Source organism: Engystomops pustulosus, chromosome 1, assembly GCF_040894005.1.
Source record: "Engystomops pustulosus chromosome 1, aEngPut4.maternal, whole genome shotgun sequence".
Classification (NCBI taxonomy): Eukaryota; Metazoa; Chordata; class Amphibia; order Anura; family Leptodactylidae; genus Engystomops; species Engystomops pustulosus.
This window is the reverse complement of record NC_092411.1, coordinates 118,281,151-118,395,570: the sequence shown is the minus strand read 5'-3', so window position 1 is coordinate 118,395,570 and position 114,420 is coordinate 118,281,151. Positions and strand designations below refer to the sequence as shown.

Here is a 114,420-nt window from a genome sequence, read left to right as displayed (position 1 = left end):
CGGCCCATATATTTTTTCCCACCCTAGATATGTCATTTAATGTATTTAAAAACTTGCTTGATTTTATTGTTTGTGCATATTAACAGGCAATAAATCGGGTTGCATCCAAGCCGGTGTAGTTATTTGGTAGACACTGGAGTACGGATGCCGGGGTGGGGCCTTTTAACTTCTCTGCTTCCTGTCCCCACAGAGGTCAAGGGGTCATCCTCCAGGTGGGCCGTCATGGTGGACTAAGGAAATGGAATTACCGGTAAGACTAATTCACTTTTTCAATAAAAAATTACTTTATAAATCACTAAAAATGCCCATAAGCCCCAAAACATATAAAGAGACATATAACGCTCAAAAAAGTCTAAATCATAACACAAACCCCACATATATAGTATCACCGCGTCCGTACCAATCCATAGAATAAAACTAAATAACTATTGAACCCATATGATGAACGCCGTAAAAAAAAAAAAAATGTTAAAAACCCGCCAAAAATTATGATTTTTACCTATTATATCCCACTAAAAATGCAATAAAAAGTGATCAACAAAACCTATGTACTCCAGAATGATATTGTTGCAAAGAACAACATGTCCCGCAAAAAACAATCCATCAACCAGCTCTGTAGCCAAAAACGTAACAATGTTATGCCACTTGGAAGACGGCGATGCAAAAATGATAGATTTTTCCCCACATTAGGGTTTTATTTGGCAAATTTAGTAAAACATAAGAAAAAATATTCATGTCTGGTATCCCCGTAATCGTATCGACCCATAGAATAAAGATAACATGATTATTAGTCTATACGGTGAACACGGAAAAAAAAAAAAGTAAAAAATCCAGTACAGAATTGATGATTTTCTACTCATGACCTCAAAAAAATTCCTAAATTTTCAACAATAGGTGATACCAACTTCAAAATGGTAACACTGGAAAAAGCATCTCATCCCGCAAAAAAAATGCCGTCACATGACCCAAATAACGGAAAAGCGAAAATTTTATAAAAGGGGGCAACGAGAAAACTAAAATCCTGGCAGCTGCAGGGTGCTCCTTCCCTTCTGCGCCTCGCTGTGCCCCCATAACACAAGTAATGTCCACATGTGGGGGGTCGCTGCACTCAGGAGAAATTGTAGAACTAATTTTATGGTGAGTTTTCTCTTTTTATCTTTTGGAAATGTGTAAATTTTAGGGCTAAATGAACGTATAACCGACAAAATTTGACCATTCTAAATTTCACCGCCATTTTGATTCAATTACTATGAAGATCTCAAGGGGTTAACAATCTTTGTAAATGCTGTTTCTGATAGTTTGAGGGGGTGCAGATTTGAAAATGGGTTGGTTATATAGGGGGTTTTTGTTGCTAAATATCTAAAATTTGATTTCAAACAGTATTTATCCCCAAAATAGTCAATTCTGAAAATACAGAAAATCGCTATTCGATTTGTAGGCCGCGTGACGTCAAAATAAATAATCCAAACATTTCAAAAATTATGAAAATGTAAAGTAGACAAATGGGAAATGTTATTCTGCAAGTTATTTAGGTGGTAAATCGATCTGCCTGAAAACGCGGTGATTTTGAATTTCGAAAATGGCAAATTTTTCTAAAAATTCATCATTTTTTTTTCTTTTTTTTGTAAATAAACGCAAAACTTATCTGCCAAAATTTACCACTAAAATGAAGTACAACATGGGGGGAAAAAACAATCTCGCTTTGATAAGTAACAGTGTTCAAAAGTTATAACCATATAAAGAGACGCAGGTCAGAATCTAAAAAATGGGACTGAGCCTTAAGCTGTAAAATGGCTGCGTCCTTAAGGGGTTAAACACAAGGGGGGACATTTCCATAAAGTGTTGCCGGCACTTGCTTGGTTATCGACTTCCTCTCGGAAAGGATATTCATATTTAATATTGTGGTGCTGTGCAGATATATTTCTAGCACCGAGACCATTTTCTGTCCTTGGGACGAAAATCTGTCCCAAGCTTCAGAAATGTCTCTAGCGGTTGGAGAACAAGCTGAGCACGCTGCCCTGGAGAGCAGCAATGGGCGGTGCGGCAATGCATCAGAGGCTGACCTCGTCCGACAGCTCGTCCAGTCGGAATTGGATGCCAGAAGGACAGGTAGAAGATATTCTAATGTGAGTGCAACAGCACGGTTTTGTGTCCTTGTTAGACCAAATTTTTGGTCTACTTTCTGCCAGTTTTACAGGGCCCAAAAATGGTTACGACATATATTGTGTCCAGAGTTTCCACTCCGCCAAAGCCATGCCCTTTTTTGGAGCAGACAAAAAAAGCATTTTTTTTCTAGCGCTGCCAGTTAATAGGTCGGGGAGCAGAACATCCAGTGAGAGCGCCACAAAACTGGTAGAAACACCAAGGTGCTTAAAAAAGTAGTTCAAATATATATGAAAAGAAAGGGTTTTTTTTTTTGTGCCCAAATCCTGGTGTTGACAGAAAGGGAACGACGGAACACAATGAACTCTAATCCGGTGGACAATTTAGGGTGGAAGGTAAGAAATTAATCCACTCCTAGAGATAAGATAGAAAACTACCTTCTTAAATAAAAAAAAAGCCTACTCCCCAGCCTAAAAAAGACCTATAAAACTCTGTGCTCACCTCTCCAATGCCCCCCACAGGTCCTGCTCCATCTTCAGCTCCCCACGGGGTCACGTCGCGCACACCATAACGTCAGCCGCTTGCTGACATAGTGTGTGCCAATGGGGGCACACACACTGATGTTGGAAAGTGGCTGACGACATGGTGTGTGTGACGGGACCGTGCAGGGAGCTAAAGACAGAAGAGGACTGGTGGGGGGCATCGCAAAAGTTAGTACAGAGTCGTTTTTTTTTTTTCATTGACTCAAGTATAAGTTGAGCTAGGGTTTTTAAGCACATTTTTGTGCTGAGAAACTCTGCTTATACTTGAGTATATACAGTAGTTCTAGATCCTAGTGTCTTAAAGTTATGGAACGGAGTTTGCAGGAGAAGATTGCCAGACAGGGATACTCTGCCACTGAGCCTGGGCTCCGAACCTTTGGCCAAGGTACGAGCCTTGTCTCAGCGTTCAACACTTCCTATGTCAGGGAGGAGATTAGAGAAGTCAGACATATGCCTTGCTTGTATTGCTTTGCAACTGAATTTCTTCAGTAACTGGACACAGCAGATCAGGACACTGGAGTTATTTCCCATTGGGGTGCACAATACCATCTCTTCTGGAGAGCAGCAACACATGGACCCACCATAGCATTGGGGCCACCCCTTATATGAGCACTGCAAGTTTCAGTGGAAAAAAACGGAAATGTAAAAGGCACTGATGTAAAAAAAATGGCTGTGGGAAGGGGTCCTTGGGGTGGTAGAGGAAAACAATTGGAGGGTATCTTACAAAAGTGAGGGCACAGCACAGTTTTGAAAACCAAAAAAAGGGTCAAATTTCTTCTCCCCATTCACACCTGAAACACTAATGAGAACTGCAAAATTTGGCCATTTTCACTTACGGGTGTACTAGCTTTTCTTGCCTGCAATTTACATATTAATGATGTGTTCAGTTATTTTGAGGGCACATGACATTAACCCAGTTATACAAGCTGTAAACTGACTACTATTGTATCAAAGTTTCCTATTATCAGTGTTTTCCCGGAAAAGATATAGCAAAATGAATGGGTCTACTCGCTTATGTATTTCTACATCTTTGATCTGCACATAAAGGGATAACAGAAGGGGAGCTGATGTCCTAGTTTTCTCCAGACACTGTGGGGAAAAAATAGAAAAAAGGTCAAATAAAAAGTCAAAATAGACTAGTAAAAAAGGAAAAACCTCTAAAAAGTGTGCCATTAATAAATCCCACACATCACCTAAAAGAAGTTGGTGATTGTTCTTCAGAGTTATAGCGATGAGGGCATAGGTCCACTTTACACATCATTGGTATGATAATACATAGTAGAGCATGTGGGTTACATATTTTGACATAAAGGGGTTCTCCAGCCATACTAAATTAATTTAATCAGCGTAAATTAAAAATCTGCGTAAACATGGCAAATTGTAAAATTAAACTAACTTGCAATATTTGGCTATTCTAGAGGTTTAGGTAAGACTCATACTTACCTGCCCTGCTTCCCTCAACAATCTCCTTGCAAACGTCCTCTAGTTCCTCTTTTCTTGTCAGGCATATGCAAGCTTCCTGGCTCACTTGTTCACTTGTATTGCCTGCCCCTAAACAGTCATGAAAATACAAAACAAAAATTTACTTGCCTTGATTCCAAGAACAATCCTCTTCTTCCGCGTCTTTGTGTTTTGCACGCGATGATACACGCTGGAGAAGAGGATCGTTCTTGGAATCTAGGCAAGTAAATGTTTGTTTTGTATTTTCATGACTGTTTAGGGGCAGGCACTGTTGATAGCTATGAAAGGCAAGCACTGTCGCTGATGGCTACTGTCTGACAGGCACTGTCGCCAGGACCAGCTCCAGTTCCAGGTTTCAGTAGGCCCTTTTGCAGTAAACTCACATTAAGTAAGAAGAAACAAACGACAAGGATCTCAGCAGACGGGGGAGGGACAGGGGAAGATGGCAGAAAAATATCCTATGTTATGGTATTGGATCCCCACCTCTATGAGAAAATTGGACACCAGCTCACCTTTCCCTCTGTTGGTAGGCGCTTGTGGTTGGGTCGGCACAGGCCACCTTGCTGCTCAGGTATTTTAATATTCCGATACGAAAAAAGGTCACGGTCCAACTTGACAATCCTTTATTTCAGATTCATCAAAAAAAGTTCCAATGCATAACTAACATCTATGCGTTTCGAGCGGAGACCCCGCTCTTAATCATGACAAACATATACTAACAATCTACCTTGACACATATTTAAAACTCCCTCCCGGTAACATAACCCCACCCTGTCCGTTTACATCACTTCCGGTCAATCCATGAATATGCATGAGGGAAGGAGGCTGTCACGCTTGCCCTGGTAGGTATACAATCTGGTTCACATAAATGTTAATATTTTAAACTTAACTAGTCAATACATAGGATGACTTTGCAACACTATACGCAGAAGCATCGTCCCACGACGGTGTCGCTCACGGGTTGAAGACGGAGATTGCCTCATGTCCCCCTACGGAACGATCACGTCGCAGGACGGCACCACTTCAGGAGATGAACTAAAATCGGAAGACAAGAAAAAATATGTTAGAAATTAAAAACTCACAATACTTTCTGTTATATATAACAGCAGTGTTGATTCAACATATACATGGTGTGTACAGTGTTCAACATATGCAATGATGCATGAATACGGCAGCAAGATTTCCAAAATATACATTTAGCGGATAGACATTATTGAACATTTATTTTCTACAGTAGTGGTACATGATTTCTTTCCACATATTCAGGCCAAAGGGGGAACGTGTATTTAAATTAAAAATCCAAAAGGCTTCTCGATTATATAAAATATCGCTAATGTTACCTCCTCTTGTTGGTTTACGAATTTTTTCAATAACGTACATATTTAAGCTATCGGTGTTACCTCCATGAACATTCACAAAGTGTTTTGATGCTGCCGACAAATTCCGTCCCTCAGGGTGAGAAATATCATACAGATGTTCATAAAATCGGATATTACATTTTCTCGTAGTCTGACCAACATACATAAGGTCACAAGAGGAACATTTAATGATGTATATTACATTCTGTGAGTTGCAGTTAATAAAACCCTTTATTGGAAATTCATGGTCTCCCTCACTATTCGTCTCGAATAACGAGCCCCATTGAAGTCAATGGGAGACTCGAGCATTTTTCAAGGGGACCAAGGATCTGCACAGGGAAGCTTGGCCAAGCACCTGGGAACCTCAGAAAAGGATGGAAACACCACGGAAATGGACAGGAAACAGCAGGGGCAGCATGCATGGATGCCTCTGAGGCTGCTTAATCGCACCATTATGCCAAAACTATGGGCAACAGCATGGCAATGACAGAGTGACCGAATGAGGCTAGATAGCATCTAAAACATCCAATAATTGACCCTGACACTATAGGGGACTATGCAGAGGCAGCAGCGGCAGGCTAGAGAGTGTCTTGGCAACATACCCCAAATGGACTCAGGCTTAAAACCAATGGGTGGCAGAGAGGAACCAAAGGAGGTGAGCAAGAAGCGCTCAAATAATATCGGTAAATGATAAAAGTTTGCTAGTATATTTTGTGGATTACACAGCAGGGTGGCGACAAAGTTAACAAGTTTGATGTGGAAGCCATGAAAACAACCCAAAATTCTGCCTGACACAGCTCGTTTGATAAGGGGACCATGTATGGAGGCAGTGAACTAGTAGTAGATTAAAGGTGCTGCAGTTAAAACTATGTTAGTTGGATCTTGGGATGGAGCTGGCGCTCCGCTGCCAGGCGAGCTTTCGCCAATCCAAGCCCCTGTCTCTAGGCTACTCCCCAAACAGCACTTCTAAGAACCTTTTGTATAAGATCAAGTGTAGTAGCGTTCTTATAAGTTTGGGTTCTGGCGGGTGAGGGGAATGTAAACAGATGCGCAAGAAGCGCTGAAATAATATTGGTAAATGATAAAAGTTTGCCAGTATATTTTGTGGATTACACAGCAGGGTGGCGACAAAGTTAACATGGAAGCCATGAAAACAATCCAAAATTCTGCCTGACACAGCTCGTTTGATAAGGGGACCATGTATGGAGGCAGCTATATGGACTACTTTTGGAGGCAGCTATGGCGATGACGTGTGGAGGTAGCAATGGAGACAACGTGTGAAGGCAGCTAAAAAGACGACGTGTGGAGGCTGCTATGGAGACAATTTAATTTGGATAGTGCCTCTATGTGGCAGTCCAAAAAAGTTTTCAAACCAGAGGAGCAGGTAGCTGGTCCTCCAGAAAAATTACATAGATTGAGTACCTGTATGTGGCAGTCCACAAAAGTGTTCAAACCAGAGGAGCAGGTATCTGGTCCTCCAAAAAGATTAAATAAATTGAGTGCCTGTATGTGGCAGTCCAAAAAAGTTTTCAAACCAGAGGAGCAGGTAGCTGGTCCTCCAGAAAAATTACATAGATTGAGTGCCTGTATGTGGTACTTCCAAAAATTGTTTCAAACAGAGGACAGGGTAGTTGGCCCTCCAGAAAAATAAAATACATAGAGTACTATAGCCAGAGCCAGTTGGCCCTGGCAAAAAAATAGCCAGTTTCCTCTGCTTTAGTGTACAAAGAGGAGGAGAAGGAGAACAATGAGGAGGAGGAGTGCATACATTATTCAGGTTCAGCTTCTTTCACCTGGTGGAGAATGGAAATGCGGAGAAATCCAGGCTTTATTCATCTTGATAAGCGTCAGCCTGTCAGCGCTGTCAGTCGATAGGCGTGTACGCTTATCGGTGATGATGCCACCAGCTGCACTGAAAATCCGCTCGGACAACACGCTAGCGGCAGGGCAGGCAAGAACCTCCAAGGCGTACAGCGCCAGTTCGTGCCACATGTCCAGCTTTGAAACCCAGTAGTTGTAGGGAGCTGTGTGATCATTTTGGACGATGGTATGGTCAGCTACGTACTCCCTCACCATCTTTCTGTAAAGATCAGCCCTACTCTGCCGAGACTGGGGACAGGTGACAGTGTCTTGCTGGGGTGACATAAAACTGGCAAAGGCCTTGTAAAGCGTACCCCTGCCAGTGCTGGACAAGCTGCCTGGTCGCCTACTCTCCCTCGCTACTTGTCCCGCAGAAGTACGCCCTCTGCCGCTAGCGCTGTCAGAAGGGAAATACTGTTTCAGCTTGTGCACCAGGGCCTGCTGGTATTCATGCATTCTCACACTCCTTTCCTCTCCAGGGATGAGAGTGGAAAGATTTTGCTTGTACTGTGGGTCCAGGAGAGTGAATACCCAGTAATCGGTGCTGGAATAAATTCTTTGAACGCGAGCGTCACGGGATAGGCAGCTTAGCATGAAATCTGCCATATGAGTCCCAACGCGCAAGAATTCACTCCCCTCACTGGCCTGACTGTCCATTTCCTCCTCCTCCAACTCCTCTTCTTCTGCCCATACACGCTGAACAGTGAAGGACTGAACAATGGTCCCCTCTTCTGTCTCGCCAACATTCTCCTCCTCTTCCTCCTCATCCTCCTCCACCTCCTCCGATATGCGCTGAGAAACAGACCTAAGGGTGCTTTGGCTATAAACAAGGGAATCTTCTTCCCCCGTCTCTTGTGACGAGCGCAAAGCTTCCGACTTCATGCTGACCAGAGAGTTTTTCAACAGGCCAAGCAGTGAATGGTGAGGCTGATGATGGCGGCATCACCACTGACCATCTGTGTTGACTCCTCAAAGTTACTCAGCACCTGACAGATATCAGACATCCACGTCCACTCCTCATTGTAGACTTGAGGAAGCTGACTGACCTGACTACCAGTTCTGGTGGAAGTTGACATCTGGCAGTCTACAATCGCTCTGTGCTGCTGGTAAACTCTGGATAACATGGTTAGTGTTGAATTCCACCTCGTGGGCACGTCGCACAACAGTCGGTGAGCGGGCATTTGGAAGCGGCGCTGCGCTGCCCTGAGAGTGGCAGCATCTGTGCTGGACTTCCTGAAATGCGCACAGATGCGGCGCACCTTCGTGAGCAAATCAGACAGATTGGGGTATGTCTTGAGGAAACACTGAACTATGAGATTTAACACATGGGCCAGGCATGGCACATGTGTCAGTCTGCCGAGTTGCAGAGCTGCCACCAGGTTACGGTTGTTGTCACACACAACCATGCCTGGCTTCAGGTTCAGCGGTGCCAGACACAGATCAGTCTGCGCCGTGATGCCCTGTAATAACTCTTGGGCGGTGTGCCTTTTATCGCCTAGGCTCAGCAGTTTGAGCACCGCCTGCTGTCGCTTAGCGATGGCACTGCTGCTGTGCCTAGAGCTACCGACTGATGGCGCCATGCCCACGGATGGTAATTCAGAGGAGGAGGTGGAGGAGGGGTGGGAGGAGGCATAGTAGGCCTTTGAGACCTGGACCGAGGTAGGCCCCGCAATCCTCGGCGTCGGCAGTATATGACCAGCCCCAGGGTCAGACTCGGTCCCAGCCTCCACCAAGTTAACCCAATGTGCCATCAGCGATATATAGTGGCCCTGCCCGGCAGCACTCGTCCACGTGTCCGTGGTCAGGTGGACCTTGTCAGAAACGGCGTTGGTCAGGGCACGGAGGATGTTCTCTGACACGTGCTTGTGCAGGGCTGGGATGGCACATCGGGAAAAGTAGTGGCGGCTGGGGACCGAATGCCGAAGGGTGGCCGCCGCCATGAGGTTTCGAAAGGCCTCGGTCTCTACCAGCCTATAGGGCTAAGCAACTTGGAGATGTGGACGTTGAGGGCTTGGGCGTGTGGGTGGGTTGCGCTATACCTCCTTTTGCGCTCCAGCGTCTGGGGTATGGAGAGCTGAACGCTGGTGGATGCTGTGGAGGATCGTGGAGGCGAAGATGGGGTTTTCGCACGGGAGGTGTTTGGGCTGGGGTCCTGGGCAGGGGGCTGACTAGCAGATGACACAGGGGAAGGAGCAGTGGTGTGCCCAGCCGGAGGTGAATGGGCTTGGTGCCATTGAGTGGGGTGTTTAGCATTCAGATGCCTGCGCATACTGGTGGTAGTTAAGCTAGTAGTGGTGGAACCCCTGCTGATCCTGGTTTGGCAAAGGTTGCACACCACAGTCCGTTGGTCATCCGGTGTTTCTTTAAAGAACCTCCAGACTTCTGAAAATCTAGCCCTCGCCACGGGAGCTTGACTACGGGCAACATTTGGCGCTGATGCACCAGCTCTGGCCCTGCCTCTCCGTCTGGCCCCACCACTGCCTCTTCCAACCTGTTCTGCTATAGGACTCCCGTCCGTCTCAGAAGCACTGTGTTCACCCGGCCTATCAACCCAGCTTGGGTCTGTCACCTCATCATCCTCCGATCCCTCAGTCTGCTCCCCCCTCGGACTTCCTGCCCTGACAACAACTTCACCACTGTCTGACAACTGTGTCTCCTCATCGTCCGACACCTCTTTACACACTTCTTCCACTACGTGAATAATGTCATCATCACCCACAGACTGCGACTAGTGGAAAACCTGGGCATCGGAAAATAGCTCAGCAGCAGCAGGGCAAGTGGTTTGTGACTGTGGAAAGGGTCCAGAAAACAGTTCCTCAGAGTATGCCGATTCAAATGCCAAATTTTGGTGGGAGGGGGCAGACTGGGGGGAAGGAGGCTGAGGTGGAGGAGCTGGAGGAGTGCCGATTTCGGTGACATGGGTGGACTGCGTGGAAGACTGACTGGTGGACAAATGGCTAGAAGCATTGTCCGCAATCCACGACATTACCTCTTCGCACTGTTCTGGCCTCAACAGTGCTCTACCACGAGTCCCAGTAACTTGAGACATGATGAACCTAGGGAGTGTACCTCTGCGGCGTTCCCCTGCTCCACCATCAGCAGGTGGTGTCTCACCCCGCCCAGGACCACGGCCTCTGACCCCTGCAGTAGTTGGACGCCCACGTCCCCGCCCTCGTCCTCTACCCCTAGCCCTCAGGTTAAACATTTTCCAAATTAAAGTGTAAACTTGCAAAAAAAAATTTTTTGTGTTTATTTTTTTTAACAAAACGATGCTATCCTATTGCTATGGCTAGTTTCTAACCTACACTGACAGCACACAACTGGATTTTGTGCTTTGCAAGATGAGTTTGAGCTATAAAATGAAATAAAGGTAAAAAAATAAATAAATCAGCAGACTCTGCCTAATTCTACTCAAACCCCTAATAAATTGTCCCACTTCGGTGTTTGAGGTGGATATGCGTGTCACTAAGAGCTAAACACAACGGTCGCAGGTCTCCCAGCTAATTCCTCACAGTATGGTACTAGCTGCACTACTAGTGCCAGCAAGCCCAGCCACAAGCAAATAAAAAAAAGGAAAATATAACGCTATTGTAGGCCTAAGTAAGCCGTTGGGGTTCTCCTATGGCTATTTTGTAGCCTACAATGAGAGCACACTGCTTTGCAAGATGAGTTTGAGCTATAAAATGAAATACAGCTAAAAAAAAAAAAAATCTGCAGACTCTGCCTAATTCTACTCAAACCCCTAATAAATTGTCCCACTTCGGTGTTTGAGGTGGATATGCGTGTCACTAAGAGCTAAACACAACGGTCGCAGGTCTCCCAGCAAATTCCTCACAGTATGGTACTAGCTGCACTACTAGTGCCAGCAAGCCCAGCCACAAGCAAACAAAAAAAAAGGAAAATATAACGCTATTGTAGGCCTAAGTAAGCCGTTGGGGTTCTCCTATGGCTATTTTGTAGCCTACAATGAGAGCACACTGCTTTGCAAGATGAGTTTGAGCTATAAAATGAAATACAGCTAAAAAAAAAAAAAATCAGCAGACTCTGCCTAATTCTACTCAAACCCCTAATAAATTGTCCCACTTCGGTGTTTAAGGTGGATATGCGTGTCACTAAGAGCTAAACACAACGGTCGCAGGTCTCCCAGCAAATTCCTCACAGTATGGTACTAACTGCACTACTAGTGCCAGCAAGCCCAGCCACAAGCAAACAAAAAAAAGGAAAATATAACGCTATTGTAGGCCTAAGTAAGCCGTTGGGGTTCTCCTATGGCTATTTTATAGCCTACAATGAAAGCACACTGCTTTGCAAGATGAGTTTGAGTTTAAAATGAAATAAAGGTAAAAAAAAAAAAATCTGCAGACTCTGCCTAATTCTAATCAAAGCCCTAATAAATTGTCCCACTTTGGTGTTTGAGGTGGATATGTGTGTCACTAAGAGCTAAACACAACGGTAGCAAGTCCCCCTGCAAATTCCTCACAATATGGTACTAGCTGCACTACTAGTGCCAGCAAGCCCAGCCACAAGCAAATTAAAAAAAAAAAAAGTATAACGTTATTGTAGCCCTAAGAAGGGCTGTTGGGTTCTTGTAGAATCACTCCTGCCTAACACTATTCTAATAGAACACCCTAACGCTTTCCCTGACCAGCAGCAGCTCTCTCCCTAGCGGCATCCAGACACAGAATGATCCGAGCAGCGCAGGCAGGGGCTAGTCTATTCCAGGGTCACCTGATCTGGCCAGCCAACCACTGCTATCGACGTGTAAGGGTACCACGTCATGCTGGGTGGAGTGCAGAGTCTCTTGGCTTGTGATTGGCTCTGTTTCTGGCCGCCAAAAAGCAAAACGGCGGGAGATGCCATTTTCTCGAGCGGGCGAAGTATTCGTCCGAGCAACGAGCAGTTTCGAGTACGCTAATGCTCGAACGAGCATCAAGCTCGGACGAGTATGTTCGCTCATCTCTAGTGACAACATATTGCCTAGAGTTTTGCCTTTGCGAGAAAAGATTCTATGCCCCTCTGATAATATCTTTTCCAAAATGGGATCTGTTTTAAGTAGTGAGATGTTGTTTTGAATGATTTCTGAAATTTGTTTGAACTGGGGGCTGTATTGAAATACCGCTGTCGGTAAATTTTTATGTGATCTCCCAGTTTTGACCTCTTTGTGTTTGGTCAGGAGAAGTTTTCTGTCCCTTTTGGCCACTCTACTTTCAGCTCTAGTTAGCGTCTATGTCGGGTATCCTCTCTTTGTAAGTTTATTGCAGATTTTGTGTTTTTCTGTGTTGTATGAGCTTTCCATATTGCAATTTCTTTTGCTTCTAATGAGTTCCCCCACAGGAATTGCTTTTATAGTATGTGGCGGGTGTTGGGATGTTGCATGTAGAATCGTGTTACCCGCAGTGGGTTTTCTGAATGTAGATAAGGATATTTTTACCAGGGATACCCTCCATAGCAAGTTCCAGGAAGGTAATTTTACTTTCATGTGTATGTGATGTGAACCGTAGGTTGAACACATTGTCATTTAGATAATTGATAAACACTGGTATGGCAGGCACATCTCCGGTCCAAATAATGAGGAGATCGTCGATGTACCTGACATACCAGTGCATACTGTTAAGGAATGGGTTGTCATGACTGAAAATTACTTTCTCCTCCCACCAGGCCATGGTGAGGTTAGCCAGCGAAGGGGAAAATTTAGCCCCCATGCTGACTCCTTTTAGTCAGTAAATAAAAACAAACATCCATTATGTATTCCTTAAATTCTCTGGTATAGTTGGTATATTTGTCCAGATGGAACCCTAAGGCGGTAAGGGCAATGTTGTGGGGGATTGAGGGGTACAGGGAGACCACGTCACATGTAAGCCAGTAAAAGTCAGTGGACCAAATAACATCATCTAATGATGACAGCACATCCCGGGAATCCTGAAGATATCCGTTTATATAATGCGTTTTTGGAAGAGCATGCATGATAGGGACAATGGGTTTATCTACTGCCATATGTTCTGCTTGGGTTTTAGTAAAGATTCCCAGACTCACTCCCTCCATTAAAATTTTGTCAAGTTCCTTCTTAAAGCATATTGTGGGATTTTCATTGAGTTTTCTATATGTGTTAGTATTGCTCCGGATAAGTAGAATCTGTTCCTGATACGTATTTTTGTCCATAAAGACAACTGAGCCACCTTTATCCGACATACGAACTAGAGTGTCATCCCATGTTAGTATTTCTTTCAGAGCTTTTCTTAGAGAATTAGGTAAGTTGTGTTGTGATTTAACCACGTGTTGTTGTAACCGTCTAAGATCTGCTTCTACCTTCTCTTGGAATAAATCCATACAATCTGTTCTAGAGATCAAAGGATAAAAATTGGGATTTTTTACCTTAAATGTATTCTTGTCATAGCTTGTGTCAAAAGGAGAATGCTCAGTATCTAAGGACATCAAATCCAATAACGTCATTTGTTCACTAAATATTTTTTGCTTAAAGACATTGGTTACTGTATTGACAGGTAGCTCAGAGTCAAGAGGCATCTCCGAATCACTGAAAAAATGCGAACAAATTTGTTCACATCCCCAACTCTATACCATAATAGCACCCCTCATATATTGTGTGCATCTAGTCTACTACCTCAAAACATTGAATTAAACAAATGGTATCATCCCAAAGAAATTTTTGGGAAGAAGGGAGGAAAGATTAAACTCAAACTCAAAAGTCTTCCCCCTGTATCATTCACATTGATTCAGAGTCCTGGCAAATATCTAATTTGACTATGTTCCCTATATTGTCCTGGGTTGTGACTGCAATCTATCTGTGATTCACCGCATCTGTATTCTGTATATTTAGGGCATCTTACCCCTGGTGCCCTTTGTCTGTACTAGGTGCAATTGTGCACTATCTTTTACCTTGTATCAATAAAGTTAAAATTTTTATTCATTCACCAATGAGTTTAGTCTTTCTTCCCTTCTTCCCAAAAATTTATTTGGGGTGATACCATTTGTTTGAGTAAACTCACATCGCAGCATTAAAAATTCAAAAAATAAAACGCCCCTCTTTACTAAAATATTTAGTTTATCATACCAAACAGCCCCTTCTGGTTCTTTTATATAAAGACCCCTCACCCCCTATGGATTAATTAGATACAGCCCCCCTCACCCCTTGGGATCCTTATGTACAGCCTTATGTGCCCCCCAGAAGCTGTGGGCTCCGGCACTTGCCCGGGCATGCCCAGTGCTGGCACCGGCCCTGACTGTCGCTGATGGCTACTGAGGGACAGGCACTAGGTGCCCAGGTGTCCAAAAGCGTAAACAATACATACAGTAATATGAAAAAGTTTGGGCACCCCTATTAAATTTATCCCTTTAACGCTCAGCGTCCGCTATATATCGGACGCTGAGCGCGGTGACTTAGCGCTTAGCTTCCGATATATCTGACCCTGAGCCGATGCCGGTTCAGCTCAATATATGAGCCGAACTGGCATCGGGAGACATGGGGTGCCGGCTGTAACATATAGCCAGCACCCCAGTGTAACACCCGCGATTGGAGTGAGCTCCGATCGTGGATGCTTAACCCGTTAAATGCCGTGGTCAGCGCGACCGCGCCATCTAACATGCTTCTGGACCTTTCCCCCACGATCGGTGAACACGGAAAAAAAAGGATAAAATCCAGTACAGAATTGATGCTTTTCTACTCCTGCCCTAAAAAAAAAGTTCCTAAATTTTCAACAATAGGGGATACCAACCCCAAAATGGTAACACTGAAAAAATCCCGCCAAAAAATGCCATCACATGGCCCCAATAACGAAAAAGCAAAAATATTATAGCCTACAAAAGGGGCCAATGAGGAAACTAAAATCCTGGCAGGGCGCTCCTTCCCTTCTGCGCCTCGCTGTGCACCCATAAAACAAGTCATAGCCACATGTGGGGGTCTCTGTACTCAGGAGAAATTATAGAACAAATTGTATGGTGGGTTTTCTCTTTTTATCTTTTGGAAATGTGTCAATTTTAGGGCTAAATGAACGTATCCCTGGCCAAGCGGAAAGGCGATATTCAATTTGTAAGCCGCGTGACGTCAAAATAAATCACCCAGACATTTAAAAAATGATGAAAATGTAAAGTAGACATATGGGAAATGTTATTCAGGAACCTTTTTAGGTGGTAAATCTATCTGCCTGAAAACACAGTGATTTTGAATTTCGAAAATGGCAAGTTTTTCAAAAATTTCATAATGTTTCCTTTTTTTTTTGTAAATAGATGCAAATTTATCAGCCAACATTTACCACTAAAATTAAGTACAACATGTGAGGAAAAAACAATCTCAAAATCGATTTGATAAGTAACAGTGTTCAAAAGTTATAACCATATAATGAGACGCAGGTCAGAATCCAAAAAATCAGACTGAGCCTTAAGCTACAAAATGGCTGCGTCCTTAAGGGGTTAATCATTTTTTGTTATCAAAATTTGGGTTTTTGCAACAGCTATTCCAGTTTGATATATCTAAAAAATGATGGACACAGTAATATTTCAGGATTGAAATTAGGTTTATTGTACAGAAAATTTGCTATATGCATTAAAGCAAAATTTGACAGGTGCAAAAGTATGGGCACCTCAACAGAAAAAGTGACATTAATATTTAGTAGATCCTCCTTTTGCAAAAAATAACAGTCTCTAGTTGCTTCCTGTAGCTTTTAACGAGTTCCTGGATCCTAGATGAAGGTATTTTTGACCATTCCTCTTTACAAAACAATTCCAGTTCAGTTAAGTTTGACGGTCGCCGAGCATGGACAGCCCGCTTCAAATCATCCCAGAGATGTTCAATGATATTCAGGTCTGGGGACTGGGATGGCCATTCCAGAACATTGTAATTGTTCCTCTGCATAAATGCCTGAATAGATTGGAGCAGTGTTTTGGATCATTGTCTTGCTGAAATATTCATCCCCGATGTAACTTCAACTTCGTCACTGATTTTTACATTATTCACAAGAATCTACTGAGAGGAATCCATGCGACCCTCAACTTTAACAAGATTCCCGGTGTCAGCATTGGCCACACAGCCCCAAAGCATGATGGAACCTCCACCAGTGGTTAGCAAGCGTTTTTCTTGGAATGCTGTGTTTTTTGGCCGCCAAGCATAACTCCTTTTTGTACGACCAAGCACAATCTTTGTTTCATCAGTCCACAGGACCTTCTTCCAAAATGAAACTGGCTTGTCCAAATGTGCTTTTGCATACCTCAGGAGACTGTTTGTGGCATGCTTGCATCACTTTTGCATCACTTTTTTGCATCACTCTTTCGCATCACTCTCCCATACAGCTTCTCCTTGTGCACAGTGCGCTGTATTGTTGACCGGTTCACAGTGACACCATCTGCAGCAAGATGATGCTGCAGGTCTTTGGAGGTGTCTGTGGATTGTCCTTGACGGTTCTCACCATTCTTCTTCTCTGTGTTTCCGATATTTTTCTTGACCTGACACTTCTGGGCTTAACAAGAACTGTCCCTGTGGTCTTCTCTTTTCTTGCCATGTTCCTCACAGTGGAAACAGGTTAAATCTCTGAGACAACTTTTTGTATCCTTCCCCTGAACAACTATGTAGAACAATCTTTGTTTTCAGATCATTTGAGAGTTGTTTTGAGGAGCCCATGATGCCACTCCTCAGAGGAGATTCAAATAGCAGAACAATAAGTGGCACGTGCAAGTGCCCACCTTAAATACCTTTTCTCATGATTGGATACACATGGCTATGAAGTTCAAAGTTCACTGAGGTTACCAAATCAATTTAGTGCTTCAGTAAGGCCCCTTTCACACTTGCGTTTTTCACGCGCGTTTTCTGCGCGTGCTTTTGACGCGCAGAACTTGCATTGCACTCTGACCCATTGTTACCAATGGGTCTTTTCAGACTTGCATTTTTTTTCACGCACACACACGCGTTTGGCCACACAGCCCCAAAGCATGATGGAACCTCCACCAGTGGTTAGCAAGCGTTTTTCTTGGAATGCTGTGTTTTTTGGCCGCCAAGCATAACTCCTTTTTGTACGACCAAGCACAATCTTTGTTTCATCAGTCCACAGGACCTTCTTCCAAAATGAAACTGGCTTGTCCAAATGTGCTTTTGCATACCTCAGGAGACTGTTTGTGGCATGCTTGCATCACTTTTGCATCACTTTTTTGCATCACTCTTTCGCATCACTCTCCCATACAGCTTCTCCTTGTGCAAAGTGCGCTGTATTGTTGACCGGTTCACAGTGACACCATCTGCAGCAAGATGATGCTGCAGGTCTTTGGAGGTGTCTGTGGATTGTCCTTGATGGTTCTCACCATTCTTCTTCTCTGTCTTTCCGATATTTTTCTTGACCTGACACTTCTGGGCTTAACAAGAACTGTCCCTGTGGTCTTCTCTTTTCTTGCCATGTTCCTCACAGTGGAAACAGGTTAAATCTCTGAGACAACTTTTTGTATCCTTCCCCTGAACAACTATGTAGAACAATCTTTGTTTTCAGATCATTTGAGAGTTGTTTTGAGGAGCCCATGATGCCACTCCTCAGAGGAGATTCAAATAGCAGAACAATAAGTGGCACGTGCAAGTGCCCACCTTAAATACCTTTTCTCATGATTGGATACACATGGCTATGAAGTTCAAAGTTCACTGAGGTTACCAAATCAATTTAGTGCTTCAGTAAGGCCCCTTTCACACTTGCGTTTTTCACGCGCGTTTTCTGCGCGTGCTTTTGACGCGCAGAACTTGCATTGCACTCTGACCCATTGTTACCAATGGGTCTTTTCAGACTTGCATTTTTTTTCACGCACACACGCGCGTTTTTTTTAACGCGCGTTTAAATCTCGACATGCTCTACTTTTGCAAGTCACGCGCGTGAAAAACGCACCATACAAGTCTATGGAGATGCATCAAAAACGCATTGCACTCTGAGACACTTGCAAGTGCAATGCAAGTGCAATGCGTTTTTCACGCATCAATTGCCATAGAAAAGATAGAGCTCAGTCCTGAGTCCATTTCACGCGCGTTTTCTGCGCGTGAAAAACGCATTGAAATTGCATCAAAAACGCGCGTGAAAAACTGAAACTGAGCAATGCAAGTTCTGCGCGTCAAAAGCACGCGCAGAAAACGCGCGTGAAAAACGCAAGTGTGAAAGGGGCCTAAGGATACCCATACTTTTGCACATGTCAAATTTTGTTTTAATGCATATTGCACATTTTCTGTAAGTACAATAAACCTCATTTATATCCTGAAATATTACTGTATCCATCAGTTATTAGAATAGAACTGAAATAGCTGTTGCAAAAACCCAAATTTTGATAACTAAAAATTATTAGGATTAATAGGGGTGCCCAAACTTTTTCATATCATTGTATGCTGGTCTATTTTGGTATCATGTTCAATTAAATTGTAGGATGTAATCAATATTGATGGTTTCAAAGGGGAAAAGCTGTTATTTTTCAAATGTGGGGTTTAACTCTTTGAACCTAAAAGTTCAAATCACCCCCCTTTCCCTAGGACGATTAAAAATAAAAAAAAAACCCATTGACATGTAAGGTATAACTGCATCCCAAAATTCCTGATCTATTAAAATATAAAAAAAACATTATTTCTCGTTACAGAAAGTAGTACCCAAATGTCCAAATTGCCGCCTTTTCAAATTTGGCGACTTGTACAGTCATTGTATAGTAGCAATGAAAAAGTACCATAACCTCAAAATGAGACCACACACATATCTGTATTCTGTAGTATAAAAAAGTAATAAGCGCCAAAAGATAGCAAATTTAAGATTTTTTTTTCATACTAAAGGTTTTAATTTTTAAAATCTATTAAAACATATTAAAACCTATATAGTTTTTTTTATCACCTTGATCGTACCAACCTAAGAAAGAAAAAGTAGGTGTCAATTAAAACAAAAAGTGAAAGGTATAAATACAGAGCCTACATGAAAGCTGCACAAATATGTTTTCGCAAATTTCAGCACATTTGGATTTTATTTCCCACTTCCCAGTACACTGCATGGAATATTAGATACCGTTTCTGGAAAGTACAATTTGTTACACAGAAAAGCCCTCACATCTCTGTACATGGAAAAATAAAGAATTTATGGACTTTTGAAGACGGGGAGCAAAAAATGGAAACACAAAAACAAAAAAGTCATTATGGGGGTTAAAAAAAATTTGCATAGTCACTCCGTTCCAGTCCTCTGCTGCTGCAAATTTTTACTCTTGCGATTATTTTGTGATCATTTAAAAAAAAAAACCTGCAGACACAGAGATTTATTAAGCCTTCTTTTTTAAATTTGCTCTGTGTAACGCTTTAACATATCCAGGGTATTTTGAGATTGTTTTCTCATCACACATTTTACCTCAAAGTAATAGAAAAATTTTGATGACATCTTTGTGTTTAGTTATAAAAAAAATCTGAAATTTGGCAAAAATTTCTAAAAATTAAATTCTGCTTTTCAGGCAGTTAGTCATAGTACCCAAATAACTTCATAACTAACATTTGGTAAATTCACATAGTAGAAAAAGCAAAAAAGCGGCACTCATCGGATTCGTGCAGAAAGATTTATTTGGACACACAGAGTGTAGACGTGGACATTGTGCAGACCGCGGCAAGCGACGGGCCGTTTCGCGCCTGTGTGGCGCTTTCTCAAGCCTACAAAGGCACGTATCTGGGGCTGCCCCTCTTATGGGACGACTTCCGGTAGTGCGCCGGTCATGTGACACATGAGACAGCGCCTCCGGGAGCCGCGGAGAGGTAAACACCCCCAGTGACGCGCTCGTTGTTTTGCTACCTAGCAACAAATGAAACATTAACATAATGCTGATCGGACTGCCAACACAGCATTAAGATCGCCAAAATTATGCTATGTCTATTAGACATGTCGGAAGTATTAATAAACCAATACCGGCATAGTCAATAAGAAAATTGGATAGAATTATGCCTGTATGTTAATATTGTCCTAGCATAATTAAACATTAAAACATAACCACTAATGGTGCAGTGGAAGACAAAGAGAAATTGTGACATGGAAAGTACATAAAATATAATAGAAAAACAGAGGGGCGATCTCAATGAACTGTGGGCAAGTCCGGGGAGACAAAAAATCCAGATGTTAAAAGGCAACGGTATATCTTATACAAAACATCGTGACTACCTGTTATTCTTTTAAGTTACTCAAGTTCAACTGATAAAACAGGCAAATAAAGAGCAAAATACAAAGATAATTAAGAGTACTATATCGTGCTCTTTCCTATTTGGAGTGTGCAACATTTAATTCTATTGTAGTACTCCTATCTTTTATTTTCTATTTCTTTATTATTCTTTTTCTATGGTGATGTACCTAGGGATTCTTTATTTTCTTATGTTAGTCATTTTTAACCATTTTTAACCTGTGCCCAAAAAGACGCTTAGGTCATTTCTGTCATTAAGGCCCAGTCTCCCCATGGCATCGAACCGTATAATATGTTTTGCCTCACGGCGTAACAGTTCTTTTTCTTTGTTGCCTCCCCTCGGATCCTTATCGACCCTCTCAAGGCCGGCAAATTGGAGTACCTCTGGGTTACCTCCGTGTTGTTCCCTTACGTGTTCAATGACTCTAGGGCAGCCATTGCCCGTCTCTATGGATCTGCAATGTTCCCTGAAACGTATAAACAGATTCCGAATAGTCTTCCCTATATAAAAACGTCTGCATGGGCACCAGATAATGTATACCACATGTGTGGTTTTACACGTAATGAACGAATTTACTTTCCAACGGATGCCTCCCAATTCAATACACTTTGCAATACTCTTTCTGCACGATCCGGTGAGTGCCGCTTTTTTGCTTTTTCTACTATGTGATTTTGCCTTCTCAGCTTTTCATTAGCTGAGCACCACCTTAGTGCAGCCTCGATTCCTATTGGAGTAAGGCGAAAAGGGATGAGTGTCCTCAAGGGGTAGTGCAGGGCATCCATCTCATTGTGTATATAACATTTGGTAAATGTCTGCTTTATATCGGCATGGGATTTTATGCATACTCTCACTTTTCTAGGTTGTTAGGAGGTTCGGAATTTTGAATGCAATTTTTCTCATTTTTATGAAAATTGTCAAAAACCTTATTTAGAGGCACTTTCTTCAGCTTAGGTGACTTTGAGAGTCCTAAATATGTGGTGGTAAACAGATGTATGGGCACACGGACGGGCATATAAGGGCCACACTGCCATTCACAGCAGATGTGCATTGTCACATTTTACAGGCTATTAAATTTTTTTTTTTTGTAATTTAGACTTATGGGGGATCTTTTTTTTGCGAATTAGATCCACTTTTCAGGCCCATCATTTACGGAATTGATGGTTCATGTCTCTTAGGCGTGCTTTATATTTCCAAATTAGTCATGTACAGTATTCTGTTAAACTGTGCCCCCTTGTGGTATGAAATTGTACAATTCTTTCATGTTTGAAAAAAGTACAAAACTTGCTTTTCTTACACATAAAATAACAGTAACACTCATTTAGCTCATATCACCAAATCCATTTGCCTATATAAAGAGAGGAACTGTTCTTGCTGCAGCTTCTTTCCCCACAAATGAAAGGCTCAGAGACAGTGCTATGAGGGATTTGGCTGTCTTATTATGACAGGAGACCAATATACTTATCTACATTTATCTACATTTAGCCTGAGGATCCACTGACATCCAGTGATGACATAACAGGATTCCCTGGGTTAAGAAGAATGCATTCCACCTCACGTTTTAAAGTTCATCTCACTATCATTTTAAGGTTAGGCACAGAAGCAGAGAAAATCTCCACCTTTTACAATGCAAAATATCAATCTGCTAAATTTTGCATGCCTAATGAAGACCCAAAGCAGCCCCTGTCATGGAAGAGTTAATAATCCTGTCTAATATGCACACGGAATAAATAATACCTACATTCAGAATCTAGTTGCACTTGTTGCTACATTTTCTGTGAAATTTAGCCATTTTTAGTATTTTGTGTTTTCTGCATTACAGACAGACATTCCTAAGATATAAATAACAAACATTGCAAAATTTATTATTTTAGAGGCCAACTTATTTCTATAGGGTTTATAAAGGTATATTTAGTAGAAAATACCATACATCACTGCATTAAAGAAAAACTGTAACCCTCAAACCTTTCAAAACTGCTCTAGGAAGCTTTGAAACCTTTGTTACCTCCAGTAAAGACAAACAATGTATTTGGAATTTTCTTATTTCGTCAATAATCCGTTAATTAAGTTCTACATTTTACAGATTTAAACAGAATATACAAATATAATGCATCTAATGTATAGTGCAGTTTCCCCTCAGGAAGGAAACACCCCACATGGGGATGTATACTACTGTCTGGGCAAAATGGCCAAAGCACAATAGATGGGAGGATACAGGCAGTCCCTGGGTTACGTACAAGATAGGTTTACATAGGTTTGTTTTATAATTGTAGATTCAGACCAAAAAAAAATTTGCCCTAGTGACAATTGGAGTTTCAAAATTATTTGCTGTAATTAGACCAAGGATCATCAATAAAACTTCATTACAGACACCTTACAGCTGATCATTGCAGGCTAGGACTATAGTAAAGCATCCAGAGAACTTCACCAGAAGTCACAGTTGGCAGAGGGGTCCGTCTTTTTTAACTAGGGGTCGTCTGTAAGTTTGGGTGTTCTTAAGTAGGACCTGATGTATTGAGATTTTCCAGCATAACGATGTCTTAAAACACACAGCCAAATAGCAGAAACTCAATGTTGCCCAGAGACAGCTGAAACATCTGAAGCAAATCTCTATGGTGGCCAAAATCCCTGCTGTAGTGTGTGCAAACTTGGTCAAGAAATACAAGAAACTCATGACCTAGTGGTGTAACTACAGGGATAGCAGCCATAGCAGCTGCTATGGGGCCCGCAGTGTCAGGGGGCCACAGCATCTCACCTGCCACACTAAAGAATGGTGGCGTCGACCATTATATACATATTATGCCGCAAATTGTTCAGCATAATATGTCTATAACAGTGCATATCTTCCACAGTACACAACTGAGCCAGCAGCTCAGCTAAGAAATTTCAGGGGAGGGGCGGAAGGACTAGGTATCTGTCATATTTACTTTCTTTCAACTACTACCCCCATATGGTCAGCAGCTACAGGGCCTGGGATAAGAAGACTGTCTGACGGTGAGTATATGTGTATGTGTGTATATATGCTGTATGTCCAGTGTCGGACTGGGGTTCCTTAGGCCCACCAGAGAAAATCAATTTGGAGGCCCACTCTTCATTATTTACCAGTAAATATACTCTAAAATTGTGGTGTTTTCTGATGGACCTCTGGGGTTCAATATTGTGTTGAGCCTGGGCCCACCGGAGGATCCTCTGGTACTCTGGTGGGCCAGTCCGACACTGTGTATGTCTGTATATAGTTCTGTATGTATATGTAGGTTGTGTGTGTATACGGTGTGTTATTACTGTATACATATGTATACATATGTATATATCTGTATATAATGTATGTGTAATAATATGTGTATATACTATATGTGTGTGCATTCTATGTGTATAAATGTATATATGAGTGCATAAATGTGTGTGAGAATGTATGTGTATGTATTTGTGTAGAGCTATATGTGTATGAGAATTCTGCTGTAGGGCCCAGTCTCTCCTAATTATGTCCCTGGTCTGAGCTTTGTAATTACAAACAAAGATATCTGATCCAAATATTAAGTTCTTTATCAAATACTTATTTCATAAGATATAGTGTAATATGGATTTCTTTTTAGATTCCGTCTCTCACAGTTGAAGTGTACCTATGATAAATATGATAGAGCTTTACATTCTTACTGGAAAACCAGCAACATCAGCAGTGCATCAAATACTTATTTTATCCACTGTTGTTGACTACAGAACCAAAAAATAATACCTCAGAAATAAATGTGCCATTTTCAGACTTGCCACTTACTACAATCTGTGGGGAAAAGGGATGATGTCTCTAAACCTTCTGAATTTGAACATATCTGCAAGACAAGAATACCTCTGGTTTGATCTCTGCTATTTGATCTTTGCTACTCCTTTCCATACCCGACACACAAACCTCCCATTCTTACATGGCTAATTGGAGGTCTATTGTAGGAGCCCCAATTGAGCAACAGAATTGGCAACAGGTTTGGCTTTAAATGACATTTGCAGACATCCACATGTGTAAACTACAGGGTAACCAATACATTTTTTGGTCCTGTCCCATATTCCAATCTTTTTAGTGGGAGGTCCGAGACTTGATCTACTTTGTGTCCTCCTTACAGATTGCTCTGAACCAATTATTTTACCCATTAAATACTTTACCTTTTCCAATAGCAGAAAAACACTCTCTGACTCAGCTTATAAATTCTCAAAGGAGTCAGATGTTTAATGGCAAGTCACAGGAAACAAAAATCTACTACTAGACCTCCTGACCAGGATACAAGAGGCCCGGTTCATGAAATATTTGACAGCTTTACGGAATAAGGCCCCATGCACAGGAACATATATGGCGGCTGTATGAATTGCTGTTAGCACATGGCCACCATAGCATATTGTGCATGGCACGTGTGTCACCATGCCATCACCGAAAAAAAGTTTTAGCATGCTCTTTATTTTTCTAGAAGCTGCACAGCTCTGTATAGAGAGGTTAGAGTTAAGGAGAGCTTTCCCCTCCGCTTCTCCAGCTGGCCATATGTTAGGCCCGGGTCCCGGCCTGGGCATAGCATATGTTCATATACATGGGGCCTAATATGGTTCCTGCCTTAACTAAGTCTGGGAACTATGGGACACCTACTGACTAACAGAAACCAGAATGCCAGACTGAACCACTGTTGGGATTATATCTTTTTCATCCTTCCTTCCCTGCCCCCTTAAACCTTTTTTGTTGTTGTGTTACATTTATTGGACATTAAGTTCATTACTTTTCACCAACATACCTGGAATGCCCACCTAGTCCACCTATAGCGTATATTTAACTTGCTATGTGCTTGTCTTTATTTTATTGTAAAAAATTTTAAAAATCCAAAACAAATACCTGCCAATACCATGATCCCACCATCATTATATGCAATTCTATTCACAACATTACTATACAAGAATGGTGATGGCACTACTTGTTATTCACAGGAAAACAGGGGGTATACTCTGTGGATATTAGGAGTATGAGGGTTCCGTGTATGTGGAGATAGAGAATCTTCAGTGGTGCTCAAATCCTCAAACGAAAGACCAGAAGTCCAATATACTGAAGGTATGAAGATAAGAAGATAAGGATGGCACTCACCAAATCTTAGATGTAATCCAAATTCTTCTTTATTATATCAAGTATACATACTCACAAACATGAATGCAAGGGAGGGGGTGGAGGTTGAATGCCCAATAGAGGGCAACGGCCGTTTCGCGCTTGCCTGCGCTTCTTCCGGCCCAGAATGTGAAGTGTTTAAAAGCCGTGGGTATTTAAATGCTATCCTGCATGGAGGTTCCGCCCTGATGAGGCGTGTCAAGCTGTTCAAACATTTCCCCTCAGGCCAATGGCACCTTAAACTCGAAGAGGCGATCCGCCTAGTAATTACAAAAACAGCTGGGCTTACCTCTCTGTTTTAGGTTGCTACACCTGTCATACAGTGACGTTTTCTCCAAACCCAAAAGGGGTTCCAATGGGCGCTCAGCCTACTCGCACGAGACGGGCTGTAGTCGCGCCCCTTCCGGAATTCCCCACGTGGTATACGTCACCTGACCGGACCGTTCGTCTCCCTCCCCCTTCTTCTCTACCACGATCATGTGACCCGTTTCCTTAGAGACAGGGCACGGCGTCACTACATCGTGGGAGTTCGGGGGTTGTGATGGCGAGGTCCGGGACTTGGTGAGCTCACCATGCAACACATGAAGGTGAAGTATATAGCCCGCACAGTAAGGTGAGTTCAAGTGTGCCATACGCATAGCCTGTAATTCATCCAAAGGCAATCAGGAACATTGCAATACCCAAAATTAGCGGCACATATTAAAAACAAGTAGGTGTGCAACACCTGGTATAATAACATTTCACATATCACACAGTGTAAATCTTTGAATCTCTTAATAATGCACATAAAATTTGCTCCCCAGACTCTTATTATGTGAAATCCTACATCCTCAGAGAGTAATTCTATTGTTTAAGGGTTATAAAAATACCCCCATGTCTATTTTTTCATTCAATCCTATGGGGCCCATAGCGTTAGCCCGTAAGATCCATCTGCTCTCAGCCTGTAGTAATAGTCGTTGTCTGTCCCCTCCTTTTTTGGGGGGGGGAACCACTTCCAATCCTGCAAACCTGATGGAGTTTACATCGCCTCCATGTTCCTCCCTTATATGTTGGATCAGTCGAGGAGCGCCTAGTCCTGATCTAATAGAGCCCATGTGTTCTCTTATTCTCAAATATAAATTTCTTATGGTCTTCCCAATATAGAACCTACGACAACTACAAATCAGGACGTACACTACATAACTCGTTTTACAATTAATAAAACTTCTTACGTGTACCGTCAATCCACCAAAGGAAACTTCTTTACTACCGAGATTGAAGGGGCAACATTTGCAATGGCCGCATTTATAGTTCCCTACAAGGTTATTTTCGAGCCAATTCCTTTTCCTTTTTGTAGAAAAGGCACTATTCACCAATTCAGATCTAATCGATCTGCCTCTCCGAAAGCTAATAAGGGGTCCCCCTTGTGATGTCTCAGCAAGGTCATTGTCATTCTCTATCAGGTGCCAGTTGTCTCTCATGGCTTTTTTAATTGTATCTGCAAGTGGGGAAAAATCAAAAGAGAACGTGAACCTTTCTCTCTGCTTTGTTCTATCTCTGGTCATCAGGAGTTCTTTTCGATCCTTATCCCTCACCCTGTCATATGCTTGATTCAAGGTTTTTTCTGGGTACCCCCTTTTCAACAATCTCTCCTTCAATTCCCTGGCTTGTGATTCGAAACCTTCAGTGGTGTTATTTATACGTTTAAGTCTTAGGAACTGACCATATGGGATGGCGTCTTTTACGTGTCTGGGATGGTAACTCTCGAAATGCAGGAGAGCATTGGTGGCCGTTTTTTTCCTATGGACTGACGTTAGTATCTGGTTATTCTTTATTTCAACTAGTACATCAAGGAACTCAAGTCTCTGCCCACTTATGGCGCATGTGAACGACATGTTCATTTTATTGGTCTGGTTAAAGATTAAAGATTTACACTGTGTGATATGTGAAATGTTATTATACCAGGTGTTGCACACCTACTTGTTTTTAATATGTGCCGCTAATTTTGGGTATTGCAATGTTCCTGATTGCCTTTGGATGAATTACAGGCTATGCGTATGGCACACTTGAACTCACCTTACTGTGCGGGCTATATACTTCACCTTCATGTGTTGCATGGTGAGCTCACCAAGTCCCGGACCTCGCCATCACAACCCCCGAACTCCCACGATGTAGTGACGCCGTGCCCTGTCTCTAAGGAAACGGGTCACATGATCGTGGTAGAGAAGAAGGGGGAGGGAGACGAGCGGTCCGGTCAGGTGACGTATACCACGTGGGGAATTCCGGAAGGGGCGCGACTACAGCCCGTCTCGTGCGAGTAGGCTGAGCGCCCATTGGAACCCCTTTTGGGTTTGGAGAAAACGTCACTGTATGACAGGTGTAGCAACCTAAAACAGAGAGGTAAGCCCAGCTGTTTTTGTAATTACTAGGCGGATCGCCTCTTCGAGTTTAAGGTGCCATTGGCCTGAGGGGAAATGTTTGAACAGCTTGACACGCCTCATCAGGGCGGAACCTCCATGCAGGATAGCATTTAAATACCCACGGCTTTTAAACACTTCACATTCTGGGCCGGAAGAAGCGCAGGCAAGCGCGAAACGGCCGTTGCCCTCTATTGGGCATTCAACCTCCACCCCCTCCCTTGCATTCATGTTTGTGAGTATGTATACTTGATATAATAAAGAAGAATTTGGATTACATCTAAGATTTGGTGAGTGCCATCCTTATCTTCTTATCTTCATCTATTCACAACATTGACATCAGCAAACCGCTCACCCACTCACCCCACAGTAAAGAAAGCACTCCTATGCAAAGTTTGCAGGTTGTTAATCCTTGTTGTTAGGTTCCATAGTTTAACATAAAAACACAAGCGTGCTTGAGAAAGACTTGCTTTAAGTCGAAACAAGCATGGTTAATAAAAGGAACACTATTTTCCACCATCCATGAGGAGTGCTGTGGCCTTTCATATTTTTATGGTATGCAGGCACATGATTTCATACAGTCTGTCATCTGCCTTGTACAGTGAAAACTGGGATGGGTCCAAAATGAACATATAAATAGAGAAATAAAAACTGTCAAAAGTTTTTCAGGTACACACTGGTTTATACAATAAATCTATTAATACCAGCATGAAATATATAGAGAATCCTCTCTTGGAACTTTCCAACATATCAGAAAAAGAGATGTCTGAGATAGTTGGAATTATGGGTTGGAATATTTCCTTACACTCAGAAGACTTCCTGTTCAGTGATGTTATTGAAAAATAATATAATAAGACTTCACCACAGAGAACAATAGTTGACTCACATTTAAAAAAAAAAGAAAAAAAACTTAAAGTTGTTGCCTGAGATTTTTTTTTTTTTGCACCAAACCCGTACAAACCTTGGCTAGAAAACACTAATAGCATAATATATTATAATTCATCACATATTACAAAAATATGACATATTTTTATTAAGTTATTTTCCTGCTTATTCCAGCCACTTACAAAAGAGGGGAAGAAAGCAGAATAGTTATAAACACTTGTGATCACTTTGGAAGAAGTAGGGGGGAACAAGCAGAAGTGTTCAAACAGTGTCAAATCTTGATGGAAGGGGAGTCTCTCTTTAAAGGACTGATAGTAGTACTGCAGTTTGCATATTCCCAGGGTGAACTCAGTGTCTGCACATATTTTGCCATTCTTGAGGGTTTTAAGTCCACCCAAGAGAATGACCTCCTGAAAAATTATCATTAAATTATCGGCACTCAGTTTGAGCAAAAGGAGAGCCATGTCCCAAGGGACCTGAGTAATGCAAATTTTTTTCAGAGCAGAACCTACAGTATTTGAGCGATTCATACTTAGAATGTATATTTTAACCATATCGAGGAATTCTAAAATAAACTATTAAACGCCACCCTATTTGATAGAATAATCTGCCTCACTTGGAACAGCTTTCTCTAAATGTTGTAAGTAAAAAAAAATATCCATTTGTTTTCCCTACCCCAATGTTTGAGTGTCTTACTGGGCATGTATTCAACTGGAATTCTACAGGTGAATTTGTAGCTCTTATAGGCAACCTTACACATAAAAAAAGGACTGGAAACAGTGCCTTAAAGGGGTTGTCCACTTTGAGCAAATATTTGATATGGTTTGTGTTAGGAAAAATTATCCAGTTTTCCACTCTACTTTCTGTATCAATATCTCACAGTTTTCTAGATCTCTGCTTGCTGTCCTGCTATAGAAAGCTTTTTTGTTTACTTCCAGTCAGTGGCGTACCTTGAAGTTGACGGACCCCAGTGAAAAGTCTGTACCAGGCCCCCTAACATAATCTATGGTTTATAATACTAGTCTCCTCATATGGGAAAGTAACATTTTATGGGCCCCCATGCAGGTTACGCCATGCAGGTGCACAAACCGTTATTATCACAGAGTGTAATAGGAGCTGTGTGATAATAACGGTTCGTGCACCTGCATGTCCATCACATTACATGGACAGATTTCTATCCACTGTAAGTTAAAATACAAGCTTTTATAGCAGGACAGCAAGCAGAGCTGTAGAAAACCGTGAGGAATTGATATTTGCTTAAAGTGTACAACCCCTTTAACTAATTAATTAAAAAGCTATTAAAGGTTTGTGTACATCTTTTTCATATCCATTTTATAAAACCACAGATGATAATAATTGACAAATCACAACTTAAATCACTGTATCCATATATCATTCTATATTTACAATGGATGGAAAATACCAGTTTCAAACAGTCCGAAAGTAAAAGAATGACAGAAGGAAAAAATTCTATCCTTGATATCCGACAACTGTGACATCTCTTGACATTTGAGCATTACAGATCATAGAATTTGCTGATTAATGTAACAAAAAAGTCTTCAGCTCCGTAGTGATGAACGGAACAGAACGGCAAATGCACAACCGTCTGCTCCGCTCATCTCAGGGAGCAAGGAGGGGTGCAACCGAGGTACCTCTGATTCCATCGGAGCCCCATTCTAGTGGTCTGTGGGGGTCTCATCACTGAGACCCTCACCAATCAGCAAGCTAGGCCCTATCCTATGGGCCTAATTTTTTTTTTTTCTGGGAAAGGAGGGCTATTGGAGGTATTAATACAAAGTTTTGCAGTGTATTGTAAAAGTCATTAAGCTGCTGCATTTTCACATTATCTTGGGGGACTAAAAGTACAATAACTTTTTTTTTTATAATTTAAGAGTTAAAATTTGTATACACCCTTTTTGCCACTTCACAAAAAACTGGTAAAATGAATCAAGAAAAAAAAATTGTACCAATAAATGTTATTTCTTTCAAAAACCGTTAGTGCAGGTAATGATAGTAAGCAAGAAAATTGTTATATGCTTATATTAAAGGAAAACACCGATTTTCTCTCCTATTCTTAGTTGAAAAAGTTTCTAGTGATTTAATTTGTCACTAGATAAATGCATACTGAATCTGGCGAACTCTACACACTACACAGGCAAACTGCATTTATTGCAGTTTGCACTGTTGTTAGTAAATGCGCCCCAATGGGGCACATGTGCAAATCCCGGAAAAGGTGCAAAGTCTGACTAAATTGCAGCGCACGACCCTTAGTAAATGAGCCCCTGTCACAGCCACGGGTGCCCCTGTGACCCATATCCCGGGTCACAGCCGCACCCATGTGCCTTACTGTGCTCCTGGAGCATGCCTGCCTGTTAACTTACCTCTCCCGGCTCCAGCGGTGGCCTCCTTGCTCCCGTGGTCTGGCCAGGGCGCCTGCCAAGATAAATTTCTGCCCTTTCCTTTGTCCCTTGCCAGATCTTTGTGCTTTCATGCCTAGGAGAAAGTTTTGTTCCATGGCCTTTGTGATTATCCTGATTTCCCGTTGTCACCTTGATTCCGTTCCTGACTCCGATTCCATGCTGCCTGTCCTGACCTACCGCTGCGTTCCCGACACTGATCCTGTGCTGCCTGTCCTGACCTCCTGCCTGTCCCCGAACACGAGTTTGCCTGACGATTCTGTAGTACGCCTTGGCTGCCACTGTGGACAAAGTCGCGCCTGTGGAATGATCTTGTGGAACGACTTTGCGATGGGCTCTGGTGAAAACCGGGTACCACTTAGACTCCGGTCCCAGGTATCAGCTTAGGTCATCGTCCGCGGTGGTCCAGAGGATCCACTACCACTGATCCTGATGGTAAGATCCGGCCAAGGATCCCGCCGAGGTTCCGCTGCCTGTGCTGGCTGATCTTACCACTGTAGTGGCGCAGCAGTCCAGTCAGATTGCTGGGCAAAGTCAGCGACTCGGAAAAGTCGCTGCCATGTTGTGGCAAGTGATGTCGGTGACTATGTGGTTCAGTTCCGTACCCTGGATTCTGAGCTAGCCTGGAACGAAGCCGCCTTAGTCACAACCTTTAAAAAGGGGCTTTCTGGAAAAATTAAAGAGGTACTGTCAGCACTTGACCTTCCGTTTACTCTGAGTGATCTCATCTCTCTGGCCATTCAGATCGACATCCAGTTTACTGAGCGCTTTGAGGAGCAGTGTCTTGAACAAGTGCAATTCAAGATCCGTCGTCTGCCCCGCCTGGCTATCTCCTCTGTCAGTGGACAGGTCCTTAGCGATCCAGTATATTACCCCACCGAGCTTCTGTCTCTGCAAGTTGGGGCTATGCACAAAGAGAGACTGTCGTTTTATGTGCATCCCCGATCTATGTCTGCCATTCTGTTGGGTCCCCGTGGTTACAGCAACACGCACCAGTGCTGATGTCTTCTCAGAAAAGCAAGCAGAGACCCTGAAACCGCACCGCCCCTACGACTGTCCTATAGACCTATTGCCTGGCACATCTCCTCCACGTGGTTGCGAACCAATGTTTTTACCAAACCAGAACCACGGGGGGCATATAACTTCCTCCGTATCCGCGAAGGTGATGAGTGGAAGACCGCCTTCAATACTCGTGATGGCCCCTTTGAGTATCTTTTCATGCTGTTTGGACTCAGCAACGCTCCAGGTGTTTTTCAGGTGTTCATCAATGACATTTCCAGAGACTTGTTACATATTTGTGTCGTGGTCTACCTCAATGATGGTGTTCTCTACGGACCTCGAGTCCCACCAGTCCCACGTACCGCAAGTCCTAAGACATCTAAGAGCCGATCACCTTTACACTAAACTTGAAAAGTGCCAGTTTCATCAAAAGAGTCTCCCTTTCCTCGGGTACATCATCTCTGATAAAGGACTTTTGATGGATCCTGCCAAGTCATCTGCGGTACTTCAGTGGCCTCGCCCCGTAGGACTACATGCCATACAGAGGTTCCTGGGCTTTGCTAACTACTCCCGGCAGTGTATACCGCATTTCTCCTCTCTTGAGATGCAGGCCCAAATGTAATACAAAGTGCATGGGGCTGACTAAAAATTGCATAGTTTTTTCAAACGTGCCATTTTAGTGTAAAACATATTATGCCCAACTCATGCCACTGGAGACAAACACCCCAAAAATCATTATGCGGCTTGTCCCGTGTGCGGCAATACCTCATATGTGGCAGTAATCTAGAGGTTGGGTACACGGCAGGGCTCAGAAGGGAAGAACTGGCATTTGGAGAATAGACATTTTACTTTTGGGGGGGGGGGGGCATCATGAAGCATGCCCTTAGTAGAAACTCCTGAGAACTGACCCTATTTTGTAAAGCATTTTAACCCCATAGGTGGACCCCAAAGATAATGCATAGTAAAAAAAATAATATCCATTATAGCATCCTGTGCTCAGCCCATGCCACTGGAGACATACACCTCAAAAATCATTATGTGGGTTCTCACAGGGAGGTGTGATATATCCGAAAACATTCCTTTATACATAGTCCAAGTTATTGGGGGCAAGTTTCACAATGGTAAATGGTGTCCTCCATTTATAGGTAAACAGGCAAAATATCACATTGTACAGTGAATTCTAGAAAGGGTATTTTGTACACTAGCTGAAGGTTCTGTTAGTTTATTGAGGTAAAATCTGGTGAAAGTTTCCCTTAGCCTTCTCTCCTTAACAGTCTGTCTTGTGCAAACTTCAAAACAGCTTTTAGCAACATTACTCATTGAAGGGAAGAGGGAAGGGAAAAATATGACGAAGGAAAAGTTAACTATTAACTATTCATCAGGTGAATCTTAGCACAAGCGCAAAACACGTTTTTCTACTTATATTTTTTTTTATACAATTATTTTATTAAAAAAATAAAAGAAGTTTTTATTCACTCAATTTCGAGGGAGCCAGCGCCATTTTTTACGTTCTCGACTGGAGAAAAAAGTATCCTTATTGGATACTGAAAGACATACGTTTGAAAACTGCACATCCATCACAGGGGAGAAAGCCGTGGAACGCGGCAGCGGCACTAAGTCTTCATGCACAACTCCACCAGGTGAGGGTATCACTACACCATCATATTATATCATATCAAGGGTATTACACAATAGGAATGCTTTCTGTCTCTCCTTGTCTCCCCACCTTGTTTCTATAACTATTATCACCTGACCTATATGAATAGTTTCAAATGTTTAGTTTAAGCTCCCACACAATGGGGCACATTTACTTACCTGGTCCCTCGGAGTTCCCGAAAGTGCATTGTCCGTCCGGAATGCACTGTGCCGCGATTCACTTAGATCGTGCACCCGATTTCCTGCATCTGTCGTTTCCCCGCTCAAGTTCGCCGGAGTTCACCATCTTCCTCCCAGTGCATGTGCAACACCCTCGCCAATGCAAGGCAGAGCTGTGTTTGCAAATACGTCCCACCATGTAGCTTGCAGCCTGTGTAGGGTCTGATTAGCCGCACAGCATGTCACTACATAACACAGATGAACTCTGCAGTGGTAGATCCTGCCTGGTAAGGCAGGAGTTAATTGCTTTATGTGATGTCATATGTGTCAACCAATCACAGGTGTTATACTTTGTCTCTGTGAGCTGAGCTGTGAGCTGAGATGTAATTGGAGGAGTAGCCACCACCTGACCAGGGGAGTAACAAGATCCCTGGAAACTTCCAGAAGAGGTTAGTTCTCTCTGAGAAGAGAGTGCAGTGTGAGGAGAGAGATCACTCTCTCAGATTTGAGACTCAGAGGAGTCTGTGCAGTCAGCACACCAGACCAAGAGCAGGTGAGCCTAGCCCCTGCCTGAAGAGTGAAGCTAATAGCTAGTTAGTGAGGAAAGGGGTATGATCCTACCTTCAAGGGTGATACCTGAAGCCCTACAGGACCAGCTGAAGCATCCTATTAGGACACAGCTGCCTCCCAGCCTGCCCTCTACATCCAGGCTGGTGAACTATCTCCTGAGGCTCCCTCCAAAAGCATCTCAGCACTCCATCTACCTGTTAAAGGCACGTTGCTGCTGTTCCTGCCGGTTCAAATAAAGAACTGTAAGTTGTTTTTCTTCAACTTCTGTCTCCGTCTGGTCCCTGCTAATACGGCTGCCTTCATCACAGGCACCCTGTCCACTACACAGAGACTCACACTCGGGACATTAAGGGGTTGCCCCAGGGAGATCCGCTATAGCAGCCTCTCCTTCATCATTTCTTGCCAACACCACCCTGCTGGAGACCTGCCCGGCTGTAGGACAGCCCTCGGGTTCCCCCATACCAAGCACCGTGACACTAGCGTGCCTAGGCCGCAACCGCCAGCCACTCAGGTACTGCGGGCCCCGGCTGACTCCAGGCCCCGAGAAAAGGCTAGGCCCCGGTGGGGGATGTTGCAAGTGGCGTCACGAACAGGATTGATACTTCTGTGCCTTATTACGGCATTAAAGACTTTCCTTTATTAAAAAGACTGTGCTGCCTAACCCTGCTGCCATCCGGGTTTAGGCCCAAGTGATTGTGTGTTTCTGGATTGAACTGTGTTAATGCTGCCACGTGCTGTCGAGCACCGCTCCAGCATTCAAGAGGTTAATCCCTGCAAGAACTGTACCAGCTCTGCTACATCCGGCGCTGCCGTGCCTGAAGATTTTTACCTCAGAAACTGTGGCGCAGCAAATAATTCAAGCCCGCCAAAACCTTCACTGGCGGGAAACCCAGACGACACACCAAGCTCCACCCACGCGCGAAGGGCGCGAACCCCGCCTCCTGTGGCGCAGAAAAAATTAGAGCCCGCCACAGCTCTTGGCGGGAAGGACTTGAACTCCTCCCTCTGGCGCAAAGCGGGCTTCCTGCCCCGCCTCAACGAAACGCCAGAACTCGTGCGGATCTTGGACAGTGAGGACAGCATCATGTGGGGTCCTCCGCCATTCCCTCCTGGGGAGCGTCCCGAGTTCTTTGAAGTGTTGGAGACCATGGTGGTGGTCTCTGCGCAGCCGGTCCGGAGGCCCTTTGCTGGGCACCGGCTGCATCGAGGACTGACCCGAGCGTTCGTCACCCGGAGGTATGTCCAGACGGTGACAGAGTATCAAGTACCACCCGGGCGGTTCCTCGTGCCTATCCCGGTTACCATACCGGTACCGCAGGCCCACGTGGAGGCGCCACGTGGGGAGGCCCCGACTCCTGTTGAGCCAGCGTCTGGGCCTACTGCTGCCGTGCCACCTGCTCCGAGGCCTACTGTCCCTGCTGTTCGGCCTGCTAGCCCTGCTGTGACGGTTTCTGATCCTCCGGCTGCTCCCGCTCCTGTTCCGGCACCTGCCCGACCATCACGGAGATCCGAGCCTGCACCGGAGCCACGAGCCCCAGCACCGGTACCTCCGCAGCCTCGAGGCCGAGGTGAGGCCGCCCGCCAGCGACTCCGAGACGCTGTCTCGGAGCAGCGACGCCGCGAGAAGGAGGCCCAACGCTACATGGCCGGCCGGTCTGCAGCTGGAGCATGGGTGGAAAAGAACCGCACCACCGGTATGGTCCGGTTCTTCGACAAACAACGTGGTTATGGCTTCGCCACTCAAGACTACACTGGACGGGAGGTATTTATTCCCCGCCGGTCTGTCAAGAGGCCTGATCTACCAGAGAGCCAGCATAACCTGAAGCCAGGCGAGTGCATTGAGTTCTCCCTGCAGGAGGGGCCCCGAGGACCCTGGGTGGCTGGTGTGATCCGGATCCCGGACTCCGATGAGGACCGCTACCCACCGTATGACGACCTGTATGAGGACGACGAGTGGCCAGAATCCCCGAATACCTCTTCGTCCTCGGCTGCGAGTCCCCGAGCGGTGACCCATGTGAATGCCCCATCCACGGTAATCGTGAGTACGGGTCCCATTGCCATCCATGGACCGGGCATGATCCAGGGCGCCACTTCCACTGTTTCCCCTGCTGGGAGTATTGCCAGGTCCCGCGGCTCTTCTGTGGGAGATGACATCCCGGCTAGTGAACCTTGTCCGGAGGTTCCAACGAGGCCCACTTCTCCGCTTGCCGGTTACCAATGGGGTGATGACCCGGCCCCAGAAGAACCGGAGCTGGAAGGAGCCGCGGCGCTGCCGCAGGTTCCTATTTATGTCTTTCTGGACCCCTCCGTGGTCCCTGGCTCAGTTGAGCCCCCGGCTGGAACAGCCGACACCCCGGGCGACAGCGCTCCTCCCCCTGAAGGTCCGGAGGATGTTGCTGCACCTGCAGTACCCGCTACTGCCACAGGGTGTCCCCAGCCGGCACCTACTCCCGCTGAGGATGCACAGGATTCCCTACGGACTTTGGATCCTGTCCCTGCTGAACCCAGCGAAGGTGCATCTGACTAACCCCTGAAGGGCTGTAGCCCTCTCCAGGTACTATGTCCATTGTACATATTGTATATTTCTGCCCCTATCCCTATAGAGCCAGAAACTGTCCTGAGACTCTCACCCTTATTTATCTCAGTCAAGAGATTATACACTGTCATGTGCTATGATAGCACCCTTCCTCTGCAACAGCAGAAGATTCCTACAAAGGACTCTGTCCCTCTACACAAAGAGGAGACCCTTTGCATCTTTATTGCACTTTTCCCCACATCAAGGGCTGTACCCAGAAGATGGACTTTGTCATTAAAGACCTTCTGTGAGACTTTTGCCAACTCCAAGGAAAAGTTGCCATATAATTTATTATTATTTTGCACTTAATGCCTTCCTTTTAGGTACGGACATTCTGCATGCACTTTTATGCCTTTTCCTTTTCAGGTAAAGAGACATTTTATCCTGCTACCCTGAGTAGCCTACCTATGTAACGTTTGTAACGTTTTAAGATGTGTTCCCATTGGGCTCCTAAGCCAATGTGAATTTACCAAAATGTTTGCACACTGTCAATTTATGCCAGTAGTTTTTACTAACCTTTGATAGGCTTTTCAGGTTGTAGTGTGACTGTGTCGGACCGTCTATATGTAAAACCCTGACCGCTACCTTATCCCTCAAACCGAGGTTTGCACGTGGGGGTAGTCCGTAAACTGCGGGTCCTTAGGGGACCGGGGGTGTTAAAGATATAGCACCTGGATGCCACTCACACAAGGGTAAGAATGTCAGTCGGCAGGTACTTATACATTGTACAATGTTTTATTGTGTCACATATGCCAATGTAATGCATATATACACTATATATTTGTCGCCAGGGAAGAAGTGTTTATATAACAAATATACAGGCCCCGGTGCAAGGAGTGGATTACAGTACATGACACCACACCTTTCCTACTGTACAGTTTGGTTTAATGGCGTCAGCAACCAACTGTCACACATGTCCTTGTCTTAGTCCGACACCAACCCAGGTGCCTGTCTCCAGGACCATGGGCGGTTTGTCCCTTCAGATCATGTAGCCTGCACTTCACAGAAGTGCCCCTATCTACCTCTGCGCCCCAATCAGTCTGTAGTCGAGCCGAGGGCGGCTCTTTCAATTGCCCCGGGGGTATGCAACACCCTCGCCAATGCAAGGCAGAGCTGTGTTTGCAAATACGTCCCACCAAGTAGCTTGCAGCCTGTGTAGGGTCTGATTAGCCGCACAGCATGTCACTACATAACACAGATGAACTCTGCAGTGGTAGATCCTGCCTGGTAAGGCAGGAGTTAATTGCTTTATGTGATGCCATATGTGTCAGCCAATCACAGGTGTTATACTTTGTCTCTGTGAGCTGAGCTGTGAGCTGAGATGTAATTGGAGGAGTAGCCACCACCTGACCAGGGGAGTAACAAGATCCCTGGAAACTTCCAGAAGAGGTTTGTTCTCTCTGAGAAGAGAGTGCAGTGTGAGGAGAGAGTTCACTCTCTCAGATTTGAGACTCAGAGGAGTCTGTGCAGTCAGCACACCAGACCAAGAGCAGGTGAGCCTAGCTCCTGCCTGAAGAGTGAATCTAATAGCTAGTTAGTGAGGAAAGGGGTATGATCCTACCTTCAAGGGTGATACCTGAAGCCCTACAGGACCAGCTGAAGCATCCTATTAGGACACAGCTGCCTCCCAGCCTGCCCTCTACATCCCGGCTTGTGAACTATCTCCTGAGGCTCCCTCCAAAAGCATCTCAGCACTCCATCTACCTGTTAAAGGCACGTTGCTGCGGTTCCTGCCGGTTCAAATAAAGAACTGTAAGTTGTTTTTCTTCAACTTCTGTCTCCGTCTGGTCCCTGCTAATACGGCTGCCTTCATCACAGGCACCCTGTCCACTACACAGAGACTCACACTCGGGACATTAAGGGGTTGCCCCAGGGAGATCCGCTATAGCAGCCTCTCCCTCATCATTTCTTGCCAACACCACCCTGCTGGAGACCTGCCCGGCTGTAGGACAGCCCTCCAGTTCCCCCATACCAAGCACCGTGACACTTGCGTGCCTAGGCCGCAACCGCCAGCCACTCAGGTACTGCGGGCCCCGGCTGACTCCAGGCCCCGAGAAAAGGCTAGGCCCCGGTGGGGGATGTTGCACATGTAAGTGCTTGGCTTGCGACACAATTTTGAAGTTAAATTCCGCGGTTTGTCTGAATTCGTCTGATCGTCGTATTGCGCCAAAATCTGATTGCGTGCGACAAAAACTTTTAAATCCCTGTCCCAGCGGCGCAAAATGGAAAAAGTCGAGATGTCCGACGAAAGTGCGGTCCGCGGGCCCTTAGTAAATTAGCGCCAATTTCTTAAGTAGAAAAATAAAATATATAGAATTTAGGGACTCACCACATTTTTTTAAATGTTTTATTATTTTTAACAAATAGTTAAACATGAGAAAAGTAATTTTTTTCCCAACACATTATATTAAACTGTAACGGGTCACACAGACAACAGAGAGGTACTTGGGAGTATCCGGGCGGAAAGTCTCTATGGGATGAGTGCGGAGGGAGGAGTCTGTGGACCAGTGGACCCTCTGGACCACCGCGGGAGATGGTATGCGGCCCATGGTGGCAGCCAAGGTACAGGAATGTATAGGAAACAGTCCGAGCCTGGGATGACAGCAGGAACACTGGTGATGCTGGCACGGACTGCAGACACCGCTTGACTGGAATTCTGGAGGGCACAGCAGGAAGCGTATGGGAACGCTGGAGACAGGAGACACAGAGGCGCCTGGAAACTCTGGAGGAACACGGAGGCATCTGGAAACACTAGAGGAACACAGAGGCATCTGGAAACGCTGGAGGAACACGGAGGCGTCTGGAAACACTGGGAGACAGGAACGTCTGGGAACACTGGTGGGCAATCAGTTCAACAGGAACTGCCTTGGGAAGCGATGTGTGAAAACCTTGGAAATTCCATTAGAATGCGGAAGATCTGGCCAGGAAGGAAGGGAGGTGCTGGATTATAAAGGGTGAGCCGGATTAGCCAGCGCCAATCAGGAGGACGCTGGCCCTTTAAATCCTGAGAAGCCAGCATGGAAGGAGGCGTGCGGCCTACACACCTGTACCCGGAGCACAGACAGGACTGGCAGACAGCGGAGCACGGGTGTACACGTGATCCGAGACATGGATCGTGGGAGCACCCATGACATACACATTAAACAATGGCATAAAAAAAAATCAGCTGCACTTCTAATTTATGGCTTTTGGAAGATGTGGAGAGCAAAGATAAATTTCAAAATTAAACATTCCTGTGCTATTAAAGGGGTTGTACAAACTTAGGAAGTTATTTTCTATCCGCATGACAGGAAATAGCAAGATGGTGATCAGTGATGGTCCACCCACTGGGACCCAAATGGTTTTGAGAATGGGACCCCCAGTGATCCAGAGAATGGGAATCCTTTCTCACTTATGGGTGCAGTGGGAGGATAAGCATATGTTCTGTTGCTCCATTCCATTGTATGGGATCCAGAGATAGAGTTGTGCTCTGCATTTTTGGATACTCCCATTCAATGGAGCGCTCCACCCCTTAGTGAGAATGTAACCCCCACTCCCCGGATCACAGAGGCGTCTAGTTCTCATGATCGTGGGGATCCAAACAGTCAGACCCTCATCAATCACCTTGTTATTCCCAATCCTGTGCATATGTGATAACCTTTTAAGGTTTTGTTTTTCATCTTACAGTGTTGTATGCTCTTCTATACTAGAGGATTGAGTCTCTAAAGATTATTTTTACTCCACTCCATGCTACTGAGCAATTCACAAGATAAATAAAAACCTTGTTCGGCACTTCTCGACTGCCACACACCAAGTTATCCCCAGAGGGTGGAATCCAACAGATGTTCCATCCAGGCTGGACTGGGTTGCAGCCAACAATCATCATATGATGATGGAAGAATTGAAAGCTGGTGATGATGATCACATACCCTGGCTCTCTTCTACCTGGGCCCCCGTGGGTGGCTTTTTGAGATTCTTTTGCCTTTGTTCATTGGGATAGAGATGGTTCAATCTCTCAAACATATGCTTGAGCTTAAGCTTGAGCTTACCTACTGTATCTCCTATCTTTCCCTTCCCCCTGATTTTCTCTCTAACTTTATGTTTCATCAGTTATGTTTTGTTATTCTCGTTCTTAAGTTATGGTAGTCATCACTTCACCTATGGGGGAGATGTATCAATCTGTCTACGCCAGAAAACTAGAGTAATTTGTGCCTTGCGCCACATTTATTGAAGGTTTTAGACCATTTTTAGGCAGTTTTCTGAAAAATGGGTGTGTTCTCAGTAACTAGAGGCTGTGACTGGACAGAAAATTCTATATTGTGGTGCAGCAACTACACCTACTAATGGGAGGTGCAAAGTACAACTCTTCAGTCTTATACAGCACCAGATTTATCATCGGCCATCAGACACAATGATTAATCTTGCAGAGCAGAGAACTGTGTAGTCGTACTCTGAACTTAGTTGATGCCTACCTAATGTAAGGTTCTGTAAGGTTCTCCTCTTCGGTGTAGATTGGAAAGATTTGTTCTCTTTTCTTCTATTTTGAATGTATAACATTTTTTTGTCTTGTTTTATTATATGATAAAACTTCAAGGAAATATTATTGACCCATAAATAAAATAGTTAACCCATAACAACCTTTGGATGATCATTGTGGGCACCATCAATTTATGTTATTCTTCTTGGTTGAGACACAGCTCATGTTGGCATTGCAGGCAAAAAGCTGCAATTTGTGCCAAATTTAGTAGTGGCATTAAAAGATTACATTGTAAATCAAATAGTTATAAAAAGTAATCCATGTTTACATGTATATAAAGTAAGATTATTTCCAACTAGTCATGTATGCCTTGCCCTGTTGTGGGGCGGGAGTTTGCACAGTTCCTATGACTTACTGTACATAATGCAACACAGCTTCTCTTGTATTCCTATTGCTTCTATTAGACATGACCATTAATGGCTGGACAAAGGCATCATGGGAGACATAACCACAATATTTTCTGATTTCTATAGTCAAAATGATCAACTAAAGTTTATCATTTTCTTCTAAAAGGCAAGGATTGACATGGAGGAAAATAGAATTTGCTACACAGGCGGCCCCCTACTTAAGGACACCCGACTTACAGACAACCCCTAGTTACGCATGGACCTCTTTCTCTGGATGCCTTACTTTAGTCCCAGAGGGCAATGATTAGCTGTGATGTGTATGTAATGAAGTTGTATTGTTGTTGTTCCCATTACAGTAAAAAATTTTTGGGACAAAATAACATTTTTGTATGGAGCTAAAACTACAAAATATACAATTCCGACTTACATACAAGTTCAACTTATAGTACAAACCTAAAGAACCTATCTTGTACGTAACCCACGGACTGCCTATACTATCCATCTATGAAATCCAATTCATGGAATGATGGGAATTATTTAATGTGTCTATAAGGAGTTTTTCTACAAATATAAATTACATTAGTATTTTATCAAATATAGTGTATTTTTCCATCCCAAAGTCATATACAAGATTATAAGATTTCCTAGTTTCTGATAATGATGACCTATCTTAGCTTCATCAGTTGATTCCTGCAGTATCTGGATAAGTCATCAATATAGTTTATCTACGTAAGTGTCAATCACTTTTCATGCAGATCTAAACAATCTTACCATTATCTGGTAATTAATTTTATTTAATTTGATTAATTTAATTTGATCACACATCTACTCTACCTGTATTCTGCTCACCTGAAGAGTTGTTCCTAGGACACTCTGCCTTTTGCTATGAAGTTAACTAATAGCCGAGCATTTGCTTGGCTATGCAGAGCTAAGAGTGATACCTATGACCCATAAACACCTCCCCTTTACACAAGCTATGTGCTCACTCTCATACACTGTTCTGCAAACAGGAAGCTTCCTGGCTCTTATTCTCCACCCTGGCTGCTTCAGGCAGCACACACCCTTTCCAGTCCAACCTTAAATCACAAGGCTCCCTAAGGAAACTTTCCAAAGCAAAGGAAAATTTTGGATATTTCTCAGTATATTCCTTCTACACATCTGTTGGATTGTTTGGTTTCTTAATTTTATGCTTTAGTGTTGACTACAAGCACTTTCAGGAACTGCAAGGTGAGTACACACCTGGCAACATGGCTTCAGGTTACAGCTTCTGCTCTGGACGGGGTCCTTTGTGACCTGTTTATACGACATTATCATTGAACAGGTAAAACATGTTGCCTGCTTTTTATTAAGAACATGTGGAATGACTATAAACTTATGACTGCTATCCTGAAGATTCTGTGAAACATATGAAAACGGTACCATGAATACAATGGACCAAATCACAAAACAAAGAATGACAATGGCTTTTCTGGTACTAATAATTTCAGTTCTATGTTTTGAGATAAGATTTTAGTATAGTATTTATAACATTATTTATCTAGTTTAGTTTATGCTACACACAACTGGTCTAGCTACATAACTGAGCAGGTTCCAGCATGCAGAATGATCACACTACTTGCTTCTCTGACTGATATAGCAACTACTAAGGAATAGTTTATGCTTATTAGACATAGGTTAAGTGTAAATGTATGTTGATAACTAAGCAGAAATACTGCTGCCTTTATGATTACACCTGTGTGCAACGGGTATAGCATTACAAGAATGCTTCAGTGTCTAAGCATTAGATAGTTGCTTCCAGAAAACATTATTAGTCATATCGATGGAATTAAGAAATAGAGAATGAATTACAAAGAAAGTACAAAGAAGACATATTTACAATGTATGATATTTTGTTTATATTAAGATCAAGAAAATAATCAAGACGCCAAAAGTGAGCAATGGGCATTTCCATTTCAAATACATTAATTGGATGGCTTTATAAGAGTAGTACATGCCCTGTCAAGTTTCTGCTCTAGTACCCTTCTAAATATCTATATATTATAAGCTTGGCAGGGTTGTAACTGCCATGATGCAAATTAAGCCTTTCACCTCAGGGTGGCACTGGAGAAAAGTGAAGGGGCAGCAACAGGGTACATTCAACAACTATAAAGCAGGAGCTGTTACCTAAAAAGATCATTGAGCGGAAACATATCCTGTGCTGGGTGGAGAGTGCCTTAGAGGCTGGGCAAATATGTCTTGCTTCGTATGCGCTTCACATAGTACATTTAGTAGTGATGGGACTACTCCTGGGTGCCATCTGCTAAAGTCCCCCTGTTGACGTTTCAAAAAAAGGCACAAAATCTTGCTTTAAGCCTTATGGAAATGTTAACTTTAATGGAACTTTATTATTGCTTCTGAGTCTAACAATCAATTCTCCGATCTGTCCTCAGTAATCTTAACCCCGTAAAGAGAACCTGTCATGCAAATTAACCCACCTAAAATAAAGACTTCGCAAAAAATTATAATTAAAAAGTATTGCCCTTATCCCTAAATAGTTACTTTCCATGGCTGCAATGTTAAAAAATTAGTTTGTAAACTTTTATGCAACTTGCCTGATGTGAGTCCATCACACTAAGTGAGTCCTGCATTGTAAATTTTACTTGCATTGCCCTGCCTCCTTGTTCCTGATTGACAGGCTATGATATTCTGATGTATGGAGAGCTCTGTTACATCATTGGGCATTTAAAGTAATGTGACCAGGATGATATCATATCAGGTCTTTTAGCCTCTTAATATTGGCAAACTGTACACCGTGCATATATCTGATCACATGGAATCACAGCATGCCTGCATGGGGGGATGTAGAATTCCATGGAGGATGGGGAGGAGTAGAAGTCCATGATGTATGCATGAGGTACAGTTTGCTAATGTTAGGAGGCTAAAGGACTCGTTATGATGTCACTCTGGTCACATAACAGGATGAGAAGAGCCATGGAACACGGGGAGGAGTAGATGGGAGGGGCTGGCTGAGCAGAACGAGCCTTCTCTGATGCCAAGGTATATAACATAAAGTTCATTTATGTGGATGTAAGGGAAACAATTTTTAACTAAGAGAAGTGTGTCAGCTAGTTAATAGAGCTCTAGGAACCTGTCATTAGCTGTATGTGAAATTGTGGTGAATTGTGGTCTTTAAGGCACTTGTCACCACATTTTTAACAAAATGTTTATGTGTGGTAAAATGACAAAAAATAGCAATTGATCCTTAATATAACATACTGCATTACTGCTGTATTGTAGTAATGGCACATGGCTGCATATGTATTGGACCCTACCTCTTTGTTCTTATTTGGGTGAATTAAAAAACTTAGTTTATGGGAAACTTGACTCTTGTGCAGTAATACTCATTTCTGCTCCCCTCTGTAGAAAGATAGGGGAAAAAAGCTAGTAAGATAGGTCTGATGGAAGTTTTTTACTATCTAACTCAGTACCCTAAAGAACCCCTATCTAATCTTTCCAGCAGCCAGAAGCAGAGAAAAATCTTATCTTACATTTATGCAAATGATCTGCAAATGCTACTCTACTCCCCAGTAGCCTCTGCCGATCCTGCCTACCAGCGCATCCTAGTTGCCCTCCTTCGATTCATTCCGCTCTCTAGTCCCGGAGTCAGAGATCTGCACCGTCTGATCTAGTGGGACAGTCCTGGTTTTCATCCTCTGTCCCGCTGTCCTACCCAGCAGAAGGTATGTGCCGGGGCATCCTCCAGACGCTGACAGAGCTGATTTCAGTGATAGTGCAGAGAGTCGGCAGCTCCCTGCACCATCACTGTGACTCTGGTTCTGCTGTATGTAGCAAGAATCGGCAGGCGTCTGGTGTTAATGTCATCCATGCCTGCTGGCTTCACTACTACATACAGCAGAAGAAGAGGAAAGAGGAGCTGCTGCGGGGGCAGGAAAAAGGTGAATATCTGTTTTTTTATTTTACTGCGGTGGCACATTATTGGGGGAGCTGCTGCGAGAGGCATTATGAAAGGGGGAAACTGCTGAGAGGAAGGCAATATAAGAGGGGGAACTGCTGGGGGAAGAACTATAATAGGGGAAACTGCTGGGAGGAAGTATAAGATGAGGAACTGCTGGGGGAAGGCACTATAAGAGGGCAAACTGCTGAGGGAAGCAATATAAGAGGGGAACTACTGGGGGAAAAATAAGGGGGAGCTTCTTGGGCTGTACTATAACAGGGGGAGCTACATGGGGCGAGCACAATAAGATGTGGAGCTGCTTGGGGGCACAGTAAGAAGGGGGTGCAATAAGTGGGTGAGCTGCTAGGGGGGTTTTAATACCATATAAGGGGGAGCTTGAGGCACAATATCATATTGACTACAATGTGACAGGGAGCAGAGGAAACACAATGTGAGGAGTAGATGAAGGGAAATTATACTGTGTGGGGGAGGAGTAATGGCAGCAAAAGGCGCAGCTTGGGCCAAATAAATTCTCTTTTGCCTTTTTCTCTCTTAATAAAGTTGGGAAGTATGTTGGGAACTAAGCTTTATAAACTTGCTATCTCTTTGATAATTCAGACCTAAATAACAAAGGGGATGTGTCATTTGGACCAAACAGTGAAAGTTCTTGCTTTTGGGAGGAGTGGAGTATAAAATGTACCGTAAGTGCAAAAATGGAACAGGGATTATTTGGAAAGGGGTTGAGGGCTAGGGCAGATTTCAACCAATTAAAGTACACATTAACAAGTTAGGGATGCAGGACAATATTAATAATAATAATAATAATATGTGTTCTAGAATTTGAGCATATGAAAATGTTAATAATATGCCCTGTACCAAAGGCCAAAGTATGCTGTGTACTTTTGAAGGAAATGTGTCACCGATTTTATGTTATGACTTTTAATATGATTAATTAAAACTAGATAACAGATTGTATCATCGTAGATCTTATCTTCTGTCCATGATTATGAAGGCTACCATGCTCTGTGCATACAGTAGTTGTAAATAAGCTATGAGATCATCTTTTGTCAGTAGTAGAAGCAATGATGCTGTTCTATAGCAGTCTTATCTTCTATTGTAATCCTGTCTGCGATGTAAATGAGAAAACTTCTGCATAGAAACCCCATAGATAATAAGCGTATGCCAATCTATTATTAGTTTTCTGGTCAGAGTGAACATTTCAGCATTTAGTATTTTTATTAATAGATGGAACTATTTTTTTAAAAAAATATCAACATTTCCTAAAAATATGTTTGTGATAAAAAAAAGATAGGTCTTATTTTGGTAACACCTTAAGTAAAGATATTGGATATGTAAATGTTAACTTATTACATTTTTAAAAATAATTAGTTAAGCTCTTCTGAAACAATAAGTTTTTTTATATTTCTGTGTCAAATATGAAGGTAACTGACAGTAGTTGGGTACTGACCTGTTTGAAGTGTTGCTTTCACTACTTCTGAAATTTTTATAAAAATAATTATCATTCTTTTACCAAACACACCCACAAGAAATATTTCAATGTTCAGTTTATAGAGTACAGTAAATCTAACCAAGCCTTCATCATCACCTTTTGCATCAACTCCCAATCAAGTCCCAAGGGGAGAAAATGATTAAATAATGTTATGCAGGGGATAAGCAGGAGTTTCTTAAATGTTTTTCAAAGTTTATTAGGCTGGGTTCACACTGCCTTTTGTTATCCATTGTAAGGAAAGGTTAGTTTAATTCCTGACATGTCCTACAATTGAGGATGAAAATTATCCTACTGCATACACATATAGTTGGATACGTCCTTCTGTTTCTCTCCCTCCCCATTGAAGTAAAAGAGCAGCGAACATCAATGTTTAGGGTATTTCCCCCAGTGATGTCACTGTCCTTATATGGACCTCCCTCCTGGGGAGAGATGCAATACCAATGGACTCTGCACATACGTCATTCAGCATCAGGAAGTAAGATGGAAAGACGCAGGTATACTATGCAGATGGAGACAAAAAGGATGCCTTCGTCTGCCAGTAAGTGTCTATGTACATGCCAAGCATATACGTCGGAAGCTTTCCCAGCTTACACGCTGAGAAATGTGAAGTGAATGTAGCTTAACTCTGTTAGAGTTTTGTGGCTTGCATAAAATTTATATGTGTGTTCCAGGGAAAGAGGTGACATTCTTTAAATAATTTTTCTTTATTTTTACAATCTTATCTTTAACTGTATTACTGTAGGTTTGCTAATATACTGCTTCTGTGATCATTAATTGACACCTTAGGACAGTGATGGCGAACCTTTTAGAGCCTGAGTGCCCAAACTTCAACCACTTATTTATTGCAAAGTGCCAGCACAATTTATTTCTCCTTGTTCTTTGACAACTTTCAATGGTTCAGCCTCCTAAAGACACCAATGCAGTTGAAAGTAGGAGGGCAAATTTGCCTATCATTGTAGGAAGATTGATTTGAGACCTGTCTGGTGAACTTCATGCTGGGGTGATGGCCTGGGTGCCCACAGAGAGGGTTCCAAGTGCCGCCTCTGGCACCAGTGCCATAGGTTCACCACCACTGCCTTAGGAGCTGATAGGCCAATTGCCAATAGGGCATAAGAGTCTTAAATATGACTCTTTAAGACTCTTAAATTGGTTTACAATCCTTGATCCTGGTGGTAGATGTCCTTTAATCAAAATCCTCCTACAAAATCAAACACAGTAAACCAGGAACATTTACTAATAGATCCAGGCACCTTCACTGAGAAAATGTTATTATATTTGTATTTATTTTGTGTCTATATCATGCAATGTCATTCTGACCTTTCAATTATACTTGAAAGGAATCTTTCATTAAGTGACATGCATATCTTGATACAGCTGTACCAGCAATAAGAGGATAGTCAGAGGATACCCGGAAAAAATATTAAGAGAAGCATACCAAAAGGTCGTAAAAAAATCCCAAGAGGAACTGCTGCGATCCAACAATAAAAATAGGACTAACGGAAGGGAGGAGGGGAAGGCTAAGGGGAAAAAATTCACATTTTCTTTCGAATTTAGCCCCTGCGAGAACCTTATTCGTCAAGCAATAAGGAAAAACTGGGGTATCCTTAAACAGGACCCGCAACTAAGGGAGGTAGTTACTGAACGCCCTTGTGTATCCTTTAGACGTTGCCCCACAGTGAGAAAAGGGGGCATCCCCAAAGGTAACTATAAATGTGGAAACTGCAAATTTTGTGCGTACAATAGCCAACTTAAAGTTATTCAGTTTGGGGGTGTTACACAAAAAGTAGACTCTTTTATTTCTTGCAAATCCACCTATATAGTGTATGTAGTGTTTTGTCCCTGTGGGTGCTTCTACATCGGGAAAACTATACGCAGACTTTATGTAAGATTTCGAGAGCACTATAAATCCGTTGGTTCAGGGGAAGGGTGCCCCAGACTCATTGAGCACGTCAGAAACCATCATGGAGGGGACCCTGAAGTCTTAAAATTCGCTGGTATCCAATCGGTTAAAATGGACCCCCTTGGAGGAGACAGAAATCGAGAGCTACTCAGACAAGAAAGTAAATGCATTATTAAATTTAACGCCATGGGTAGACTAGGGATGAATGACAAAAATGATTACAGTGTGTTCCTCTGATTGTCCCTTAGACAGGAAAGTAAATGCATGATAATATTTATGCTATGGGCAGATTAGGGGTATACGATAAAGACGATTTAAGTATGTTCCTCTGACTGCCCCTTCCGCTAAAAGCATAAGCTACTATGTTCTTATTACGGCAGTGATAGACGTCCGAAACACCGCTAGGAGCTATAGAGAAGATAAAAAATAGATAAAAAATAGATATAGGAGTAGGTTTCTGCAGGGTTATGCCTGTTATAGTTGTTTTTAGCTAACATTGATTGTGTTTTTAACGTTTGTCTGTATGCTATGTCTATAACTTTGATCGGCATTTTATGTTTACACTGTTCCCTTGACTACACCCGCCGGCGTCTACGCATATATTGTGCGAGTCGAGGGCGGATGACGTCAACGGTTTGAGAAAGCGCTAGCAAGCGCGAAACGGCCCGTCGCCAGGCCCCGCTACTTCCCTGTACCTCGCACCTACAATAAAGGACTTTTTTTGCACACTACGGTGAGTGCCGCTTTTTCCTCCTTCACTTAGTTTCTATATCATGCAATGTCATTCTGACCTTTCAATTATACTTGAAAGGAATCTTTCATTAAGTGACATGCATATCTTGATACAGCTGTACCAGCAATAAGAGATTCATTACACTCCTGTGATTCTGCCTGTGTAAGGATTGGTGTCTTTAAATTGCTGAGACAATAAGGTTTTTCTGCCAGAAAGTTAAGTAATGCACCTAAGACCTGATCACAAAAATCTGAGCTGTACACTGTTCTGTTAAATAAAACAACGAGCATTTGTTGCACACAGCAAGAAATTGTGATTACTCTGGTGACTATGTCATCTTCACGCCATGTGTCCATGTGAAGTGGCGGTCAATGTTGCAGGTTTTTAAAAAGTGGGTTTTACAGGGCGTTCCTCCATCCGTTGCGCACTTTTTAAAAACCTGTGAACATTCACCACTGAATGTTCTCAGGTTTTTACTAAAAACTATGTCAGGTTGCATCTAGCATAGTTTTATCACCAGCGCAATATAGCTGGCAGATACACGATGAGGTCCAAGCCAGATGATGTATCCACTGTGGTGGCGGTGGAGGGTAAATCTCCCCCGTAGAGCTTATACAGATCACATATATACATTTTACTCATATACACATGTATATACTCACTGTTTTCTTAAAGAGGGGGCACATATTTGACATAAAGAGCACTTGTCACCCTAAAAATCACACTAGGATGTATACTACCCCAGATGTAGCAGTATTAAACTGCTAGCTTTATCGGAACCCTCCAATAAAGCTATCAAACATTGGAGTGCCGTACCCACGGAATGCCGGACCAAGCTCACAGCGGTTCGGCATATTCATAAGGGGACAGTCCGAGGAGACGGTGACTGCCAGGCTTCAAGTGGCCTATGGTGTGGGAGGGGGTCTGGGGAAGCAGCAGTGCCTCAGACCACCTCCTCATGAAGGGTTCCAATAAAGCTAGCAGTTTTACACTGGGGTAGTGCTAGAAGCTGCTTTCTTTAACAAGCAGCTCCTAGAGAGGGTGACAGGTCCTTCTTAATATACCTCGGTAGCTGATGACCACATATGTGGGAAATAGACAACAGGAAGAAGATGTGAGGGATTCCTAGTCCTGTTGTTCTGCTGTTACCCTCTTATCTGGGTTGCTGTCTACTGTGGAAGATGTGCACTGTTATATACATATTGGGGCAGATTTATCAAGCTGTCTGAAAGTCAGAATATTCCTAGTTTCCCATGGCAACCAATCACAGATCCCCTTTAAAATTTTCATTAGCATTGGTAAAATAAAAGCTGAGCTGTGATTGGTTGCCATGGGCAACTAGGAATATTCTGACTTTCAGACAGCTTTATAAATCTGTCCCATTTTGTTGCATAATTTTTATGTATATACAGGCGGTCATCGGGTTACGTACAGGATAGGTTCTGTAGGTTTGTATGTAAGTTGGAACGTATACATTATAATTGTAACCCAGCCAAATTTTTTTGGGTCTCTGTGACAATTAGGTTTTAAAAATGTTGTATTGTCATCAGAACCAGGATGAACAATAAAGCTTAATTGCAGACACCTTTATAGTTGTTATAGCTGTTTATTGTAGCCTGAGGCTAAAGTACAGTAAATTACCAACATCCAGGGGTCCGTTTGTAACTAGGGGTTGTCTGTAAGTCAGGTGTTCTTAAGTAGGGGACCACCTGTATATGAAAAAACTGTATTATTTGCCAAAGACAAATAAAAAAAAAAAATGAGAATATCCCTTTATGCTATTAAAGTGATAAAAAAAGAATATATCTTGAAAAAAAACACAGAAAAACTTTTTAATACTGCCCTTGAACAATGAAAGCCGTGCTGTGAGAGGTAACATATACAGATTTTCTATTTGTCAATTTTCATAATTCTGCAATATTGCATTAGTTTTTTTGCATTACGAGCTACAAAAATTGCAAAGTGACACCCTGCACTTGGTATACTGCTGACCTAAAAGATTTAACTAGGGATTAGTGAATTGGAGTTTTAGTCTGCCTGTAAAGGCTTACAACATGATTGTAACTGCAGAGAATTTTCATTACGGCTTTATTCCAAGATCACTGGAATTATATAAGAGTGACGTTATTGACATCCTACTCAATGGACCGCTGTGATTTCTGCTATGTGTGGAGGGACAGCTTTACACACGGATTTTACTATGGTATATGGTATTGCTATTAAATATCAAGATCAGATAACAGCTGGACGAGGAAAGGTTTGACCACCACTTGATGCAGGGCTGTGGTATCAGAGACAGCATGCGATATAAAAAGTATTTCACCATTCTAGAGGCTGCCATTGGCATCACACCACTGAATAAAAGAGAACTTCTACCAGAGGGAAGACATGCAAACCTGTGGCAGGTTTCAGGGTAAGGTGATTGTTTAAGAACCTCTCCCCTGTGTTTGCGCTTGGTATATTTGACAGTTCATTCTTATTTGTCATATAACTCCCTATGTGTTTTGATATTTGTGAAAATAACAACTTCTGCATACAATGTCTGTAAATATTGGCTAATGCCAGCTGTGAATATTGCTTACGGAATACAAATATAAGTTGTATAAATCTTCAGGCGATTTTATATTTTGATGCAGAGACTGTGGCACAAGATAAATGTACATACCTAGAAGGTTGCATAAAATAATATTACAGTTTATATTTTAAAAACACAATTTGTCAACCCCCTTGTCCATCAACTGTTATGAATAAAGAGGTGGTCTCAGGTGTACCTATTTCTTTCACATTATTTTTAAGTGACAGGTCTTTCTTTGTAGCAGCTTACCGTGCTCCTGATGCTGCCCCCCACTTTCTGGCAGTTGGTGATTTCTGAGGTGAGAGGCTTAACTTGTCTCATGGCAGGTGCAGCCCTCCCCCCATTGTGGAGAGAGCTGCAGGTCATGAGGTAGGATCTCCACCTAAGGCTGGATTCACACGACCGGTGCCCGCCGTACCGTAGCACGGCGGGCACACGGCAGCATGCGGGGAGAGGAGGAGGGGGAGAGCGCTGCTCACCCCCGCTCCTCTCCATAGGGATATATGGCGCACGTCCTATTTTTTCACGGGGTACGGAGCAGTACGGTGCCGCACGTGTGCAGCACCTTACCGCTCCCGTAGGGCGCCGTGTGCCCATTGCCGTCTATGTGGGACGTATATCGGCCGTATATACGTCCCCCTTACAGTAGTGTGAATGCAGCCTAAGAGATATTTATGGTATCCACTGGTTATGCTTAAAGGACGTCTACCACAAGTTTTACTGATGGTAGATGTGTCCTACAAACACGGTATATAGGGTTATAATAAAAGAAGTCCTGTTGTTCTTCAGGAACTTCTTAGTAGGACACATATACCATCAGTAAAACTGATGGAAGATGTTCTTTAAAGGTCTGAGATGGGAATACGTCTAATATTGAACTTCTTTGCGTGATTAAAAAGAGGGAACCAAAAGAAAAACTGAAAGCTTTCATAGCTACAATTGAAAGGTGTAAATTTAAAACTGTGCGTAATTCATGGTATTTCGGATTTTCAAATGTTAAAATAGTTATATTGTTTTATCATGTTGATAACATTTTTGTTGTACAAGTTTTTTAATATATTATATAGATTGAAAGTTCTTGTTTGCAAGACCCTCATTCCCATTCAAAATGTTGACTACTTTATTACATTGTTATTGTCAGAATAGGGGGGCAAGACAACCAGACAGTGAGCCCTAAGGCTGAACCCCCCCCACTGTCCCTACCTACTTGCCTCAAGACAGCTCTAGCAACTGCGGACAACCACGGTGGCGGTCCCTATACTATGTAAGTGACACACGTAACAGGACAAGACAGACAACACAATAAGGGGTAGTCGACAAGCCAGAATCAAAACCAGAAGAATCGCAGTACAAATTCAGTGGGCAAAAAACGGTAGTCAAAAGTCAGGCAGAGAATCGGCAACGATAACAGAAGGTACAAAGAGGTCACAGGGAAATATGGGGAGCTGGGATATCCAGGTAAGAACAAGACAATAGCCAGCACGCAATTGAGCCACTAGCTGCCTTATAAGTAAAGCTGGAGAGACAGACAAGAAGCTGATAGGACTAGTGCTGATTGGAGCTGAAATCACCTGCATCAGTCCAGCAAAGACCAGGTAACTCATTAACTGCTGGACCAAAGTCATCGGGTGTGTCCAGACTCCAAAGGCACAATTCACATTGCACATTACTGTCAGAACTTGCTGCACCACCGCAATCGGGCGTGTCAAAACCCCTGAGACACAATTCACACTGAACGGTTCTGACAGTACCCCCCCTCTTATGAGGGGCCTCAGGACCCTTAATCATTGGACCAGGCTTAGAAGGATTATGTAAATGGTACCGCCGGACCAGACGGGGCGCATGCATGTCCTTAGCAGAGACCCACGTGCGCTCCTCCGGTCCGAAACCCTTCCAGTGGACCAGATACTGTAAGGAGTCCTGTACCCAGCGGGAATTCAAAATTTTCTCCACCTCATACTCCAATTCCCCCTGGACGATGAGTGGAGCCGGAGGAGGTGAAGGCAACACCGGTGGCACATATCTTTTAAGAAGAGACTTATGAAACACAGGATGGATACGAAGAGCATTGGGTAGTTTCAACCTAAAGGTTACCGGATTAATGATTTCCACAATGGTATAAGGTCCAATATATTTGGGTGCCAGTTTCCCTGACTGCACCCTAAGTTTCAGATTTTTAGCTGAAAGCCAGACCTTCTCACCTAGTACATATTGCTGGCCAGATATACGTCTTTTATTAGCATGTCTTTGATAAGACTCTTGGGCTTTTACCAAGTTCTGATGAGCTTGGGCCCAAACTGTGCACAGTTTAGAGAAAATGGCCTCGGCTGAGGGATTAATAGATTCTGCAGAATGAACAGACGAGTACCTGGGGTTAAAACCATAATTACAGAAGAATGGTGACATCTTAATAGCACGTTGTTCATGATTGTTTATAGCAAACTCTGCTAGAGAAATGAAGTCTTTCCACTTATTCTGAGTATCAGCCACAAAACATCTTAGAAATTGCTCTAACGATTGATTGGTCCTCTCTGTCTGTCCATTTGTCTGAGGATGGAATGCAGACGAGAAGGACAGAGAGATACCTAATTTGCCACAGAACTCTCTCCAAAACCTAGCCACAAACTGGACACCCCTGTCGGAAACAACATTCTCAGGCACCCCATGAAGACGTAGAATATGATTAATAAAAAGTGTGGCGAGTGTGCGAGCGTTAGGCAGTTTACGTAGTGGAATGAGATGACACATCTTAGAAAATCTATCCACCACTACCCAAATGACTGTCTTACCCTTAGATAGTGGCAAGTCGGTAATAAAATCCATAGAAAGATGCGTCCAAGGTCTCGTAGGGACCGGTAGAGGATGTAACAGACCCTCGGGTGGCCTACGAGGGACCTTGGACCTAGCACAAACCTCACAAGCTTCGACAAAAGCCTTGACATCTCGAGCCCAAGATGGCCACCAGTAATGGCGTGAGAGCAGATACTTAGTACCTGCCACACCTGGATGACCAGACAAAACAGAACTATGAATCTCTTCAAGAACTCGGAGTCGAAGGTTAGGCGGAACATACAACAAAGAGTCTGGAGTGTTATGAGGTGCTTGACCCTGAGATTCTGCAATCAGGGTCACCAAGTCAGGTTGCAAAATAGACACTACTACCCCGGGTCTTAAAACAGTATCAGATTGAGTTCTGGGGGAACTTTCTAAATCAAAGCTACGAGACAAGGCGTCAGCCTTGATATTACGGGAACCAGGTCGGTAAGTGACTTCAAAATCGAATCTGGTAAAAAACAAAGCCCATCGGGCTTGACGTGGTGAGAGACGTTTAGCATTGTCTAGGTAAACCAGATTCTTATGATCAGTGAGTACCACCACCTTATGTTTGGCACCTTCAAGGAAATGCCTCCATTCATCAAATGCCAACTTGATGGCCAATAGTTCCCTATTACCGATATCATAGTTACATTCAGCTTGAGAGAACTTCTTTGAGAAGAACGCAATAGGTCGCAGGTTAGTGAGAGTGTCCGATCCTTGGGACAACACCGCTCCTACCCCTACCTCTGATGCGTCCACCTCCACAATAAATGGACGTTCAAAATTAGGTTGAGTCAGTACTGGGGCCTCTGAAAAACACTTACGGAGCTTGTCAAATGCTCGGATAGCCTCATGAGACCAGTTGACAAGATCTGCCCCCTTCCTGGTGAGATCAGTAAGTGGTTTGGCTATAACAGAAAACCCCTTAATAAATTTCCTATAATAATTAGCGAACCCCAGAAATCTTTGTAAGGCCTTCAAATTATTGGGACGTTCCCACTTTTCGATGGCCACCACCTTAAGGGGATCCATACGGAAGGAATTAGGGGTGACGTAGTAACCCAAAAAAGAGACCTCCTGGATACCAAACTGACATTTAGACAACTTAGCAAACAGACTGTTTTGTCTAAGCAGTTCCATCACTACCCGAACATGTTTTATGTGTGAAGCCCAGTCGGGAGAAAAAATCAAAATGTCATCTAAGTAGACCACAAGAAAACGACCTAGATGCTGACGAAATATATCATTCACAAAATGTTGAAAGACCGCCGGGGCATTGCATAAACCGAAAGGCATCACTAGATATTCAAAATGACCCTCTGGTGTATTGAAAGCGGTCTTCCATTCATCACCCTCTCTGATTCTAATCAAATTGTAAGCCCCTCGCAAGTCTATCTTGGAAAACCATTTGGCCCCCACAATTTGGTTAAATAAGTCAGGAATCAGGGGTAGAGGGTGTTGATTCTTAACAGTGATTCTGTTAAGTTGTCGATAATCTATACAGGGTCGTAATCCCCCATCCTTCTTTCCCACAAAAAAGAACCCTGCTCCCAATGGGGAGGAAGATGGGCGAATGTGACCCTTCTGGAGACTTTCCTTAATGTACTCCCGCATAGCCTCCCTTTCTGGACAAGACAAGTTAAAAATACGACCTCGAGGAAACTTGGCACCGGGAATTAATTCAATGGTACAGTCGTATGGTCTGTGTGGCGGCAATCCGTCCACAGCTTTTTCATCAAATACATCCGCATAATCGGACAAAAAACTCGGAATACCCTCTTCCATGGAAGAGCACTCAGCAAAAGAAACCACCTCACAATGGGAGTCACATTCAGTACCCCATTTTACCAGTTCCCGGTTTGCCCAATCAAAAACAGGATTGTGCTTCTCCAACCAAGGCAAACCTAAGATCACATCAGACGACAGGTTATGCAGACACAAAAACTTCATACGTTCCACATGAACTGCCCCCACCTTAACCTCAAGGCAGGGAGTGATGTAACGTATATCCCCCTGAGCAAAGGGGGCTGAGTCTGCTCCTGTGACATTAACAGGAGATTGGAGCAGAAGGGGACACACCTCTAGACCGGAAAAGAACATAGGGTTAACAAAATTAGCAGAAGACCCCGAGTCAATCTGAGCATAACCAGAGATGTTTCTCCCTCCCAAAGACAATGAAATAGGCAATAATAACTTATTCTTATTGGTGAAGGTTACCTGTTCGCCTGAGTGACCCCCTCGATAGTCACTCAGGCGTAGAAGTTTTCCGGCGGTGGTCCAGGAAGGGATGGACATTGCCGGACTCGATGTCCTGCTTTCCCACAGTAGAAACATAAGTTGTTCAACACACGATATGCACGTCTGGTCTTGGCATCAGTAGAATCCACTTGCATAGGTTCCTCTGATGGGGGTATAGCAGAAGGGGAAGGACTAGGGTTGGTAACACGAATAGGTGAAGGTCTAAAAGCGTCTGATGTACCTCTCTCCTTTAGCCTGTCTCTCAAGCGTCTGTCAACTCGGATAGCTAATGTCATGCTATCCTCAAGGGAACTAGGAGTGGGATAAGCTACCAACAGATCCTTCAACCGATCATTCAGTCCGACACGAAACTGAAATCGGAGTGCCGAGTCATTCCAAGTGGAGGGACCACTCCACTGCCTAAACTCCGAGCAATATTCCTCCACAGGACGTCTACCCTGCCTCAGACCTGTCAAGTGACGTTCAGCATTAGCTGCACTATCCGGGTCATCATACAGTAGCCCTAGGGCCTGAAAAAACCCATCCACCGTCTGCAACTCAGGAGAACTAGGAGGTAACGAGAAAGCCCATTCCTGTGGTGACCCCTGGAGTAGAGACATAACTATGCCCACCTTCTGGACCTCATCCCCAGAAGAGCAGGGGCGCAATCTAAAAAACAATTTACACCCCTCCCGAAATGCACAGAATCTCTTTCTATCCCCACTGAACTTATCTGGGAGTTGTACAGGTGGCTCAGGTGGTGCTGGGGAAGCCATGGTAAACTGACGTGGGGCCGTCTCCTGCTCATGAAGCCGAACAGCTAGTTCCTGCACCATGGTGTTGATTTGCTGCATCTGTTCCACAATATTTGTCAACGTAGTTCTGCTGTCCATGACAGCGACAGTATATTGGGCTGGCTATTCTGTCAGAATAGGGGGGCAAGACAACCAGACAGTGAGCCCTAAGGCTGAACCCCCCCCACTGTCCCTACCTACTTGCCTCAAGACAGCTCTAGCAACTGCGGACAACCACGGTGGCGGTCCCTATACTATGTAAGTGACACACGTAACAGGACAAGACAGACAACACAATAAGGGGTAGTCGACAAGCCAGAATCAAAACCAGAAGAATCGCAGTACAAATTCAGTGGGCAAAAAACGGTAGTCAAAAGTCAGGCAGAGAATCGGCAACGATAACAGAAGGTACAAAGAGGTCACAGGGAAATATGGGGAGCTGGGATATCCAGGTAAGAACAAGACAATAGCCAGCACGCAATTGAGCCACTAGCTGCCTTATAAGTAAAGCTGGAGAGACAGACAAGAAGCTGATAGGACTAGTGCTGATTGGAGCTGAAATCACCTGCATCAGTCCAGCAAAGACCAGGTAACTCATTAACTGCTGGACCAAAGTCATCGGGTGTGTCCAGACTCCAAAGGCACAATTCACATTGCACATTACTGTCAGAACTTGCTGCACCACCGCAATCGGGCGTGTCAAAACCCCTGAGACACAATTCACACTGAACGGTTCTGACAGTTATGCCTTACTTTGTTTTGTATATAAAATGAATTGTAGAGCATTGCAAAATATTATATTAATCATAATATTAATGACAATATTAATTATAACTATTGACAGTTGACCTTATTGTAGCTGACAGTTACCAGTCAATAAAAGCCCAATGTGCTTTATGGCATAAAGTAAAAAAATATATATAATTTTATAATATACAATGAACTTATGAGACAGTCTATAATACCCCTGACAAGAAAAAATTCACTAATTCCTCTTATAGTATCAATAATTGTTATAAATATTCTTCTTTGCAGGGAAAGGAGCACTGTATTACCTAGTGCATGTCAATGGTACACTAACCCACACTGGAACCCTCCATCAAAGAAGGCCGCTGGGGCAAAGCACAAGATACTACGCAGACGATCACTTCACCAGGTATGCCATTGATAAATTCGGTGAAAGCATGGGATATTCTTATTACATATAGCACATTTTTATATTTGTATAGCCTTTATTCTAAAGTTACCTGGGTGGAACTGCAGAATATTTGAAAAGAATGTTAGCATATAGAAAGTGTCCTCCGGTATACTGTCTAATGACAGTAAGGCACCCTGCACACGAACGTGCTCAGTGAATGGAAACAGACCCATGTGCCAGTCAGATTTCATAAACTGAATGCAGTGCAGTGGACAGGAGTCCATGCACCATAAGTAAATATGTTACGAGGACTCCCTGTCTGCTGACCGAACTGCCACACGTTCACTGCAACAACTTTTACAATGCTAATGCTGCTGTTCATCCGGCAGACAGGGAGTCCTTGAATCATATACCGTATCTCTATAATGTAAGGACTCCGTCCACTGCACTGTGCTCGGTGGGATGTGTAAGGAAAGGAAATATAGGGTTTACTATGATCAAAACCTTGATTATTTGCAAAATGGGTTGAAGATGGAGAAACCAACATTATAGATATAAAACTTTGTCTGAACTATTAATTAAACAAAAACAATGTATTGTAGTTAAGGTATGGAGGGGCATTGGGGTTTGCAAAACTTCTACATATTGATGCTCATTTGTATTGAATCACAGATTCATTTGGACATATGTCTATATATGTAAGTGTTCTAACTTACTTTTCCCATATTTTTGATAAATGCCAAGTGGTGCTAGATTTCTTTTTTCTATAGTGCATGGTGGGTAACATGAAAGTCTATATATTTTTTTTAAAAAACCTGGTCATCTAATGTCGCTTATTTTTGTATTATGAGATTCAGGACACAAATGTATACTCCTTCCACTTAAAATGTTGTGATTTCCTCAATGCCATTTGTTAGTATTTTATACAGTCAAAACTGTATGATGAAGGGACAGCCACTGTCTTTACTTCTCACAGATGTACCTTATATACTCGAGTATAAGCCTAGTTTTTCAGCACAAAATTTGTGCTCAAAAACCCTAACTCGGCTTATACTCGAGTCAACTAAAAAACAAAACTCACCTTTCTGACGTCACCTGTAGGTCTTCTACTGTCTGAGACAGTCTGAGACAGAAGAGGACCTATGGGGGACGTCGGAAGAATGAGTACAGTGTTATTTTTTTTCCTACTACAGGGGTTGGGTAGGCTGTATGCTACAGGGGCTGGCAGACTATATACTGGGAGGCTGTAACCAATGCATTTCCCACCCTCGGCTTATACTCGAGTCAATAGGTTTTCCCAGTTTTTTGTGTTGAAATTAGGGGTCTCAGCTTATACTCGGGTCGGCTTATACTCGAGTATATACGGTATACAGAAATAAAATCTGTGGCATGTTCCTTTGCCTGGCATGTAAAGAGTATATCCTCAACTGTATGCATAGCTTACTGTATAGATGCATCATATGGCTTTGCCAACTGCATGAGGCTTTAATCAGCTATTTTGCCTTTATCACTACAGCACTAAATATGTGACTATAAAATATACTGAAATATTTTAGTGTAAGTTTCTACATAAGAGGTTAAAAAAGAGCAATGTGGCTAAAACCCAAACAGCAAATTCCCTAAATGCAATAGTAATCCTGTCAATGTACTAGAAATAAACGTTAATCCTCTCTGATATTTTTTATTGTAGTTCAATTAACATTATAAAGCCGAGAGTAGTATTAAAAAAAGAGAGTAAAACTAATCCAGTAGTGCTTTATCCACTCTAGAGCATAGCTGTGCATATGGGAAACCACTGGATTTGAAAGGACATCTAAAGCATCATTCAGAGATCTCTGAAGATTAATACTAAACTAGGCCATGTACAGTGTTCCATCTAATCTGTATATTTGCTTGCACTATATGCACTGATTAAATCACTAACCTTTCAAAGATGGCTGTTGACTGTTAGGGTCAAAATAATTAGAAAATGCCTTCCATTTGATCTTTTGGACTGTGGGTGCTTGACCCACTGTCCCACCTCTCAACGACAGAACAGATTAACATTTTTGACTCCTTGCCTTAGAAGCTATAGCTGTATTTTCATTTTAGTGGAGTGATTGATACAAATGTTCGATAAAATATGTATGTGCAAAACATCTGCATGAGGGACCGATGATGAGGGCCACCTTATATTTCTGTGTGACCCCACATTTTGTACATGTATGGAGAACCTGTTTGTAATATAAACAATAGCATTGCTGGCGGGATTAGAGCAGCGGAATAAGCCTAAAGCTGCATGCACACAACCTAATGGGGGACATATGTACGGCCTCAAGCTTTCGGGTGCACATATAGATGGCAATGGCCGCACTGAGTGATACGGTGCCGTATGTAGCGCTCCGTACAGGGAAAAAGATAGGACATCCTATCTTTCTCAATGTTACACCCCGTACGCCATGAATTTCTATGGAGATCAAATACGACAGTAGTTTGAGGAAGTTCCCCAGTGCAGCTACAATCCTTTGATAAAAATTCACCCCTAAAGGTATGACTACACATCTCTCCTGGTCTACTAACTAACACAGTCTGCAGCTTTGATTGGTCAACACTACTAATGTGCTCACTTGATCCATACCAGAGCTTCACTGCAGTTTTTAGAAGAAATACAAAATTGTGTTCTAAAAGTCAACCCATGAGACATGAAATAAATCACCTACTTGGAGCCTCAGAGAGATCCTATTGCATCACCAGGGTGGGCTACCTTTGCTTTTGAGTAGGCAGTTATCTGCCATCTGTTGGTTCCACCATGAGATTTATAGGATCAGCTTAACTTGTGATATCGTAACGCAAGTGGTTAACTATAAAATTCACTGTTGCACCTGCAGCCCATTATCCAGGGGGATCAAAAACCCACTACATATATATAATAAACCAAAATTGCAGCAGCACTCAAATAAGAAAGATAAATATGGCTCAGGTGCACTTCCCAGGACTTAGACCAGAGTCCATCCACATGTAAGTAATAGAAAAATGGCAGCACTCCGAGATTTTGATGTGAAAAAAGTGAACTAGTTTATTCACACATGTGTCCAAACACTACGTTTCGGCTCCTCAGACCTGGAGCCTTCTTGAACATGTGTGAATAAACTAGTTCACTTTTTTCACATCAAAATCTCGGAGTGCTGCCATTTTTCTTTTACATATATATATATATATATATATATATATATATATATATATATACACGGTATATATACACGGTATATATATATATATATATATATATATATATTAGAAGAGATGTATTATTGAAATGCTGTTTCCAAGATATATCGATATTTATTTTGAGGGGGGGGGGAAACATATTTGCTCCTGCACCTGGCTCCTAGAACTGCATCAATGGTTGAGGTGCGTTGATGGATTCTCATGGATGTTTTCTTTCTTAATAAATTACAGAAGATTTTAAGTTTCCTGCCAATGGTCAGAGTACTACCGTCGCTAAAACTTTTTCAAGAATGGGGGAATTTTTTCTTGTTATAGGCAATATACCAGTGACAACTGGATACATCTCATTCATTCATTTAGGATGATGTTACATGGTTGTGTGTGGCTTGGCCTTTCCCAGAATGGTTTGGTTAAACTGAACTTTCTGCATCAAAGTGATGTAAATTGTAGCTGAATTGTTAAAAGCAATTAGTATTCAAGTCATAGCCCTGGCACGTGATGTGTCAGTTTGTTTCAGGCCACAAATAAAACTGAAAAATGGGTTCTAATAACTTCTCGTATCTGTCTATCACGGCATTGATTAGGAATTATCAATACAGGTGGTCCCCTACTTAAGAGCACCCGACTTACAGATGACCCCTAATTGCAAATGGACCTCTGGATGATGGTAATTTACTGTACTTTATGACAACTCAACATTTTTAAAATACAATTGTTACAGAGACCAAACAATATTTGGCTGGGGTTACAATGATATAATATACAGTTCCGATTTACATACAAATTCACTTTAAAAACAAACCTACAGAACTGGGACTGCCTTGTACCATATATATATTTTTTTTTGGGTGAAGCATTTGGTGGATTTTCTTCATCTTATTTTGAGGACTACATAGTGTACTCTATGTGATAAACAATATTGATATATTTTGTTCAGTAATACACTGGATAATATTATCTGTGTGGGTATTAGGTGTTCATGATAAAGACTGATAAGGCTGTGTGAGATCCGGATTGGGCAGTCCTGTGGTGCAGCTGATGGAGAGCCCTGGTCACCCCCTGTCTGGAACCATTCCCTGTCCCCAGGACACTGCAGGGCAAACACTCCCCTCCCTCTTTGTTTGCTGTGAAACTTCTAGCTTGTAGTTGCAGCACTTCGAATGAACCATTACTCCGGACAGGTGATGACGCTTTTTACACGGCTACCATTTTTTCTGTGGTTTGCCTAGGGTACAGATTATCCATACATTCCTTAATTTCTTACGATTAATTTTGTAGTATCGCTGCTTACTGAGCCATAAAGGGCGAGTAGCAGTTTTATCAGTCTGCAATGACGACCCTGCTCCCCCCGTGTGGGTAATGGTAGGAGCCCGCTGGAAGCTTGCCCCAGGGGAGTTTACACTTGGCTGAGTGGAGATCGGTACTAGTCCAGTGCAGTGCGCGGGGACAGGTTCTGGACTGAACACTGCGGCGCTGATCCAGTAGCAAGATGCCTATGAGAGGAGACAGGTTCCTTCACCCCCCGCCACACAGCCACGGCAAGAAGCTGTCAGCATGGCTCGGTGTAAGTATCCACAGCATGGCATGAGGTGGGCAGGTATTAGCCACCCGTCACGGGCAGGATAAACTTTCCTGCAGATAAGCAGTGTAGCTGTATGGAGAGAGTAGTGATAAGGAGTGTAGCGGTATGAAGAGAGTAGTGATGCCGGGATACAGTGCAGCAACGTCCTGCATCATGCCCTTGTCTCCCAGGCGGCCTTACAGGTGCGGGCACCACATCATCATGGGTGGATTGGTACTAAGGACACTTCTACACCTTGTAGTTTATCTTTTCTTCAGGTTTTCGGATTCACTTTTTAAAACCAAATGGATTTTCGAATAGAGAATATTTGTGCTGACTTTTTCTCCTTATAATCCGCTTTGGCTATAAAATTAACCTAAAAAAATAAAGCATGTTTGTATAATAAAGTTGCTGGATTATTAGATATTTTTTTTTTTTTTTATAGGGAACTGCTGAAGATTTCAGGCCATGTTCAACCAGTGTGTTTAGGTTGTGTTTTGAGACGCAGTCCATAGCATTCCCCCTTGATCACATGTAGAGGTAAAATTGCTTTTCCATTGTATGAAAACGCATTGTTGCCTCAGCATGTGGTCACAGTTGAAGCATTTTGATTGTGTCTCAAAACGCACCATGTGAACGCAACCTCATTTTCCTAGTGAATTGTGTTATCTGGTGGTCGTCCAGACTAAGCTATTTATGACGCTACTTCGGTTGTGTATTGTTATTTCACAAGGTCAGATAGGCAGCACCCTGTTTACCCACCAGATTAGGGGTCTGTGGATTTCTATAGGTCTCCAGGCCTATTGAAATACCGATGATGAATCCCCAGGATAGTATCAGCATAATAACAGTGGGGGGTAACATTCTGTAGTTCTAGGCAGCCCTAAATGGAGTCAGAAGCCAAAGGCACCATGTTGGGAGAAGTGGAGCTCATCTTTTATTCAGTTAAATAGAGAAAAACAAAGTACTTGCACTGTCTGGTATAGTAACCACTCCTGGCAAATCGTACAATGTAATAATAATATTAATAATTATTTATTTGTATAGCGCCTACAGTTTACGCAGCCCTATACAGAACTTGCCAAGTCAATCCCTGTTCCCAATGGGGCTCACAATCTAAACAACCTACCAGTATGTTTTGTAGTGTGGGAGGCAACCGGAGTACCTGGCGGAAACTCACGCAAACACGGAGAGAACATACAAACTCTTTGCAGATGTTTGTATTCTTTGGGTTGCTATGTTCTCGAAGATACCACTTTTATAAAGTTGAGATTTTCATCGATATTCTCTTTCTCCCTTTACAACATTTTGTTAAAGGACATCTACCACCAGGATGAAAAGCCGTATGCAAATGAGCTGGAGGTGCTCCAGGCTCCATTAACAGTTGCCAGTTTCTGGTGTAGAAGTGCTGAAATAATTGCAATTTATTGCACATTTCAAGAAATTGTGACTACTTTTGCTGCTATGCCACCTCCACGCCTTGTGGAGGGGAGCGGCCACCGGGGAAGTGGTCCAGCAAGGGACCAGCAAAATTTGAAAATGCCACTTTTCACCATTTTGCAAAATATAAAAAAAAAATCAATGAAAAAAGTGATCAAAAGGCCATACAGTTCTCAAAATGGTATCATTGAAAATGTCATTAAAAGTCACAAAAGCCACACCCAGCGCTGTACACTGAAGTATGAAAAAGTTATTAGTGCCAGAAGGTAGCAAAATAGAGAATTTTTCTTTTTGTACAGGAGGTTTTAATTTTTGTATGAAAACATAAAACCTGTATAAATTTTATATCCCCTTGATCTTACCAACCCAAAAAATAAATCATACATGTTATTTGGGGAGCACAGTGAAAGCTGTAAAATTCAAGCCACAAGAAAATGGCGCAAATGCATTTTTTTCACCAATTTCATTGCATTTGGAATTTTTTTCCCGCTTCCCAGTTCATGGCATGGAATATTATCTACTGTCCCTATGAAGTGCAATTTGTTACACAGAAAACAAAGAAAAAAAAGTTATGGATATTTGAAGGTGGAGAGTGAAAAATGAAAGGGCTGGGTTGTTAAGGGGTTAATAAATGTGGGCCAAGGTGTTAATCACTGTGGGTAAAAAAGGAAAGCAAACTACTACTACTAATGCAGTAGTGCATTTTGCATCTGTGCTAATTTCATCACCTTATAAAATTGAGCAGAAATTTAAACTGCTAAAGCTGCATGATTTTGGCTAAAATTAAATTATGAATTTCTTTTATTTTAAACCTTTTGTGACAGTCATTAATGTCTAAGTTTTGCAGTTCTGTTATACTCTTAATCAAACAATGTCTTTGGAACCGCTCAAAATATATTAACAAAATGTGAAACTTTTTTTTTTGTAGTTTTTAACATTGAAGTTTTTTGTTAATATACAGTAAAATGTCATAAACCTTTACCAAAATATATTATAAATGTGTAAATTCGTCACCCTTTCCCCGTTTCAGAGACAGGTGCAGAGGGTGTATGTACTTATGCAAAATACCTTCACCAGCTTCTTCTGCATTCTGCCTTCAGCTGACTGGGTGGAGGGATAAATGGTTATTTCTCTAAAACTGTGGCGCCTATAAACTTGTCCTATTAAAGAGAATAATACTGTAATAATAATGTCTATTGTTCCATATGGCTGTTTGTAATGTACCATATTTTTCGGACTATAAGGCCCACCATCAATAGATGCCTGCTAAAACGTCTAGGTTCATATATAAGGCGCATCGGATTATAAGGATGAATGACCAGCAGGTTGCAGACATGTGCACAGTTCGAGGCAGCTGTTGTCTGTTAGTACAGTTCATATATAAGGCGCACCTTTGATTTCTGAGAAAATCGAAGGATTTTTGTGCGCTTTATAGTCCGAAAAATTTGAAATTTGAAAATATTTGTTATTTTTGCTTACATCCCCTATGATTTGTAAAGCACTACAGAATTTGATGGTGCTATATAAAGTATTATTGTTAATAATAATATTATCTTTATTTATATGTCCCCATCTCTCTAGCTTTCTCCCTCTTATCTCTATGCCCCCAATTTCTCATATCTTTCATCTTCTTATCCCCTGTATGTCCACAACCCCTTTCTCTCAGTTGAAGCACACTTTTCTTTATGTCTTTCCTTTTCCCCCTAACTTTGTAACTGAAAGTCAGGAGCTGGAGGGATGAATTAATCGCTCAGCCCAATGCTGTACATGCGGTAGAAATATGGAAATATTGGCTACCGCATTAGCAAGCACTCTTTTTGGTTGCATCTTGGCTAATATATTGCACACTGCTTGCAGGCATTTGTTGGCTCTCTACCCTGATAGTAAGCTGTGTTTATGCACAGCTGATGTTTTTAAGCTGTGGTGCAGCTTTGGGCAATATGGTAATGAAGTAACATTCTATACTAAGTGCCCTAATGCTTTGTATATGTCACCTAAAGCGTTTGAAAAGCAGGAACTGCAACTGTTTTTTTCTTACCCCAGATCATTTGTTTTTGGAAAACAATCACACATATTTACATGCGGCCCAAGATGTCAGTGCAGAACCAGTCTGTTGTAACTATATGTTGCAGATCCCATAAAATGCTTCTAGAATCTTATTGAAATACAAACATTATCTTTTGCGTTATACAATCGTTTATGACTTATAAACAAATAACTGCTTGGTGAAGAATGGCCTGGGTAAAGGTACACCAAAATGGGGGAGATTTATCACTGCTTATATGGCAGTTTGCAGGGACTACGCCACCTCCGCACCATTTGGACGTGGAGGGGCGGTTTGGCTGGTGGAGTGGGCAGGCATGTGTAGTTTCCACTCCATTCCTGCATAATTTAGAAAAACCTGCAAATAAATAACGCCTGGTTGGTTTTGAGCCACTATAATATGCAAAACCTTCAGCAAAAAATTTATATTGACCAGGGAGTACTTGCCATATGCTTTAACAGTGCTTTGTACAGCAGTGAAGTTGTTTCCTCATTATTTTTCCACTTTGTTCTTTCAGTCTTCCTCTATTCTCATTTTCCTGCCTCTTTATACTTCTCTCATGAATTTGCTGATCTGTATCATCAGAGGATGGGTCTTCAACTCCTTTGAGAGAAAAGATTACACACTTGACATGTTCAGTCCCTGGAAAAGGAACTCTAGATTAGACCAATCCCCCAGACCGCACAAGACAGAAGTTGTTGCATTATACAGAAATATGATGCAAGGACTCCCTGTCATCCAGTCAAACGCCAGCGCTGGAACTGTAGGAACTGTTACATTACCCATGTACTGAAATGTGGCAGGTAAACTGGCAGTCCCTTCCTCTATATACAGACCTGTTCGTAAAGAGGGTCATTTCTATAGCCAGTGGTTATGAGATACAGAAAGGGGATCAGTACGGCAGTCATTTTATATTTAAAGTGCCGCTATGAAAAAATATTTTTTGAAAACCCATCTGAAACTAAATCTATAACAGGATAATGCTAAGCTGACAAAGAAGCATTTTATGTACTAAAATAAGTTAGATTTTTTTTTTCTTTAATACAATTTTTCCGTTCAATTTAGGAATGTTACATGTAATTGGATGTACATTTTCCTTTATTTTACAAGTGAATTACATTGGATAGTCATGTTTCTGCTTAGATCTCTTCAGTTTATATTTGTAGACTTACAACATGAATTATGTAGCACTGTAGTATCGGGGATCAGACATGACTTGGATTTTGTGACCAGGATTCCTCTATATTATGTTCTCGTGAGCTTTTGGAACTTTCTTGGTTACATGGCTTGCTAACAAGCTAATGTATTAGTGGAGATCTGGGAGCTCGGTTTACACAACAAGGATTAGGTTCCAATGGAAACACACTTTGATTGGCGGGCCGAGTTAAATATTTGACAGCTACTGTGAGCTGTTCTCTGCACTCGGAAGTCTCCTCCTCAAGTTTCTTCTCATGCATCTGGCTCTAGGATAGCTCACTTTCTATAACTCAACATTAAGTGGAATTATATACATAGATAACAGAACATTATATTCCATATTTTTAAATGCTTATACTGACTGTTCCATACCCTGCTCTATAGGTAATGCGGAAATCCATTTACTGTAGATGCTACAGAACCCACCGAAATATTTACAATGGACTTTACAGTTACAATTAACTGTAGCAAAACCTACTTTGGATACATATGGGATCTAAGATGCTGTGTAATTGGTTAAGGACCAGGCCCTTTCCTGTTTTTTCATTAACACTCCCCAACTTTTTTAATTTTACACATAAAGAACTATGTGATGGCTTGTTTTCTGCAAATTGCACTTCATAGTGATGGTGTTGCCATGTACTGGGAAGTGGGAAAAAAAATTCCAAATGCAGTGAAAATGGTGAAAAAACGCATTTGTGCCGTTTGACTATTTTTCAGACTCCCTAGTGTACTTTAACCCTAGGTTGTCTGATCAATCCTATCATATACTACCATACTACAGTATGGCAATATGTGGGGATGCTGGGAGAGGTAGGTGACGTCACGCAAAAGGTGTTAATCCAAGCCTCTTGCATGCCAGATGCCTCCCTCTCCTATCACATCTCGTCCCCACGCATTTGGACGCTTTTTTATAATTCTTCTTTCCAGGTGATCCCGGTGTTTGTCTTCACAAATCTTGACACACTGGGATCACCTGGAAAGAAGATGAAAAGGAGGACAGGTGAGTATATGTAGGTGTTTTTCACTTTTTTGTGAGTGGTAGATTTTCTTTCAGCGGAGGAGATTTATGACAGTGGCTTAACCCAAATACTGTTGTTGAGTAATTTGCGCCACGTTTATTAAGGGTTTCTTAAGGCATTTTGACTTTTGCCCTAAAGCCATATCCCCTTTTACTGTGACCAATGCCCCTTTTCGTACAAGATGGAAGAATTAAGTGTACTGAACTAGGCCAACTAATAGATGGTACAGAGCATGGGCCAACATACTTGAAGTGGTTGTCCGACTATTATAAAAATTTTGCAGATGGGCTACGTGTGAAGTAATAGTATATCACATGTCGGCTACTGCTGTATGGAGAGGGCTCACGGGCTGAGCCCTTTCTCCATACAAGGTGGGTGTTTGCTGCATCGGGTGTTAACTGTATGATTTCCGCTGGCAAAGCTGTAGTACAAAGTTGGCGCATGGGCCGAGATCATTGTTCCCCGTGACGTACTGTAGTATGGCAGTATGTGGTAGCATCAATCAGACAACCTAGGATTAAAGTAACCTAGGGGGTCTGAAAAATCGTAACAAAAAATCTTAAAAAAAAAATTAAGCATTCTAATCGCCCCCCCTTTTCCCTAGAACTGATAAATAAAAATCATGTTGGGTATCGCCACGTCACAAAATGTCTGATCTATCAGAATATAATAACGGTTATTCCCGACGTTTAAACCCCTAATGAAAAATAGTTCCCAAAGCTGAAAATGCCACTTTTTTTCTCCATTTTGTAAAATATAAAAAATGTAATAAAAAAATTATCAAAAGGCCATTCAGTCCTCAAAATGGTAGCATTGAAAACTTCATCTCCTCTCACAAAAAAGGACACCACAGCCAGCTCTGTACACTGAAGTATGAAAAAGTTTTTAGAGCCAGAAGATGGCAAAATGAAGATTTTTTTTTTTCTACAGGAAGTATTAATTTTTGTAAATGTATGAAAACATTAAATTTGCCATCTCTGTGAAATTACCGATGGTGATTTTTGATGGTGGGGAGTGAAGAAAGGGCCTCGGCGGTAAGGGGTTAATAAAATAAACCTCTACTTACCTTGTCTGGCACTCTTGGTGTCTTGCGCCACAGTCCGTCGGAGCCATACACGTGTTTGATACAGCGCTGGAAAATAAAGATGTTTCTGCCAGAAACTGACATACGGGCTTTGATGGACTGTGGTGCGGGACACTAGGAGCGCCAGAGGAAGTGAGTAAAGGTTTATTTATTTTAAAAGCTCCTCCTCAGCCCACCTGCTGAATTTTTCTAATAGTCAGACAACCCCTTTAAACTAAGCACCATAGGGTTGTCTAGTCTTGCACTGCAGTGGTTTAATGGTCTACATGCTGATTAATCTTCTTCAGTATTCCCATAAAGATTTTGCATCAATGTTTGAGTAGAATGGATTTATGCTTTATGTCCCTTTCTGCGTTTTGTTTTCATATATACAGTAGCTGGATCCTACAAACCAACATATTGTTGTGCTGAGATGTTGTGACATTTTAGGTAATAAATATAACTGAATTGAGGATTTTATGCAGTTTTCACCCATGCATGTGTTTTACCACTGTAATGAAGACCATGATAAAAACGCAAGCATCAAACCGCAATGTTTTTGCAAAACCTAAAATCCTAAAAACCTAAGCCTATAATGTCCATTCGAATCATAGAAAAAACCTGGGCATGGTGAGTGTCTTATCTCTCTCCTACCTCCATGTTGTAACCTCTGACATCCCATAACAACAATTGACATAATGGGACTAGACTGATTTGGCAAGATCTGTGCAGTGCTGTGTATTCTGTGTGTGCTATATAAATAAAGAATTATTATTAGTGTTTTATATTGGAGTGATGGACTCATTGATGGGCTTATTGAAGACTGGGGTAAAGGGGAGAAACTAGATGCCTTTATATTGAATGTGCTAGTAACACTTCCCAGATTCTCCCTGCTGTATCTATAGATTTTACATATTTAGATTTTTTTTTTTGCATAAATATTTGTATTTTAAATATACACACGTTGTAAACATCTAGTTTTATGTTTTGCACACAAAATGAATTACTAAAAACAGGAATGAATAACGGATTAGGTTTCCTCAGCCCATTATGAATGTTATTCTTCCTATGTACCTAAAAGTTCATATGTGGAAATGTTAATTTGCCTGTAATAACATTATTTCTGTGTAGTCTTTAGACACAACATACTTTTAGTCAGACTTGCCACATTAATGAGAGAGAAATATGCCAGGAATGAATTGTGTCTTGGTCAAGGGAAGCAGTGTTTGGGTGGTAAGAATGGCTGTATTGTTAGCTGTTACAGTGCAGGGAGGGTAAATGCTGTGTAGATGTCTATTTTGTTTGGCTGTTTTGTTTTCTGTTAACATGCTTGTATGGCAGTTAGAGGGTGGACAGTGCTCTTGTCATTCAGGGTTTCTATTGTGTGTGGTGTTGTTGTTGTTGTGGTTTTTTTTTTTTTATGTATTTGTTATATTGTTTGTGACTGTAGGGTCATATTTTAATTTAGCTGATTGAAGTTTACAGCCATAACCTAATTACTACTTATTAACTAAAGATTGTGTAGGTGCTATGCTAAGTGTTGCATCTCAGCCCTATTCACAGATCTATAGGACTTGCACAAGGTCACTGTCAAATAATTGACAGTGACTGTGTCATTTGCTGTGTCATTGCTGTTCACCAATAAAGTAAATGGCTGGCATTTATCAAGACTTCTGTTTTTCATGCAAATCTTGAAAGCCCCTTGCCCCTATGTAGCATGTTCCTAATATATGAGGTGACCTTGTCATATTTAAGTCAATTATCACAAATTATGTGCAGTCGAACTTGTGCAGTCGGTGACCATTTTGGTGTGGTCGGAGTCGTGAAAAAATGGACATACTCCAAAATTATACTAAATTGGCACAGTTTGATCATTGCAGTGTGTGCTGAATATTTATAAGAAAATGATGAAATGTCTGTTTTATTCCTGATCTAAGGATTTGGGCCAAGGTTGAACAACCTTTTTTAGTCAGCGGGCTGCTTTGTCATTCTTCTTAACTTTAAAGGGCTGCAAGGGTAATCGGCAACCTAAAAGCATCTTTTACGTCACATGTAGCCCATCTGCAAAATTTAAGTATGTTGGCCCATGCTCTGCGCTATCTATTAGTTGTCCTAGTTCAGTACACCAAATTAATTAATTCTTCAATCTTGTACAAAAAGGGGCATTGGTCACAGTAAAAGGGGATATGGCTTTAGGACAAAAAGTCAAAATGCCTTAAGAAAACCCTTAATAAATGTGGCGAATATTACTCAATAACAGAATTTGGGTTAAGCCATCGTCATAAATCTCCTCCGCTCCCGGTGTGCCAAGATTTATGAAGACAAACATCGGGATCCCCTGCAAAGAAGAATTTTAAAAAAGCATCCCAATGCGAGGGGACAAGATGTGATGGGAGAGGCAGGCATCTGGCATGCTAGAGGCTTGAATTAACCTCTTGCATGACAATCCCAGCACGGGAGAGGGCGGTGCGCGAAGCGGGAATAATTAGCAGCATGGAGCACCCTGGGCTGCTTTTTATAAGTCTTTTTATCTAGATGATGAATAAATACTACAGTACAGTACAGAACTAAACATCACTTTAAATTACTAAATTTGACAAATTGTGGGTTTTACCCTATTAGAGCCACTGGGGTGCAGAATTTAGAAGTTTGAGGTTTCTAAGTTCAAGAGGTTGTCTAAGGGAAGGTTTAGTCCGGGGCAAAAAAGACATGCATATTACAGAAGAAGGTACTGTTTGTAGAATTGTGGGTTGAGGGGGGTAAGTGTGGTGGCAGGTTCCCTTTAAAAGTAAATGTTAAGAATGGGCTAAATAGAAAAAAAAAAGTAGTATTTCCACTTGTTTTTGCCTCGCAAAAGTTCTAATCTTCCATTCATTTTTTTTTTCTATAAACCTTCTTTAAAAAAATCAGCCTATTGACCTGTGAAGCAGGGCTCCAGCAGGATCAGATTACTAGGTGAAGTAAAGCGCACAAAAGGCGGGGCTTACAAAGTAATTATTAACATGATATCTTTTGACTTATGAGATGAGGTACTACTTTACAACTGTCCATGACACACCATGCAATGCAGGTAGACAGCAGGCCTGTCCGCAAACTTTCTTCAGTGATCAAGCAAAACGGGGGTCGCAGATACACATGGCCAGGAAAACTTACAGTCAGGTTTCAAGACCAGGTTACTCAGGTAAAGGAAGAGGTGAATGAAACAATGGGTGTATGTGTAACTTTGCTGTTAATAAGAAGCATTGTCTGTTTTTATGACCAAGAGGATTTTACATTGTATGTTAAACGCTGTTATACAGTTACTTCTGTTTCTTGGTTCTCTTTGCCACTGTATTTTGAATGCAAGGACAGACAGATGTAGACTTATTAAAACAAGCTTAAAAACTAAACAATAGAGGGCAAAAGGATTACGGATATGCCATTATATTCACTTCTGCTCTCTGCTTTTATATACATACAATATGCGTTAACCAAGTAAAAATTATTACTGTGTTTACAGTCCCACAAAAAATGTTTATAACCAGAAAGTATTCTTTTCTTTTAAAATCTTTATCTGTTCTATGGAAAATTATTCACAATTTTTGTATATATGAATATACATTGAACAGATGAGGCTTTCATTTGCTGGACAGGAGGTTTGCAGGTTTAGCAGAATATTATTTACTGTGTAGTATTATTAATGATGCGTCATACATTTCATTTGTATTTGTTTTTATAGGGCTGTTGCAGGTATACATTTAATTTGTATGTGTTACAGGTTATTCTTGGACTTACCATCTCTGCATTCTACATTTTATCAATGGAGTCTTGTCAGGGAAAGCAATTTGTACAAGCTCAGAACATAGAATGGATTGTTGTGGTTTCGGAAAATGCTCTTGTGGGGCGTATATTGTAAATGGCTTTTCTTTTTAATATACATGTTAGTTATTACCCTGAAGTTCAAAGAAACCTTCAATTATATATCTGAAACACATCATTGTGAAAGCTTTGCAAGGGCTACTGTTTACTCTACTTAAGTTGTATTTTTTTTGTCGATTTCAGAGTATTACTTTTCAATGTATTGAAGTGGGCCAAGTCAGCAAACTATTATCTATCCATAGAATAATCAAAGTTCTAAAAATATTATCGTTTACCGTTCTCTTTAACTTTAAAGGACCATATACGTTTGGACAGGATGACGGAAATAGTGTGTGATGGAGTTGGGCCTCTTTGTGACATAGGGGCAGTGATGCTCACTGTACACACCACTCTTTCCTTGCTGGCACTGAGCATTGCATTCCAATGTTCTTTACGTTAGACTATTACATTTATTATTACAGTGTATATAACATTGGCATCATAAAATGGGTTATTTTGGAATAATAATAATTGCCTAATAATTTACTTCTGCTTTAATCCAGGCCTCCAGCATGGAAGAACTCATATGGGAGCAATACACTGTGACCTTGCAAAAGGTGAGTACCTAATCGTCACACTCCGCGATTAACACAGTGTTCTTGTACTCATTCTATCTGACCACAAGACCACCAATGACCACCCATGTCTCCTATGGCTCATCCAGTTGGTCATTGTCGAACTACAAATGGCGTGAGTATGTGCTGATGTGAGCAGGGGGACCTTGCATTCCTTGCAGGATTTTAATCCATGATAATATAGTGTGTTCAGTGAACAAGTATAAAAAGGTTTTTTCTCATCTCACCTCCATCCAATGTAATTATGTATAACGTAGTGTGTTACCAATGGTAAACTTTGGGATTGACCAGGTTCTCCTGTGCAGTTCTAGGCTGATTCTTACCTTTTTAAAACTCATCCTTACCTCACAAGGCAAGATCTTCCCAGACGTCAGTCATCTTGTGTTTCTCCCATTTTCTAATGTGTGGCCTTCACACCAAGCTGCTTGTTTGTTGTCCTGTAGCCGATTACAGCCTTGTGTAGGTTTATAATTTTGTTTGTTTATATTACAGGCAGATGAAAATAAACTTTTTTTTTTTCTATTTTGTTTCAGCTTTTAAGCCTAAAAAATATGAACATAAATATAATTTTATTAAGACTCAATCAATTTGAAAGGGTTATTTTTATAGATCTGCAATTTATTAGATTATCTCAAATGCAAAAGGTTAAACATGGTTAAATAATTTTCCCATTTCTAACTTGTCATGTAGTTTGTAACCTTTCTTACTTTTGCATTACCACTAAGCTTCAGTTTTATCTTCCTCAATTGTAGAAGAAAAAATTTAAATCTGGTCATCATTCGGGTTACCTGCACACACAGTGTAATGTTTGTGGGATTAACCCCAGCGCTAATTCCACATCCATTATGCATGCATCAGAAACGAGCCAGAATCGTTCTCCTGTTTAATTATCTTTTTCATTTGAATATATTAAAATAAAGCAAATTTGGCATTTTCCAGGATAGCAAAAAAGGATTTGGCATAGCAGTTTCTGGAGGAAAAGATAATCCACACTTTGAAAATGGGGAACCTTCTATTGTAATTTCTGATGTTCTTCTTGGTGGTCCAGCTGATGGCATCTTACAGTAAGTATTGTATTTTAAAATAGCATTTATAATGGATTTGTCTCAAGAAGCAAAAAAGACCGGTCACCGCCTATCCTGTCTACCTCTACCTGTATGCCAGCCCTATGCCGTATTTGATTCAGATCCCTACTTGAACATATGCAGTGGGTAATACCTCTATTTTAGCAGTGATTGTTTATAGCTTTTCACCAGCACTTTATAGTTCTTAATTAGCACTTTATTGTTAGCACTCAGCACTTTCTTGTGTTTGGTTGAGCTTTGATGGAAGTATTGGCACTTTTTTGATGTATTGTTTACGGCTATCTATTCACTGCCAACATCACTGTGGACTGTGCAGCTTGGGCTTATTGCCACTGAATTCTATATTGGATTATATTACTGTGGATTATATGCAATATTGAGGTAGACATATAGACAGCAACCATTGTCTGGATAGGGGTGTGTTGGTGGTTGACCCATACCAGGGCCACCACCTATGAATTTTCCTGTAAAATATTTTTTAAATGCTTTTAACCTCTTCCCGCTCAGCGTCTGATATATCGGACGCTGAGCTCAGTGACTTAGCGCTCAGCGTCCGATATATCGGACGCTGAGCTGATGCCGATTTGGCTCAAGATCTGAGCCGAACCGGCATCGGGAAAGACGGGGTGCCGGCTGTGACTGATAGCCGGCACCCCAGTGTAACACCCGCGATCGGAGTTGTCTCCGATCGCGGGTGCTTAACTCGTTAAATGCCGCGGTCAGCGCAGACCCCGGCAAGAATTGCCGGTAAGATGGCGTCTGTGACGTCATCTTACTGGCACAGTGCCAGCCTATGCAAGTGTATAGGCTGACACTGATAATACTCTGCAATACATGAGTATTGCAGAATATTATCATGAACAAGCAATCAGAGGATTTCTTGTTCATGTACCATGGTATAAAAGTGAAAAAGTAAAAAAAAAAATGTTATTCAATAAAAAAATAAAGTAATAAATCACTAAAAATGCCCAAAACCCCCAAAACATATAAAGAGACGTATAACTAAAAAAAAAGTCTAAATCATAACACAAACCCCACATATATAGTATCACCGCGTCCGTAACAACCCGTAGAATAAAAGTAAATCATTATTGAACCCCCACGATAAACGCCGTAAAAAAAAAACTGCTATAAACCTTCCAAAAATTATGATTTTTAGCTATTCAATCCCACAAAAAATGCTATAAAATGCGATCAAAAAACCATGTGTACTCCGACATGATACTGGTGCAAAGTACAACATGTCCCGCAAAAAACAAGCCATCAACCAGCTCTGTAGCCAAAAAAGTAACAATGTTATGCCACTTGGAAGACGGCAATACATAAATGATAGATTTTTCCCCACATTAGGGTTTTGTTTGACAAATTTAGTAAAACGTAAGAAAATATATTCAAGTCTGGTATCCCCGTAATCGTATCAACCCATAGAATAAAGATAACATGATTATTAGTCTATACGGTGAACACCAAAAAAAAAAAAGAGTAAAAAATCCAGTACAGAATTGATGCTTTTCTACTCCTGCCCTCAAAAAAAAGTTCCTAAATTTTCAACAATAGGTGATACCAACCCCAAAATGGTAACAATGGAAAAAGCATCTCATCGCGCAAAAAAAATGGCATCACATGGCCCCAATAACGCAAAAGCGAAAATTTTATAGCCTTCAAAAGGGGCCAATGAGGAAACTAAAATCCTGGCAGCTGCAGGGCGCTCCTTCCCTTCTGCGTCTCGCTGTGCGCCCATAAAACAAATAAGGCCACATGTGGGGGGTCTTTGTACTCAGGAGAAATTGCAGAACAAATTGTATGGTGGGTTTTCTCTTTTTATATTTTGGAAATGTGTAAATTTTAGTGCTAAATGAACGTATAAGGGAACAATTTGACCATTCTAAATTTCACCTCCATTTTGATTCAATTACTATGAAGATCTCAAGGGGTTAACAATCTTCGTAAAAGCTGTTTCTGATAGCTTGAGGGGTGCAGATTTGAAAATGGGTTGGTTATATAGGGGTTTTGATGCTAAATATGTAAAATTTCATTCCAAACTGTATTTATCCCCAAAATAGTCAATTCTGAAAATCCGGAAAAGCGCTATTCTTTTTGTAAGCCGCGTGACATCAAAATAAATTATCCAGACATATCAAAAATTATGAAAATGTAAAGTAGACAAATGTGAAATGTTATTCAGCAACTTATTTAGGTGGTAAATCTATCTGTCTGGAAACGCAATGATTTTGAATTTCGAAAATGGCAAATTTTTCAAAAAATTTATCATATTTTCTTTTTTTTTTGTAAATAAACGCAAAACTTATCAGCCAAAATTTACCACTAAAATGAAGTACAACATGTGGGGAAAAAACAATCTCAGAATCGTTTTGATAAGTAACAGTGTTCAAAAGTTATAACCATATAAAGAGACGCAGGTCAGAATCCAAAAAATCGGGCTGAGCCTTAACCTGCAAAATGGCTGCGTCCTTAAGGGGTTAAATGTGTCTTCTTTGTGTCTGTCTTTATATATGAATAAATATTGATTTATGTTGTGAAGATATTTCTTTATATTTATTTTTTGTGCAATTCTTTTTTGCTTCTTGAGACATATCTATGGTGTATTCCACCAGACCTGTCTTTATACGTTGTGGCTGTGCAAACTGCTCCTTCACAATAGTATTTATAATGGATTTGTCAACATTACCCATTGCTACAGATTGACAGAATTCTACATCTGTCTGTGCATTCCGACGTACAGTTACATCTGATGATCGAGTGGGCTCAGAAACTGTAACCAGCTTGATCATTGCAGAAAGTGTTAGTGGCAGACTGTCAGGCTCCTTCAGCTGCAGTCAGTCATTGCCATGATCAAGGCCGTTAAACCATTTAAATGCCACTGTCAATGCAAATTGCAACATTTTAATGGTTACGACTGAAAGTTTGTAATGCTTTGGCACACAGGCAGTTCCTGCCTTAAGATGCTTTCACCTGAACGTATGCCGGCCCGAGCAAAGTATATGTTCAGCTAGAGAGGTGAGCGCTCCTCACTCCTCCCCTCTCCACAGGGAGGCGTGCTGCCAGGCTGTAAATATGGTAAAAGAGCATGCCCTATATTTTTTAAAGCAACGTATGTGCTCACCATACTGTTCCGTGCACAGTGCGCTTCTATGATGGCCATATACGGTTGTGTGAAAGGGGCCTTAAAGGGCACATATACAACCAGTAACGGGTTCCTATAGAGCTCTATAAACTAACTGACACCCTTCTTTTAGCTAAAAATTGTTTTCTAACATCCACATAAATCATAATTTTTATCTTCTACTAGCTGTATATTCCGGCGTTGCCCGGGATAGTAAATAACTGCACTTAGCTATAACAAAATAGAATTGGTTAACAAAAAAATAATATATCTATCTCTCCCTTTCTCTTATTGACTCTCCCTGTCTGTCTCTCACTCAGTCACTCACTCTCCCGGTCATCTGTTTCATACTCAGTGGCTGTCTCTCTGTCAGTCAGTCACTCTCCCTGCCTGTCTCACTCTCCCCACCTTTCTCTCGGTCTCTCTCTACCTCCCACATAAGCTGTTTTCTACTCATTGACTATAGTAACAAATCAGAGCTCATATTAATGACCTGTGGCAAAATAGAAGCTGAGCTGTGATTGGTTGCTTATTGCTACAGCAGGCAATGGCTCCTGTATATGGTGGTTATCATATTACCTTACATATTACTTCACATCTTACCTCATACATTTTGTTTGTGTTAACGCATGCGTTTTGAAATGCATCACAAAAGTTGAGAAGAGAAGATTTGGCTAATTACTTTGCTGTCAACATTGCGTGGCTCATTGCCAGCCTGAGAGAGAGAAGAGTCACAAACACCAGGCATGAGTCACAAAGGCTAATTTGCATATCAGAGAAACATATGAAATTAAGATACAGGCCCCTCTGGCAGCTAATTTTAACCGATATGGGGAGGACTTGTAACCCTTTATCAGCAGGCATTTTTACTCCGGATGGTCAAAATATGGTGACAGGTCCTCTCTAAGGATATCTGACTTACAAGTGACCCCTAGTTACAGATTGACCTTTGAAAATTTACTCTACTTTAGCTCCAGGCAGCTGTAACCATTATGAAAGGTGTCTGCAATTACTGTATATACTCGTGTATAAGCCGAGTTTTTCAGCACAAAAAATGTGCTGAAAAACGTCCCCTCGGCTTATACACGAGTCTATAACAAAAAAAATTACCCACTTAAAAAAAAATAAACTTAAATACTCACCCTCCGATGTCAGCGCGGCTCCCCGATGTCGGCGCGACTTACCGATGTTCCCGATGTCAGCGCGTCCCGTCTTCTTTCTTCTCCGCGGCTCCTCTTCTATCTTCCGGCATGGAGGCAGCCATGGTTTCTTAGTGGCCGCGCATACTATGACGTCAGCAGCAGCCGCGTCATAGTATGCGCCTGCTAGAAGAACACATGGCCGCGTCCATGCCGGAAGAGAGAAGAGGAGCCGCGGAGAAGAAAGAAGACGGGACGCGCTGACATCGGGAACATCGGTAAGTCTCGCCGACATCGGGGAGCCGCGCTGACATCAGAGGGTGAGTATATAAGTTTATTTTTTTAAGGGCCGTGGGGGCAGGCTGGCTGTATACTTCTAGGGGCTGCTGTATACTTCTAGGAGCTGCTGTATACTATTAGGGGGCTTGCTGTATACTATTAGGGGGCTGGCAGGCTGTATACTACTGGGGGCTGGCAGGCTGTATACTACTGGGGGGGGTTTGACCAATGCATTTCCCACCCTCGGCTTATACTCGGGTCAGTAGTTTTTCCCAGTTTTTGGTGGTAAAATTAGGGGTCTCGGCTTATACTCGGTCGGCTTATACTTGAGTATATACGGTAGGTTTTATTGTTAATCCATGTTTCTATGTTCACCCAAAATTTTGAAAATCTATCACATAGACAGAAAAATTTGTCCTCTTACCTGTTCCAACTTGAAAATATTGCGGAATGATGTCCTGTTTGTTTGAAAACTAAAAAGCACCATTACTGCTACAGCCCCCAAAATAAAATGTCACATAATGTATGTGGTGAACACTGTAAAAAAAAAAAATATGCAAAAAACATTTTTAGCATGGCTGTCAAAGAAGCATCTGGGAAAGAACCTGCAGTTGGCAGGCTCTTTTACAGACCAAGAGATTTTACAATATCGCTGTTATTGTATATTTTAATGAAATAGTACGTTGGTATGCGTCAAGGGCTGAATGGAGAAGGATCGCAGGCTGAGTCCTCTACATACAGACTGGGTGTTCGCCCAAGTGGACGAAACACCAAGTTTTTTTAAATTTTGCAACTCATAAAAAATGTAAATTAAAATGAATTTTTTCCCCCTTTTTCCAGGACACGGCATGTAAAATGAAATACTGCCAATAGAAAGTAAAATTTGGTACACAGAAAAGAAGCCATTATAAAGCTCATACACTGAAAAATAAATAGTAGTATGGATTTTTAAAGAAGCGAACTAAAAAATTAAAAAAGGGCATCAGTGGGAAGGGGTTAATAAAGTTTTATTGTTTTGTATTACAGCCTGCAAAGAGGAATTAGGATTACATTAGGAGCCACAATTCAAAGTGCACATTTATCATGTTTTATGGTTTTAAATCTGTTATCCCACATTTTTTTTCTTTTATTTTTTTTCCTGTAAAATGAAAGAATGTAAATGTCAGATATGATCATGTGTTATGTTAATATGCCTTTTACTCTTGGTTTGTAGAGAAAACGATCGAGTGGTCATGGTTAATGGAACACCTATGGATAATGTTCTGCATTCATTTGCAGTGCAACAGTTACGAAAGTGTGGGAAAACTGCTGTGATAGTAAGTTTGCTATTCTTTTACCTTTTTAAATGTTTATTGTGTGAAAAATTGAATTTCAGAATATTTGAATCCGATTCTTTTGATTAACTAAAATGGTTTTTTATCCCCCGTGAAGTAAAATTTGGTAGACTGGGTCTATGAAAAGGAAAGCATTTGCAAAAATGGAGATTTGGTCGCTAAGCCTTCGGTTTGAGGAAACTCATTGGGTCAGATTTATTAAGCTGTCTGAAAGTCAGAATATTTCTAGTTGCCCATGGCAACCAATCACAGCTCCCCTTTCTAATAATTATGAGCACTGGTAAAATCAAAGCTGAGCTGTAATTGGTTGCCATGGGCAACTTGAAATATTCTGACTTTCAGACAGCTTCATAAATCTGCCCCACTTTATTGAATTTGTAGATACTGTTTTTATTGAAGCGGAGTGGAGAGCCCCTTTGGTTGTGCTCTCTAGGGTCGCATTTATCCTTATGTTTACAGTTTTTTATTTAACCCCTTCAGGACCTTTTCAATCTTTACATTTCTGTTTTTCATTTCAATTTTTTTTTTTTTTTCAGTTTTTGAGTTATGTTATGTGTGGTAAAAATAACACATATACTTTAAATATGTAATGAAGGGTACTGGAAATCTGGGACAAAATCCAAACGTGGTGAAATTCATAAATCGAACAGTTGTGTCCATTTTCTAGTGGGCTTTGTTTATGCGGCTTTCTCTGTGTGATCCAAATGACACATACATTTTATTTCATTCTTATTCTTTTTACATGTATTTTCTTTAGAATTTTCATTCTTTTTATTCTCTTTTAATTCTTTATTTTGATGATCTCTTTTGTTTAAATAGGTTGTGAAAAGACCTCGTAAGGTTCAAGTCACAGCATTAAGGCGAACACCATCTCCTGAACCTGACTCTAGGGCATTTGAAATAATTGATGATGATGGACATCTTGATAATAGAAGTGCATATAGCGGTTACAGTGAAAACTGGCAGAGTGGCAATGGTCGGCATAGTAGAGAATCCAGCCCAGATAGGGGCTACAGTAAGGACCAAGAAAGGGGTCGCTCATATGAAAGAGACCCAGGTTATATTCGTGGGAGGAGTAAAGAACGGAATCTAGATGTTGATGATCGAGAATATAGAAGAGAAAGAAGCCGTGGCAGAAGCATTGACCGTGATGCGAGTGAGGAACGGAAATATAGGAGAGATCGAGGAAGGAGTGTGGACAGGGAAGAGTCGTTTGAACGTAGCTACAGTGGAGATTACAGTCCGGATCAAGGCAGTAACCGAAGATCCCAACTTGAATACAAGATTGAAAAGGAAGTGCTTCACCGTAGCCGAGATAGGCTTCAATCCCATAGCCCATCCCCTGAACCATTACGACACTCTGCCCGAAAGGGCCAAGAGAAACCCATAAGTGTACTGCTTTCCAAAAAGAGGCAAAATGAAGGTAGGAATACACTGTAATATAAATGTGAGTGTATTGCAGGTGTATGTAAATGCATGTCTAACCTTTTCTAACAGTCCCCAACTGTGCAGCTTTTACTGTGCGTTAACTGTGCTTCTGAGAGCAGACTTTGCTCTCCTGACTTGATGTGCTGAGGCATCATGTGATTCCTTGCATAGCAAGTATGAAAAGAATGCAGGGGAAATTGAAAAATTAAGATTTAGACATGAATAATATGAGTAATGTTACAAACTTGAATTTATGTTTCATTTATTACAGAGTATGGTTTGCGACTTGGCAGCCAAATTTTTATCAAAGAAATGACAGATACTGGTTTGGCAACGAGAGATGGCAATTTAAACGAAGGAGACATTGTTCTTAAGGTAAATAACTTTTTTTTTTTTTTTTTCTTTTTGCTAAACTTGTATACAAGAGTTGCCTGAATCATATTCCATTATTATGGGGAATGTTATATTTCAGTATGGCCAAGCTTTTTGTTTTGAGACGTGTCATGGGCTGAGCCCTCTCCATTGCTGCAATATGCAAGAAAGAATCTTACCAGCTAAGACTTATCGGTAACACCTGCGATCAGTGTTACCACAGATCGCGGGTGTTAACCCATTGATTGCACAGCTTCAAAAAAATGGCGCCCCCACCTTGGCGTGGATCACCGCTCCCCGTGACGTCATTGGGGGCGATGATTAGTCGCCATGACCGCCTCGGGTCTTCCGAAGGCCGTCTCGTTTTAACCCATTCATTAAAATGTGCGATGCAATGTAATCCTGTGAATTGAGTCAGCCGGTTGTTCCTGAGCCAAGTTGAGTCAGGTTGTAACACCCCCTTCCTCGTCCATCCTCTTGTCGGGGGTTCATTTCCTAATTCACAGGAGCTTCTGACTCATTTTGATATCATCATGCAAAGTAACTCGCTACAGAAAATGAGGTCAGAGCTTCAGTTTGGGGGGTAAGATGTGCTTGACAGGCTCCCTTCAAACATTTTGTTTTTAAAGTATGTAGCAAAAAATATAACCGAATATTTATGTATTTAAAAAAAAAAATTTTTTTTTTAACCAGTCATTAGTATTGGGCTACATTCACAAGTCTGTATATGACGCATGCCTCACAACATAGCATCTGAGATGGGGGGCTATTTCTGCCCAGATTTGCGGTGCGGTCGTTCGACTCCATTCAGAGCCTAGCATAAAATGCGTTGCACAATTTGCGTCTCATTCAACCAAGCGGACAAGTGAATGCAGCCTTAAGTGGATATTCTCATTTCGGCAAATTACTATTATTTTTCTTTATTTATGCAAAATACATACACATACATTTTTCCAATATACTTTCTGTATATACTTTCAATTCATTGTGGTTTTCTAGATCTCTGCTTGCTTTCATTCTATAGAAAGCTTCTATGTTAACTTCCAGTGAACAGAAATGTGACCATGATCATACATGTGGATCGATTGTTAGTATCAGAGTAAGCAGAATTGTGGGTTATAACGAGCCGTGCACTTGTGTGATCATGGTCAGATTTCTGTCCACTGGACGTAAACATAGAAACTTTCTAAAGAATGACAGCAAGCAGAGATCTAGAAAACCGAGAGGAGTTGAAACGGAAAGTAATTTGAAAAATTGTTAACTTTTCATTATACAAACAATAACATTTATTTGCTGAAATGGGGATGGCCCTTTAAGCCTATTGTGCTACCTATGGACAATGCTATGTGGCACAGAAGGAGCTAAACAGATTAGTAGTTTTATTTAAACAGAAAAAAAGAAACAAGCTTGAAGGACATCTACCATCAGTTGTGTGAGGATAGATGTGTCCTAGTAAGAAGTTCCTGAGGAACATCATTCCTCAGGACTTCTTTTATTATAAAAAATGTTATGCAAAATAGCCTCGAGCGCACAGGCTACGTCACCCGAGCGCCTCAGAGAGTCTAGTAATTGAATATAAATACATACATAAAAATACTAGGCTCAATGGATAAAATGTACTGACCCACAGAATAAAACGGTTTTTGCTGGAATGCTGAGGTCAGTAAGTCAGATTCCTGAGGTCAGTAAGTGACTTCATGAAAACCCAGAAGAAATTCGCAGTAGAAAGGCACACAATTTTTCTTACAGAAAATAAAATCTGTTTTGTGTTCATCATATTTGCAAAATCTCATTGCCATGACTGGTACTGTAGTAAGCAGTAAATTTTGTGTAAATGTGTAAATCTGCACATATTACAGTCTGTCTACATTAAACCTAAAGATTGCATGACATTTATACGTTTTTAGCACCCCAAAACGATTACGCCAAAAATATGTCTGAAAGGGTTATATCAAATGATTAAATAAAACCAACAAAATATAACTTAACGTTGTTATTCTTTATACTTGTCACTTCTGTTTGCCACAGATCAATGGCACCGTGACAGAAAACATGTCATTATCTGATGCCCGGAAATTAATTGAGAAGTCACGGGGAAAACTGCAGTTGGTTGTGAAGAGAGATGTCATGCAGACACTCATTAATGTTCCTTCTTTGCATGACAGTGACAGTGATATTGGAGGTGAGTTTACATTTTCCTAGCAGAAAATGGGCTCCATAATCTGTTATGTTTTCCACTGTTTCAATTAAAAAAACGCAACATTAAAAGAAATCGACTGCTAAAATCAAAAAAATCAAGCATGATAAACCTGGGACACCTACTCATAGATGCAGGGACTGTGACTCTGGTAATCCTCATATTTGTCATCTATGGCCTCCTTTCTTCTAATATCAAAATTATGGGGGTTATTAGAACTCTACTGTGCTAATATATCACTATATGACTAATAAAGGATTATCTTATCTTATAGTTTCACAGGTTGTTAGATTGTCTCCCCCTTTTTCCATCAGCATTTCCCCCTTCCTCTGCCTGATGTAATATCACACAGCAGTGCACAGTGGGAGTGAGAAGTACTCCTTGTACTTTGTAACAGCCTGTGAATCTACACCTCAAAGGGACTCTTGTAACAGCCCCAGGAACCCTTCAGACAGATTAGCATAATTTAGAAGGAAGATGGTAGATTTCCTTTTAAAGATGCCTTCAATAATTTTTAAAGAAATTTATCAGAAGAAACTTAAAGGGCATCTCCGAACAGCATGAAGGACTGTATGCAAATGAGCCCGTGGAGCTCCAGGCTACATAGGTGATAATAAAACCTGGGGCCACTCAGGCTCATTAACATAGTCTTTCATCCTGGTGGTAGATGTCCTTTAATTATTTATAAAGGCAAAGCAAAGATGACATTTTCAATTGCTTGACATCCACAATAAGTTTTGGACTAATTTTGATCATTGGTGTCTTTTCATCATGACTCTATGCATCCCATACGAATAAAGAAGTGGCGCACCTGCATGACTGTTGCTCTTATTCTTTGGATCTACTAGTATGCCACTTTTGAGTTTAGGATGTGTTATATGTGCAGTTTAATGATGACTCATGTTTCCCTTCCCATAGAAATGCAGATCAGCAACTCATTGCTTAACTGCTTGTATGATGACCATAACTAAAGGCTAAATGCGATAGTAATGCTAACTTTTTTAAATAAGACCGGAGTAATGCAATAAGCTAATTGTTGGTGGTTATGAGCTATTTACCTCATTTTGACTTTTTATACATAGATATATCTGAAATAGAATCCAACCGATCCAGCTCACCTCAAGATGACAGAAGATTACAACATTCAGACTCTCATTCCTCCAATGAGAAACTGAAAGAAAAGCCAATGTGAGAAATGTATTCATCATTGTATTAATTCACATTTATGTGAATAGATTTTGTTTGTATAACTACCATATTTTTCAGACTATAAGGCACAACTTGCATTAAAACACTCCCAAGATTTAGTCATAAAAAAAGGAAAAATTTGGCCCCACTTAAAAATTCCCTGTTGGTAAAACCATAGCATGTGTGTGCTATGGTTTTACCAACAGGGAATTTTTAATTCTTCCATTCTTCCATTCTTCCCAGCAGCAACTTCTTCTATGACCCCATTCCATGGAAGCATGAATGAGGTTAAGGACCTTGCAGTGATGGCGGATGCATGCAATTGGTCATATGCTCTAGGTCCTGCAGTAATACTTATGTAGGGGCGGCAAGGAGAGTAGTGCTATGTTCTCTTTGGATGAAATGGTCTCTCAGCGCTTCACCAGATCTCTAGGACAGTGGTCAGGAGGCTCTGGAAGAGCTGGATCCACCTGATTTTGGACTGTAAGGCACTTTTTAGCATCTTTTTTTTTTCTTGTTAAAAAATGCACCTTAAAGTCGGAAAAATATGGTATTTTTCATCTTGACCTGATCCTGAAGAGATTGCAATTACTAGTCTTACATATTTTATTGTGCAGGGTCAGTTTAAGGACTTAACCAATACCTATTTTCAGGATAGGTATTTGCTCCTCTTATTTCCTCATATTAATGTTTCTAAAATGCCCACTTGTTTTTTTTCTACTTAAATTTAGCACTAGAGAAGAAGAACCACCCAACAGGCTTGTAAAAATGGGTGCCATGCCAACTCCATTTAAAGTGTTTAATACAGCTGACGCACCCGGTCCAGTTTCTGTAAGCCCGGTCCCTGAGCCTGTTACAGAAAGGGTGTATTTAGAAGACGTTCAAGGTAAGCCTTCATTTAAAGTTTTATTTAATGTACCGAAGTTGCTCATGTATTCAGGAAAGCTACTTGATTTTGCAACATGTTACTTGTTTTCAGTTTTAGGTAGTTTAGATATTGTATTCATTTGAATGGTTTTTTTTTTCTGTTGATCTTCACTGGTCACATTTTAATATTTCATACTTTGTATAGATGAAAAACCTATTGCGATGCCTAAGACTTTTTTGCAACCAAGTACTGAAGATCTAGAGACCTATGGGTAAGTAAAAATATAACATTATATTTAAAATTTTATGATTAAGCATTTTTGTATGTAGCATCAACAGTAGTAGTTTTTTTTATGGTTTAGATTTTTTATTTCTATAGGTTATGTAAGAATAATTGGATATTTACATTTTACTCAACATATTTAATTTAATAAAATTTCTTTGTCACAGACCAAATACAAAAATGATAAATTTTCGAAAGGGTGACAGTGTTGGCATGCGTCTTGCTGGTGGCAATGATGTAGGTATATTTGTGGCTGGTGTGCAGGAAGGCAGTGCGGCTGAGCAGGAAGGTCTTCAAGAGGGTGATCAGTTGCTTAAGGTATGTACACAGTTCTTTGGTGCCAAACTACAGTATAACTATAACCCACTAATCCTCTTAATATATTCTTAGGGGTGAAACTTTAAAAATATGAGTTTGTCTGTCTGTAAGAAGTTAAGTAATTAAACAACATTCATAACACTTTATTTGACGCATTTAGAGTATATGCCAGGAAAGCTCCCAGGATATACATTGAACATATCCATAGTCTATAGTGGCAGATGGAGGAGGCATCCTTCTTTGTGTCCTTCTGCAGTGTATATGTTTTGACATTTTTTACTTGATCTTCCAAACCTGTTAGGTAAACTCACAAGATTTCCGTTGCATTGTTCGTGAAGATGCTGTCCTTTTTTTGTTGGAAATCCCAAAAGGTGAAGAAGTAACCATCTTAATGCAGAGTAAATTTGATGGTAAGTTTTGTAGAAAATAGAATTTTTAAAGCTTGCCTATTCACCTTATAGGTGGATAGTACTAGACAGTGCCTACAATACTGCACATTATAAAATATTAAATTGAATACTGATATAGGTGCAACCCATAATCCTACTACGGTATGCTGATCCAGAACCCCATGAGGATTATGCAAATTAACTTATATCTGGGAAAAAAAATTCCCGATTCCTGTGTGGCAGTCAAAATGAATCCCTATATCAACATCACATCTGAAGAATTTAGTTCCCATAACGGGATCTTTTCATCCAGGCCCTCCTTGTATACAACTTCCTGTGGTAGCAAGTTCCATAGTCTCACTACAGGTGGTCCCCTACTTAAGGACACCCGACTTACAGACAACCCATAGTTACAGACGGACCCCTCTGCCCACTGTGACCTCTGGTGAAGCTCTCTGGATGCTTTAAAATAGTCCCAGACTGCAATAATCAGCTTAAAATTGTCTGCAATGAAGCTTTATTGATAATTCTTGGTCCTATTACAGCAAAAAAATTTGAAACTCCAATTGTCACTGGGGCAAAAAAAAAAAATTGTCGGGAACTACAATGATAAAATATACAGTTTCGACTTACATACAAATTCAACTTAAGAACAAACCTACAGTCCCTATCTTGTATGTAACCTGGGGACTGCCTGTACTTACAATAAAGCGTCCTGCCTGACAATGGGGAAAACTTTCTTATCTAGGCAAAGATAAGGTCCACTTGTAATCATTACAGACCTAGATTTTAAAAGAAAAAATATATATTTTATTAATTACCTTGGTGCCATCCTTTTTACCTTCTCTAGTTTTAAGATTAGTAGATCTGGATGATTAATTGAAATTATTGCAATAATTTTGCCAATTCAGAGCAGCATGATTCTTTTTGTTGATGCCATTTCCTCCATTGTGAAGTTAATGACTGAACAGTGCTGCATTGAGATTGGTGCTCAGAGGTCATCCTTCATCTCCAAAGATATGGGAATACCAATGTCGGCTTTATGTATGGAGCCATCAGGAGAACAGGGGCTGACCTTACATCAAGGAGCTGTGATGTATGGAGAAGGAGGGCATAATAATATGCATAGGGAGAGCAACATAGTTAAATGAGGGATTTAAGTTGGAGGCAAAATGGTAATGTGGACCATAGAGAGAAGTTACAAAATAGAAAATTTTTGAACATAGAAATAACAGGGTTATCATTTGAGATGGAGACACGCATGTGAAAAATCAAGAATTGCCTTTCTTTTAAAAAAAAATCTGTAATTTTAGCCAACATCATCTGGGCCCAATTCTTTGTAAGCAAATGGGTACATATATGTAGTTTTAGGGAGATTTCATGTTCATTTTTCTTTAATCCTTTTACTGGGAAACATTAAAGGGGTATTCTCGTCTGGGCACTCACATTCAGTTTCACTATTCTTCCATATATAAACATTTCTTCAATTGGACGTTATTAAAAAGAATGTTCCTGTGTGAAGATAATTTCTCATAAATGTAGCCATTCTGTCCCTTAGAAACGAGATGGCTTCCTCGGATACGACCACGTCACACTCTGGCAGAGGTGGCCAGACATGCGCTATAGAGTCCTCCCTGACCACCAGGATTCAGCAATCATTACCACAGGATGGCTGTGGGACTTGGAGTTACTCCTGGACATTTCATGTACAAAACCTTTTTGTTTATTTGTGCAATCTCTCAGGCAGAGGTGGCCGCATCCGAGGAAGCCATCTCGTTTCTAAGGGACAAAATGACTACATTTATGAGAAATTATCTTCACACAGGAACATTTTTTTTAATAACATCTAATTGAAGAAATGTTTATATATGGCATAATTATCAAACTGAATGTGAATGCCCAGGTGAGAATACCCCTTTAAGGTTTTTAGCATCATTACTTGTTTATCTGGAATTTCTGTGTTTTACAGTGTATAGAAATATACTTGCTTGTGGTCGTGGAGATTCATTCTTCATAAGAACTCATTTTGAATATGAAAAAGAGAGTCCACAGTTCCTTGGATTCACAAGAGGCGAGATTTTTAGGGTGGTTGACACGCTGTATGATGGAAAATTGGGCAGTTGGCTGTCCGTTAGGATTGCCAATGAGCTGGAAAAAGGCCTTATTCCAAGTAAAAGCAGGTATTTTTTTATTTCATAACTGTACCTGTTTAACTTTTTTCTGCAATGTTCATGGTCACCATATTTTTGATTAGCTATTTAAGGTGGTCTTCAATTAAGTCTTATTCTGCTCATGGGAAATTGTGACTAGTGTATGGTCCCTAATCCAGTACGTGGCTTTTCTTGGCTATGCCTATGCGAAATTGCTAAATCTTTACATCTTATTCAGCTCTTTTGTCAGAAACTGGTTAGCTGCGCCTCTTCTTTCTTCAAGCTGGCGCCAGGTCCGCGATGGCTCTGTGCGCGTGGCCCGGCCACCGCACAACTATAAAGTCAGCCACTGCTGACATCAGAGAGTATGCGCCGGCTGTGCCGCACGCAGCAAGCCGTTGCGGCCTTGGTGCCGGTTTGAAGAAAGAAGAGGCGCTGACCACGGAGCTGCCGCAAACATACCACTGGAATGGTGAGTACTGAGTTTATTTATTTATTTTCTATACCCGAGTATAAGCCGAACGGGGAATTTTCAGCACAAAAATTGCGCTGCAAAATCTTCTTATACTCGGGTATATACGCTAACTTTGGACAGTGGGTGCATAAGTTTAATCGCCACACACCAGTATTAACATCCTAATTCTTTTTATTCAAGAGCACCAGGGATTTAGAACCAATGAACTCTTCACTTTTAGCATATACCTTAACCCCTTTGTGACTAAGGGACGTTGATGCCTCAATGTCCAGGTCAATTTTTGCAGTTCTTTGTTGCGCTTCTTTAAATGACGATATCTTTGGAAATGCTTTACATATCAAAAATATTTTTCTTAGCTTTTTTTTATGACATGTGAGACTTTAACTTTATAAGATAGTTTTATTAATTACATATTTTTGTATATATAAAATCACCCCATGATATCACATATTAAAGGGGAGATTTTACTGTAATATGATACCATAATTATGTTTCTAGTTGCCAGGGTTCAGGAAATATAACAGTTATAAACATCATGACAGTGTCCAAATTTAAACGCCTACATCTCCTGAACCCTGGCACTTAGAAACACAATTTTGCTGTCATATTAACAGGCGCATCCCATTTAATATATCTGGATTGTGTGGATGCTTCACAGATCTAGAGATATCCACTCAAGTTGTAGTAAAAACGTTTGATCTTTATATACAGGCGGTCCCCTACTTAAGGACACCCAAGTTACAGACAACCCATAGTTACAGACGGACCCCTCTGACCTCTGGTGAAGCTTTCTGAATGCTTTACTATAGTCCCAGACTGCAATAATCAGCTGTAAGGCGTCTGTAATGAAGCTTTATTGATAATCCTTGGTCCCATTACAGCAAAAAATATTTAAACTCCAATTGTCTCTGGGGCCAAAATTTTTTTTGTGTGGATCTACAATTACAAAATATACAGTTTCGACTTGCATACAAATTCAACTTAAGAACAAACCTCCGGACCCTATCTTGTACGTAACCCGGGGACTGCCTGTACAGCTTTCTATTTCCAAGAGTTCTAATCATAACTTCACAGTAGATATCTCCTGTTCTGTGAATCATCCATACACAATCCAGATATCATTTTAAAGGGTAGATTCTCCTGTTTAAAATGACACCAGAGTTATGTTTGCAAGGGGTAAGGAGATATAGGTCTTTGAAATGTGCCCGCCTTTAGCTTATCAGCTGAAAGCAGAATGGAGAAAGAGCTACAGGAAAGAATTCGCTTACAGTATGTGGAATTTCAGAAGTAAATTTGTAGCTCAATTAGGGGAAAGGGTGATGGAATGATGCTGTATATATTTAGAACATATATATTTAGAACATATTTTGGGAAAAGTTTATTTAGTTTTACTACCGTATATACTCGAGTATAAGCTGAGTTTTTCAGCACAATTTTTGTGCAGAAAATTCCCCACTCGGCTTATACTCGGGTATATAAAAAAAAATAAACTCAATACTCACGATTCCGACGACCCGGACAGCTCTGCTTCCATCTTCATGTCCGCGGCAGCTCCGTCTGCAGCGCCTCTTCTCCTTCAGGCTGGCGCTAGGACCGCGACGTCTCCGTACGCACGGCCCGGCCAGCACACAACTGTGACGTCTGGCAGGCTGTATACAACGGGGGGCTGGCAGGCTGTATACAACGGGGGGCTGGCAGGCTATATACTGGGGAGGCTGTGACCAATGCATTTCCCACCCTCGGCTTATACTCGAGTCAATCGGTTTTTCCAGTTTTTGTGTTGAAATTAGGGGTCTCGGCTTATACTCGGGTCGGCTTATACACAAGTATATACAGTACTTTAATCTGAAAAAATACAAAATGGCATTTTTTATTTTACATTTATAGTCATTTGTCAGCTAATTTTATAGAGACAAAATGTAATTAATAAAACTATCCTATCAAGTTAAATCTCACATGTCATGAAAAAAAAAGTGAAAATGGTTTTGATATGTTAAGCATTTCCAAAGATATTATCATTTTAAAAAGTGCATAGCACCCAAGAGATTTTTTGTGTAGCTACACTCCAGCACTGCTAAATTTTATATGGGGAATTCCAGCTCGAAACTTAGCTTACAAACTCTGCAAAGGCCTAAAGAACAGGTTGGCGTGGCGCTACCTGACTTCTACTTTTATTACCTAGCAGGTCAGCTGCAATATCTATATCACTGGGTTATGCCGGGTGACTTGCCCAACTCAGAACATCACCTTGGTCACTATTTGGGGTTCACCTCCTCCCAGGTCCATATGTGTTTTGTACATCTTATATGGATTTACATGTAAAACAGTGAAGGCGAGTGATTGGTAAGGAGGACTACTTCAGATGAAATATAGAACGAATGCCTTGACTTTGACTCATGTAAGATACTTGTATCTATCGCAACTGTACTTTTATTATCTTATGTTTCAATAAAACAGTTTAAAAAAAAAAAAAAGTGCATAGCATAACTGCAAAAATTAAACAGTACATTCAGGCATTAATTACCCCCCCAATCATGAAGGGGTTAAATGAGGTGTTAGTGTTTTCACTTGCCGTACGTTATTATTTATTTACGGTCTGAGAGGCCCTTAGCCATACTAATTGGTGATAAAAATTCATGCAATCAATAAAATTTTTGTTTAGCTCCAGCACCAATCTTTTCCAAATATTTTGAGCTTGATGGCTTATATCTGAATAATTATCTTTCTATGTTAAAATATAGCTGTTAATATTTCAGAGCTGATCAGCTGGCCAGTGTGAAGAATGCACAGAGGACAGGGCCAGCTGGGGACCGTGCAGATTTCTGGAAGAACCGTGCCCAGAGAGCTGGGGCAAAAAAGAATGCTAAGAAAGGCCGTGATGATCTGACCTCAATCTCTTGGATTAGCACCAGATTTCCTTCCTATGAAAGGGTTATGCTAAGGGAAGGTAAAGAAATGTTTTCTTTTCCTTTTTAACCTTGGAAATTGTTTTAAAGCACTTTCATTTATTTCATTTGAAATATTAAATGATAGCTTTTAACTTTATTTAGCTTAATTTAAAGGGTTTCTGATGAATCTGGGAAACCTTTTAGGTGGCAGGGATGGAGAGAAAAGAAGTAAAATATTTATGCCTTGCTCTTGTACATTCAACACTAGAAGCTTGAAGTTATGCAAAACTACCCACTTTGGCAAATGATCGTCCTCCAGGGACATTAAAACAACAACGGAAGTGGCCTCCCATGGTCAATGGAAGCAAGGTCCCAATCTCCAAAGGAGCCACTCATTGGCTAAAGTTGGTCTAGCCCAATACATCTGGCCAAAAGCAGTACAGAAAATAATAAAGTTTGTTTGTTTATTATTAATATGAAACAACTCAGTAAGTGCCATTTGAACATCACTTCCTTTATCCAATAGCTGCAACTGAAATGGATTCAACTTCTATGTTCTCCACTTAATAACATGGGCAAATTAAAAGATAATTTAATTCGTTTAGTAGTCCCATAATCTGTGAGGCATGAATTTGTACCCTATTTATAAACCAGAGAATGAAAGACAAACCCCTATGCGAATTTGTGAACTGGAATACCAGGAGTACTGATGGGTCGACGGGCTATGCAACCTCCAGGCATCACACCAGCCTAACTTATCCAACAAGAGAGAACGGAACATTTTTAAATCTCCCACCGCACCAATGGCAACTGAGGGAGACCCCTATATTTGTTACCAAATGCTGTATAACCTCTTTATTAAATGGAGGCAGTATATAAATGGACAAAACACTAATATGAGGATCTTATAAATTGAGCAAGAGAGACATACAAAACAGCCCCATGCATCTTTAAGCAATAATAGTGCTCAAATTGCACTGCGCTATATACCAGGACACCAATTCCCCTGGCATGAGTGAAATATATAGAATGCTACCTATGTGATATTCAGGCCCTCTGTAGCTCATTTATGCTCTCATGAGTTTAGTGCATCTCACCGAGATATCCAATAAGCAGTGTGAAATTGCTCGATATAGGAGAACGCTGTGTACAGTTTGTTGACATCCCCTAAACCCCTTGTATTCCACCCTAGCAGCTGGCTCAATCTCCAGTCCTCATCCCTCCCCATAGCAAAACCCCAAACCCAACGAATATCAGCATATTTAATGATAGTAATAATAATGTTTATATTTTAGCACTTTGCAAATCATAGAGGACACATAGAAATAAAATAATACATTACAAAGTATAAACTGTCATATGGAACAATACGAGTGAGGGCCCTGCCCTTAAAAGCTTAAAGTCCTATGAGGATAAGGGGTGACACAAGATGTATAAGAGCTTGTATAATGGTCTAGCAATTCTTTATAAAGGAACAGAATAAAGTTTTTTAATAAATAAAGATCTTGCTGCTTGAACCAGCCTTCAGCCACCACCTTATATACAAAGTCAAAGGTCACTGGGACTGCAGAGAAGCCAGGAGCTTGGTATGTATCTGTTGTTTGCTTGATAACCGAAGGGAGGAGGACATATGATGGATTAGTAAAGAGTGTTGACATTTCATGCAGCTAGCGAGTGTGATAGGTTTGCCTAAAGAGATCGGTTTTAAGAGCATGTTTTAAATTTTGTCGGATAGCCCGGGTAAGGGCATTCCAGATAATTGCTACAGCTAGGAGAAGTCCTGGAGGTGTGCTTGAAAGGGTCAAATTAAGGTTCAAAATAAACTAAGATCACTGGCGAATCGAAAAGAGTTGGGCAATATAGATTGAGATGAAAGAGGAGAGACTATTATTCCAAACTGTATTCAGAAGGAAATACAGTGCAGTAACAGGCACAGACTGGAGGCATCTGTGTGGCATTTGTTTTGAAAGAATAGACTGTTGAGGAGAGAGTTTAGTGAGTGGGAAGAGCGATTAGTAGGGAGTTGCAGAAGTCTATTCGAGAGTGAATCAGAGCAACAATTGGCCTAATAACAATCTAGATATGTTTGCATGTGGCAAGAGTGTGAAAGTGATTCAATATGCCTTGGGGTTATGGAAATCCCACAGACCGAGATGGAGATGTTGGGGATAGTTCGGTTTGTATATGGTAGAAAGACAAGAGGGTCATTCTTAAAAAGATTACATTTCAAGAAGAGAGAGGACGTGACGTTGGAGACGGCAGAGAGGCAGTTATTGGTGTTTTTAGGTGAGGAATGAAGACTAGCTAAACCACAGATGTGCCACAGGTATGCAGCAGAAATTTCCAAACAATTGAAGTGGTACCAAGACCAATATGAGCAAATAAACCATGAGCCAAAAAAGAAACCCATTCGGAAATCTCCTACTGTGGATGTAACAAAATAAACAGTTTGGCTAGTGCTGACTAATTGGTAAAATCACCAGAGCCATCATGGCAACAGCATCTCAACATCCATTACTGTTCCTCTTTCATGCCCGCAGGACTGTCATAGGCGTTAGAACAAAAACGTTTCCACTTGAAAAAGGGGAATTGCATATACCAGAAACGCGTTGTGGTTCTGTCTGATGCAAAAATAATTTTCAAATAAAGCTATCAATATCTGTTACTGTCAAATTGAATTTCTATGTGGTGTGCACCATACCCCTTCCGTTTACCCACACTCCAGCTGGCCCAACCACCCAGACTCGAGATCTTAGTCATCGGCTACACCCAAAGAAAAGCCTTAAACATGCTTCCACTAGAGTAGTGCCTTCTGCATTATAACTCTTTTAGGTGAGCATATTATAATATTGTAATATTAGCCCACCGTTACTATTTTACCCTGGGAGCGTTTTTTCTCCCAATCTTTGTTCGCTATTTATCTTAACATCCATGATAGGTCTTTCCTGTGCATCCAGTCATTGCACAGCTGTGTCATGAGATTCAAAGAAATTTGTACTGCCCATGTCTGTCTATGCCGATGTGATGGACATGCATGTGCACAAGCCGTTATTATCACCAAGGGTAATAGGAGCTGTGTGTAATAACTGATTGTGCACCTGCCTTTCCATCATATCACATGGACAAATTATATCCCCTTGAAGTAAAGTTAGAAGCTTTCTATAGAAGCAAAGCAAGCAGAGATCTAGAAAACTGTGAGGAATTGAAACAGTAAGTATATTGGAAAATTGTATAACTTTTCCTTACACAAACAATTATCAATTATTTGCTGAAAGTGGAGAACCCCTTTAACTCTAAATTAAGACCTGCCATGACATAAAAATGTTTTGATTACAATTAATCAAATCCATTTTAAACAAATATTTAACCTTTGATTAAGTATGAATTATGCTTTATTATTACTAATGTTGTTTTCTTTTTTTACAGCTGGTTTTAAAAGACCTGTTGTGGTTTTTGGACCAATTGCTGATGTAGCCATGGAGAAACTGGCAACAGATTTGCCAGACTTATTTCAAATAGCTAGTAAGTTATGACTGGTAAACCTTGCATGTGCATATTACCAAACATTAGAAATGTGTTATCATACTCATATTTTATTCCTGCAGAGACGGAACCTAAAGATGCTGGTTCTGAGAAATCTAATGGCATAGTGCGACTAAATACAGTGCGACAAATTATTGAACACGTATGTATTCAAGAGAGACTATAAGTGCATGAAATTATTTCGGTACAGTGGTATGTTATGTATTTAAAGTGTAACTAAGCGGTTGAACCCTTTTTTACTTTAAATTTGCTTTGGTGAATATGGTAGGAGATAATAAACCTTCATGTAATATATTTCATTAATTAAAATGCCTTCTCTGTGTCTTTTTTGTTTTGTGCCCTCTTTCTTCTTTAGGAACGGTGCACCCTGACACTGTAGGCCCCATAGTGGCTGCTATGACTGCTACCCCTGTAGTTATGCCCCTGAGTTAGATCAAGCTACCATGTTTGACATGAACAGCTGAATTTGGTAAAAGAACAGGGAGTTTCCAACACGCTGCTCAATCTGCTACTTCAGTTTGGCCTTTTTTGTATGAATGATCCCACAAACAACCAATTAGCTGCAATGTTGGCAATCTATTGCCAGTTTTCTTAATTAACCATCAAATATAAGTATATGATGAACGTTTGAATGGAGCATTAATTTGAACTAAATTGGTTACAGGACATTTAGTTTTACTGTACCTGTTTAAAATATGTGTTTGCTTTTGTTTAGGATAAACATGCACTCATGGATGTTACTCCTAAGGCAGTGGACTTGCTCAACTACACTCAGTGGTTCCCTATAGTTGTGTTGTTCAATCCAGACAGCAAGCAAGGAGTAAAGACTATGAGACAAAGATTGTGTCCAACATCAAACAAAAGTTCCCGGAAGCTGTATGAACAGGCAAATAAGCTGAAGAAGACTTGTTCTCATCTCATTACTGGTAAGTAAGACGAGGGGAGTACCAATAGAAGGATAATGCAATGTATATGCACTGTAGGTCTCCTTTAAACCACTTTGGTATATATATGTATTGACCAACATCCGTCTCAGAGATGACTGTTTGTCCTGCTTCATCGTACCAGTACAATTGTCTGATCAGCACCAAAGAAGAAAGGGGAAACCTGGAGATTCAACACTATATAACAAAATACTTTTGATAAGTTTTAATAAATATGATTGATTGGTTTCAAGGGCTTAAAGACCTTTCTCAGGTTATATAGAAATATTAGTCATGGTATATCAACACAAAATGGCGGAAAAAAGGGAAAATGAGTAGGGATGAGTGGACACTTTTAAATTAGTTTCCTGCCGAAGCCAGAACAGTAACACTTGCGATCGGTTCGGGCATTTAAATAGATAACACTTGTGATTGGTGCCAGCACTGACCACGGGTGCTAGAGGTGGTGACTAATACCCACTTGTATGTCATCTGTAAAGAACTTTTTAGTACTTTAATCTTTAGAGGTTTGCAACAAAATTACTCCTTACCAACGTGTGACGTAATAGTATGTAACACGTCGGCTGCCGCTAAGATAATGATTCCTGGCTTATTTTTCTGGACGCTGTGGAGCAAGTAGTGCGCCATGCACTTGGTGATCCCTTCTGTCAGCAACAGGGCAGGGGAATAAACTTGCTCTGACTGGTTCCATGTGTTCTGAGGCCAGCAAGCTGGCACATCACTGTGCCAGAATCGGAAGTCCACTTCACAGTGCTTCTTTCAGTGGATGTTCTTTTCTCTCAATGCTGTCTACATTTTAACTATTGTGAGCAAATTATTACACCCCTTAATCTTTCTGTAAATGCATTAATTAAACATTTAAAGGGGTGTTCCCATTTCATCAAATTAATATTATTGTTTGTATTATAAAAAGTTATAATATTTTCCAATATACTTTCAGTATCAATTCCTCACGGTTTTCTAGATCTCTGCTTGCTGTCATTCTATAGAAAGCTCCTATGTTTACTACCAGTAGACAGAAATCTGACCATGGTCACACATGTGTATGGCTTGTTAGCATCACAGAGAGTAATCATAGATGTGGGTAATAACGAGCTGTGCACCTGTGTGACCATGGAAGTTAACATAGGAGCTTTTTATAGAAAGACAGCAAGCAAAGATCTAGAAAACTGTGATACAATTTTCCAAAATACTTTCTGTATCAATATCTAACTTTTTGTAATGCAACCAATAACATTAATTTACTGAAATGGGAACACCCCTTTAATTTAATATTGTATGTAATTGTGTTTTTTATGAAATGCTTTAATTGTAGCAGACTTGTGTACCAAAAATAAAATAAGCTAAAAAGTATATGTCACGGAAAGATATGTAATTCAGCCTACCTTAATCTTTGTCAAAATGTCTGTTTCATGTCATTGTTAAAGATACCCACAGAAGGGGTCTCTTCAGAGGATCAGAACGTTGCCCTATAATTCCAACAACAGATAGTCCTGTGAGCTGTGCCAAAATTCCATTGAAGTCTGTGGAGAACAGGATGAATTTTGGTCCTGCGTCCCAAAGACTGCTATGAGACTTCCAGCAAGGCTTACAGGATGGGCTGGTGCCAGACGTCAGCAACACAAGCTAGCTATTGGGACTTGTGATCTGCTGTTCTGTCAATCGTAATGGGTCCCAGCATTCGGGAATCAATCAGTTTAAATATGTATTTCCTGTCCTGAGCATAGAGCCATCGGTGTCTTTATAAGGGAAATCCCCTTTAAGTAAAGGGATTGTTCTTCATGTTTAAGCTTACCAAACGTTTTAGTTTGATGTACAATATGCAAATTTAAAGTGGACCTATCACCTTTGAAAACTGCACTAGGACTTGCTTACCACTGGGTGTTTATTTCTCACTGGATTATGGCAGACAGCAATAATGTTTTAACAAAAGCAAATGATTGGTTACAAAAGTCACGCATGTTTAAAATGTCATGAATTTAAGAGCTCCTTTCTTATTTAGTAGAGTGATGTTAATTATGAAAAATTTTAACTTTTTTTCTAAATTTGTCTTACTTGCCTTTACTTTGGTTATCCAAACAGCCACTATCAATTTAAATTCTGCAAATGACAGCTGGTATGGAAGCTTGAAGGATGTTATTAGAGACCAACAGACTGAAGCAGTCTGGGTATCCGAAGGAAAGGTATTGTTTTTTTTTCTTTTTATGTCTTTAATCTTATGTAGCAAACTTACTGTTTTACACTATTGTTCATTTATATCCAGTAGTATATAATAGTAGCACAATACATAGAAACTTGAATACTTTATCAAGACTTCAAAGCTTAGAATGGTACAATACAAGGGTAATTCTGTATTGAGTGACTATGCATGGCTCTATGAACTTTGCTGGAAATAATTTTATTTAAATTTGATAAGTGGATTTAGGAGGATTTTCTCTGAGAAAGTTTCAATCGTGTTATGCTTTTATTATAGGTTATTTTTTTAAAGATATAAATTAAAGGACATCTACCACCACATTTAGGGGTAGTAGACTGTCCCCGAACGGATGCTCGCTACCATAAGGGTGATGGGGGACTCCTGCTAGCATGCTCCTGGCAGTCTTCTAATGAAATATCGACTCAGATTTATGCAAATGAGCCTCCTGGCTTTGTCGGAATCGAATTTATTCACGCCCCCTTCTTTTTTCCTCTTCCCATTCAGGCTGGCCACTAGTGCTGTAGACAGCCAGTGATGTCACCTGGCTGTGCAAGGAAGGTAGATACCTGGGCATGCATGAGATTAGCAGATGGTCGGGTGACATCACCAGCTGTCTGCTGTGCTTGCGACCAGCCTACATGAGGGGAAGAAACCAGAAGGGGCATGAATAAACTAGATTCCCACTGAGCCAGGAGGCGATCGGCTAGTTGAGTGGTGAGGGCTTCCGTCTCATTTGCATAAATCTTATAAGTCGATATTTCATTATAGAAGACGGCCCAGAGCATGCCAGCAGGAGTTCCCCATCACCCCTAAGCTAACTAGAATCCATTAGGGGACAGTCTGCGACTACAGTTGTTAGGTAAAGTCATTACACTATATGGAACGGATTGTAATTCTGTTCTGGATTGCATTGTATTTGGCAGGTGTATTGTGCACAGACCAATACATGACACAGAGGGGGTAATCGGAGTGTTGTATATTAGAACAGTGCAGATTTTAACTAGACCACTGTTTTGCTACACCAGATTTATCATTTTATCCAATTCTGGATGATAAATCAGAAACAGCTTAAACGACAACTGCAAAGTACAAAAACTTTTGCCTAACTCTGCACTAAGGTAAAATAAGCAATTCTCCTATGTGTGTATATAATATGTATATACACTCACCGGCCACTTTATTAGGTACACCTGTCCAACTGCTCGTTAACACTTAATTTCTAATCAGCCAATCACATGGCGGCAACTCAGTGCATTTAGGCATGTAGACATGGTCAAGACAATCTCCTGCAGCTCAAACCGAGCATCAGTATGGGGAAGAAAGGGATTTGAGTGCCTTTGAACGTGGCATGGTTGTTGGTGCCAGAAGGACTGGTCTGAGTATTTCAGAAACTGCTGATCTACTGGGATTTTCACTCACAACCATCTCTAGGGTTTACAGAGAATGGTCCGAAAAAGAAAAAACATCCAGTGAGCGGCAGTTCTGTGGGCGGAAATGCCTTGTTGATGCCAGAGGTCAGAGGAGAATGGCAGACTGGTTCGAGCTGATAGAAAGGCAACAGTTACTCAAATCGCCACCCGTTACAACCAAGGTAGGCAGAAGAGCATCTCTGAACCCACAGTATGTCGAACTTTGAGGCAGATGGGCTACAGCAGCAGAAGACCACACCGGGTGCCACTCCTTTCAGCTAAGAACAGGAAACTGAGGCTACAATTTGCACAAGCTCATCGAAATTGGACAGTAGAAGATTGGAAAAACGTTGCCTGGTCTGATGAATCTCGATTTCTGCTGCGACATTCGGATGGTAGGGTCAGAATTTGGCGTCAACAACATGAAAGCAAGGATCCATCCTGCCTGGTATCAACGGTTCAGGCTGGTGGTGGTGGTGTCATGGTGTGGGGAATATTTTCTTGGCACTCTTTGGGCCCCTTGGTACCAATTGAGCATCGTTGCAACGCCACAGCCTACCTGAGTATTGTTGCTGACCATGTCCATCCCTTTATGACCACAATGTGTACCTCATAAAGTGGCCGGTGAGTGTATATTATATTATATATACACTCACCGGCCACTTTATGAGGTACACCATGCTAGTAACGGGTTGGACCCCCTTTTGCCTTCAGAACTGCCTCAATTCTTCGTGGCATAGATTCAACAAGGTGCTGGAAGCATTCCTCAGAGATTTTGGTCCATATTGACATGATGGCATCACACGGTTGCCGCAGATTTGTCGGCTGCACATCCATGATGCGAATCTCCCGTTCCACCACATCCCAAAGATGCTCTATTGGATTGAGATCTGGTGACTGTGGAGGCCATTTGAGTACAGTGAACTCATTGTCATGTTCAAGAAACCAGTGAGATGATTCCAGTTTTATGACATGGCGCATTATCCTGCTGAAAGTAGCCATCAGATGTTACAGGGTACATTGTGGTCATAAAGGGATGGACATGGTCAGCAACAATACTGTGGCGTTGCAACGATGCTCAATTGGTACCAAGGGGCCCAAAGAGTGCTAAGAAAATATTCCCCACACCATGACACCACTACCACCAGCCTGAACCGTTGATACAAGGCAGGATGGATCCATGCTTTCATGCTGTTGACGCCAAATTCTGACCCTACCATCCGAATGTCGCAGCAGAAATCGAGACTCATCAGACTAGGCAACGTTTTTCCAATCTTCTACTGTCCAATTTCGATGAGCTTGTGCAAATTGTAGCCTGTTTCCTGTTCTTAGCTGAAAGGAGTGGCACCCGGTGTGGTCTTCTGCTGCTGTAGCCCATCTGCCTCAAAGTTCGACGTACTGTGCATTCAGAGATGCTCTTCTGCCTACCTTGGTTGTAACGGGTGGCGATTTGAGTCACTGTTGCCTTTTTATCAGCTCGAACCAGTCTGCCCATTCTCCTCTGGCATCAACAAGGCATTTCCGCCCACAGAACTGCCGCTCACTGGTTGTTTTTTCTTTTTCTGACCATTCTCTGTAAACCCTAGAGATGGTTGTGCGTGAAAATCCCAGTAGATCAGCAGTTTCTGAAATACTCAGACCAGCCCTTCTGGCACCAACAACCATGCCACGTTCAAAGGCATTCAAATCACCTTTCTTCCCCATACTGATGCTCGGTTTGAACTGCAGGAGATTGTCTTGACCATGTCTACATGCCTAAATGCACTGAGTTGCCGCCATGTGATTGGCTGATTAGAAATTAAGTGTTAACGAGCAGTTGGACAGGTGTACCTAATAAAGTGGCCGGTGAGTGTATATTGTATAACACACACACACAGTGAAACCTCTCCAAAAATGGACCCCCTCTCTAAAAGACAGTGTTTTTTGTTTTTAATTAAATCCCCTTTTTTGCCATTATACTCTATGGAAGCTGTCCCCTATCTGCAGACTATCCCTTTCCTGTGCAAAGAGGTTGCACTGTGTATATATACTGCGCTGTGTGTGCAGGATCTGATAGCCATTCATTAAAACTGATGGGGAGCCTGACCTCTCTTTGTGTGCATTCAAACTTAAACACACACACATTTTCACTGCATTCAAACTTTTAAACAAACGGTTCTGCTACATACTATTCCTGGTAAGTAATTGGATGACCTGAAGCATGTTTCTGTCACGTGCTTATGACTTCACTCAAGGTCCTAGATTTTTTTTTTTTTAATATGCTGCTGGGACTGATATTCTCCTGCACCCAGCAGGATACTGATCATGAGTGTGCACATCTCCTAGTAACCCCTCCCACAAATCCACCCACCCTTTTTAATTTTGTGGGTGACTCCAAATCGAGACTTTTAATAGTTAATAAATTTGATTTCCATTGATCATTTTTTTTGGTGATTTTGTCAGCACATTGAACTTTGTACTGAACAAAGTATTCAATGAGAATATTTAATTCATTCAGATCTAGAATGTGTTATCTGAGGTATATATATGACACTGATTCTGTGTCCTAGTTGGCTGGGTTTGTTTACTGCCCTTAGCTGATGTCACAACCAGGAAGTCCCACCCACTTCAGGAAAAGCTGAGAGGATTTTACAGATGGCCTCATATCTATCCATCTATATGCCCTATGTCTCAGGTCCGGCGTTCTGAGGCTATGGCGCTGCAGTGTCTGCTAGCTTTATTGGAGGGTTGCAATAAAGCTAGCAGTTTAACACTGCTAAAAATGGGGTAGCGCTAGGAGCTGCATACTTTTTTAGGTTTTTTTTAAGGGTGACAGGTCCTCTTTAAGGTGAAAATGAGCTTGTTCCTTAAGGGGTTAAGGCTTTGGAATCATACTTTGCACTTTAATAAGTCAGTGTAGTTCACAACTTTGGTGTGCGGTCAGGCCCCCTTTTTGTAGGGAATGCCTCCTTTGCCCTGTGTAAGCAAAACTTTGTGCACCTTTTGCAGAAACATGTATAACTGAAATAATTTCTCAAAATCTTTGATGAAACCAATAGGCAGATGGAATTGATGAAGAAGATGATCGAATGTCCTACCTGACCGCAATGGGAGCTGACTACCTGAGTTGTGACAGTAGATTAATAAGTGACTTTGAAGATACAGATGGTGAAGGTGGGGCATACACGGACAATGAGCTGGATGAGATTGTGGATGATCCTGTACCAGTTTCAGCTATCAGCCGATCATCTGAGCCTGTACATCCTGAAGAGGTAGGTATGCTAAGGTGTTTGTATATGTTTAATGGCATAGAATTGACTTGTGAATATTATTATTTCAGTTATATTTTACTACATGTTTTTTTTTGTTTACTTATAATTTGATTACGGTATATCAAAAAGTATATTTATATTAGTCCTCTTACTTGACGAACAACAATTTTCTTTCACTGAATTTAATATTGATGCAGAACCTGTAAAAAAAAAAAAAGACGCATACCACAATATTTAACCTGTAATTTATGGAATTTATGGTGGTCATAGCAAACAAGACGCATAGTCAACTTGCCACTTAATTAGTTAGAATGGGACCCCATTTCTCTTGAACTTGTTGGGTTCTCTTCCTTGATCGGTGGAGGTCCCAGTTGAATACCACCCCTTTAAGCCTTAAGGTTTTTTTAACCTTTTGAGCACGGGGTACTCAGGGTCAGGAATCTTGAAAACTGCTACTACAGGATTCTTTTGGAAAAATTGTTGAAAATTGCCTTGTAAAATCATACAGTATAATCATTTTAGTATAAATAATTTTTCAGCCTATAGTTAAACCAGTGCCTGAACCAAGAAGTAACATGAAAAAAGCTGGAAGTCGTGAAGTCCTACGAGAGCCAAGTCCCCCTCCATTTAAACCAGAACCGCCAAAGGTATTTTTAGTCAATCGTATACTGTTCAGTGGTTATTTACATTATGTACAAAGAACCTTATTATTTTGTTTAGGGCCCTTCAGATCTAAAAGTTATTCCATATTCTCCTGTGAAAAAAGCCCTTAGGCTCACATTGCAGAATACCTGCAGAACTTCTGAGCAGCAAATCCGATAGTGCCTTGTTTCTGATGTTTGTGGAATGGCTACGGGAATACCCCTGAGGTAAATCCCGCAACCACTCTGCAATGTGCGCAGTTACCCTCCACTAGGTAATAGATTTATGAAATCTATGATACAGTGTACGTGCAATGCTGTGATCTGTAGGAATTAAAATGGATGAATAATGATAAATCCTCTTTACAGGCATCTACCATCAGAAATACTGCCGGTAGAGTCCTATAATGTACTTGCTCTTTTCTAAACCGTTTTTATTCCGTCCTGGGACAGGGCGATTTCCCCAATAAATAATATATTCAGGCCCCCATTCTTAACAGCTGCGTCGTCTCTCTTCCTTATCACTCAGACTGGTAAAGTCAGCTAGCAGCCTAAAAATCTTGTAGAGACTTTCCTTGCATGCAGCTGAAGCAAGGTGCACTTGCGTAAGAGATAAGATGTCAGCCAGCTGTGTTAAGAAGAATGGGGTTGTGAATATATTATCAGCCCTGGACCCAGGAGGTGCTCAGGTGATGTAAGCCTAAGCGCTTCCTGCGCATTCGTATATTCTATATAACTTTTTTTAAGTGAAATTGCCTTATCCCAGTATTGAATATAAACTGTATAGGAAATTATGAGTAATTACATTATAGGACATTATAGAAATACTGATAATCCTATAAAGCACTTACTCATGTCCTTTAATCTGCATTTAATATGGTTTACTTCTGTGCATATATCTTAAAGGCGGTTGTCCCGAATTTGCTTGAGTTTAATGGTTTCTCATTACTGGCAGTCACAGGGATTCCTTTCTTCTAAATTGAAGAAGAGGCAGTTCAAGTATGTATTTTGCATCTATAGTAATTGTCAGTAAACGTGCCTTAGATAGCTAAGTGTTGTGCTTTGTGTTTCCAGCAATGCTTTAGAGAGTCAGAATGTTTACCGATTAGAGTGTTCTCATCTATCACTACCGCCATCTTTTAAAGGCTTGCAGGCCGGGAATTAAACGGCAATACTTTTATACAGTTTTTTTTTTTTTTTGTTACACTTTTAATACCTTGTTTATAGAAATTCAATGGTGGAACAGTAAAAAAAAACGTTTTTATTGCATATTTTATATTATTATATATTAAAAAAAGGGAAAAAAAGTCCCTTCCCTCATAAGTAACAATATAGCGGTTAAAAATGCTTTTTTGTTTAAATATAAAAACACGAAAGGGGTGGTGCTGTGACCTTGGCTAAGAAAATATTATGGTATAACTGTACCGTGAAGGACATAAAAATAAAAAGTAGTAGTAAACTATAAAGAGAACCTGTGAGGCGAAATAAACTTTCCAGTAAGTGCTATTGGAGAGTTTATTTTACCTGACAGGGTCACTTTAAAAAAACCTGTACATTTGGTGTCACAATAACCTACAGAATAATTTTAGTATGTTTTTTTTTTTTTTCCCCAGTAGTGTAAACTGTATTAACAATTTTTATTGTGAATGGTCTTTTTCATTGTCTTGAAAGAGTTAATACATTTTATTCATTCGTGTTATTTTTACAACCCTAACCCTAAAAATTAAGCCATTGGAAAATATATATTTCTTACCGCACATCTCCATACATCTGATGAGAAATTGAAAGTTCTATTATATTGTTGGAATACAGCATGGAGAATAGAAAAATAAAAGCGCTCTATCCTATATTCACAGCATCGGCTTCATGCAGTGAATACAGAAGCTGGAGCTAATCAGAGCTGCTGTCTGATCACACACCAGTTCTTACAGGGGATAATTTCCTCCTATATCTGGGGCTCTTGTAGATGTCCCAGTTACAGGTGAATACCTGTAAATGACAAAAAAGGAAACATTTTAATTATTATGTAAAAAAACACACACACTCAAAATATAAATATTTAAAAATAAACATGACAATTAAAACACTATCACTAACACTATAAAAATTAACCTCTCCGTAGTCACCCTGTTTACTTGAGACTTTAGGTGTTATATATCAATATGACTGTGACACGCTAGGAATTTAATTTATAATGGTAGTTTTGAGTTCATTTGAAAACTGAAAAAAATATACATTTACAAAAAAAATCTTTTGCTTCTGTTTTTGTAACTGCTGTATGGCTGTATATGTCCTATTTGCACATTCTCTGTGCAGAAGTCATGATGTACGTATCCATGCTATGGTCAAACTTTAAATGGTTATATCTCCTGGACACTTCTGCTCACTCCACAAGTGCTGAGAGCAGGAGTGAAGGATGATGAAGTTAGGCAGTATATAAAGCCAGATCACAGATGGGCCAGGGTAGCCCCTGTGAGAATAATTTTAAAAGTTGATTTTAGAAGGAACAAATATAAGAAGATTACCACAGTTTCTGGATCTATGAGTAAGTGTCCCCGTTGGTCATGTTGGATTTTGATGGTAGATTTGCTTTGAGAGTTGGGATGACAATGTTTTAACCGGTTTCCTTCTTAGAATCAGACTGGGTGACTCAAATATGAAAGCATTTTGAAGCAATACAGGATAACAAACAGTGTTTGAAAAAACAGTAGATGTAAAATTGTGATAATGCTGAGTTGTTATGATGCCCTGTTTTGTATTGTTTACCGTTTTAGTTGATGATAAATGGTATGCTTAAGATATGTAGGCCCAAAAAATAGTACTTTGTCACCTTATTTTTCAAACTCCTGGACTTGTAATAATATAGTCATTTGATATGTAAGAGGTTGTGCACCTGATCTAACATTACTTCGGCTGTATTTTTCCTATTTTGTTGTATAATCGCAAGAAATTTATGCTTTGGATTTTTTTTTTTTACAGGTAAAGCCACAAGGCAAGGATGAGGTTTATGATTCTCCCCGCAGCTATGAAGCTAAACGAAGCAGTTCTAGTGTAGCCAGCAGTGAAACCTCAGGTGGATCTGCCAAGGCTGGACCCCCTCCAGTAGCTGCTAAGCCTGCCCTTGCTGGGAAGCCCATACTGAAACCTCCAGTCACAGTTACCCCCTCAGTCGGAATTGAAGATGAGGCAGAAGAAGGTGCAGTGTTAAATCCTCCTAAGTCTGTTTTGGGAAAAGTGAAAATATTTGAAAAAATGGATTACAGTGCAAGACAACAAAGGATTCAAGAACTACATGAGGCACAAAATGCACGGGTAAGAACTGCCTAATCATGCATGTAACCTTTTCCTTTTAAATGCAAACTACCCAGTTTTAAAAGTATATCCTGAAGTTTGCAAACACATTTCAACTCCTATTAGTATGTTACAAGTCTGTAAAAGGGATCCTGGAGAGGAGTCATGGGCTGAGCCCTCTCCATACAAGCCGGGTGTTCGCTGAATATTAAAGCGAATACCCACAATCGTTGCTGTCCCCGATTGCGGTTGTTAATGCTTTTTCATGGCTATGATTGTTGCTCCCAGTGATGTCATCTAGGAGGGCCAATCAGTTGCCATCTTGGAGTCTCATCTTTTTTTAGATCACATCAGGTTCCTGGCTTAGCTACAAACTTGGAGATACAGTAAGCTAAAGACCTAGTTGGAAATGCAATCTGCAGATAAAGATCCAGTTCCTGCCTTTTTTTGTAACTGCCTGTTTGTCCAGTTCTGTAGGTCACAGAAACATAATCTTGAGATGGATTCTGAAAGAAGAGATTCATATCTTTAATATGACACCTATTACATACCCTAACTGAGGGTTCTAGTATTTAGGGGAGTAACACCTGGTTACAGCTTCCCTTTTAAATATATTTTGTTTACATTTTCACGTCTTTTTTTTTTTTTTTTTAATGCTACTTCAGCCATATTCTGTGCAATTTTTTTATTGTGTAAAGGTTAAAGCTTTCTTTTTTTTCTGATTCTGAAGTTGGAGCTGGCTCAGAAACTCCCCGATATATATGCTGTACCCATAAAGCCACAGAAACCTGAACAGAATAGACCTCCATCTGTAAGGTAAGCGGCGCTGATTCTTCTCCTTACGGGGCATACACCTGCCCTTAATTAGGGCAATTGTTGTCAGAAAAAATGGCGACAGATAACCCTTTTAAATGCATTATTAAAACCCTACAACGGCACAAACATGGCATACATCTTACATGATTTTCAGATCAAAGATGGCATTCATGCATGCCATTCAATCAGTTGTGTATTGTATAAGCGATAAATTTTAACATGTTTAGAAATATAAAAATAATTATCCTGTACAGCCAAAAAGGAAGAAAACGTCCAAATGTACAAATTGCAGTGTTTTTAAAATGACACCTGCTGATGTTTTGCGCATCTTTCACTGAAGTATAAAAATGTTATAAATGTAAGAATATATCGCTTGTTCCAAACATTAAACATTTTTAAAGGTATTAAAACAAAACTATATCAATTGAAAATCTAAATTTTACTTCTTATCACGTTTAAGTGTAAAATAGAGGTCTATAAGAATGGAATTTTAAATTGTACTACTAGGAAGTGCAATTTATCCCACAGATAACAATAGCTCATACTTCTCTATAAACAGAAAAGCAAAAAGGTGGGGAAGAATGGAATCCTTGCATCATATCTCATTATAATCTGCAGAGTTCGTTTTCCAGATTGTGATTGGTCCATGAAATCTGGCTAGTGAGTGGTCCATTTTTTATCTGCCACAACAGTATTACTTCAGTCAATACTTTAGTATTTGGCAGCCACAACTAAATGAGGATCCTGAACACAGAAGATGTCTAAAGTCTAAACTTTTTCCTAATACATTTTATTAAGAAACACTGCTTAGTTTGAAGGAAAAAAGTCTGCAGAGTTCCCCTTTAGTAGAGATTTGTAGAAATTCACAGCCTGTATAATGTGTGTCCATAGTGGCTAACTACCTTCTTAACCCTTTCTCCTCTCTACCAGGCTATAAAATTCTATGAGCATTATTCTCTAACAAAGATCTTATCAATCCTTGTTCAGCCAGTGTTTCCTTATCAAGCTGTAGGTAAAAATGTGAGAAACAAGGAGAAAATTGGATACTGTTTATCTAATTCTCATAGAAGACTATAGGCTCAGCGCGGTATAGCTCTGAGGAGATTCCTGTACTTACTTAAAGTAGAATTCCCATCTGGACATTCACATTTAATCAAATTCATTTGGATGTTATTAAAAGAAATGTTCCTGTGTGTAGATAATTTATCATAAATGTAGCCATGTTTACCCTTAGAAACGAGATGGCTTCCTCAGTTACGACCACCTCACATTTTGGCAGTGGTGGTCAGACATGGGCTATTGAGCCCTGCCTGACCACCTGGCTTCAGCAATCATTACCGCAGGACGGCTGTGGGACACGCAGTAACTCCCTGGCATTACAAATATAAAAACTTTTTGTTTCTTCATCCTTCCAGCAGGGGTGGCCGTACCCAAGGACACAGTCTTGTTGCTAAGGGACCATATGGCTACATTTATGAGAAATTATCTTCACACAGCAACGTTTTTTTTAAAATAGCATTTAATTGAAAAAATGTTTACATATGGCAGATTAATAAAACTGAATGTGAATACCCAGACGAGAATAGCCCTTTAAAGACAGAGAAGTAAAATCTTTACAAAGGGGCACCATGTAGCCTTTTCTTTTCAAACTAAGCAGAATTTCCTTATTAAGTATATTATAAAAATGTTTACAAATAGATCGATTTTCAGATGAGAGAGAGTGAGATGGCTGTATATGAAAACAACTCTTTTGTTCATGCATGCAAAATTCCTTCTGACCATTTTGTTTTGTGTTAAGCTCTCGTCATCCCGAACCCCAGAAGCCACCTGCTTGGTCATACTTGGATAAGAAAGGAAGTGATGAAGAGGAAGAAGATTATAGACGACAGTTGTCTGATCAATCAAAACGAGGGTTTTATGCTCAACCAACAAAATACAGGGATACAGAGTTGTGAGCTTGTAATTTAAAATACAGTGTGATACAGTGTATCTGTTGGTTAATAATGTACAGTTATTTTATGTAACTACCATAGAGCACAGAGCTTATTTTAAGGCTAAATCTAATATGTTCTTTTTTTACTATGAACTTTTTGACCCTTTCCTGTCTTTGTTTAGCAGTACTTAATTCCTATTATTTGTCATAGGGCACACAATTGAATGTGTACACTAAATTGGTGGACCACAGTAAACTGTGTGGGCTTTTGGTACAGTGTAAATATATAATTTAGGATTATATACTGCACAATTTCCTCTTTTTTGTTTGTGATTTTCTTTTTTTTTAATTTGGACTGATCTGTATTCAGAAAACTGTACTGGTATGACTTTCTGTAGCAGGTGTTCAAAATATCATGCTTTCTAACATTCCAAAAAGTTTTAATAAGTGCCTTTTGTGCTAGATTGTCTTAAAACATGTTTTACGTTAATTTAAAATAACCTTAAAATCATCATGGTGGTTTTGTTATTTTTGTCTTGGATCAGTGGGCTTGAAAGCTTCTTTATAATTGACCAGTTTACCTGTTACAGCCAGGCTTAGAAGTGCTTAGCCTGTGTTATCGTTTTCTATTTTGTTTTGTTGCCAGTAATAAATGATTTGAATAATTAAAACTGTCTACAGATTGTCACTAACCTATACATTTTAAAAACATTTTTAATAACCATCAAAATGCTGAAAAATGTATGAAAACTTTTAGAACGAAGGTAGAGAAGAGGCGTTAAAAATATATAAATTTTGTAAAATTTTGTCAAGGAAAATAAAAATAATCGCAAATTATTTTTCTAATATCACAAAGGGTTGTCCACTTTCAGCAAATAATTGATATGGTTTTTCCAATATACTTTCTGTATCAATTCTTCACGGTGTTCTAGATCTCATTCTGTCCTTCTATAGAAAGCTTCTAAGTTTACTTCCAGTGGCTAGAAATCTGTCCATGGTGATGTGATGCACATGCAGGTGCCGGAGCCTTTAGTATCACAGAGTGTAATTATAATACCTGCTTGTACTTGTGCACCCGCCTGTCCATCACGTCACCATGGATAAAT

The 114,420-nt window shown here is 41.0% G+C and overlaps 1 protein-coding gene across 4 annotated transcripts; it reads left to right on the top strand.

The window, feature by feature from the left end:
* The first annotated feature begins 43,155 nt into the window (after positions 1–43,155).
* On the top strand, positions 43,156–113,985 carry TJP2 (tight junction protein 2). Of its 4 annotated transcripts, none has more exons than XM_072151215.1 (24): positions 43,156–43,355; positions 59,665–59,785; positions 75,702–75,755; positions 76,713–76,837; positions 82,614–82,716; positions 83,554–84,157; positions 84,434–84,537; positions 86,563–86,716; positions 87,814–87,919; positions 88,651–88,805; positions 88,992–89,058; positions 89,237–89,387; positions 89,689–89,797; positions 91,746–91,956; positions 95,158–95,348; positions 98,716–98,811; positions 98,895–98,974; positions 99,548–99,758; positions 101,859–101,959; positions 106,421–106,633; positions 107,173–107,280; positions 110,254–110,586; positions 111,296–111,381; positions 113,180–113,985. In XM_072151215.1, exons 3-24 carry the CDS (start codon positions 75,711–75,713, stop codon positions 113,334–113,336), a joined length of 3,510 nt encoding a protein of 1,169 aa, XP_072007316.1. In that variant the 5' UTR covers positions 43,156–43,355; positions 59,665–59,785; positions 75,702–75,710; the 3' UTR covers positions 113,337–113,985. The 4 variants fall into 4 exon arrangements, with proteins under 4 accessions (XP_072007316.1, XP_072007324.1, XP_072007301.1 ...); XM_072151223.1 differs by having other exon boundaries at positions 43,156–43,449; XM_072151200.1 differs by lacking the exon at positions 43,156–43,355 and adding an exon at positions 52,339–52,618.
* The last annotated feature ends 435 nt before the right edge of the window (positions 113,986–114,420 follow it).

Coding starts and splice junctions, on each gene's coding strand:
- TJP2 (XM_072151200.1), top strand. CDS start 52,479: ATGCAGGGCTGTGGTATCAGAGACAGCATGCGATATAAAAAGTATTTC. Junction 88,806..88,991: donor GTATTTAGAAGACGTTCAAG/GTAAGCCTTCAT, acceptor TACTTTGTATAG/ATGAAAAACCTATTGCGATG. Junction 110,587..111,295: donor ATGAGGCACAAAATGCACGG/GTAAGAACTGCC, acceptor CTGATTCTGAAG/TTGGAGCTGGCTCAGAAACT.